Source organism: Budorcas taxicolor, chromosome 7 (genome assembly GCF_023091745.1).
Source record: "Budorcas taxicolor isolate Tak-1 chromosome 7, Takin1.1, whole genome shotgun sequence".
In the NCBI taxonomy this organism is placed as follows: Eukaryota; Metazoa; Chordata; class Mammalia; order Artiodactyla; family Bovidae; genus Budorcas; species Budorcas taxicolor.
This window is the reverse complement of record NC_068916.1, coordinates 2,512,465-2,656,643: the sequence shown is the minus strand read 5'-3', so window position 1 is coordinate 2,656,643 and position 144,179 is coordinate 2,512,465. Positions and strand designations below refer to the sequence as shown.

The 144,179-nt window shown below is 40.6% G+C and overlaps 1 protein-coding gene, 1 non-coding gene and 1 pseudogene across 2 annotated transcripts; 2 read left to right on the top strand and 1 right to left on the bottom strand.

The window, feature by feature from the left end:
• Window positions 1-32,159: 32,159 nt before the first annotated feature.
• On the top strand, window positions 32,160-40,464 carry LOC128050343 (BAG family molecular chaperone regulator 1-like; annotated as a pseudogene).
• A 9,378-nt stretch (window positions 40,465-49,842) lies between these two features.
• Window positions 49,843-112,861, top strand: CNOT6 (CCR4-NOT transcription complex subunit 6). The gene is made up of 11 exons (XM_052643694.1): window positions 49,843-49,963; window positions 87,280-87,466; window positions 89,390-89,475; window positions 104,122-104,211; window positions 104,308-104,376; window positions 105,610-105,767; window positions 106,576-106,730; window positions 107,473-107,627; window positions 108,518-108,748; window positions 110,485-110,687; window positions 112,649-112,861. The coding sequence occupies exons 1-11, from the start codon at window positions 49,852-49,854 to the stop codon at window positions 112,859-112,861; spliced, it is 1,659 nt and encodes a 552-aa protein (XP_052499654.1). The 5' UTR covers window positions 49,843-49,851.
• A 16,252-nt stretch (window positions 112,862-129,113) lies between these two features.
• On the bottom strand, window positions 129,114-129,186 carry TRNAC-ACA (transfer RNA cysteine (anticodon ACA)). Its single transcript has one exon. It is a non-coding gene; the product is annotated as a tRNA-Cys (tRNA).
• Window positions 129,187-144,179: the final 14,993 nt, after the last annotated feature.

Sequence of the window (144,179 nt, the reverse complement as noted above, 5' to 3'; positions counted from 1 at the left end):
CCAAGGAGTAAGCGTTTTTAATCTCATGGCTGAAGTCACCATCTGCAGTGATTTTGAAGCCCCCCAAAATAAAGTCTGACACTGCTTCCACTGTTTCCCCATCTATTTCCCATGAAGTGATGGGACTAGATGCCATGATCTTCGTTTCCTGAATGGTGAGCTTTAAGCCAACTTTTTCACTCTCCTCTTTCACTTTCATCAAGAGGCTTTTGAGTTCCTCTTCACTTTCTGCCATAAGGGTGGCGTCATCTGCATGTCTGAGGTTATTGATGTTTCTCCTGGCAATCTTGATTCCAGCTTGTGCTTCTTCCAGTCCAGTGTTTCTCATGATGTACTCTGCATATAAGTTAAACAAGCAGGGTGACAATATACAGCCTTGATGTACTCCTTTTCCTATTTGGAACCAGTCTGTTGTTCCATGTCCAGGTCTAACTGTTGCTTCCTGACCTGCATACACGTTTCTCAAGAGGCAGGTCAGGTGGTCTGGTATTCCCATCTCTTTCAGAATTTTCCACAGTTGATTGTGATCCACACAGTCAAAGGCTTTGGCATAGTGGATAAAGCAGAAATAGATGTTTTTTGGAACTCTCTTGCTTTTTCCATGATCCAGCGGATGTTGGCAATTTGATCTCTGGTTCCTATGCCTTTTCTAAAACCAGCTTGAACATCAGGGAGTTCACGGTTCACGTATTGCTGAAGCCTGGCTTGGAGAATTTTGAGCACTACTTTACTAGCATGTGAGATGAGTGCAATTGTGTGGTCGTTTGAGCATTCTTTGGCATTGCCTTTCTTTGGGATTGGAATGCAAACTGACCTTTTCCAGTCCTGTGGCCACTGCTGAGTTTTCCAAATTTGCTGGCATATTGAGTGCAGCACTTTCACAGCATCATCTTTCAGGATTTGAAACAGCTCAACTGGAATTCCATCACCTCCACTAGCTTTGTTTGTAGTGATGCTTTCTAAGGCCCACTTGACTTCACATTCCAGGATGTCTGGCTCTAGGTGAGTGATCATACCATAGTGATTATCTTGGTCATGAAGATCTTTTTGTACAGTCTTCTGTGCATTCTTGCCACCTCTTCTTAATATCTTTTTCTTTGGTTAGGTCCATACCATTTCTGTCCTTTATCGAGCCCATCTTTGCATGAAATGTTCCCTTGGTATCTCTAATTTTCTTGAAGAGATCTCTAGTCTTTCCCATTCTGTTGTTTTCCTCTATTTCTTTGCATTGACCACTGAAGAAGGCTTTCTTATCTCTTCTTGCTGTTCTTTGGAACTCTGCATTCAGATGCTTTTATCTTTCCTTTTCTCCTTTGCTTTTCACCTCTCTTCTTTTCACAGCTATTTGTAAGGCCTCCCCATACAGCCATTTTGCTTTTTTGCATTTCTTTGCCATGGGGATGGTCTTGATCCCTGTCTCCTCTACAATGTCACGAACCTCCATCCATAGTTCATCAGGCACTCTATCAGATCTAGTCCCTTAAATCTATTTCTCACTTCCACTGTATAATCATAAGGGATTTGACTTAGGTCATACCTGAATGGTCTAGTGGTTTTCCCTACTTTCTTCAATTTAAGTCTGATTTTGGTAATAAGGAGCTCATGATCTGAGCCATAGTCAGCTCCTGGTCTTGTTTTTTTTGACTGTATAGAGCTTCTCCATCTTTGGCTGCAAAGCATATAATCAATCTGATTTTGGTGTTGACCATCTGGAGATGTCCATGTGTAGAGTCTTCTCTTGTGTTGTTGGAAGAGGGTGTTTGCTATGACCAGTGCATTTTCTTGGCAAAATTCTATTAGTCTTTACCCTGCTTCATTCTGCATTCCAAGGCCAAATTTGCCTGTTACTCCATGTGTTTCTTGACTTCCTATTTTTGCATTCCAGTCCCCTATAATGAAAAGGACAACTTTTTTGGGTGTTAGTTCTAAAAGATCTTGTAGGTCTTCATAGAACAGTTCAACTTCAGCTTCTTCAGCGTTACTGGTTGGGGCATAGACTTGGATTACTGTGATATTGAATGGTTTGCCTTGGAAATGAACAGAGATCATTCTGTCATTTTTTAGATTGCATCCAAGTACTGCACTTCTGACTCTTTTGTTGCCCATGATGGCTACTCCATTTCTTCTGAGGGATTCATGCCCGCAGTAGTAGATATAATGGTCATCTGAGTTAAAGTCACCCATTCCAGTCCATTTTAGTTCACTGATTCCTAGAATGTCGACATTCACTCTTTCCATCTCCTGTTTGACCACTTCCAATTTGCCTTGATTCATGGACCTGACATTCCAGGTTCCTATGCAATATTGCTCTTTACAGCATCGGACCTTGCTTCTGTCACCAGTCACATCCACAGCTGGGTATTGTTTTTGCTTTGGCTCCATCCCTTCATTCTTTCTGAAGTTATTTCTCCACTGATCTTCAGTAGCATATTGGGCACCTACCGACACGGGGAGTTTCTCTTTCAGTATCTTATCATTTTGCCTTTTCATACTGTTCATGGGGTTCTCAAGGCAAGAATACTGAAGTGGTTTGCCATTCCCTTCTCCAGTGGACCACATTCTGTCAGACCTCTCTGCCATGACCCTCCCGTCTTGGATGGCCTCACAGGCATGGCTTGGTTTCATTGAGTTAGACAAGGCTGTGGTCCTAGTGTGATTAGATTGACTAGATTTCTGTGAGTATGGTTTCAGTGTGTCTGCCCTCTGATGCCCTCTTGCAACACCTACCATCTTACTTGGGTTTCTCTTACCTTGGATGAGGGGTATCTCCTCACTGCCACCCTTCCTGACCTTGAACGTGTAGTAGCTCCTCTATGCCCCCCTGCGCCTGCACAGCCACTGCTCCTTGGACATGGCTAGCTCCTCCCAGCCACCGCCCCTGACCCCAGACGCGGGGTAGGTCCTCTTGGCCATGCTTGTGCACCGTCGCAGCTTTCCTTTAGGATAGATGAAATATTTCCCATTTTTATAAGTGTCATAATATTAAAACACAAAAGATATAGGCAAATTTCAACCAAAAACAGCACAAATAAATTGTATCAATGCTCAGATGATCTGGTTCCCAACCCAGGTAAATAAATTTACCTTACAAAAATGAACTAGTTTCAACTAGGGTAGGCTTACCCCCATAAGAACTTTCCCAATGAACCGATTCCAACTCAGATAGTCCAACAACACCTCCCCCATCCAACAGGGTAACCCGACCAAATTGGCTTGTCCTGTAAAAGAAAAAGGCCAAACTGAGGGTGAAAGATGTTCTTGGTGTGCACACCAGAGTGATCTACCCTACAGAATCAAGCCCATCAACTCATAACACAAAAAGCATGCACAAAACCACAAGCAAATGAACTGGCTATTTAATTGGGTAGATTTACTCTAAAAATAAGTTTTTTTCAGTTCCTTTTCACAACTGCCAAGCACTGGGACAGTTGGCATTGTTTCAGGGAACCTTGAAAGAAAGATCCTCAGGACAAATGTTCCCAACAGCTGCTTAGGTCCGTGTCTCAATATTTCCTGATAGGGCCTGGCTAGCCATGAGCAGCAAGGCTCCTGAGTTGGCTCACCAAACTTGTTACCAAGTCCAAGCTCACTCTGCTTGTTGCACAATAGGCCAATGAGTCCAAGAGGTGAGATGTTGAGGCGAGGAATGTGACCTGAGAATCCTGAGAAGAGGAAGATGAGCCCCTGAGTACCTGGGAAGCAGATGCTGACCAGGGACAAGGAGGCATGCGGAACCAAAAGTCATGAATGACATCACTCCTAGTCCTCTGCCCCACTTCGTCCTGGCAGTGAGGTGGGCTTTAATCCTTGCTGCTTTAATGAGGAGACAGAGGGGCTCAGTCCTAAAGAGACCCATCTCCTAGAAGGCTACTCCCCAGGGCCAGAGATTTGTCTCTTTTGTTCCCAGAAGTGTCCTGAGTACCCACTGCAGGGCCTGGCACAGGATGGACCACTCATCAATACTTGTGGAACCAGGGGAATACTTGCTGGTCACTAAGCAACCACTCTGAAGGGACAGGTGAGTCTCCTTCGGGGTGGCTCCAAGGCTGTAATGTGGCTACTGCATTGTCTTTACAAGGAGACTGTTGTAAGCATCAGGGATACCCAGGAGTGGGAATAGCTGTGAGGACCAGGCCTTTCTCCTTTTCCCATTATGGCCCTAAGGGCAGGATCCAGCCTGATTAAGCTCCTGAACCCACTAACTCCAAGGGATGGGGTGAGACTGAATGTTTGTTGAATGGACAGTCCTTCAGACCCTAGGAAAGCTGGTTTATGCAGGAAGGCATCGAGGCTGTATGCCCAATCCCAGCCCCCTCCCCACCACTGCCTTCAGCAGCAGGTCTGGGTACCAGCAAGAGTGGAAACCCTGGAACCTTAACTCTGTGAAGACTCCCTGGTCTTCCCTAGCACTCTCCTCAGGGCTTCTGGTCCTATCAGCAACTCCCCTCATTTCTGGGCTCAGGCCCATGACTCCTTCTGCCCATCCTTAACATCTGTCTCACATCCACACTTTTGAAGCTACCCTTATGCCCACTCATCTGGATTCCCACAGCTGTGCTCCATGCTCCCAGAAGGACATCAAAGCTCTGGCTTCAGCCACTGGACTCTGAGCCCTGCTGTGCAACTCCAGGGAGAGGTGGAAACCAGTGCTGTCTGGGTCCAAGATGAAAAACATGAGTTGCTTGCATCAGTTGAAACCTGAGGGTGGGCCACAGGCATCCCTTGGCAGGGGCTGGTCCCATCTCCAGGCCCATGCATCTCCCCAGGTTCTCCTACCTTCTCCCAGCTCTGTGCTGACTCGCAGGCAGGTCCCAGCACTTCAGACTTCCACATGCCCAGCTTAACAAACCTACAGGAAATAGTCCCTACAAAAGTCTTCAGATAGTGTCCTCTCATTCTGGGTTCAGCACCTGCCCACCTCAGAACCAGTGACTTTGTCAAGGAATGGAATTCTCTGAATCAGTCTTTGGGCCTCGGCCCTGTGCCTAGAGTGGGGATGCTGGGAGAGGTAATCTTGCTTGGACCCCATATACTGAGTGGGGCCGTAGAGATCTCCAAGGAAAACCTACTAAAAGAAAGGTGTATGCTGAGTGGGCAGAAAGAGCCAAGAGCTGTTTCGCCAAAACACACTGGTGTCTGCTGTCCTCAGCGGCACCCCTCAGCACGCCTCATGTCTCTACTGCTGATGCTGCCCAGACATGGCTATGGAGCTGTGTCTGGCCACTGGATATGCCATTTGGGCTTCAGGGCCTCTCTTCTTTGTTCCCTCTGCATGCAAGCACCAGCCCCAGTCCCAGCCCAATAGTCCCTTTTGTGGGGAATACCCTAAACCAGCTGAGTCCTGCAGTGGAACCCTCCCCACACTCCCCACTGGAAGAGTCAGTGAGGGGCATCAGGGCAGGGAAACATGCCTGACACTTACTATTCTGGAGGATTGAGTCCCAGCCTCTCTGATCTCTAAATGAAGATTAGTGGCCCAGGAGTTATCAACTGAATTCCACTCAGAGACCTTTACGGCTTCCTGGGTCTGGTGTGGTCACCTGATGTTTGAGGCCCTCTGTGTTCACATTCCCAAACCCTTCTACTCATTACCACGATTCTGTCTTTAAGGATGAGGATATCTTCTTCAATTAAGGGTGAGGATAGCTTTGGGAGGATTCTTTGCAGAATAAGTCATTCTTGAATAGAAGCTGGCCAATGTGTCTCCCAGGCATTGCTTCTGATGAGGCAGTAAGCTTGGAGAACAGGCCTTAGACATCCCTAGATGAGCTACTCCAGGTTGGAGTGGTCTAGGCAAACCAGATTATCATTTTCAGGGACATAAACAGTGGTCCCTAAAGGTCATCCACAAGTAGATGGTGCTCTGGAGTCTGGAGAAGATGTAAGGGGTGAGAATGGTCCAACTGAATTCAGTGACTGAATTCAGGGGCTGGCCCAGCTCCACCTTCCACAAGCTGCTTGCACCATCTCCCTACAATACCTGTTAAGAACACAGCGGTGAGGGGCAGTCCTGCTCAGGGCTTTGCCTCTTGCCCTCTGACAGGGCTAGGAGGGACAGCATTTGCTTTGGCTTCATTGGCTGACCAACACCCCACTCAAACCTATACATTCAGAGTGTCAGGCCTATTCTACTCATAAGAGAGCAACAGTGAGGGTGGAGAGAGTTCCCCAGTCCTTCCCTTGGTGGGACTGTACCTGATCCGTTCTGAGAGCAAGAGAGCCTGGAGGGCTTGGAGCACATCAGATCAGTATGTGTGCATGGGGCTCATGACAGCCCTTGAGCACTGGGAACTTAGCCAAGGCACAAAGGGAAGACTTGGCACAAAGCACCAAATTGATGAATGAAGTTCTGCATAAGGCCCAACATTGTTCATTCCAAGTACTTTCTTAAGTGGCACAGATAACTAAGTTCAGTCCTCGAGGAGGAGAGCACTAGGGGGTGGGGCTCATCTAGGAAGCTCCTCAGAGAAAGAAGCCTGAGGTTGAGAGAAAGGAGAGCAGCAGGTGGTGCATGTGGGTGAGGCCACAGTGGTGAGAAGGTAACAGGCAGGAAAGCCAAGGCTCTACAAACACGAAATCGGCTGCAAGTGTCAGACATTTTTTCTCTCCCTTCAGCGGCAGGAGGAAACAAACTATGAGTGTCAAAATTTTTCCCTTCTCTATGCAAAATTAAAAGGAGGTTTCTCTTAAAATTCTGTGTTGCCATGACGACACCTGGTTCCACCTGAACTTAACTTTTCTCAAACCTTGAACTAACCAATGTGTTTTTCTTACGGAAATGTTTTTCTTAACCTATGTTAATGAAACTACCTATTTGCTTTAGAATTTGCCTTTCTTCAAAATCATTCCACCTAAGACTAACTTTTTTCTTTTCTCAAACCCTGGGCTGATAATAGCTCAACAAACCAGTATTCATTTCAATTGTTTTATGGCTGGGGGATAACGCACCTTGTGCCATCCTATCTCAAAAATACATATTATGGGAGAGGGGTCTAGTGAAACTCCCTCAGCCTTGAGGTGTCTTTCCTATCTGATTAATAGCTTTCTGACATAAAACATCTGGCTAAAGACTAGTAGAGGGCACTCTTTCTGCCCCCTTCTATGTCAGAAGCTTTGTCTATCTCTTTTATACTTTAATAAAACTTTGTCACACAAAAGCTCTGAGCAACCAAGCCTTGTCACTGGCCCCGGATTGAATTCCTCTCCTCTGGAGGCCAAGAATCCCAGCGTCTTTCACAGCTCAGCAACAACTTTTCAGTGGTATTGGGAGGCAAGAAACAGTGACTCAGGTTAGCAGCAGTAACAATCTTGGAACTCCCCAGGGTTTTCCAGAAGCCAGGGAGCCAGGGTGGAAAGGGTTATCACTCCTGTCTTGGTCTTCCTGCACCAGCTCCAGCTAGGAAGCCCTGGGCAGATACCCAGGGGCAGCTGGGACACTCTGCTTTTAGCAGAGATTCAAGGTGGGCTGGGAGGATTAACAGGAGGGAGGAGGGCCTGGGGCCCTGAGCCAAGGCCCTGCCCTACACTCAAGATAAGAATCCAGAGAGCTAAGGGGAGAGGGTGAAAAAGGGGACCACCCCATTCAGCTATGTGCAAGAAGAAAGGAATGTTTCTGGTCAAATTTCAAGGCTTGTGGAAACTGTGGACTGGTCCTGGGTCAGCTCCAGTAGGCCCCCTCCCTACTGACCTAGATCTGAAGTGTGGAAGATAAGGGAAGCATTTCTCATTGTCAGGGAGAAGAGATTCTCATCCCAGTTTACAGACAAGAACATTGGATCTCAAGGAGTTGATAAAGCAGCCAAAGGGTCAGGCAGGTGGGAGCAGGCTGGGAGAAGCCCAGGGTTTCTAACTGCTGACACTGGGCTGAGGAAGGAGGGGCTGGATGGGCTTATGCTGGGAAAGGGCAAACCACTGGGGCAGTTGTAATTACTGACTTGGAGAACAGGAGGGTAAGAGTCGGGAAGACCAATAGGAGTCAGGTTCAGAAGCCAAGGCGATCTTGGGTCAGCAGGGGCAGAGCCATACTGTGGACTGATCCAAAGGCTAGGGTCAGGTCAGGAGGCAGGGCGTCAGGAGCGGCCCAGGAGTATCGCTTGGATCCTACTCAGAGGCCTCTGGGGCTTCCTGGACCCAGCAGAGTCACCCAGTGTTTGAGGCCCTTTGTGTTCACATCCTTGACCACTTCTAGTCAATCCCATGATTCTGTCTTTAGATAGGTCTGTCTTTTATCTCACCATAAGCACTTTCAGTCCCATCTCACGCTTGACTGCCTGAAATAGTCTGTACCTACAAACTGCAGCTTACCAAAATTCTGAGCTTCTGCCCCCACTTCCAGTTTTATCTCACAAGTGCCTTCCAGGAAGCATTTCCTGACCACTCCTGCCACAGGCACCCGGAATTTCTCTGGGTCCTGGAACATATCAGTGAATCACTCAACACTGGCAGAAAAACTAGTGTGTGTCCACCACTCACGGAGAAAAGAGCAGGCACCATCCTCACTTCTTGGAGCTGACATCATTGAGAAGACAGCCAGCCAGCGGAAGGAGCAAGTACGCAATGGCAGCTTTGACATGGACTAGTGAGCGGGATGATCAGTGAGCTGAGAATGGGGATGAAAGAGGAGGCCTCTCTGAGGCGGGGGGGAAACCTGCTGGCATTCCTACGTGGACCTGAGATGGAGCAGGAGGGCAGGAGGCTGGCACTGCCTGTGGGGGATAGAGGCCCTGGCAGAGTGGACAGATTGTGTGCACTGAGGGCCTGATGGCAGGTTTGGGCTTTGCTCTTAGGTCCATAGAATGCCACCGTAAACTCCTGGGAAGTGTGTAATAATGATAGTAACCAATTTGAATTTGGGAAACTTCTCTGCCTGCTGTTGTGGGATGAATTGGAGAGTTCAGAGTTGGATCCTGGGACATATTGGAGGCCATGGAAGTCGTCTGGTTCAAGATGATGTTTTTGGACCAGGGTGGTTGCAGTAGAAATAAGAAATAAATGGATTTGGGAAGCAAATCCTTCACTGCTACCCACCCTTCCAGACTGATTTCATTTGCACTCAGGACAGCCATCGCAGGTATGTTCCTAGTTCCCAAACCATGCATTTCCTGCCAGATCTGGACCAACTCCCAAGCTCCTTCCAGACACTATACCTCAGGGTCCTCAGGCACCCCAAATCCCATAGAGCCAAATGAAACTTACATATCTCCCACCCTTCCCTCAGCCCCTAATCGCCCCTGGCTCCTGTTTCTCCTCCTGCATACTCTATCAGAGCGATGTCACAACACTCACCACTCTAGACCAGGGCCTTCAGACTTTAAGGTACACATGTGTGTGTGTGTGCGTGTTCAGGCGCTTTAGTTGTATCCGACTCTTTATGACCCCATGGAGTGTAGTCCAACAGGCTCCTTCTCTAGGCAAGAATACTGGAGTGAGTTGCCATGCCATCCTCCAGGGATTCCTGACCCAGGGATCAAACATGAGTCTCCTGCAATTCCAAAATTGCAGGCAGATTCTTTACTGCTGTTTACAGCATCGGACCTTGCTTCTATCACCAGTCACATCCACAGCTGGGTATTGTTTTTGCTTTGGCTCCATCCCTTCATTCTTTCTGGAGTTATTTCTCCACTGATCTCCAGTAGCATACTGGGCACCTACCAACCTGGGGAGTTCCCCTTTCAGTATCTGACCATTTTGCCTTTTCATCCTGTTCATGGGGTTCTCAAGGCAAGAATACTGAAGTGGTTTGCCATTCCCTTCTCCAGTGGACCACATTCTGTTAGGAAATGGAAAAGGTCAGTTTTCATTCCAATCTCAAAAAAGGCAATGCCAAGGAATGCTCAAACTACCACACAGTTGCACTCATCTCACACACTAGTAAAGTAATGCTCAAAATTCTCCCAGCCAGGCTTCAGCAATACGTGAACCATGAACTTCCAGATGTTCAAGAAGGTTTTAAAAAAGGCAGAGGAACCAGCGATCAAATTGCCAACATCCACTGGATCATGGAAAAAGCAAGAGAGTTCCAAAAAACATCTATTTCTGCTTTATTGACTATGCCAAAGTCTTTGACTGTGTGGATCACAATAAACTGTGGAAAATTCTGAAAGAGATGGGAATACCAGACCACCTGACCTGCCTCTTGAGAAACCTATATGCAGGTCAGGAAGCAACAGTTAGTACTGGACATGGAACAGCAGACTGGTTCCAAATAGGAAAAGGAGTACGTCAAAGCTGTATATTGTCACCCTGCTTTTTTAACTTGTATGCAGAGTATATCGTGAGAAAGGCTGGACTGGAAGAAGCACAAGCTGGAATCAAGATTGCCGGGAGAAATACCAATAACCTCAGACATGCAGATGACACCACCCTTATGGCAGAAAGTGAAGAAGAACTAAAGAGCCTCTTGATGAAACTGAAAGAGGAGAGTGAAAAAGTTGGCTTAAAGCTCAACATTCAGAAAATGAAGATCATGGCATCTGATCCCATCACTTCATGGCAAATAGATGGGGAAACAGTGGAAACAGTGGCAGACTTTATTTTTTGGGCTCCAAAGTCATTTCAGATGGTGATTGCAGCCATGAAATTAAAAGATACTTACTCCTTGGAAGAAAAGTTATGACCAACCTAGATAGCATATTCAAAAGCAGAGACATTACTTTGCCAACTAAGGTCTGTCTAGTCAAGGCTATGGTTTTTCCAGTGGTCATGTATGGATGTGAGAGTTGGACTGTGAAGAAGGCTGATCACCGAAGCATTGATGCTTTTGAACTGTGATGTTGGAGAAGACTCTTGAGAGTCCCTTGGACTGCAAGGAGATCCAACCTGTCCATTCTAAAGGAGATCAGACCTGGGTGTTCTTTGGAAGGAATGATGCTAAAGCTGAAACTCCAGTACTTTGGCCACCTCATGCGAAGAGTTGACTCATTGGAAAAGACTCTGATGCTGGGAGGGATTGGGGGCAGGAGGAGAAGGGGTTGACAGAGGATGAGATGGCTGGATGGCATCCCCGACTCGATGGACATGAGTTTGAGTGAACTCGGGAGTTGGTAATGGACAGGGAGGCCTAGCGTGCTGCAATTCATGGGGTTGCAAAGAGTCAGACACGACTGAACTGAACTGAACTCTTTACTGCTGAGCCACCAGGGAAGTCCAAGGTACACATCAACCACCCAAATACAGGTACTGATTCAGCAGGTCTGGAAGGTCCCACATTTCGAATTTTTGATAAGCCCCCAGGCGCTGCCACTGCTACTGGTCCTTAGAGCCCAGTTGGAAGAATGTGGCTTGTGGTCTTCTCTTTCCCTCACCCACCCACCTCTACATCCTGAATACTTTTGAATCTGCCGCCTCCTTTCCTCCTCCCACACCTGCTTTCAGGTCCCATGATCGCTAGCCTGGGCTGTTTCAGTACCTCCTGTTCAGTCTCCCTTTGGTTCACATTGCTAAGGTGTGTCCCCAGGAGAAATCAAGTGTTCCATGAGAAGTACATCTTGACCACAATTGCCAACAGGGCTCTGGCCAAGGGCAGGCTGCAGAGTTTAAGATGCTCCTCACCACTGACTCTGAGTAAGGCTGGACTCCACAGAGTGGAGACCTGGGGCCAGCAAACGGGCTTGAACGGAGTCATCCCATCAACCCTGGGACCCATCGGACAGGTCCTGGGCCAAGGAAGGACACTACATAATGATCAAGTGATCAACCTAAGAAGAAGATATAATCATTGTAACTATTTATGCACCCAACATAAGAGGTTCTTAATACAAAGGCAAATACTAATAGTCATAAAATGGGAAATCAATAGTAACACAATAAGAGTAGGGGACTTTAACATCTCACTTACACCAATGGATAGATCATCCAGGTAGAAAATTAACAAGGAAACAAAGAGTCACATTTTGAGGTAGCAAATTTTGCTCTCCTATGATATGGACACGCTGCACGGGAAACATCCCTAGGTCCTCCCTAAACTAGTAGTGAAAGTTAATGATGTTGCTGGCATCATCTTTCACTTGATTTATGATAATTTTACAGGACAGATTTAAAGCAAACAGTTTTATTTTACTTTTTAATCCTAGCAAATTTTAAAATAAGAGATTATATTAGATGACAATACATTTTGGTTTTTTCTCTTTTTAAAATTTTTATTGGAGTCTAGTTGCTTTACAAGGTTGGGTTAGTTTCTGATGTACAGCAAAGTGAATCAGTTATACATATACATATATCTAACCTTTTTTAGATTCCCTTCCCATTTAGGTCACCACAGAGTACTGAGTCCCCTGTACTATACAGTAGGTTCTCGTTAGTTATCCATTTTATATATAGTAGTACATACATGTCAGTCCCAATTTCCCAGCTCATCCCACCCCTCCCTTCTCCCCTTGGCAACTGTAAATTTGTATTCTACATCTGTGACTCTGTTTCTGCTTTGTAAATAAGTTCATCTCTTTGTAAATAAGTTCTCTAGATTCCACTTATAAGAGATATTATGCGATATTTGTCTTTCTCTTTCTGGCTTACTTCATTCTGTATGATAATCTCAATATGGAATGGGCATTGCTTTATTCCTTTGAACAAAATAAAATTCCATTGTATATATGCACCACATCTTCTCGATCCATTCCTTTGTAAATTATAATACATTTTGAACTGGGGAAAGAAAAGACTTAAAAACCCCTCACTTCTATCAATTTCCCCAAAATAAAAATACATATAAAATTATATAAATATAGGTTAACTCTTCCCACTGTGTAAATTGATGCTGCTGTTTGAAAGGCTTGAAAATTATTTTTCAAGTTTTTAAAGTCCATCTCAATCCCTCAATAAAGTGTAACTATATTTTCTAAATGCTAGTTTCTGGGAAGGCTTCCCTGGTAGCTCAGCTGGTAAAGAATCTGCCTGCAATGCAGGAGATTCCGGTTTGATTCCGGGGTTGGGAAGATCCCCTGGAGAAGGGAAAGGCTACCCACTCCAGTATTCTTGCCTGGAGAATCCTCATGGATAGAGGAGCCTGGAGGGCTACAGTCCATGGGGTCTCAAAGAATCCGACACGACTGAGCGACCAAGCACAGTTTCTGGGCGAGAAACTACGCCATGTGCTCAATCAGCGGGTCTCAGATTATCATAGTGTGTACTAAAATCACTTGTTAAAATGCAGATACTCTAGCCCCAAGAGAGACTGTGATTCCGTCTCCTCTGGGGAATTAATATTTTATAAGAAAAAAACAACAAACCAAAAAAACCGTTCAGGAGACAAAGATGCCCATTCAACTTTGGTTCTGGCTGCTTTTCTTCCCTGAGGCTAATGGCCCCACCTGGCGGTCTTAGGGTGAATTACAGGCACTCCTGAAGGAAGGTTACCAGACGAAAGGTTACCCTTCCTAGGGCAGGGTACAGGCTCAGGACATACAGTATCTCTTCTAATTTTCCTCAAAACTTCTTTCATGAGAAAGCCTCATCCCATATCATTGATGGAAAAACTGAGACTCAGAAAGTAGAGGTGACTTGCCTTATTGATTGCTTTGCAGTTTCTACAAATATCATTATGCTATACACCTGAAACTAATATGTTATTTGTTAATTATACCTCAATAAAAGTAAAGAGGAAAAAGAAACGGGAGTATTGACAGTTAAAGGTTTCCACAGAGAAATGGGGAGTGGGTGAATTGGGTTGCAGCAGAACCTCCTGAGGTCCTCAAGGTCACCCAGCCCAGAGGGAGTTCAGGAACTATTCCCAGCTGCCCATGGGGCCCCAAAGTACCAGGCTGGCCAAGGCCAGGGGCACCTACTCTCTCCAGGACAGCTCTGTGGTGGCAGCTACTAGCCAGCAAGCCCTGCCTGGTTTTTCTTCCCTGTACATGCAAACAGAAGAACAAGAGCCATTTGGCACTTGAGGAAAGACTAATAGAATCCCCATATTGCATATTTTATCCTCACCTAAATGATGTCCACAGGCTTCCCTGATGACTTAGACAGTAAAGAATCTGCATGCAATGCAGGAGACCTGGGTTCGATCCCTGGGTTGGGAAGATCCCCTGGAGAAGGGAATGGCTACCCACTCTGGTACTCTTGCCTGGGAAATCCCATGGACAGAGGAGCCTGGCAGGCTACTGGGGGTTGCAAAGAATCAGACACAACTGACCGACTAACATTTTCACTTTTTTTTTTCAAATATGTCCACAACTTGCTTTTTCTTTCCGTGTGGTTTTTCAGATTTTGTTGTTGTTTAGTCAGTAAGTCATGTCTGACTCTTTGCGACCCCATGGACTGTAGCCCACCAGGCTTCTCTGTCCACGGGATTTCCTAGACAAGAACACTGGAGTGGGTTGCCATTTCCTCCTCCAGCGGATCTTCCTGACCCAGGGATTGAACAGATGCTTGAGAGGTGGATTCTTTACCACTGACCTGCCTCTTAACAAACCTGTATGCAGGTCAGGAAGCAACAGTTAGTACTGGACATGGAACAGCAGACTGGTTCCAAATAGGAAAAGGAGTACATCAAAGCTGTATATTGTCACCCTGCTTACTTAACTTCTGTGCAGAGTACATCATGAGAAACGGTGGCCTGGAAGAAGCACAAGCTGGAATTAAGAGTGCCGGGAGAAATATCAATAACCAGATATGCAGATGACACCACTCTTATGGCAGAAAGTGAAGAAGAACTAAAGAGTCTCTTGATGAGAGTGAAAGAGGAGAGTGAAAAAGTTGGCTTAAAGCTCAACATTCAGAAAACGAAGATCATGGCATCTGGTTCTATCACTTCATGGCAAATAGGTGGGGAAACAGTGGAAACAGTGTCAGACTTTATTTTTCTGGGCTACAAAGTCACTTCAGATGGTGATTGCAGCCATGAAATTAAACGATGCTTACTCCTTGGAAGGAAAGTTATGACCAAACTAGACAGCATATTCAAAAGCAGAGACATTACTTTGCCAACTAAGGTCTGTCTAGTCAAGACTATGGTTTTTCCTGTGGTCATGTATGGATGTGAGAGTTGGACTATGAAGAAAAATGAGTGCTGAAGAACTGATGCTTTTGAACTGTGGTGTTGGAGAAGACTCTTAAGAGTCCCTTGGACTGCAAGGATATCCAACCAGTCCATTTTAAAGGAGATCAGTCCTGAGTGTTCAAGGACTGATTTTGAAGCTGAAACTCTAATACTTTGGCCACCTGATGTGAAGAGCTGACTCATTTGAAAAGACCCTGATGCTGGGAAAGATTGAGGACAGGAGGAGAAGGGGATGACAGAAGATGAGATGGCTGGATGGCATAACCGACTCGCTGGACATGAGTTTGAGCAAACTCTGGGAGTTGGTGATGGACAGGGAGGCCTGGCGTGCTGCAATTCGTGGGGTTGCAAAGAGTCGGACATGACTGAGCAACTGAACTGAACTGAGCCACCTAGTCAGCCCCTTTTGAGATGCATTCATTGTAAATAAATCAAGTAGTTACAATTTTCAAAATTCCTATGTATGCATATTTCTCAATTTATTGAATGACATGTAGGTTGATTTGGTACGGCTTTGTTCTGGTTTCTATAATTACAAATAATGCTTAATAGCCCTGTGGCTTTGAAAAGTTACTTCAAACCTCTCTGAGCTTTTGTTTATAGAAGCTCAGTTTACAGATATTGAACTGTAAAATCAGGGTAATGTTAGGTTTGCGATTAGGAGTAAATGAATTCATAAATGTAAACAGCATGTCTCAATCAGGATAATTTTGTGCCCAGGGAAAATTTGGCTTTGTCTGGAGACATTTTTGGTTGTGACAACTTGGGGAAGAGGCTGCAGCTGTTACTGGAAGGTAGGTTAGAGGCTAATGTTACTCTGGTAGGCAGAGGCCAGGGATGGTGCTAAATATTCTACATTGTACAAGACAGCCCCCATGCACAAAGAATTATCCAGCCCAACATATCAGTAGTGCTAAAGTTGAGACATCCTGGAATAGTGCATGGCACAAAAAAAGCACTCAGTAAACATTAGTTTTGAATTGGTGTTGGAGAGTATTCTTGAGAGTCCCCTGGACTACAAGGAGATCACACCAGTCAATCCTAAAGGAAATCAGTCCTGAATATTCATTGGAAGGACTGATGTTGAAGCTGAAACTGTAATACTTTGGTCACCTGATGTGAAGTACTGACTCATTGGAAAAGACCCTGATGCTGGGAAAGACTGAAGGTGGGAGGAGAAGGGGTTGACAGAGGATGAGATGGTTGGGTGGCATCACTTACTCAATGGACATGAGTTTAAGCAAGCTCTGTGAGTTGGTGATGGACAGGGAAGTCTGGCATGCTGCAGTCCATGGGGTTGCAAAGAGTTGGACATTACTGAGCAACTGAACTGAACTGAAACATTAGTTATTTTTCAACAGCAGCAGTGAAGATTCTCTTATTTTCTATATACAAGCATAAGACTCTCTCACAGAAATAATCACTGCCTACAAATACTCATAGAACATTTACCAAAATTATTTTACTCAGCCATAAAGAGCACCTCAGCAAATTCTAGACTGCAGCAATTGTGCAGAGTATTTTCTTACCAAGAAGCAATAATAGGGAATTCAACTACAGAAGGAGAGCATCTTCCTGCCCCACCATTACCTCCCACACCTACTAGAATTCCAAGGCCACCAGAATTTTAAAAAGAGTAACATAAAGTGAAATATTAATTTATAAAGTACTATAAATAATATATCATATATTAAAAGCTATTGAGCATAATCAAAAGAAAATGCAGGAATAAAACACACCACAATCTTATGAAATTTTATAAAATAAACATTTTAAAAGTTTTTAATTGAAGTATATTTGATTTGCAATATCACCTTGTTTCAAGTGTACAGCACAACAATTCCACTATATACATGTGTGTGTGTACATATATATATATATATATATACTCTTTTTTAGATTCTTTTCCCTATAAGTTATTATATAATATTGAGTATAGTTTCCTGTGCTATACAGTAGGTCCCTGTTGGTTCCACACTTGGTTTTGATGTAACAAATGTTGTCTTTCTTCTTCTCTTTATTTTTCTCCTTCTCCTCCTCCTTCTTCTCCACCACTGCCAACACCATCATCATCATCACCATCATCACCATCATCATCATCACCATCATTCAGCCCCATCCTGGGCTAAACACTTTCATGTGTTGCTTCTGAACCGTTTTCACTGCAACTCCAAGAGGGAGAATTATTATTTTATAGATGTAGAAACTGAGGCACAGAGAGGCAAAGCCACCCACCAGAGGTCCTAGAGTCCCAGTGTGCTTGGGACCAGGGGGCAGCAAGTGCGGTGAGTCGTGCATGAGCAGGATCTGCTGTGGACTTTACTGAATGAAACAAAATTCAAAATAAATGAGCTAAGCATTCACTTCTAGAAAGATCAGTTCAGTTCAGTTCAGTTCAGTCACTCAGTCATGTCTGACTCTTTGCGACCCCATGAATCGCAGCACGCCAGGCCTCCCTGTCCATCACCAACTCCCGGAGTTCACTCAGATTCACATCCATCGAGTCAGTGATGCCATCCAGCCATCTCATCCTCTGTTGACCCCTTCTCCTCCTGCCCCCAATCCCTCCCAGCATCAGAGTCTTTTCCAATGAGTCAACTCTTCGCATGAAGTGGCCAAAGTACTGGAGTTTCAGCTTTAGCATCATTCCCTCAAAGAAATCCCAGGACTGATCTCCTTCAGAATGGACTGGTTGGATCTCTCTGCAGTCCAAGGGACTCTCAAGAGTCTTCTCCAGCACCACAGTTCAAAAGCATCAATTCTTCGGTGCTCAGCCTTCTTCACAGTCCAACTCTCACATCCATACATGACCACAGGAAAAACCATAGCCTTGACTAGACAGACCTTTGTTGGCAAAGTAATGTCTCTGCTTTTGAATATGCTATCTAGGTTGATCATAACTTTTCTTCCAAGGAGTAAGGGTCTTTTAATTTTTAATAAGTAGTAAATGCCAAGATAGTAAGAGGAGGAAATTAATAACAATAAAAATGAAATAAGAAACAAAAATAACCCCAATAAATACATATTTTTGTTGCCCACCAAGTTCCTCTGTCCTAGGGATTTTCCAGGCAAGAATACTGAAACAGGTTATCATTTCCTACTCCAGGGGATCTTCCTGACTCAGGGATCAAACCTGAGTCTCTTGTGTCTCCTGCATTGGCAGGTGGGTTCTTTATCACTAGTACCACCTGGGAAGAGAGGTAAAGCAACCCACAAAACAAAAATGTAGAAAAGAGAGGGGAAAACTCTCTGTTCTGGAGTACTTCCATGGTGGTCCAGTGGCTAAGACTCTGCACTCCTGAGGCAGGGGGCCCAGGTTCGTTCCCTGGCCAGGGAACTATATCCCACATGCCACAACTTAAGACATGACACAGCCACATAAATAAACACATTAGAAAGTTTGGAAGCTAGAAAGCAGATACTGGCACATAACTGACTTAGACTCCAGGTAATCCACACAATAAGCCAATGAGGAAAGCTGAGAAACTCAATTAAAACCTCAAACTGGATTAAACCCCTGAACCACAGCCTGAACCACATGATCCACCAGCAGCCACAGAGCAGCAAAGTCCCTTGCTACCACAGCTCTCACTCCACAAACAGTGCACTGGTGGTGGTGGTATCTGCCTGCAGCAGCAGCCAAGTCTCGGAGTGTCCCAGATCGCACACTATAATCAGGGACTGGCAGGCCCAGCAATGGCACCAGCAGGAAAAAAGCTATGCCTCCCTGACCTTCACCAGTGGCCAAAGGAGAGCCAGCCCCAGTATCTGCTGCTGTGGACATCAAGCAGCAGGCAAACTCAAGAAGTACATCCTGCCCCAACAGATGGCACCAGTCAGCACTGAGCAGGAGCCGAGCAATACTAGAAGGACAAAGCTGACCACAATGCATGACAAGGATGCAGAAAACTAAACTGTCATTGGAACGGAATCTACAAAGGCAGACAGAAACCACTGACTAACGTGGTGACTGCCTGATAACATTGAAGATTAAGTGGGACTGAGAGTGCCCTCACAAAATAACCAAAATGGAAGAGTACCATAGAAAATCACTTGTCATACAAAGATGCAGGAAGATCACTGTCCCAATGAGAAAAGATAGTCAACTGAGGCCAATATGGAGATGAATCAGATGTTGGAATTATCTGACAATGATTTGAAAGCAGCTGGCATAAAAACCCAGATGGTCAATACTGAAATCAGATTGATTATATTCTTTGCAGTTGAATATGAAGATCTATACAGTCAGCAAACACAAGACTGGAGCAGACTGTGGCTCAGATCATGAACTCCTTATTGCCAAATTCAGACTTCAGTTGAAGAAAGTAGGGAAAACCACTAGGCCATTCAGGGGTATGACCTAAATCAAATCCCTTATGATTATACAATAGAAGTGACAAATAGATTCAAGGGATTAGATATAATAGAATACCTGAAGAACTATGGACAGAGATTTGTAACACTGTACAGGAGGCAGTGAACAAAACCATCCCCAAGAAGAAGAAATACAACAAGGAATAATGGTTGTCTGAGGAGGCCTTACAAATAGCTGAGAAAAGAAGAGAAGCAAAAAGCAAAGAAAAGGAAAGATATATCCATCTGAATGCAGAGTTCCAAAGAATAGCAAGGAGCAATAAGAAAGTCTTCCTCAGTGATCAGTGCAAAGAAATAGAGGAAAATAATAGAATGGGAAAGACCAGAGATCTCTTCCAGAGAAGGCAATGGCAACTCACTCCAGCAGTCTTGCCTGGAAAATCCCATGGATGGAGGAGCCTGGTAGGCTGCAGTCCATGGGGTCGCTAAGAGTTGGACACGACTGAGTGACTTCACTTTCACTTTTCCCTTTCATGCATTGGAGAAGGAAATGGCACCCCACTCCAGTGTTCTTGCCTGGAGAATCCCAGGGACAGGGGAGCCTGATGGGCTGCCTTGTATGGGGTCGCACAGAGTCAGACAGGACTGAAGTGACTTAGCAGCAGCAGCAGCAGCAGCAGAGGTCTCTTCAAGAAAATCAGAGATACCAAGGGAATATTTCATGCAAAGATGGGCACAATAAAGGACAGAAATGGTATGGACCTAACAGAAGCAGAAGATATTAAGAAAAGGTGGCAAGAATACACAGAAAAACTACACAATAAAGATCTTAATGATCCAGTTAACCATGATGGTTATGATGGTTAACCATGGTTAACCATGATCACTCATCGAGAGCCAGACATCCTGGAGTGTGAAGTCAAGTGGGCGTTAGGAAGCATCACAACAAACAAAGCTAGCACATGTGGTGCAATTCCAGTTGAGCACTTTCAAATCCTGAAAGATGATGCTGTGAAAGTGCTGCACTCAATATCCTAGCAAATTTGGAAAACTCAGCAGTGGCCACAGGACTGGAAAAGACAGTTTGCATTCCAATCCCAAAGAAAGGCAATGTCAAAGAATGTTCAAAATACTGCACAATGCACTCATCTCACACGCTAGTATAGTAATGCTCAAAATTGTCCAAGCCAGGCTTCAACAGTTCAACCATGAACTTCCAGATGTTCAAGCTGGACTTAGAAAAGACAGAGGAACCAGAGATCAAATTGCCAACATCCACTGGATCATTGATAAAGCAAGAGAGTTCCACGAAAACATCTAATTCTGCTTTATTGACTACACCAAAGCCTTTGACTGTGTGGATCACAACAAACTGTGGAAGATTCTTCAAGTGATGGGAATACCAGACCACCTTACCTGCCTCCTGAGAAATCTGTATGCAGGTCAAAAAGCAACAGTTAGAACTGGACATGGAACAATGGACTGGTTCCAAATTGGGAAAGGAGTACGTCAAGGCTGTATATTGTCACCTTGCTTATTTAACTTACATGCAGAATACATCATATGAAATGCCAGACAGGATAGAGGACAAGCTAGAATTGAGATTATAGGGAGAAATATCAATAACCTCAGATATGCAGGTGACACCACCCTTATGGAAGAAAGTGAAGAGGAGCAAAGAGGCTCTTGATGAAAGTGAAAGAGGAGAATGACAAAACTGGCTTAAAACTCAACATTCAAAAAACTAAGATCATGGCATCTCGCCCTACCACTTCATGGCAAATAGATGGGGAAACAATGGAAACAGTGACAGAATTTATTTTCTTGGACTCCAAAATCACTGCAAATAGTGACTGCAGCCATGAAATTAAAAGACGTTTACTCCTTGGAAGAAAAGCTATGACAAACTTAGACAGCATATTAAAAAGCAGAGACATTACCAACAAAGGTCTGTATAGTCAAACTGTGGTTTTTCCAGTAGTCATGTATGAATGTGAGAGTTGGACCATAAAGAAAAGTTGAGCACCAAAGAATTGATGCTTTTGAATACTGGTGTTGGATAAGGCTCGAGAGACTTTTGGACTGCAAGGAGATCAAACCAGTCAATCCTAAAGGAAATCAGTCCTGAATATTCATTGGATGGACTGATGCTGAAGCTGAAGCTCTAATACTTTGGCCATCTGATGCAAAGAGCTGACTCACTGGAAAAGACCCTGATGCTGGGAAAGATTGAAGACAGGAGGAGAAGAGGACAATAGAGGATGAGATGGTTGGATGGCATCACCAACTTGATGGACATGAGTTTGAGCAAGCTCCAGGATTTGGTGATGGACAGGGAATCCTGTTGTGCTGCAGTCCATGGGGGTCACAAAGAGTCAGACACTAATGAGTGACTGAACTGAACTGAACTGGCATAAAAACACTTCAACAATCAATTACAAATTATCTGGAAACACATGAAAAAAGTTTCAGCAAAGAAAAACGTTATAAAAAACGAATCAAATGAAAATTGTAGAACTGAAAAATACAACATCCAAAATTTAAAACCTCACTGAATAAACACAACAGTAGATTGGAGATGACAGAAGATAGAATCATTGAACTTGAAGACAATCTGAACTACGGAGTAGACTGAAAAATAATAATCAGAGACGCAGGGACCTGTGGGTCTATAATAAAGGATCCATATAATCAGGGTTAGAGGAGCAGAGGAAGATGTGGGACCAAAAAAGATAATCAAAGAAATAATAGTTGAAAATCTCCCAACCTTGGTGAAAGACATAAACCTATAGTTTCAAGAATCAGAGAGAATCCCAAATATGAGAAAAAAAATAAATCCACATCAGGACACATCACAATTATACTTCTGTAAACTAAAAACAAAGGGAAAAAATTGAAAAAGCTAGAGAGAAATAATGTACTATTTATAAAGCAATAGCAATTCAAATAACAGTGGATTTCTGATTTCTCTTCTGAAACCATGGGGCCAGAAGGAAGTGGCATAACATTTTTCAAGTGCTAACTGTAAACTCTGAAGTGTAAATCTGTTGAAACTATCCTTCATAAAAGAGAAGGCAATAAAAAAATTCTCAGATAAAGGACTTCCAAGAGAATTTATTGCCAGCAGACCTATTCTTAAAGAATGGCTAAAAGGGAATTCACTAGAAAGAAAGGAACTCATGACAGAAGAGACTGGGCCCTCAGAAAAGAAAGAAGAATGATACAATTAGTAAACAGAAGTAAACACAATAGATGATTCATTACCACTTGAGTTTAATTATATTTTATGGATGAAGCGAAAAAGTGCTATAATGTTTAATGTATTGACAGTATAACTTTAATGGGGGGCTTTCTTGGTGGCTCAGCTGGTAAACAACCCACCTGCCAATGCAGGATATGCAAGAGATGTGAGTTTGATCCTTAGGTTGGCAAGATTTCCTGGAGTAGGAAATGGCAATCTTCTCGAGTATTCTTGCCTGGAAAATTCCATGGACAGAGGAGCCTGGCAGGCTACAGTCCAGGGGGTCAAAAAGAGTCAGACATGACTAAGCGCACATGCACACACACATATTGACAATTGCTTTCAATGTAAATAGTCTAAACACACCAATTAAAAGACAGACTTGGGGGAAAATACAGATTTGGAAGAGTGGATTCAGTTCAGTTCAGTTCAGTTGCTCAGTCGTGTCTGACTATTTACGACCCCATGGACTGCAGCATGCCAGGCCTCCCTGTTCATCGCCAACTCCTGGAGTTTACTTAAACTCATGTCCATTTGAGTTGGTGATGCCATCCAACCATCTCATCCTCTGTTGTCCCTTTCTCCTTCCACCTTCAATCTTTCCCAGCATCTTTCCCAGGGTCTTTTCAAATGAGTTAGTTTTTGCATCAGGTGGCCAAAGTATTGGAGTTTCAGCTTCAGAATCAGTCCTTCTAATGAATATTCAGGACTGATTTCCTTTGGGATGGACAGGTGGGATCTCCTTGCAGTCCAAGGGACTCTCAAGAGTCTTCTCCAACACCACAGTTCAAAAGCATCAATTCTTTGGCAGTCAGCCCTCTTTATAGTCCAACTCTCACATCCATACATGACTACTTGAAAAACCATAGCCTTGACTAGACAGACCTTTGTTGGAAAAATAATGTCTCTGCTTTTTAATATGCTCATTGCAAGGAGATCCAACCAGTCCATTCTAAAGATCAGTCCTGGGTGTTCTTTGGAAGGAATGATGCTAAAGCTGAAACTCCAGTACTTTGGCCACCTCATGTGAAGAGTTGACTCATTGGCAAAGACTCTGATGCTGGGAGGGATTGGGGGCAGGAGGAGAAGGGGTCAACAGAGGATGAGATGGCTGGATGGCATCACCGACTCGATGGACACGAGTTTGAGTGAACTCCGGGAGTTGGTGATGGACAGGGAGGCCTGGCGTGCTGCGATTCATGGGGTCGCAAACAGTCGGACATGACCGAACGATTGAACTGAACTGAACTGAACTAGGTTGGTCATAACTTTTCTTCCAAGGAGCAAGCATCTTTTAATTTCATGGCCGCAGTCACCATCTGCAGTGATTTTGGAGCCCCCCAAAATAAAGTCCATCACTGTTTCCATTGTTTCCCCATCTGTTTGCCATGAAGTGATGGGACCAGATGCCATGACCTTAGTTTTCTGAATGTTGAGCTTTAAGCCAACATTTTCACTCTCCTCTTTCACTTTCATCAAGAGGCTCTTTAGTTCTTCTTCACTTTCTGCCATAAGGGTGGTGTCATCTGCATATCTGAGGTTATTGACATTTCTCCTGGAAATCTTGATTCCAGCTTATGCTTCATCCGGCCCAGGGTTTCTCATGTTGTACTATGCATATAAGTTAAATAAGCAGGGTGACAATATACCACCTTGATGTGAAAGTGAAGTCGCTCAGTCGGGTCCAACTCTTTGCGACCCCGTGGACTGTAGCCCACTATGCTCCTCTGTCCGTGGGATCTTCCAGGCAGGAGTACTGAAGTGGGTTGCCATTTCCTTCTCCAGAGGATCATCCTGACCCAGGGATCGAACCCAGATCTCCCACATTGTAAGCAAGATGCTTTACTGTTTGAGCCACCAGTGAAGTCCTCCTTTTCCTATTTGGAACCAGTCTGTTGTTCCATATTCCATGTCCAGTTCTCACTGTTGCTTCCTGACCTGCATGCAGATTTCTCAAAAGGCAGGCCAGGTGGTCTGGTATTCCCATATCTTAAGAATTTCCCACAAACTATGGAAGAGTGGTTTAAAAAATAATAACTCAACTCTATGTTCTTTATAAGAAATTCACTTCAAACATGATGACAGAAGTAGCTTCAAAGTAAAAAGATGGAAAAAATATCTCCAAACGCAGATGGCTTCACTGGAGTATTTTACCAAACATTCAAAGAATTGATAAATGATTTTAATCTATTTCAGAAAATAAGAGAGTTAGGACACCTTCCAACTAATTTTATGAGCCTATACTATTCTGATCCCCAAATCAGACAAAAATAGCACAACAAAGAAAACCACAGACCATTATTCCTCATAAATTTAGATGCAAAAATCCTCAGAAAAATTTAGCAAATTAAAGAACATATAAAAAGATGATATACCACAACGAAGTGGGGTTTATCTTTCCAGTTATAAAGGTTGGTTACATATTTCACAACCAAGACTGAAGGTCATATGAACATTTCAAATTACACAGGAGAAACATTTCACTAAATTCAACAAGTTCATCATTCATGATAAAAATTCTATGTATTCCATTAAGTCCCATAAAAAGGACTTAATATCATAAAGAAGATTTACAAGCCAATAGAGAACATCATACTTAATGGTGTGACTTTCCCCTGAGACTGAGAAAAGAAGGCAACAATATCTGCTTTCACCACTCCTACTCAGCATAATACTGGAATTTCTAAACACTGTCACAAGTCAAGGAAATAAAAAAAAAAGACATCCAGATTGGAAAGAAAGAAATAAAACTTTCTCAACTTGCAGACAACATGCTTGTTTATGTTGTAAACTCCAAGGAATGTATAAAAACATCTAGAATTAATAAATGAGTTCAGAAAGATGGCAGGATACCAAGTTACTATGCAAATGTATTTCTATATGCTGATGACATTCAAGTGGAAACCAGATTAAAGATACCACTTAGAATTGCTCTAAAGAAATGAAACAGGTATAAATCTAACAAAACATGCCCAAGATCAATATGTAAAATTTATGAAATGCTGATAAAGAGACATAACTTGTTCAAGATTTGAAAGATTCAACATAGCAAAGATGCTAATTCTTCTCAAACTCATTTACAGATTTACCACAATCCTCAACGAAATCTCAACAAGATTTCTTTTTATAAATATAGAAAGGCTTATTCAAAATTTTTAATGGAAAGGCCCTAAAATAGCCAAAACAAATTAAAAAAAGGAAAGTGGGAGTAATCATTCTTTTAAATGTGAAGTGTTTGCTACTAGCTACAATAATATTAATAGTATCATACTAGCAGAGGGATAGTCATATAGATTAATGGAACAGATAGAAAATGAAGAAATAGATCTATACAAATTTGTTCATCTACTTTTAACAAAGGAAAAAAAAATCATTCCAGTGAGAGAGAGATAGGGTTTTCAGTAAATGGTGCTGAAGTAGGTACCTATAGCAAAAACAAAAAACCTTAAACTAATCCTTCAACTTTATACAAATTTTAACTCAAAATGGTACGTTTTTACAAGTATGTAAAATGTAAAACTTCTAAAAAAAATAGGATAAAATATTCAAGACCTATTAGGCAGAGTTCTTAACCAAAAGTATGATTCCTAAAAGGAAAACTTGATTAATTGAACCTTATACAATCTAAAACTTTTGCTCAGCTATTGACCCCATTAATGAATATGAAAAGACAAATTATGGACTAGGAAATATTTGCAAATTACATATTTGACAGAGGATTTGTGTGTGGAATTTACAAAGAACATCTCAAACTCAAGATTTAAAAAGACAAACAATCTAACTTTTAAAACAGGCAAAAAATATGCATAGATGTTTTATGAAATAAGATATGCATATGGAAAATAAGCACATGAAAAGGCATTCAACATCATTAGGAAAATGCCAAATAAAACTGCATACCAAATAGAACTACACACCATTCATAATTACAGAAATAAATACAGTAATAACACAAATGATGGTGAGGATGTGGAGAAACTGGATCCATGATTAATTGCTGCTGGGACTATAAAATAATACAGAGTAATATAATTTTTGTAAATGATATCTTGACCCCTTTTTGATGCCCTGGCTAGAGGTTGGTCAGTTTTCCTTCTTGAACACCCAATTACGCCCAAACTCCCAACTATTGATTTACTGGGCTCTCATTCACCTAGCCATTATTTGTTGTTTTTGCCGTCAGTCACTAAGTCATATTCGACTCTTTGCGACCCCATAAACTGCAGCACGCTAGGCTCCCCCTGTTCTTCACTATCTCCCAGAGTTTGCTCAAACTCATGTCCACCGAGTCGGTGATGCTCCTTCTCCTTATGCCTTTAATCTTCCCCAGTATCAAGGTCTTTTCCATGAGTTGACTCTTTGCATCAGGTGGCCAAAGTATTGGAGCTTCAGCATCAGTCCTTCCAAGGAATATTCAGTCTTACTTTCCTTTTAGGATTGACTGGTTTGATCTCCTTGCAGTCCAAGGGCGTCTCAACTGTCTTCTCCAGCACAGTTCCAAAGCAGCAGTTTTTCAGCGCTCAGTCTTCTTTATGTTCCAACTCTCACATCTGTACACAACTGGAAAAAACCATAGCTTTGACTATAGGGATCTTTGTCAGCAAAGTGATGTCTCTGCTTTTTAATATGCTATCTAGTTTTGTCATAGCTTTTCTTCCAAGGAGGTATCTTTTAATTTCATGGCTGCAGTCACCATCCGCAGTGATTTTGGAGTCCAAGAAAATAAAATCTGTTCCTGCAGCCACTTTTACGCCTATTTGCCATGAAGTGATGGGACCAGATGCCATGATCTTCGTTTACTGAAGGTTGAGTTTTAAGCCAGCTTTTTCACTCTCTTCTTTCACCCTCATCAAGAAGCGCTTTAGTTGCTCTTCACTTTGTGCCATTAGAAGGGTATCATTTGCATATCTGAGGTTGTTGATATAGCTCCAGCAACCTTGATTCCAGTTTGGGAGTCACCCAGCGCAGCATTTCACATGATATATACTCTGCAAATAAGTTAAATAAGAAGGGTGACAATACACAGTCTTGTCCTACTCCTTTCCCAATGCTGACCCAGTCCATTGCTCCATGCCTCTTTATTGGATTTTAACAGTCTGCAGGGCGTGCCTCTCGCCCCTATGCTGTGACCCTACTCCTGGCAGGCTGGAGCCTGATTCTTCTCTCTACCCTGGTTGGAGCACAGGGCCTTGACCACTAGTTAATTAATGCACCGTCATGCAAACATAATCTATCAGCTCAGTCCTTTCTCTGCTCATTTTCAACCACCACATCTTGATCTTTGAACACATCTCAGGACAGTTACATCCGGCTAGGATCCCACAATTGTCCTTGAATTTACTGGACTGAACGACCATTTACGGACTAAAACGGGCCATTAACTATTATTTTCTGTATATCTGAGGCCAGAAGAATCATTCACGACTAAATGTCTTGTCTTTAGAGAGATCAACATACTGGCTAAGCTCAAAAGTCTGAAAGCCTGTCCTGTTTCCAAGAAACTGACAGGCCAAATGAAAGGGAGGAAGATCAAGGAAAAAATGAACAGCCTGAGACCAAGAAAAAAAAAGAAGAAGAAAAAAGAGTGAGTTGGAAATAGTAGGAGCGTTAAGATGAGTAAGTAGAAACGACAGGCAGTAACCAGCGAAGAGAGCGAGAAGAGAACTCAGACCCTGAGAGGCGGGCCCTGGTCACCGCTCCCCAGAGCCGGGGATAGGGAAGAGAAAGGGCGGGGCCTGCGGCAGCGGCTAGCGGGGAGCGACCGCCCCGGATGCTGAATGGTCGCGCCCTGCGGCGGTGGCCAATGGGCGCCCGGGATGTTGGAGCGGCAGCGTCAGTCGCGGCGCTCTCTCGCTCGCTCGCCGCAGAGGGGGTGAGGTGGGGGAGGGGGACGGCGGCCGCCGCCATGATGCTTGTTTGCTTTCAATGAAAACAAGGCGGACGCGGAGGAGGAGGAGGCGGCGGCGTCGGTGGCGGCGGCGTCGGCTGCGCGGAGGCGAAGGCAGCGGTGGGTGCAGCGAGAACGGAGGGGCCGGAGGCCGAGAGGCCGAGAGGGCGTAGTGGCAGCTCGTCGAGGAGGCTGAAGCGGGCGGCTGACGCGGTGGATCTCGGAGGGGGAACAAAGAGCGGCGGCTAAGGCGGCAGAGGAGCGGCGACGGCGGCGCTGCAGCTGCGGGCGGGACTGGTATGGTGGTTCCACAGGTCAGACCCCGCTGCACTCACAGGGAGGAGGCGGCGGCAGCGGCGGAGGAAGGCGGCGCACCCCAAGAGGTGAGCGAGACCGGCCCGAGGCCCAGCCGGGCGCTGCTCCTCGCACTGGCGGCGCACGGGCCGCTCTCAGTCGTGTCCCGGGGACCGTCGCGCGGGGCACTCCAGCGAGAGCACCTTAAGTTTTGTGGGCGGCGGGCCTGCAGCTTGGAGGAGATGGCGGCTGTTGAGGGGTCCCTAGATGCGCGGCTGTCGCGATCCCGCTGATTCCGGGACCGCGCCCCCGCGCAGAGTCCGGGGCTGAGGGGTGTTGATTGACGGCGAGGGTGGGGGCGCGCAGGGGGGCGCCGGGGTTGGAGGGAATGCCCTGGCTCTCGACTCTGGCTCTGGTCACTCGCAGGAGGAGAGTTGGTGTCTTGGGACTCTTGGCCAGATGGGTGGCAACTTTGGAGAAGTGGCAGTGTGGGATTGCGCGAAGTGTAGTATGGAACTTCGCAGTTACCACAGAGCGGGAAACTGTTTCCCCCCAAAGTGTTTAAAATTAAGTTTTAGGCAGCTATCTTTTTGAGGGGGGAATGGATTGGGAGGATGGGAATGGCATGGTTAAAGAAGCCCTTAGGATATTGCTGAGGACTCAGAGATACAATTACTTGAAGCTTTTATGTTTAAATAACCTAAATCTTATCTTTCCTCTTTTTTCTAAGTACCAGTCATTATTTTCTTCGGAAACTTTTTTTCTTTTGACTCTTCTTCTGTACCTTTCTTAAAGAGCTTGCTAAGCAATACCTGTGACCGTTTCTTGAACTGTTAACTGTAAAAGACCGTTTTGTGAATGGTCGTTTTGCTTGTCCTTTTTGGATGTGTTATTGTGCTAAACTGACGTTTAAATAATCTCCTTGAATATGAGTTCCCATATTTATTTCTAGGTGGATTGCCTCATTATTGGCAGTGCAGAATCTTCTTGTCTCTTTGTATCTGGGGATTTTAATTTTGGGGAGGAAGAGAGTGAATATGAACAAGAGAAAAATAAAATGGCATATAATACTTTGTGTTTTTCTGAATACACTAGAGTTTATCACCCCAAAACAGTTTTGTAAGCTATAGGAGCTATGTCCATTGATCAGAAGGGTTTGAAGGCTTGTTTTGTAATTGCTATCAGAGTAATTATTACAGTCTTTAGAATATGATGACTTTTAGAATAAAATTTGCTTAATATTTTTAGACCAGTGATGTGGTCCAGTCGACTTGCTGTAAACAAAATTTTTGAATAGCTACTAATAAGGAAACAAACTTAGAAAGGTTAAAGCGACTTGCCTAAGACATTACAGTTAAGAGGGAAAGGACCAGGTTTTGTGTAAGTGTGAGAGCACATGAGAGTGATGTACTTGCCAAAGATTAGTTCTTTGGGGAGGGCGGCTGCTGCTGCTGCTGCTCCTGCTAAGTCGCTTCAGTCGTGTCCTACTCTGTGCGACCCCATAGACGACAGCCCACCAGGCTCCCCCATCCCTGGGATTCTCCAGGCAAGAACACTGGAGTGGGTTGCCATTTCCTTCTCAAGGGGACGGCAGAGTGTGTTTTAATAAATGGAAGCTATTTGAGGTAGTTGAGTCAGATCAGTTTCAGTAGGTGAAAAAGATACTTAATGAAATGGTCAAAAAGCGAGGATGTGACAAAAGACAAAGTTTCTTGTGAAGCTAAGAAGATTTTGCATAGTTTCAGAAGTGTCTTCATCAGTGGTATGTGTTAATAGATGAAGAAACTCTTCTGAATGCTTATTTGTTTGTAGGGATTTTCAGTTTTCTTAGGCCTTGGTGGCAAAGTAAAACTTTTCAGACTCTTGAATAAACATGAAGTTGGTTATAGAACTTAGTCCTGACTACAGATACTGGCATTTGCTTCTGTACTTGTGGTTTATAAATAATGTATTTTGGTTAGTGCTTAGGCATTCCGCTGTGTCCATATTAGCCTTTTTTTTTAATGTTCTTTAAAGCATAAACCTTTTTCATATTGTAGTGCAGCAGAAAGGGGTAATATGTGTAAGGCATACTGGAATAAATGGTCAAGGCTGCTCACAACTTGTAGCTTTTGGGTCATAAAGCATGAGGACTCTGGCACCCTTGTAACTTTCTCATACTTAAGGTGCACTGGTTGAAAAACTGCTTTTAAAGTATTTATTTGCATATACGGTGGGGGCTCATTTAGGCTGCCTTAATCTTACCCTTCTCTGGGCTTTACCTCTCCCTCATCCATTTTTATTTTCTTGGTTACTTATGTGCAAGGAGTAGTATATGCTGAACATAGTGTTGGACCCTGAGAATTAAAAAGTGAATAATAGTTGCTGTCTTCTTGTTTCTGTAGTCTTAGTAGGTGTACAGAGGCTGTGGGAGAACAGGAGAGAATGATTAGAATTTGTAGAAGGTGTGGGAGCAGTTTACAGAAAATAACATGGAATTAGGTTTGTCAAACTGGGGAGACGGGTCATTTCAAACGTAAGGAACTCTGGGTGCATTGAGATGCCAAAGGTTGGGGTAAGGCCAGTGGTGACATGTTACTGAAAAGGAGAGTGACTGGAGATGAGCCTGCAAAGGTATATCCATCCTCGATTTTGAAGAACCATGCTTATTAAGCTAAAAGTGAGGTTTATATCTTTATCCTATAGCAAAGGAAAGAGCAAAATATTTTTCAGAGGGGAGCAATGTGATTTAGAGATCATTTAGGCATCAATGTGGACAACTAAGTGGAGGCCCTACATGTAAGAAAGTCACATTTGAGATAGTGGAAGTTAGTGAATCTGAATCTGTTTTAAACTTGGATATATAGGGTATTTTGTTTCTGTGATCCCTTTTGTAGTGGGCTTGAGGACTCAGTTCAGTTGCTCTGTATTACAGGGTAATTGAAAATGTTTTGAAAAGTAAGAGCAATCAAAACAATGAAACCCGTATAGTGGTACTGTAGGCAGGCATTCAGGCTTTCAGAACTTGTCTTCTCAGTTAGGCTGAGGCAGATTGTAGTAGTTAAGCTGGAAAAATCAACCCTTTGCTCACCAGAAGTGAGAGCCACCAAGCTTAAAGATTATGGCTATCCTGATGGTCTGTGAGGATATGGACTGTAAGCATTTTGTGAAATTGGGTGGAGGACAGAATTTTCCCTTCTGTATGGTGGTGGTGGTTTAGTTTCTAAGTTGTGTCTGACTCTTGAGACCCCCATGGACTGGGGTTCCTGCCAGGTTCCTCTGTCCATGGGATTTTCCCAAGCAAGAATACCTGAGTAGGTTGGCATTCATTTCTCCAAGGAATCTTCCCAACCCAGGGTTTGAACCCAAGTCTCCTGCATTGGCAGGTGGATTCTGAGCCACCAGGGAAGCCCAGAGCAAGATATAGGATCCTAAAAGTCACCATGATAGGCAGAATTGTGCAGTAAAAACTATAGGCCTTTTGGGAAAAATGGTACTGGAACACAACAGTCGAAACATTGTCAGTGACTTTATTTTTTTAAAAAGGAACCTGATAAAAATGGTAGCATAGTTTTAATCCTAAATGATTAAGGAATACATAAATACCACAGGTGCTGGAGAAGACTCTTCAGAGTCCTTTGGACAGCAAGGAGATCAAACCAGTCAGTCCTAAAGGAAATCAACTCTGAATATAGGTTGGAAGGACTGATGCTGAAGCTGAAGCTCCAGTGTGAAGCTGATATGAAGAGCTGACTCATTGTGAAAAGACCCTGATGCTGGGAAAGATTGAGGGCAGGAGGAGAAGGGGACAACAGAGGAGATGGTTGGATGTCATCACCGACTTGATGGACAAGAGTTTGACCAAACTCCTGGAGATAATGAAGGACAGGGAAGCCTGGGGTGCTGCAGTCCATGGGGTTGCAAAGAGCTGGACACAGCAGCTGAACAAATACCATGATAAATGTGTCACTTTACCTTGAAAAAGACCTGGTTTGCTTGTGGAAATGGGCATGAGAAGGGTTGCTGCTTGTGCGTTATAATAAAGTGATGGAAAGAGGGTTACCTGAAATCAAATGGAATGTTATAATAATACCAAATGTGGATGGGTGTGGCTCAGCATATGTGTACACACAGACTGAATTGATGGAGCTGATAGGTGTTTTCAGGTGTGTGTATTTTGTAAATTTCTATGTAGCTCCGTTCAGCCAGGGGCAGGTTTCTACCTTTTTCAAGTGTTTTTCTCAGACATCGTATGTAAGCAAATGGGAATTTTGTGTTATGCTTAAATTTTCTGATATATCAGTCACGTTGGAACAGATTATTTTCAGAATAAAAGATATAGCGGAACTAATTACACTTCAACATAGTATTTTAAAGTAGTGCTAAAACTCACTTTCAAAAATACCTGAAACATGCTATTTTAGACTTGCTGCTGTAATCGGGATGGTTGGAAAGTGTCACCGACTCAGTGGACATGAATTTAGGAGATAGTAGAGAATGGAGGAGCCTGGTGTACTTCAGTTTATGGGGTCGAAAAGAGTCAAGACAGCGACTGAGCAACAACAACAGTAGTAGGGCTTATGCTTTTTTATTTCAAGTGGGCTTATAATGGTGCAGAGAGGAAAACAAATGAACCAATAAGGTGCTCATCAGGTTACATGAGGAATACACAAAGTATTTGGGGGATGCTAAAGAAGGAGCAGAGGCTTCCCTGGTGGCTCAGTTGGTAAAGAATCTGCCTGAAATGCAGGAGACCTGGGTGCAATCCCTGGGTTGGGAAGATTCCCTTGGAGAAGGGAATGGCTACCCACTCTAGTATTCTTACATGGAGAATTTCATGGACAGAGGAACCTGGCGAGCCGCAGTCCATGGGGTCACAAGAGTTAGACATGACTTAGCAACTAAATCACCACCACCAAGGAAGGAGCATCTAAATGTGCTTTGGAAACAGGGGATTCATCTCAGAGGTCTTTGGGCTGAATTTTGAAAGTTGACTAGAGGTTTGTTAGACTGAGTGGGGCATTTCAGTGGGAAGAAAGAGCATGTGCAAAGACAAGTTACATACAACTTGGACTGTGAAACAGGTTGCAAAGATGTAAGGGGCAGGTGGAGTTGCCAGAAATAGTCTGTGAATGGTCTTAGGCTCTTTCTTAAAGTGTTGGGATGTAAGTTTGTATATAATAGGGATTCATTGAGAGTTTAGGTGGATGGGGTGGGGAAATTGTGTGTGTGACATACTTTTTCAGGAGGCATAGTAAAAATGTGAAGGCTTGATAAAGAGGGTCAAGAAACTGGGGTCAGAAAGTCCTTAGTACTTCACTTAAGTCCTTGTAAGAGAAATACTCTAGAATTGTTAAAGCCTTCATGATTTATATGGTCAGCATTTTGTGAATGATTTTCTGTCTTAGTTTTCAGGGGGAAAAAGGACTAGAGGGTCAAAATTGATTTCTAGTATATTAGAACTTCCCACAATGATTGTATGTATGACTTAGCAGCTAGAATAAATGTTGAATGTCTCAAAAGGCCAAAATTGCAATGAGATATGGTGTGGTCACTCACGTAGAGCCTGACATCCTGGAGTCTGAAATCAAGTGGGCCTTAGGAAGTGTTACTACAAACAATGCTAGTGGAGGTGATGGAATTCCAGCTGAGCTATTTCAAATCCTAAAAGATGATGCTGTGAAAGTGCTGCACTCAATAAGCCAGCTAATTTGGAAAACTCAGCAGTGCTCACAGGCCTGGAACAGGTCAGTTTTCATTCCAATCCCAAAGAAGGACAGTGCCAAAGAATGTTCAGAGTACTGTACAATTGAGCTCATTTCACAATGCTAGTAAGATGCTGCTCTATATCCTTCAAGCAGGAACTTCCAGATGGACAAGCTGGATTTAGAAAAGGCAGAGGAACTAGATATCAAGTTGCTGACATTTGTTGGATCATAGGGAAAGGAAGGGAATTCCAGAAAAACATTTACTTCTTCTTCATTGACTATGCTGAAGCTTTTGACTGTGTGAATCACAGCAACTGTGGAAAATTCTGAGAGAGATGGGAATACTAGACCCCCTTACCTGCCTCGTGAGAGATCTGTATGCAGGTCAAGAAGCAACAAAACCTTACATGGAACAACTGACTGGTTCCAGATTGGGAAAGGAGTATTGTCACCCTACTTATTGAACTTATGTGCAGAGTACATCATGCAAAATGCCATGCTGGATGAATCCCAAGCTGGAATCAAGATTACAGGGAGAAATATCAACAACCTCAGATACACGGATGATACCACTCTAATGGCAGAAAGTGAAGAGGGCTATAGAGCCTCTTGATGAGGGTAAGAAGAGAGTTAAAAAGCAGGCTAAACACTCAGCATTCAATAAACAAAGATCTTGGCATCTGGTCCCATCACTTCATGGCAAGTAGAAGGGAAAAAAGTGGAAGCAGTGACAGGTTTTATTTTCTTGGGCTCCAGAATCACTGTGGATGGTAACTGCAGCCATGAAATTAAAAGACACTTGCTCCTTGGAAGGAAAACTATGACAAACTTAGACAGCGTTTTAAAAACAAAAATATGTTGCCAACTAAAGTCCATATAGTTAAAGCTATGGTTTTCGCAGTAGCCATGTATGAATGTGAGAGTTGGACCATAAAGAAGGCTGAGTGCTGAAGAATTGATGCCTTCGAATTATGGTGCTGGAGAGTCCTTTGGACCACAGGCAGTTCAAACCAGTCAGTCCTAAAGGAAATGAACCCTGATGCTGAAGCTGAAGCTCTGTCTTCAGCTAGAGCTTTGGCCTCCTGATTCAAAGAGCCGACTCATTGGAATAGAGCCTGATGCTGGGAGAGACTGAAGGCAAAAAGAGAAGAGGGCAGCAGAAGAAGAGAGAGATAGAGAGCATCACTGAGTCAGTGGACATGAATTTGAGCAAACTCCAGGAAATAGGGAAGGATAGGGAAGCCTGGCGTGCTGCAGTCCATGGGGTCACAAAGAGTTGGTTGCGACTTAGTGAATGAAAGACAACTAAAGGGGGTAGCTATAATAATGTGATCGTAAGAGAAGGAAGAGCAATTAGATGATTGAAAATCTGGCAAAAGATAAGAAATGAAAAGTTTTCTGTTGGCAGCCATCATTGTTGGATTGGTTGTTGCTTGTCTCATGCTAAGAGAAAAGATTTAGATTTAATACCGGTGGTTGGCTCGCCTTACCTTTTTGATCTCAGTGATGTTTCACCACACAAATTTTGACTCAACTCTCTTCGTATTAGTTGGCATTCAGCTTTGTTGATTAGATCATAAATCATGATTGTCTTAATATATTCTTTTGCTCTGTACTTCATATTTGACTTAAAATATAGAAATTAAGATTTCTACACTAAGAAGTATTTGTATTTTAAATTGAAATTTGTGGATGACCTGTATTTAGTGTACCTTTGTAGTTATATTTTGAGTTGATTTATTGAATTGAATTTGCTAGTATTTGACCATTTTTGACCTTCAAAATTGGTAGTTTTTCCTGTGGTGTTGCAGTACACTCACTTCTCTCTGTATTTTATATTCAATCATGTTATTAGGCACAGGCCCATGGTTAGAATTGCATTTTATCAGCAGTCTGTCGTGGTGGTTGGTGGTTTAGTTGCTAAGTTGTGTCTGACTCTTGAGACCCCATGTATTGTAGCCTGCCAGGCTCCTCTGTCCATGGAATTCTCCAGGCAAGAATGCTGAAGTGGGTTGCCATTTCCTTGTCCAGGGGATCTTCCCAACCCGGGGATCAAACCTACACCTCCAGCATTGCAGGCAGATTCTTTACTGCTGAGCCACCAGGGAATCACCCTTAATAGCAGTCCAGTAAACTCTTACAGGCGGTTGGTTATTGACTGGGCACTGCAGATACAGATGGGTATGCCAGTCTTCTCCTTTGAGAAATTAGACTACTACGTCTGCTGTTTGACTCTCTATTTGGAGGATTATTTTATCATAATTTAAAAATCTTTTTTGCAGACGTTTTACTGGTGGTTTTAGTTAAACCGATATGAATTGAAAGTGAGAATTGTTAGTTGGTCAGTCGTGTCTGACTCTTTGCAACCCAATGGACTGTAGCCTGCCGAACTTCTCTATCCATGGAATTTTCCAGGCAGAATACTGATGTGGATTTCCATTCCCTCCTTAAGTTCATTTGTATTCTCTGTGAGACAGGGATTTAAGGAATTGAGATTTGGGGATGCAGGAGAAGGTAGCTACTGAAACCTTAAATTTTTAGAAATACCACTGCAGTGTTATTTGCCTTTTCATTCTCATTCTCTTATGAGTATACTGTGCAGTTTTTCATAGACTGACAAATGTGTGTGATATCTGATAAATGGAACTCAGAGTAGACAGGCTGTCTTCCATCATATTAGACCTTAAAGATTTGCAAAAATGTGAGACAGTGTCACTCTTATTGCAAAATTTTGCTTTGTTTTTGAAAGTAGTTGCTTTTCATTAAAATGCTGTGGTTAACATGTGCTAGGTTTATTATATTTTGTGAGTTAATACATGCCGGAGTCCAGCTCCAGCAGCCAGGGAATCAGCCTGAAGAGATGAGTGGTGTTGATGGAAAGTGATGCAGTCTCTGACTCAAGGTGCAGGACTGCCTGCATGTTTATTTCAAGCTTCAGGTTTTCTTTTATACTTTGACAAAGCATTAGGTCAGAGGTTTGACATTTTCAGTTCCCCCTCACCCAGATTCTTGTCTCATTGTTGCCTTTCAAACAGAGTTCCTGCTTCAGCCATGAGAATTGTGTTTACCTGTGATTACATTGTAACTTATGCTTATGTCTGGGTTGCATACCACATTCCTCAGTTTATTTCTTATCTTTCTAAATCCTGCTTGCCCCTAGTATCTTAAGCTCACTATCTCCTAAAAGGCTTCTAGCTATTAATATCTCTAAAATTCCTAACTATAGTAAAATATGCTAACACTATAACGTTTCTTAAACTTTTAGCTTCTAACTATTCTGAATTATTCCTAAACCCTAAACTCAGCAAATTTCCGTTGCCATAAACATTCCCCTCACAAACAGGTCTCAGATAACAATTCTTCCCATGGCCTCGAGCTACGGCCTATGTGCTCATCCTGGGACATTCTTTGTAAAGATCCTTGAACAAATGTCAACGGTTACTTTATGGATTATTTTCTGGGCACAACTGCAGAAGGCTTTGTGCTTTCTCATGCTTCTCTCAAGAACAATAAGCACCGTAACATTTTTCCTTTCCGAAGAAAGGAAAAAACAAGTCAGAATCACAAGACCTAACTCCTACATCCCGAGACCGTGCCTGTGGGACGAGGAGAGGGGGTTGGGGCCGTGCCTCCATTTTGTCAGTAATGCCTAATGCGCCTCCTGACAAATACACTTTTAAATTCCTTAGTTCTTATTTCTAATACAGTAAATATTGATAGATAGAACTCACATACAAAAGGTCTTTGAGGGGTCTGGTGGAGCGTGGGGGGCATGTGAAGACCATGAGGCAACTGGGAGCGGCTGGTTCCCCGGCAGTGCGCGCCTCGGCTGGGCCGGGAGCCGTGCCAGTCGATGCCCCCAGCGGAGCGGGGTCCACCTCCCTCCCAGAAATCAGCTGACCGGAGCATGACCAGAGGGCATACCGGATCCACCAGAGGCGCTGCCGCCTGCACTCCCAGGCCGCGGGTGAAAAAGAAAACACAGCCTCGCTTGGCCCGGAGCGAAGTGGTGGCCCCGAGTGAAGAGGTGGTCCCGAGCGAAGAGGTGGCCCAGAGCGAAGAGGTGGCCCAGAGTGAAGAGGTGGCCTGGAGCGAGGAAATGGCTGCAGCCGGGCTCAGTATGACCGTCACCTGCAGCAATGAGAAGCACAGTCTTCAAGTTACCCCACAAGAAGGCAATAGTGAGCCAGTTGTCCAAGATCTGGCCCAGGTTGTTGAAGAGGCTACAGGAGTTCCACTGCCTTTTCAGAAACTCATATTTAAGGGAAAATCTTGAAGGAAATGGAGATGCCATTGTCAGCACTTGGAATACAAAGTGGTTGCCGGGTTATGTTAATTGGGAAAAAGAACAGTCCAGAGGAAGAAGCTGAACTAAAGAAGCTGAAAAATTTGGAGAAATCTGTGGAGAAGATAGCTGACCAGCTGGAAGAACTGAATAAAGACCTTGCTGGAATCCAGCAGGGTTTTCTGGCCAAGGATTTGCAAACTGAAGCTCTCTGCAAACTCGATAGGAGAGTAAAAGCCACGATCGAGCAGTTTATGAAGATCTTGGAGGAGATTGACACACTAATTCTGCCAGAAAATTTCAGAGACAGTAGAATGAAAAGGAAGGGTTTGGTGAAAAGGATTCAGGCCTTCCTAGCTGAGTGTGACACAGTGGAGCGGAGCATCTGCCAGGAGACAGCGACTGTAGTCCACAGACTTGGCCCTCGCTGACTGAGGTGAGGCGGAGAAGGCCGTGCTGCGCTGAAGAGCAGCCCCACCAGCTCTGCCGTCTCTGGGACAGAAGTTACCTGCCTTCCCCAGGGCTGCTGGGGGCAATTGGCCCATTGCCTTTTCCTTCTCTTACAACCCGCTGTCAGTGAACAAGTGTTGTTCGTACAATCTTGAGCCTCCTGTCAGCTTCTCGTTCTGTCTCTGTGGATCTGTGCTGTCCAGCAGCCCACCTTGTCTGGAGAGTGCCTCCATGACCAGGTCTTCCCAGCTGTGGACCTTTGGATGCTTTCTTTGGGCTGGTGAGAGCTCTTATGTATCCTAAGGTAGTTCTCAGTTTATCGGCCTCAGACCCATGAGGCCTTTTTGTGCTTATGATCCCATAAACCTGTCTGTGTAAACCAGAATCACCAGGAGCCCGTGTCTGGTGAAGAAAGTCTGGAATGGGTCAGAACAGGTAGCCCGAGTGTCTCTCATATGGCCTGATTCTGAAACGGCTGGTTGTGGGTTCATGACCCTATCCTCAGCTCCCAGTGACCCTGATCAGCCATAGGTCATGAGGTCTCTGGTTCATTCCTGGAGTGGGGCTTGTGGTTGATATATGGACTGCCTTGCTCCCAAGCACATCTCTAGAAGGTTAGAACCCAGAGTTGACCAAGTCTCTGCTTGCAACCAGGTCAGACCCTGGCTTACGAGGGGCAGTGAGGGGCCAGAGTGAATGCAGCAGGCAGGTAGTGAGGGCAGCCATAAACCTCTCAGGAGTTCCTTCAGAGGCGTTGTTACGAGCCATCCCCTTCTGAGATCTACATTTTCTTCAAGTTACTTTGAGGTGGTTTCTGTCTGTTTTGTGGTCCTTTCCCCCTTCATTTGTTATTTAAAAAATAAAGCAGTTTATATACACACCAGCAAGCAGAAAAAAAAAAAGGTCTTTGAGGTACCTGAGTATAAGGATCCTGAGATGATAGCATTTGAGATCTGCTGTCTTAAGTATTAGGCAGAGTTTGGGAGTAGAGAGTATGAGTGAAGAGTAGATTGTGAAGATGATATATCTGAGAAGGCACCTCAAGGACTCATGGTCTTAGCAACATCATATTTGAAGAGTGAACCCAGAAGATCTTGGTTTCATCAGTGACAGAATTCTAAAGCTGTATGAGGCATTGGTGTACAGCTTGCAACTAGATTGTCCCAGGTTCAAATCCTAGCTCTACTATTAGGTTGGTGCAAACATAAGGCGGTTTCAGACTGTGAATCATTATAACTAGGCTGAAACACAAATCTTTATTAATCAAAATAGGAACCATTACAATCCACACATTTTTGCCAATAAGAAAAAGGTTTTGTTTATTCCTGTAGCATAAAAATCCATGCTTTGGGTTTTGAAAAACTCTTGGAAGTTTTTCCACCTGCTGGTTGTGGAAGTGTTTTCCCGAGAAAAAGTTGAGATGCCTGAAGAAGTGGTAGATGATTTACGAGGACAGGTGAATATGGCAGATGAGGCAAACCTTTGTAGCTCAATTAATTCTTCAGCTTTTGGAGCATTGGCTGTGTGATATGCGGTCAGGCCTTGTCATGGAGAATTGGGCTCTCTCTGTTGACCAGTTCTGGCTGCAGGCCTTGCAGTTTTTGGTGCATCTCATTGATCTGTTGAGCATACTTCTCAGATGTAATGCTTTTGCCCTGATTCAGAAAGCTGTAGTGGATTAGATTTGCAGGAGACCACTAAGTTTGGCTTTGGGAGAAGCTTTGGAGCTTTTTGGTTCAACCACTGTCGCCAGTTGTTGTATAAAATCCACGTTTTGTTGCACGTCACAATCCGATTGAGAAATGGTTCATTGTTGTGTAGAATAAAAGAAGATGACACTTCAAAACAGTGATTTTTTTTTTTTTTTAATTTTCGGTCAGCTCATGAGGCACCCACTTAGCGAGCTTTTTCATCTTTCCAATTTGCATCACATGCGGAATGACTGTAGAAAGCTGGACATTGAAGTCTTCGGCAACTTCTTGTGTAGTTGTAAGAGGATCAGCTTCGATGATGGCTTTCAGTTGGTCGCTGTCAACTTCTGATGGCTGGCCACCACACTCCTCATCTTCAGGGCTCTCGTCTCCTTTGCAAAACTTCTTGAACCACCACTGCACTGTATGTTCATTAGCAGGTCCCCAAGCCGAATGTGTTGTTGATGTTGAGAGTTGTCTCCCCTGCTTTACAACCCATTTTGAACTTGAATAAGAAAATCGCTTGAATTTGCTTTTTGTCTAACACCTTTTCCATAATCTAAAATAAATATAAAATACATAGAAAGTAATGTCAAAAGCAAAAAAAAAGGCAAGAAATGGGTATTAAAATGATGTATAACATCATCACATTTATTTAAGAATATATTGCAATATCAAACAGCAAATTTCAACAGTGCTAAAACTGCAGTTGCTTTTGCACCAACCTAATACTAACCAAGTGTGTGTGACTTTGGGCAAGTTACTTAAATGTAAGAGCCTCAGTTTCCTCATCAAAAGTAAACAGAGGATAGTGTCTACTTCATGGGCTGCTATGAGAATTAAATCGAGATAATACAAGGAAATTATTGTATAATGGCTGAAAGCACAGACTTTTGGATCAGATTTGAGTTAAAATCTCAGTTGTGCCACTAGTACCTGTGATCTAGGCAAGTGACTCTCTGACCCTTCCTTTCTTTATGTATGGAGAATAGTAGTATTTATTTATAGGAGTTGTGAGGATTAAATGGCATAATGGATGTGAAGGGCCTGCCGGTTGGTGAGTGCTCAGAACATGTTAGCTGTTGGGTGCCTGGTGCAGAGTGTGGCAGATAGGCATCCAGCACAGTTTTGTCGTTACTGCCACCTGTTGGAGGTTTGCTCTCACTTTGCTCTAGTTAATGTCACTAAGATCGTACAGTTTTTACCTTTAAGTTTGGGCTTTCCTGGTGGCTCAGTGGTTAAGAATCTGCCTGCCAATTCAGGAGATGTGGGTTTGATCCCTGGGTTGGAAAGTCTCCGGAGAAGGAAATGGCAACCTACTCCAGGACTGTAGCCTGTTCCCATGGACAGAGGAACCTGGCAGGCTACAGTCCACGGGGTCGCAAAAGAGTAGGACGTGACTTAGCAATTAAACAACAACATTCACTGAGCACCTGCTATTTGCCAGGCTCTGAAAATATGAAACTATTTAAAATGTAAGTGCGAGGATCCTATAGTAGAGTAGGTGAATGAGATGTAAAAAAAAATTAAGGTGGGGTTAAAGAGACAGCATTAGAAATACCTTCAAGGTTCAGAATAGCTCAAAGCAGGAAATTATAGACTCCTGTGTTGGTGAGGAATAGGGAAGGAGTCCTAAATTAATGTTTGTAAAAAGAAAGGTTTGTAGTGTGATTACACTGTTGTAAGATTTCTGTTTGCACACCGACCCCCGCCCCCCGTAGGTTAAGATCCAAGATCACGTGATTACACTGGTGTAAGATTTTTGTTTGCACACCCTCCCTGCCCCCGTAGGTTAAGATCCGAGATCACGTACATATTTCCTGCGTATTCTTTTTTCCCAGCACCTGACAGAGTGCTTGAAACAGAAGCAGAAGGTGCTTAGTAAATACTTGTTGAATGGATGATTCTGTAAAGAAAGCTTCCTTAAGGAAGCATGATTCAGTTGTATTGAATTGCCTTTTTTTTTTTTTTTTGAGTTTTCTTTGAAAACCTGATTTTGAATTTGAAGGAAAGAGTGTTTAGACCACTTTATTAGTGTAACATGCTATGTCTGACACAGGACGCTGGGAGATAACAATTGGACTGATAAATGCTGAGTAAATGTGTGGTGTGCAGAGGAAAGAGGAGTGGATTTGTGCCTTTGTTGGGAAGGGCTTACAGGGGCTCTGATGTTAACTTGAGTTGCTGTGAAGGGGATGAGTAGGAGTTTCTAGTGAAAGTTGGTGAAAGGATTAGGATGTATCATTGAAAGATTGTCTTCGAAGAAGGTATCCTGTGATCAACTTCGGACTTGATAGAATGATGCATGTGTAAGTGGCTGAAGATGAGTGAGAAAATAGTGGCCTAAATCCAGGTTGTAAAGGACTTTGATGTTAGGGTTTTAACTAACTAGGTAGGCAGAAAGGGCCATGTTAGATTTTTAAGCAGGAGAGTTACATGGGCAGGCATCAATCAGGAAGATACAGAGAAGGTTGTTTAAAAGTTGTAGCTGATAAATGAGGGTGTAAATTAACTTTAACAGCTGTAAAAATGGAAAAGACAGGTTTAGAAGTCCTGAAGAGGTAAACAGAAAAATTTGTTAACACCTAGTGAAAATTTGGATTGGAAAAAGTAAATTGGCACCAAGGCTGGTGGCACTACTTTTCGTATATTCCCTAACTTATAGTTCTTTGAGGAGCCTGATCAATAAATAAAAGGATCTTTCTTTGAGAAATGAGTCAATTTCTCCTTTTTTCCCTTGTCTGCCTTTCCTCTGCCCCACTCACTCTTTTTCTTTGTGTTTCTGAAAGAAGTAAAACACCAAGAATGGAGGAGAAAATGTAACAAACAAGAAAAGGAAAAGAACTTACCGTTTTGTCTTGTCAGTTAAGATTGGCTGTAATTTGAACTTGGTCATTTGTAGTGATATGGATGAACCTAGAATATGTCATACAGAATGAAGTAAGTCAGAAAGAGAAAAACAAATATATATTAACACATATGTGTGTGTGTGTATATATATATATATATATATGTATATGGAATCTAGAAAAATGGTACTGATGAACGTATTTGCAGGACAGGAATAGAAACACAGACCTAGGCAGTGGTCTTGTGGACGTGGGGAAGAAGATAGTGGGACACACTGAGAGAGCAGCGCTCACATGCGTACACGGCAGTGTGTGAAATAGACAGCTAATGGGGAGCTGCTGTGAGACCCAGGAAGCTCTGTGATGGCCTAGGGAGTGGGGCTGGGGGCCCTGGGATGGAGGCTCAAGAGGGAGGGGATACATGTATACTTATATCTGATTCATGTTGCTGTACAGCAGAAACTGATGCATTATAAAGCAATCGTACTCTAATGAAAAAATAAAAATGTTGGCTATGACTCAACCTTATTTCCCTTGGGGGAAAAATCTGGCCATTACAATTAAATTATTTACCTTCAGAGTGTCTTTTAACAAGTTTTTACACATTGGTGCAATAAAATCTCATAATAATTTATTAATATTTCCAAATATGAACTAGGTATTAAATGTTTCTCCAGCTGTCTGCAGAATGTTGTTTGTTGCAGACTTGTGGATCATTCATTACAGCTCATTATATACATCTCTTCATTCTCTTCAAATCTGTAACAGTTCTGGCCCCAGCTTGTTGAAGGTAGCAGACCAGTTATCCTGGAGAAAGTCCTTCATTGCAGCTGCTGCTTTGGTGTCATCTAGCCAGTTGCTCTGGGCTTCCCGGGTACCTCTGCTGGTAAAGAATCCGCCTGCAGTGCAGGAGACGCCAGTTTGATTCCTGCGTCAGAAGTTCCCCTGGACGAGGGATAGGCTATCCACTCCAGCGTTCTTGGGCTTCCCTGGGGACTGAAACGGTAAAGAATCCGCCTGCATTGCAGGAGACCTGGGTTCGATCCCTGGGTTGGGAAGATCCCTTGGAAGAGGAAATGACAACCCATTCCAGTATTCTTGCCTGGAAATCCCCATGGACAGAGGTGCCTGGCGGGGTACAGTCCATAGGGTCGCAAAGAGTCGGACGTGACTAAGCACAGCACAGCCAGTTCCTCCAGTTCTGAAAAAGGTAAACATTATTGGTGTGCATTTCATATTTTCTCAGATCAAAAGACCCACAGTATCTGGTTCTGCCCCTTACTAGTGTTGAGACGATTGATGAAGAGGTACTAGTTTATTCCTCTCTTGAACATTTTCTACCTTATAATCAAAAAACAACCTGGGTGGTGGTGTTACCTTAGCATTATGCCAGTGCCAGTGATTCATCCCAAGTTTTAACTCAGTTTATAAGTCTCTGTTTTAGAAAGACTCACTGGGAATTATGAAATGATGTTTTTATTCTTCCATACTTCATTTGTTAGTTGTCTTTCTTTTGTAAAATAGGACTTTTTTTCACCTGGGCCATTTGATGACTGAAATAGAGTACCCATTGAAAGGATAGACACTTAAATCTTTTCCTTTAGTACTAAATTTCTTAGTTTAAAAGCTACCTCAAACTGTGGCTGCCTTGCAGTTAGGGTCCCCCACCTGACCCCTTCCTCTCTCCTCCTCCCTCACTTCTCTGTTACCCTTTCTCCTGTGTATGTTTAAGCCATTTCATAAAGTCTTTAATAATGTAAGCATATCTTTCTGATTGGTAAATAATGTCCTGCATTTCTTTAAGTTAAATAATTATTCTAAGATAATGAAAAACCATTTCTCTGAGGTCTAGCTCAGGAACAGATTTTATGCTGCCAGGGTCAGCAATGATGTTTGGCATTGGATTGGGGAGGCTGAAGATGGACTAGTCTGGGGTTGTACACATGCTGACTCTGGCCTAGCTATTTTTAAAAGTCTTGTAATTTTCTTTACCAGTTTTCCAGTCAATTTTGGAAACCTTTTACTCTTTTCAGATAGTAATCTGCAGGGACATGCTGTATTTTTTAGAGAGCAAGATCTGCTTGTTGAGTTCAAAGTCTGGGGAAAAATCCTGAATTGTTTGTGTTCTTATGTCCTTTTTACTACCTAGTTTCCAATACTGTGTTCTGCTGGACTCCAATAAAAATGGGTGGAGATGCTTAGTGGGCAGATTTACCTCTCAAAAGGGCTTGATTGTCCAGTTTGCTACCATTTCTTTTATTTTTATTTATTTATTTATTTATTACCATTTCTTTTATTCTGTCATGTTCTTTTCGCACTCTCAGGGATTTGGAAAATAAAGATTGTGCCTTTTTCAAGTTGAAAGTGATGTGCTGTCTCTTAAATTTTAAGACAGCCCATCACATGTCTTGAAAACTCCGAAAGGGAGTGGCTGGCTGCCTAGGCACAAATCATGACTCTTGATGGAATGACCCCAGGTCTAGGACCTGGATTTCAGATTTCAGTTCGTTAATACTTTTATTTATTCTCTGAAGCATGATTGAACTATGGACATTGATTCACACTAACGAAGCTCGCCTGAGATTGGTAAATTAGACTTCTGAGCTTTCACTAAGACATCAAATGATTAATAACTCAAAGGGAACCCTCTTACACTGTTGGTGGGAATGCAAACTGGTATAGCCACTGTGGAGAACAATATGGAGATTCCTTAAAAACCTGAGAATAGAACTGTCATATGAACCAACAGTCTCACTGCTGGGCATACACACTGAGGAAACCAGAATTAAAAGAGACACATGTACCCAAGTGTTCATTGCAGTGCCGTTTACAATAGCTGGGACATGGAAGCAACCTTGATGTCCATTGACAGATGAATGAATAAGGAAGATGTGGTACGTATACACAATGGAATATTGCTCAGCTATAAAAAGGGACACATTTGAGTCAGTTTTAATGAGGTGGATGAAATTGGAGCCTATTATATGAAGTGGAGTAAGTCAGAAAGAGAAACACCAATACTGTATATCAACACATACATATGGGATTTAAAAAGGCGGTAATGATGATCCTATATGCAAGGTAGCAAAAGAGACAGATGTAAAGAACAGACTTTTAGACTATGGGAGAAGGGGAGGGTGGGATGAATTGAGAGAATAGTACTGAAACATGTATATTACCATATGTGAAATAGATGACCAGTGCAAGTTCAGTGCATGAAGCAGGGCACTCAAAGCCAGTGCTGTGGGACAACCCAGGCGGATGGGTTGGGAGGGAGAGGGAGTGGTTCAAGATGGGGGGACACGTGCACCCATGGCTGACTCATATCGACGTATGGCAAAAACCATCACAATATTGTAAAATAATTATCCTCCAATTAAAGTATATTAGTTTAAAAAAATAGCTCATAGGACTAAAATACTAGCCTTAGCTGAAAAGAGCAGCTTATCATTAAATTCTATTTGGAAAAGCCAGTGACGGTCAGATGGTTGCTTTGTAAGTAAACTCTAGTCAAAACAGTGGCATTTGAGTGACCCAGTACTTTAGCCACCTCATGCAAAGAGTTGACTCATTGGAAAAGACTCTGATGCTGGGAGGGATTGGGGGCAGGAGGAGAAGGGGACGACAGAGGATGAGATGGCTGGATGGCATCACTGACTCAATGGACGTTAGTCTGAGTGAATTCCAGGAGTTGGTGAATAGGGAGGCCTGGCGTGCTGCAATTCATGGGGTCGCAAAGAGTCGAACATGACTGAGCGACTGAACTGAACTGAACTGAAGGACTCTTAAGGGATGTTGTCATTGAGCTCTGGTCGCCTTACACAATGTTTTGTTATTACTGGTATATTCATACGATTCACAGTGGGCACTTGCTTTGCCAGCTTGTCCTCTAGATGGAACAAGAACAGTTCTTGACAGTATAGCTCTTTGTTAGGTATGTTTTGTATTCGTCTAAAAATTTCAGTCATTGTATTTCTATTCTGGAGAAATCAACATGTCGGAGAACAGTTTTATTAACAATATTTAACAAAACAAAAAACAGATACTCTGTTTCTTGTGCAGGTGATTAGTCTCACTGTTTACTTACCTTCTTCAAAAAGGGATTACTTACCTCTTCCTGTGTTTTGACTACATGGTCAAAACCATTTTTGTGTTTGAAAAATAGCTCTAGTTCTCATCAGTACAGAAGCAGCATAACATAATGAAAGTAGCGAAAAATTAGCTCGTTTCCAATTTTTTACTGTGTAAAATATGCATGACATAAAGTTTACCATGTTAACCATTTTAAGTGTAGCTTTCAGTGCTTTAGATACATTGATGATGTTGTGCAGCCCTCACTGTCATCCTTCTTTGTAACTCCTTTCTTTTTGTAAAACTAAAACCTCAAACCCATTCAGCAGTAACTCCATTTGAGGTAAGTAATTGCTGACTGGTTCACTTTAACTTCATATGACAGTGGATTTTTCTTCAGCTTTGTTGAGCTGTGTAGATATCCAGAGTAGGTGTTCAATTCAGTTGCTCGGTTGTGTCCGACTCTTTGCTACCCCCATGAACTGGAGCACGCCAGGCTTTCCGGTCTATCACCATCTCCTGGAGCTTGCTCAAACTCTTGTCCATCGAGTCGGTGATGCCATCCAACCATCTCATCCTCTGTCATCCCCTTCTCCTCCTGCCTTCAATCCAGCATCAGAGTCTTTTCCAATGAGTCAGTTCTTCGCATCAGGTGACCAAAGTATTAGAGCTTCAGCTTCAGCATCAGTCCTGAATATTCAGGATTGATTTCCTTTAGGATTGATTGGTTTGATCTCCTTGCAGTCCAAGGGACTCTCAAGAGTCTTCTCCAACACCACAGTTCAAAAGCATCAGTTCTCTGGTGCTCAGCTTTCTTTATGGTCCAACTCTCACATCCATACGTGACTACTGGAAAGACCGTAGCTTTGATTAGACGGATCCTTGTTGGCTAAGTAATGTCTCTGCTTTTTAATATGAATTTTAAAATAACCACAAGCAAAATGAACAGTAGTCCCAGTATCAGCTTAGATATAATTCTTCCAATTTGTCTGATTCTCAGAAATGTTTTTTACACTTAATTTGGTCACATTAGACCCAGATGAGGTTTATACATTGCTTCTGATTGCTGTGCCTCATAAGTCGTTTAATATCAGTTTCTTTTTCCTGTCATTCATTTGTTGAGGAAATTGGGCCTTCTGTCATGTAGAACTTTCTGTTGTCTGCATCTGGCTGGCTGTATTCTTGTGGCATTATTTTAGAGTTAAGAAAAAAATTTTTACTCATAGTAAAATATACATAGCAAAATATACTGTCTTAATAATCATTTTAAGTGTGCAGTTCAGTAGTATTAAGTATATTCACATTATTGTGTCTTATGTTACTTTTACCATATTCCTCTGTCTCCCTTACTTGGTGTAAACTGGTTTTCCAGATCTAGAGAGGCTTATTTGATTCAAGTTCAGTCTTATAACTTTTTTTGGATGAAGGGGCAAGAGTATACATAGTTTTGACATATAAGTCTAGTTGTCCTAATACTGAGATTGATCCTTGGGATGAGTTCTTATAGCCTGATCTATTTAAATTTTTTCCATTGGGTATTTTTCACCTGATTTCCTTTATTAGCCATTAATGGTCATCCATTTTTTTCATTAGAGGTTGTGAAATAGTGGTTTTTCTAATTATGTAACTTTCTGCATTTACTAGCTAGAATTCTGTTAAGAACATTTCCTCAACTAGTTTCTGCCAGGAATGTTGGATAAATGCTTGATTCTTTCCCTTTATTTTCTAACTTCAGGTGACAGGTTTTTTTTTTAATCAGAGTTTTGGATTCATACAGTTTAAAATTGATCGTAGTCTTCCTTTTGTTGTTCAGATTGTCTTATCTTGGCCAGTGGGACCTCTTCAAGCTAACTCCTATGCCCTTCACACAGCTAGAGCATCTTTCTTAGTGTCCAGGCTTGATTATATTTTTCCAGTCCCATTCTTGAAATCTTCAATTTCTCTAAGGAGTTCCTAGTTTGTTTTGGTGGGAAATTGTGTTTAGAGATCATAATATGGATGTCTACTTTTAAAAAATATGTTATTTTCAGCTATTTGACTCTTTCAAATATTGATTGGTTTCTTTTCTTGATTCAACAGGCATGCCCAAAGAAAAATACGAGCCCCCTGACCCTCGGAGGATGTACACAATTATGTCCTCCGAGGAAGCAGCAAATGGAAAGAAATCTCATTGGGTGGAGCTTGAAATAAGTGGTAAGACATACACGGCTAAATTTATGGTTTGGAAGTTAAGATCTAGTAATGCCAATACACAAGGGAAGCAATGCTGTATGTTACCAATGCTGATTTGTCTTAGAAACTGAAATGTTCAGTAGAAGGAACATGGTTTGAGTCAAAGTTCAGAATCCATTCATTGCTTATTTTCTCACTGTCAGTGTCCTTTTATAAAATGAAGATGATAATATCAAAGATGAAATGAAAATAGCATATGTAGTGACTAGTATACAAAGGTTTGTTCTGTTCCTTAATTTTCTGATGACGTAGGGTAGGGATTTTTGTGTTATCCTGTTTACAGGTTTCCAGTGAGGTGAGGAATGTCTGTTCTGCTGTAGATTCTGGGATAGATTTGTTTCTTCTTATTTTCTGAATTTGTGTTTCAGTCTCAGTCTCTGGGGACAGCCTTGTTCAGAAACACAAAATCTTGAAAGAGTTTCAAGCAGCTCTCAGGATTCCCTTCTACCTTTAATGCAAGTCTTCAAAAATATGACCAAGGGACGTGATTGTGTCTTACGGCAACCAGGGCTAAAGATATTTTGTGTTCATGTTGTCCTAACATGCCTCCTGATGCTTTCCTTCTAGTTTTTCTTGACTCTTGCTTTCTGAAATAATATTGACCAAATTTTCTTTTCTTTCACCTGGCTGTCCTTGATATTTTTAGAAGTTTAATGCAACAAACATCCTGAGTATATGCTATGTGTAAAACATTTTTCCAGGTGCTGTACTAGGCATATGTAAGATATATAGATGGGGGGAAAAAAAGGTCTGTTTCATTCTGAAGCTTTTGGCATATTACGGAGTGAGAGGAAGGGACTATGCCAGTGTAAGTAACTAATAGACAAAATATAACTGTCAAGTCTAAGTAGAAAAGTGCTATACAGAAAGCAAAAGGAAGCAGTGATAGTAGCGTCTCTCCCTTGTCAGCTCAAAAGTTCTGATTAATTACTGAGTAAACCTAAACACCCTCTTCTGCACCCATGGTAGAGGTTGGTACCTACATGGGTCTCTCCTGTTTTCCCTCTTCCAATTTCTGGAGTGCTGGTGTAGAGTGGTGGGACAGTGAAATTTCTCTCTTCTTTTGCCTGTCCTAGCATAGGCAATTAACTTCCCCTTTTAATTTCTGTAGGATTGGTATTTAACTGTATTTTTCTTTTTTCAGTCTGTATTAGCAGTTTTTGAATTACAAGTCGTTAGCTTCTAGGAAATTTGGATAATCTAGAAAGTGTTCACTTAGGTCAGTGAGGTTATATCTCTGAGGTGAAGGGGACTTTTCTCTGTCTGCTCACTGTACTTCATGTTGGGAACTTATTTGCAATTTTGAGTCATTGTTCTCTGCTTACTCTGAACTTTGGGAAGAAATCTGTGTAGAAGATAGGAATGAAAATGAGAGATTTTTCCTTTAAAATAGCATTCTTAACAGTTTTATCTTTACCAAGTGTTGTGGAGGATAAGCTGTTGATTGAATAGGTGTGGTGGAACAAGACCTTGTAATTAACAAAACCGCTATCAGGAAGGTCACTTTATCATGTTAATACATGAACATAAACTGCAGTGTGTAGAAATTTTCAAGACTGAATTCATTTCATGCTAAGATTAGGGTTATTTCAAGGCTAGAGTTATCATGTATATACTCTAGCATTCCTTAAGATCCTGTGATACAAAATTCTAGGGATCTGAGGTTATTGAATTCTGGACCTGAAATAATCTCATATATTTTTCTGCTTCTAGGGAGATGGGTGGTTAGATCCTTGTGCCATTTGGAGGTAGCCAGATTATCCAAATGACTATTAGTCATTTACTTTTTTAAAGAAGGCCATTTTTTTAATGGTAAAATTAAACACAGATAAAGAAAACCCCAGAAGCATATTAGTGAATTATTTTAAGGCCAGAAACCTAGTCATACCCAGGTAAAGAATTAGAAGTTTTCTGATCAGTCCAATAGGCATGAAACGCATGTGGCTGCTGAGCAGTTGAAATGTACTTAGATTAGTCCAGGGCTTCCCTCGGTGGCTCAGTGGTAAAGAATCCTCCTGCCAGTGCAAGGGCCATGGTTTCCATCCTTGGTTTGGGAAGGTCTCACATGCCTTGGAACACCTAAGCCCGTACACCACAGCTAGTGGGCCTGTGCTCTAGAAAGCATGCTCTGCAACAGGAGAAGCCACCGCAATGAAAAGCCTCTGCTTGCAGCAGCTAGAGAAAGCCCATGTGCAGCAAGGAAGATCTAGCACAACCAAAAACTAAATAAATAAATCTGAAAAAGAAAAGGAGTGTCCTTAGTCCAAACTGAGATGTACTCTAAGTATAAAACATATGCCTGATTTCAGAGACTTACAAAAAAGAGATGTAAAACCCTTTGTTAATAACTTGACATTAGTGAAATAATAGATTAAATAAAATATTATTTTACAGTTTAAAAAAAAGGAATTAGAAGTTTTTCACTTTTCCCAGAACCCCTTCCACACCACAGCCAAACACAATCCCTTCCCCACTCCCCAAAAGTAACTGTTACCCTAACTTTTATAGTAATGACTTCTTTTGTTTCCTTACAGTTTAACATCAGGTTACATAAGGCTTGTCTGGTAGCTCAGATGGTAAAGAGTCTGCCTGCAATGCGGGAGACCTAGGTTTGATCCCTGTGTTGGAAAGATTTCCTGGAGGAGGGCATGGCGGTATGGCAATACGTCTCCAGTATTGTTACCTGGAGAATCCCCATGGATGAGGAGTCTGGTGGGGTTGCACAGAGTTGGACACAACTGATGACTAAACACAAGTGTTAAGAGTTTAGTGCTCTCCTTTTTGTTTGATATGTCTTAATTTACATGTTCCCCGTCCATCCTTTTCTTTACAGTTTATCTGTTGAACTTCTTGTTACCCTGCAGTATGTATTCTCCTGCATGCAGTTCAAAATGTTTTTCATCCATATTAGCAAGTAGGATGCAGAGACTTGATCAAGAGTTGGATTTAAGACCCTTGACAGGACTGAAGACTGCGTTATGTGTGTGGTATTATTCTTTTTCTTTAGGAGGCACATAAGATACACAAGCCTTCTTTTCTACTGATGTTCAGTGCCTAGAGCCATTAATTCTTTGAAGGTTGCAAAATAGTGATAACTTTTTTTTTTAAATTAGATGAGCTGTATAAGAGATACTTTCCCTCATCTTAAAATTTTATTTTATCTTGGGCTTCCCAGGTGGTGCTAGTGGTAAAGAACCTTCCTGCCAATGCAGGAGACACAAGAGAGGCTTGATCCTGGGTTAGGAAGATCCCCTGGAGGAGGGCATGGTGACCCATTCCAGTATTCTTGCCTGGAGAATCCCATGTACAGAGGAGCCTGGCGAGCTGCAGTCCACAGGCTTGCAAAGGGTCGGACATGACTGAGTGACCTATGGTGCACACAGTTGATTTACTCCCTCATTTACTAATTGATTGCTCAAGGTATAAATTTGTATGGGAGAGGTAGAAAAGAACGCTTCTTTCTTTCATTTGCGAATTTTCGGGATAACCTGTTGTCCTTTGAAGGTGACCAATCAGATTTTTAAAGTTTCATTTTTAAAGTATCCAGTAGTTTAAGAATCTGACTTCCAATTCAGGGAATTCAGGTTTGATCCTTGGTCCAGGAACTAAGATCTCACATGCTGCAGGGCGACTAAAGCCTTGCGCCACAACTACTGAGCCGATGTGCCCCAACTGGAGAAGCTCCCATGCCACAGTGAACAATCCTGCATGCCACAGCTGAGACCCTACAGAGCCAAAAGTAATTAAAAAAATAGAGTATGTTACTAACTAGTATATTTGGGTTTCAAATATATGCCATGAGTTGTCATTATTTCTCTTTATTTTGTTGCTTAAAATTGTCCTGTTTTGCCGTAGGCTTGATGGCAGTCAGATTTCTTTTCATTATTCAGTTCAGTTCAGTTTCCCAGTCATGTCCTACTCTTTGTGACCCCATGGACTGCAGCATGGCAGGCTTCTCCGTCCATCACCAACTCCTGGAGCTTGCTCAGACTCACACCCATTGAGTTGGTGATGCCATCCAACCATCTCGTCCTCCTTCGTCCCCTTCGCCTTCTGCTTTCAATCTTTCCCAGCAACAGGGTCCTTTCTAATGAGTTGGTTCTTCATATCAGGTGGCCTGAGTATTGGAGCTTCAGCCTCAGCATCAGTCCTTCTAATGAATATTCAGGACTGATTTCCTTTAGGATTGACTGGTTTGATCTTGCAGTCCAAGGGACTCTTTGAGAGTCTTCTCCAACCTCACAGTTCAAACGCATCAATTCTTCGGGGCTCAGCTTTCTTTATAGTTTATTATTATTTTCTCTTTTTTGCTTAGATGCCCAAAGAATTTTTTACCCTTAAAGTTAATAATTTTTACTTGAATATATTTTGGTGTTGGTTGTTCTACTTTGATATTCTTACGTATAATATGCTCTTTCAATGTGTAGTTTGAGTTTTTTCTCTTTTAATTTCAGGGAAGTTTCCTTGAAATTAAAATAGCTTAAATAGCTTTAGTGTTTGTTCTGATTCCTTTCTTCACTTTTTCTTTCAGAGAGATTTATTCTCTGAATTTGAATATTTACATATTTGTCTCAGAACCATTTTTAAAGACACAGTACAGTAAGTTCACTCCCTTACTGTCGTACCATTCCTGTACATGTACCGTCAGACACTCGTTTAAGCACCATCACAATTACAATATGGAGTGATTCCATCACTGCAGAAAACTTCACCCTGCTCCATTTTAGGTAGACTCTCCCGCCACTTTCAGCCCCTGCTAACTACTGAGTTTTAATTTTTTCTTTTTGACTAAACTGTATTGGGTTCATAGCACCTTTGATGTAAAGTACAATGTATGATCCTTCCACTGTCAACATCCCCCACCAGAGTGGTGCATTTGTTACATCCATGAATCTGCTTTCGCACCCAAAGTTCGTAGTTTACATTAGAGTTCACTCTTGCTTTTGTACATTTCTGGGGTTTAAGTTCAGTCGCTCAGTCGTGGCCGAATCTTTGCAACCCCATGAATTGCAGCACGCCAGGCCTCCCTGTCCATCACCAACTCCCGGAGTTCACTCAGACTCACGTCCATCGAGTCCGTGATGCCATCCAGCCATCTCATCCTGGGTCGTCCCCTTCTCCTCCTGCCCCCAATCCCTCCCAGCATCAGAGTCTTTCCCAATGAGTCAACTCTTCGCATGAGGTGGCCAGAGTACTGGAGTTTCAGTTTTAGCATCATCCCTTCCAAAGAAATCCCAGGGCTGATCTCCTTCAGAATGGACTGGTTGGATCTCCTTGCAGTCGAAGGGACTCTAAAGTCTTCTCCAACACCACAGTTCAAAAGCATCAATGCTTCGGTGATCAGCCTTCTTCACAGTCCAACTCTCACGTCCATACATGACCACTGGAAAAACCATAGCCTTGACTAGACGGACCTTAGTCAGCAAAGTAATGTCTCTGCTTTTGAATATGCTATCTAGGTTGTCATAACTTTCCTTCCAAGGAGTAAGTGTCTTTTAATTTCATGGCTGCAGTCACCATCTGCAGTGATTTTGGAGCCCCAAAAAATAAAGTCTGACACTGTTTCCACTGTTTCCCCATCTATTTCCCATGAAGTGATGGGATCAGATGCCATGATCTTTGTTTTCTGAATGTTGAGCTTTAAGCCAGTTTTTTCACTCTCCTCTTTCACTTTCATCAAGAGGCTTTTTAGCTCCTCTTCACTTTCTGCCATAAGGGTGGTATCATCTGCATATCTGAGGTTATTGTTATTTCTCCCAGCAATCTTGATTCCAGCTTATGCTTCTTCCAGTCCAGCGTTTCTCATGGTGTACTCTGCATAGAAGTTAAATAAGCAGGGTGACAATATACAGCCTTGACATACTCCTTTTCCTATTTGGAACCAGTCTGTTGTTCCATGTCCAGTTCTAACTTGCTTCCTGACCTGCATACAGATTCTCAAGAGGCAGGTCAGGTGGTCTGGTATTCCCATCTCTTTCAGAATTTTCCACAGTTTGTTGTGATCCACACAGTCAAAGGCTTTGGCATAGTCAATAAAGCAGAAATAGATGTTTTTCTGGAACTCTCTTGCTTTTTCCATGATCCAGCAGATGTTGGCAATTTGATCTCTGGTTCCTCTGCCTTTTCTAAAACCAGCTTGAACATGAGGAAGTTCGCAGTTCATGTATTGCTGAAGCCTGGCTTGGAGAATTTTGAGCATTACTTCACTAGCTTGTGAGATGAGTGCAATTGTGCGGTCGTTTGAGCATTCTTTGGCATTGCCTTTCTTTGGGATTGGAGTGAAAACTGACCTTTTCCAGTCCTGTGGCCACTGCTGAGTTTTCCAAATTTGCTGGCATATTGAATGCAGCACTTTGACAACATCATCTTTCAGGATTTGAAATGGCTCAACTGGAATTCCATCACCTCCACTAGCTTTGTTCATAGTGATGCTTTCTAAGGCCCACTTGACTTCACATTCCAGGATGTTTGGCTCAAGATGAGTGATCACACCATCGTGATTATCCGGGTCGTGAAGATCTTTTTTGTACAGTTCTTCTGTGTATTCTTGCCACCTCTTCTTAATATCTTCTGCTTCTGTTAGGTCCATACCATTTCTGTCCTTTATCAAGCCCATCTTTGCATGAAATGTTCCCTTGGTATCTCTAATTTTCTTGAAGAGATCTCTAGTCTTTCCCATTCTGTTGTTTTCCTCTATTTCTTTGCATTGATCGCTAAAGAAGGCTTTCTTATCTCTTCTTGCTATTCTTTGGAACTCTGCATTCAGATGCTTTTATCTTTCCTTTTCTCCTTTGCTTTTCGCTTCTCTTCTTTTCACAGCTATTTGTAAGGCCTCCCCAGACAGCCATTTTGCTTTTTTGCATTTCTTTGCCATGGGGATGGTTTTGATCCCTGTCTTCTGTACAGTATCACAAACCTCATTCCATAATTCATCAGGTACTGTATCTATCAGATCTAGGCCCTTAAATCTATTTCTCACTTCCACTGTATAATCATAAGGGATTTGATTTAGGTCATACCTGAATGGTCTAGTGGTTTTCCCTACTTTCTTCAATTTAAGTCTGAATTTGGCAATAAGGAGTTCATGATCTGAGCCACAGTCAGCTCCTGGTCTTGTTTTTGCTGACTGTATAGAGCTTCTCCATCTTTGGCTGCAAAGAATATAATCAATCTGATTTCTGTGTTGACCATCTGGTGATGTCCAGTCTTCTCTTGTGGTGTTGGAAGAGGGTGTTTTTTGGGGTTTAGACAAATATATAATGACATGTATCCATCCACCACTGTCATATCATACAAAGTAATTTAACTGCCCCAAAAGTCCACTGTGCTTTCCCTGTTCATTCCTACTTCATTCTCCCTGAACCCCTGATCTTTTTACTCTTGCCATTGTTTTGCCTTTTCTGTCCTTGGGATCAAACAGTGTGTAGATTCTTAGATTGGGTTCTTTGACGTAGTAATATGCATTTAAGTTCCTCCATGTGTTTTCATGGCTTGATACTTCATATATTTTTAGTGCTAAGTGATACTCCATTGTCTAGATATATCACAGTTTATTCATTCTCCTACTGAAGGACACCATGATTATCTCCAAGTTTTGGCAGTTATGAGTAAAGCTGCTGCAGATGTCAGGTTTCTGTGTGTATGATGTAGGTTTTTAACTCCTGGGTAAATGGCAAGGCGCATGATGGTGAGAATGTTTAATTTTTTTAAAAAAATGCCAGACTCTTCCAAAATGGCTGTATTATTTGGCATTTCCACTAGCAATGAATGAGAGTTCCTATTGCTCTACATCCTCTCCAGCATTTGATATTGTTCTGGGTTTTGTCCATTATAATCGGTATGTATAGTGGTATCTCATTGTTATTTTAATTTTCATTTCCCTGATGATAAATGATTAAGAGCATCTTTTCACATACGTATTTACTATGGACATATCTTCATTGGCAAGGTGTCTGTTCAGGTCCCCCCCCCCCTTTTTTTTTAGATTTTTTTAAAAAAAATTATTTTTAACTGGAGGATAATTGCTCTACAATATTGTGTTGGTCTCTGCCATACATCAGCATGAATCAGCCATAGGTATACATACATCCTCCTCTTGAACCTCCCTCCCTCCTCCCACCCCATCCTGCCCCTGCATCATACAGCAAATTTCCATTGGCTGTCTGTTTTACATTATGGTAATATATGTGTTTTCATACTATACTCTCAATTCTTCCCGCCCTCTCCTTCCTCCACTGAGTTCGTAAGTCTTTTCTCTGTCTGCAGTCCTTTGCTGCCCTGCAAATAGGTTCATCAGTGCCATCTTTATTAGATTCCAGATATATACACGTTAATGTACAGTACTCTTTCTGTCTTCACTCTATATAATAAGTACTAGATTCAGTCATTAGGACTGATTCAAATGTGTTCTTTGCTGTGGCTGAGTAAAATGTCATTTAATTTAGATGACCATTACATTACTACTGTAGGCAAGGATCCCTTAGAAGAAATGGAGTAGCCTTCATTGTCAGCAAAAGAGTCTGAAATGCAGTTTTTGGGTGCAGTCTCAAAAATGACAGAATGATCCTGTTCATTTACAAGGCAAACTATTCAATATCACAGTAATCTAAGTCTATGCCCCAACCACTAATGCTGAAGAAGCTGGAGTTGAATGGATCTATGAAGAACTACAAGACCTCCTAGAACTAACACCAAAAAAAAAAAAAGATGTCCTTTTCATCACAGGGGACTAGAATACAAAAGTAGGAAGTCAAGAGATACCTGGAGTAACTGGCGAATTTGGCCTTTGAGTACAAAATGAGGCAGGCAAGGGCTCACAGTTTTGCCAAACGAACAGACTGTTCATAGCAGATACCCTCTTGCAACAATACAAGAAACAACTCTATGCGTGGACATCACCAGATGGTCCATACCAAAATCAGATTGCTTATATATTTTGCAGTTGAAGATGGAGAACCTCTATACAGTCAGCAAAAATAAGACCTGGAGCTGACTGTGGCTCAGATCATGAACTCCTTATTGCCAAATTCAGACTTAAGTTGAAGAAAGTAGGGAAAACCATAAGACCATTCAGGTATGACCTAAATCAAGTCATTTTTGATTATACAGTGGAAGTGACAAATAAATTCAAGAGGGCCTGAAGAAATACAGATGGTGGTTTGTAACATTGTACAGGAGGTAGTGATTAAGACCATCCTCAAGAGAAAGAACTGCAAACAGGCAAAATGGTTCTCTGAGGAGGGCTTACAAATAGCTGAGAAGAGAAGAGAAGCGAAAGGCAAAGGAGAAAAGGAAAGATATATCCATCTGAATGCAGAGTTCCGAAGAATAGCAAGGAGAGATAAGAAAGCCTTCCTCAGTGATCAGTGCAAAGAAGTAGAGGAAAGCAATAGAATGGGAAAGACTCGAGATCGCTACAAGAAAATTAGAGATGGCAAGGGAATATTTCATGCGAAGATGAGCTCAGTAAAGGACAGAAACGGTATGGACCTAACAGAAGTGGAAGATATTAAGAAGAGGTGGCAAGGATACACAGAAGAACTGTACAGAAAAGATCTGAATGACACGGATAACCATGATGGTGTGGTCACTCACCTAGAGCCAGACATCCTGGAGTACAAAGTCAAATGGGCTTTACGAAGCAGGAAGCATCAGTATGAATAAAGCTAGTGGAGGTGATGAAATTTCAGCAGAGATATTTCAAATCCTAAAGGATGATGCTCTGAAAGTGCTACACTCAACATGCCAGCAAATTTGGAAAATTTGGAAGTAGCCACAGGACTGGGAAAGGTCAAGTTTCATTCTAGTCCCAAAGAAAGGCAATGCCAGAGAATGTTCAAACTACCGCATAATTGCACTCTTCACATGCTAGCAAAGTAATGCTAAAAATTCTCCAAGCCAGGCTTTAACAGTAGGTAAACTGAGAACTTCCAGATATGTAAGCTGGAATTACAAAAGACAGGAACCAGAGATCAAATTGCCAACATCCATTGGATGATAGAAAAATCAGAGAATTCCAGCAAAACTGCTTCATTGACTACACTAAAGCCTTTGACTGTGTGGATCACAACAAACTGTGGAAAATTCTTCAAAAGATGGAAATACCAGACCACCTTACTTGCCTCCTGAGATATCTGTACGCAGGTCAGGAAGCAACAGTTAGAACCATACATGAAACAAGTGGACTGGTTCCAAATTGGGAAAGGAATATGTCAAGGCTGTATATTGTCATCCTGTTTATTTAACTTATATGCAGAGTACATTGTGCAAAATGCTGGGCTGAATGAAGCTCAAGCTGGAATCAAGATTGCTGGGAGAAATATCAGTAACCTCAGATATGTAGATGACACCGCCCTTATGGCAGAAAGTGAAGAGGAACTAAAGAGCCTCTTAATGAAAGTGAAAGAGGAGAGTGAAAAAACTGGCTTAAAACTCAACATTCAGAAACAAAGATCTTGGCATCTGGTCTCATCACTTCATGGCAAATAGATGGGAAACAGTGGAAACAGTGACAGACTTTATTTTGGGGGGCTCCAAAATCAGTGGAGCTGGTGAGTGCAGTCATGAGATTAAAACATGCTTGCTCCTTGGAAGGAAAGCTATCACTAACCTAAACAGCATATTAAAAAGCAGAGAGATTACTTTGCTGACAAAGGTTCGTATAGTCGAAACTATGGTTTTTTCAGTAGTCATGTACAGATGGGGAACTGGACCATAATTCTGAGCGCTGAAGAATTGATACTTTTGAACTGTGGTATTGGAGAAGACTCTTGAGAGTCCCTTGGACCACAAGCAGGTCCAGCCAGTCCATCCAAAAGGAAATCAGTCCTGAATATTCATTCGAAGGACTGATGCTAAAGCTGAACCTCCAGTACTTTGGCCATCTGATGTGAAGTAGTGAAGTGAAATCGCTCAGTCGTGTCCAACACTTTGCGACCCCATGGACAGTAGCCTGCACTAGGCTCCTCCGTCCATGGGATTTTCTAGGCAAGAGTGCTGGAGTGGGTTACCATTTCTTTCTCCAGGGAAAAACTGTCTAATTGGAAAATACCCTCGTGCTGGGAACGATTGAAGGCAGGAGGAGAAGGGGACGACAGAGGATGAAATGGCTGGATGGCATCACCGACTCGATGGACATGAGCTTGAATAAGCTCCAGGAGTGGGTGATGGACAGGGAGGCCTGGCGTGCTGCAATTCATGGGGTCGCAAAGAGTCAGACTCGGCTGAGTGACTGAACTGAACTGAAAATGTCATTGTGTCTATATACCACAACAACTTCTTTATCCATTCGTCTGTTGATGAACATCTAGGTGGCTTCTATGTTCTTGTTGTTTTTCAGTCACTAAGTTATGTCTGACTCTTTGTGATCCCAGGGACTGCACCATGCCAGGCTTCCCTGTCCTTCACTGTCTCCTGGAGTTTGCTCAAACTCATGTTGATTGAGTCAGTGATGCCATCCAACCATTTCATCCTCTGTCTCCCCCTTCTCCTCCTGCCCTCAGTCTTTCCCAGGATCAGAGTCTTTTCCAATGAGTCTGCTGTTTGCATCAGGTCTCCAGTTTGGGAGCTTTAACTTAAGGTTTGCATGGGTCCTTCTAATGAATATTCAGGGTTGATTTCCTTTAGGAGTGAGTGGTTTGATCTTGCCGTCCAAGGGACTCTCAAGAGTCTTCTCCAACACCGCAGTTAGAAAGCCTGAGTTCTTTGGCGCTCAGCCTTCTTTTTGGTCCTGATACTGAGTCCAAGCTCAATCTGCTCATAGCAAGTCAGTGAAAATCAGATGAGGTATTGGGACCAGGAAGATGGCTGCCTACTGCCTCAAAAAAACTATCATGTTGGGGCCTGGATATCAGATTCTTTTATGGATCAGGGATGAGGGGAAGGGAGGAAACAAAGTAAAAAGATCATTTCATTCCTGCAAATATCTCTTAGAATGGCAATACTCAGGTAGGGGGATATATTAGTTTCACTTTTTCACAGTCATTTCATGGGTAGTATGAAATGGAATATTGCCTGTCATATCAACAAAGATGCCACATTTATCTGTGATTCCGGCCTCTCGAATTGTGAATTTCTGCGGCAAGCCTGTAAGCAGAAAATGAAGGGTGCCTCGTGCCCATGCCTCATGCTGAGCCGTTTGCCACACAAATGATTTCAGTTGTCACAGTCCTTCACATGTGGGCTGGGTCAGGTTATCTTCCTGAGGCGCACCATTATGTATGCTTAATAACAAAACGGGTTAAAGTCACAGAAGCTGTTCCAGTGTAAATTCAAAATTAACCCTTCTTGGTTACAGTCCAACTCTAGTATCATTATGTGACTGCTGGAAAAACCATGGCTTTGATGATCCAGACCTTGTCAACAGAGTAATGTCTCTCCTTTTTTAATATGCTGTCTAGGTATGCCAGAGTTTTCCTTCCAAGGGCCAAGCGTTTTTAATTTCATGGCTGCAGTGATTTTGGAACCCAAGAAAATAGTCTGTCATTGTGTCTGTTTTTCTTCCTGTCTATTTTCTATGAAGTGATGGGACTGGATGCCATGATCTTAGTTTTTTGAATGTTGAGTTTTAAGCCAGCTTTTTCACTGTCCTCTTTCACCTTCACAAGAGGGTATTTAGTTTCTCTTCCATGGCCTAGCTGTATATAATAGTGCTGCAGCAAACACTGGGATACGTGCCTCTCTTTCATTTATGGTTTTCTGAGTATGTGCCTGTAGAGGGATTGTTGGATCATATGGTGTGTTTTACTCCTGGTTTTTTAAAGGAATCTCCGTACCGTTCTCCATAGTGGCTGTATAAGTTTATATTCCCACCAACAGTGCAAGAGGGTTTCCTTTTCTCCACTCCCTCTTGAGCATTTATTCTTTGTAGATTTTTTGATGATGGCCATTCTTTGATTTGCATTTTACTAATAATAAGTGATGTTGAGCATCTTTTCATGTGTCTGTATGTCTTCTTCGCAGAAACGTCTGTTTAGGTCTTCAGCCCATTTTTTGATTGGGCTGTTGGTTTTCCAGATGTTGAGCTGTATGAGCCTTGTACATATTCTGGAGATTGATGATTAGTCAGTTGTTACTTTTGCAATTATTTTCTCCCATCCTGATCTTTTAATTTTATTGTTTCCTTTGCAGAAACTTTTAAGTTTAATTAATTCCCATTTGTTTATTTTTGTTTTTATTTCCATTACTCTAGAAGGTGGATCAAAGAGGATCTTGCTGTGATGTATGTCAGAGAATGTATTGCCTGTGTTTTCCTCTAAGAGATTCATAGTTTCTGGCTTTACATCTAGGTCTTTAATCCATTTTGAGTTTATTTTTCTGTATGGTGTTAGGAAGTGTTCTTGTTTCATTCTTTTACCCGTAGCTGTCCAGTTTTCCCAGCACTTCTTATTGAAGAGACTTTGCCCATTTTTTAATTGAGTTGTTTTCCTGTTGAGTTTTAAGAGTTCTTTGTATAAATAACAGTCCCTTATCAGCTATACCTTTGCAAGTGTTTTCTCCCAGTCTGGCTTGTCTTTTCATTCTCCTAACAGTCTTCCATTGAGCAGAAGTTATTTTAATGAAGTCCAGTTTATTATTTCTTTCACAGATTGTGCTTTTGGTATTATATGTAGTCATTGGAGAAGAGTGAAACAGAGACCAGAAATAGACCCCCATAAATAGACCCCCATAAATACCAATAGACCCACATAAATATGTAGTCATTGCAAACTCAAAATCATGTAGGTTTTCTCCTGTGTTGCTTTCCAGGAGTTTTATGGTTTTGTGTTTTATGTTTAGTTCTATGATCCATTTTGAGTCAGTTTTTATGAAGAGTGTGAGGTTAGATTTTTTTTTTAAGTCCTGGATGTTCCAGCATCTTTCATTGAGATTACTTTTCTCTATAGTATTGCCCATGCTCCTTTGTCAGAGATCAGTTGACTGTATTTATGTGGGTCTGTTTCTGGGTTCTTGTTCAATCTTTTGCCAATACCACAGTCTTGATTACTGTAACTTCATAGTATTGAAGTCGGGTAGCATCCAAATTTTATTCTTCAGTTTTATGTTGGCTATTGTGTATCTTTTTCTCCTCTGTATAAACTTTAGGATTAGTTTGTCGTATCCACAGAGTAACTTACTTGCATTTAGAAGTCTTATTTATGTTCTTTTATCATTTCTTAATACCTTACAGCTCATTTTGAAATTGTAGGTGATAGTTTTTGGGTTGTGTTTGGTATATTTTTGTTGTCTATAGGGAGTTTTTCCTGCTCCTTATATATATGTTTTCCTGTTCTTTATATATGTTTTTCTTATATAATTTTTAGAACTATATGACAACTTTTATAAGATTTGACCTTATAACTTCTGTTCATTTTTATTTAAATTTAATTTTTATGAACTTTTAGGTGTGATTCAGAATAGTTTTTCTAACTTTAGAGCTTCTTCTCCTGTGTTTTTTGTTTGCAGAGCGTTCACAATTGTGGTAACATATTTTATTTTCTGAAACTTGCTGGTTCTGTTCCCTTCTTTCATTTTTATCTGGACTTTTTCCCCCTTTATTTCTTTTATACCTGTCCTACTTTATTTTATTTCCATTTTTTTGAGCTTTTTTTTCTTTTTTCTCAGTGTGAGGCCTTGGCTGGTCAGTTTGGAGAAATTCTGGGACCCAGGCTACTGTGAAATGAAATTATCTTCTGCCATATCAATAAACAAGAAATGTCACAGCAATCTGCAATTTCAGGCCTCCAGATGTGAGTGAGGGCTCTCAAAACAGAACACAGGGCAATCCAGGACAAGTTGCCACCTTTTCCCTGCCCCGTGTGGTGATTGCTGAGGCGCTCAGGGGAATGGAGGCAGCAGCCATCCCCACTCCTCAAGGTGAAGGTGAACAAGGCATTAAGGATGTAAGCAATCAGGAAACTGGATTTGGCCGCAGATAGCTGAGGTACATATGACAGGAATGAATTCAGTGAGCCCAGAAGCTTGCATCTTCCCTTACAGAGAGGAATACCAAATTCCTTAACTCAGTATCTGAGTTTCCTTACCTTGCAGTAATCTTTGATGTTCAGACTGCCTGCTCTCTTTGTTGCAGAGACTGAAGTGAAGTGATTGAAGTGAAGTCGACGCTCAGTCGTGCCCGACTCTTTGTGACCCCGTGGACTATAGCCTACCAGGCCCCTCCGTCCATGGGACTCTCCAGGCAAGAGTACTGGAGTGGGGTGCCGTTTCCTTCTCCAGGGGATCTTCGTGACCTGGGTCTCCCGCATTGGAGGCAGACGCTTTAACCTCTGAGCCACCAGGGGAGCCTATTTGTTGTAAACTTTGTTGCAAACTGACTCCCCCTTCAGCTTCCTTGGAGCAGTTTTCTTGGGCTACAGAGATGCTGCCTCCCAGGATTGGAGTCCTTAACATTCCCGCCAATAAAATAACTCTCTGCTTTTCATTTCCCAGTAAACACTGCTTTCAGACTTAGAGTGGGCACTATGGAGTAAGTGTCCCCAACTCATTACTGAATTGCAGTGAGCCCTTCCAGTTGTGATACTGTGGGTGGGTGAAAGTGTCCGCTTTAGACCTCCAGAGCTTTCAGTCTGTGTAGTCTCCTCTTTGGTGCTTTGCCCTGTCACCTGTAGCCACCTTGGCATCTTTGGACTCCCAGCATCGTCTCTTCAATTCACATAATATTGCCAGGCTCCATTTGGCAATGTACTACTCCTTTACTACCTTGGAAACTGTAGCGGTAAAGTGGAGCAGACTTAAGGGCTCACCTTGTTTTCCGTCTCATCAGTGATCACTGTCCTGTGTTGCCTATTGTCTGTCCAGTGCCTTAAACACAATATTTCATGTATTAGTCCGGTTTTTTAGTTGCTTTAGGTGGGAGGGTAAATCCAGTTCATGTTACTCTATCTTGCTGAAAATCAAGTCTGTCAGTTTTTTTTCTCTTTAAGATTGTGTTTGGTAACTCCAGTATCTAAATCTCCTGGGCGTTCTGTTTTGTTGTTTCTCTTTTTCTTCTGTTTTTCGTTTGTTTGGTCTGATAATTTTTATTAAATAATAGGAATTATATGTTAAATGGTAGAATAATTTGATGGTCTGGATGGTATTCTCTTTCTTAGGAGTGAATTTTCTTTTTTGTTTGTCAGACAGTTCTGTAAGGAGTGACCTTAATGTAATCAGGGATTCATTCATCTCATTTAAACTTGGTGTTGGCAGTGGTTTTAAGAGTTGACTTACTGCCGAGTCGCCCGTATTCCACTTATAGATGCCAGCTGGAATCTTGATGGTTAACAGAATCAAGTTCCTCAGTGGTTCAATTCCTGTTTTGCATTCCCAGCTGTGTAAGAGGACTTAACGTTGTGCTCAACACTTCACCCTGCTGGCCCCAACTTTCATTTCATCTGCTTGCTTCTGCTGCTTGTGATTCAGTGTATTCTTCTAGAAGTAATGTGGTGGGATGTGTCTCCCTCATTACTTCTGTATTTGCTTCCCTTTTCTCCAGGTTCTTTGTCTCTCATGTCTTGCTGCCTCTGTAGTCCTCCATTTCTTTTGAACTCATATTTGTGGTGGTTTTCCTCTTTTTTTACTTAGTTTTTCTTTTGCCCAGTGGGATTATTGGTCAGCAACAAATGACTCTCATTAGAGTGTTGGAAATGCTCTCAAACGGTGTTGCAGGAATAAAACAGACAATCGAAAATGGCTCCGCAAGGTGGTCTTTACTTCTGCAGAAGGGTGTGCTGCAGACTCAGGCCTGGGAGCAAGCACACCAAATGGGAAGTCCGCTTGGTCTATTCCTAAGATGCAGATTCCCTCCCCTGACTCCTCATAGACTGAGGACCACAGAGTTCTACAGTCTTTCCCAGACATTGCCTAAGTTTTTTAGTGGACAATTGATAACTATTTTTCCCACGCTTTTAGTTCTTTGCACATGTCCAGGATAAAGCCCGCAAACTTAGCCTGACAAAATGTTCTTATGAGGAAAGAGAATCAGGACTTGAAAAGAGGAAAGGCTTGATACCGAGCCACCATTTAGGAATCTTATTCACAAGCCGGCTATATACCTTTCTGTTCAGCTATTCTAAGAGTGAATCACTTCTTTATTTTTTATACCTTCTCCTTTGATAGAAAAGACCGTAAGGTGAAAAGTGAAGTCGCTCAGTTGTGTCCGACTCTTTGGGACCCCATAGACTGTAACCCCACCAGGCTCCTCCATCCATGGAATTTTCTAGGCAAGAGTACTGGAGTGGGTTGAAATTTCCTTCTTCAGGGGATCTTCCCAACACAGGGATCAAACCCAGGTCTCTCTCATTGCGGGTGAATACCATCTGAGCCACCAGGGAATCCCAGAAAAGACCATACCTTTATTAAATAAGTGGAAACAAATACAAATGTGTACTAATTTGAAAATTCTGCTTAAAGAATCTGCAGATACCAAACTTCTTTCCTGTTTCTCATTTGGTGGTGGTCTTACTGTTTTTTCATTGTGTGGGGTAACACTGGTTACCTGTATTTAGGTACATCTGTAGCCCAGAATAACTGCTTATTCCAGGCTCTTGAGGTAGCAGTGTAGGGCAAGGACAATATACTGACCAGAACTGCTCCCAGGAATCTTCCAGGAAGTAGAGCCTTAAATCTGCACTCCTTGGTAGTCATTAAATGATCTTAGAACTAGGTGACCTGGCTATAGGTTACATATCAGTCTTAACTACTTTGTGACATTTTCCAGCATTTTGAAAGCTTGAGTTTATCTTGAAGTTAATCTCTATTCAGACTTAACTGTTTTCCACTGGAAAGTGATAGACCATGTCTCCCAAATTCTGAATCAAATACTTCTGATTAAAAAAAATTTTTTTTTTTATATTATTTTTGCATCTTTGATAATGTGGTAACTTCAGAGTCAGGTAGCTTTCATTATGTTATCAGCTTGTGCCTGCCCACCCTCTGGACAACCCTGGTGTCTGCTGTATGGAAGTTCATAGTGGGAATGGGTAAACAGGAGAGGAGGGAGACCCAAGTAGATACAGCAGATACGGAATGGTGGCTCTGAGGCCATCACTAGAATCACTTATATGTCACTCATTCATTTATTGAAACTTTGATGGGACAGAAGATTTCAGTAATCCAGCAGACTGTAGGAAGAAATTCCTTCAAGAAAGTACTTAATCAAACCTTGATAAATACAAGGGAGAAAGCTTGAACTGTTCGTCATTTTTAAGATTGTCTTAACCAGGAATCACAGAAAGCATCCTTAAAATAGCTGACTTTAGAGTTAATGATATTAGGAGAGAGTGGAGTTAACAGCATCTCAGGAAGAGGAGACATGGAGAATATAAAGTACGATGGAAGTCTCTCATCCCCCTGTTAAACTCCTAGAAATCACAGGCACGTGACCATTCAAATATAGCTTTATTAATTTCTTTTGCATCCTTTTAGAGTCCCTCTGTGTATATACAAAGTAAGTTCTTGTTCCATCCCTTATTTTTAACTCAAAAGGTGTAGTACATTATATACGAACCTGCACTGTGCTTTCTTTTAATGTAACGTGTTTTAGAGAGATTTCTTAACACGTATATAGATAACTCTCCTGTATGTTTTAAACTCCATAATATTCTGTCACGTGTACTGTAATTTCAGTGTTACAGTACTGATGTCTGACAAACAGTGCTGTAGTAAATATACTTGTAGGTGATTTTGTATTTCTGCTAATAAATCTATAAGTCAAAGGGTATATGCATTTATAATTTTGACAGATATAACGTAATGATTGGATGGGAAGAAGAATAAAACAATGATTTCTTACTCTTTCACTATAGGAGTCAAGTGTAAAAGTGAAGCATGCAGTTAAAACTGTAAAGAATCTAAGCTTTAATGTTTTGTAGAACTTAGCTTAACTATAGAGGGATTTTAGAAAATCTTTTGTAGCAAAAGAAAACAAAGTTTGAAGGTCTGTATTTCCATTATTTTTTCATTTTTTCTTTTGTTAAATCAAATTTAAAGATGCTTTCAGTCCATTTTCATTGCTTTTTATATTAACATATTAATGTGATACAATGGTAGTCATGCTAGGTGATAGAACTTTGGTTTTTTTAAAAATGATGCTGTGTTACCATGTGGTAGAGCTACTTAGTGTTAGTTCAGTTCAGTCACTCTGTTGTGTCCGCCTCTTTGCAACACCATGGACTGTAGCTCTTAGTGTTAGAGCACAGACTAAAACGTAAGTCCCCTGACTTGAATGCATCATTCTTTTCTACATCACACTGTGGTGGTCATTTTATTTTCAACTAACATTGTCATCTTTCTCTCAATTTTTGTGTTTTTCCTAATACTTAGTTTTTGTCTTCCCATTCTCAAGTTCTGGGCTATTTACCTTGAGCTATAATCTTTTGCTTAAATCATATCTGTTTAATTTGAACAAGCTGCATCTTTCTGTTGCTATTAGGACATGAATTCCTTCACACAAGAGTTCAGCGATGTGTATATATACCTTCGTGATTGCGTTTTCCTTTATGAACTGAAATTTTTGTTAACTCAAATGCTTGGTGCATTAAGTTCATTTTCTCCCTCGCCAATCCTGCTATTTTTAAACTAAGCATTATTACTGTATTTAATCTGCCAAGTGTTTTCCTTAGCACCCTTTGTGTATTTTAATCTGGTCTCTTTCCTTCCTTTTAATCCAATTTGCAAATCTTAAAACTGAATCTTCCTTTAGTAAGCTTGCAGTTTCCCTTGCTAGAAGCCTGAAATCCTAGTCTTGAACTTCAACAGGAGTTTTGACTGGAGAAAAATTCAAATTACCACCGTTTCCAATTATAGTTGATTCTCATTATTCACTGTAGTCATGTTTTGTATAACTACCTGAATTAGCAAATACTGAACTGTTACTCTCAGATGGAATCGTTAGGTTCCTAGCAACCTCTGGTGGTAGTATTTCTGTCAGCTGATGATACATAAGCTGTTTGATGTGTGTTTCTATTTAAAGACAACTTATTTAATGTATGTTGTCACTCATTAACATTAAACTCATGACCAGCAACACTGTAACTTGTGCCTGAAGGAAGCTTATCTAAGGCATATCATACAGCCTTGTGTTTAGCACTACACTTACGGGCTGTTATCACTCATAAAGCAAAAAAATGCAAAAACTGGCAGCAAATAGTGAAAAAGATAACTTGTTCACATTGTGAGATCAGCGACAAGAAAGAGTATTGCCTGTTGGACCTCAGCTGGAACCTTGGGCAACTCCAGTTTTTACTACTCTGTGCTTATTTGTGAATGACTATGAAGTTGTAAGAATTGATTTGGCAATTAGAAATAAATTTGAGGTGAAGTGAAAGTTGCTCAGTTGTGTCCATCTCTTTGCAACCCCATGGTGTGGGTAGCCTTTCCTTTCTCCAGGGGATCTTCCCAGCCCAGGGTTTGAACCCAGGTCTCCCACATTGCAGGTGGATTCTTTACGAGCTGAGCCACCAGAGAAGCCCGAGAATACTGGAGTGGGTAGCCTATCCCTTCTCCAGCAGATCTTTCTGACCCAGGAATCGAATCAGGGTCCTCTCCATTGCAGGCAGATTCTTTACCAGCTGAGCTATCAGGAAAGCCCAGGGAATAGGCAAATTTGCAAATACAGAATCCAGGAGTAATGAAGATCAGCTGTAATACCTGATTCTTCTAAAATATTAGAGTTTCAGAGATTTAGTCAAGATTTCTTCCTTCATTGATCTCAATCTGCAAATGGGAGGTAGTGATTTCTCTATAGATAATCCTAATTATAACACCCAAAAAAGGTGTCCTTTTCATTATAGGGTACTGGAATGCAAAAGTAGGAAGTCAAGAAACACCTAGAGTAACAGGCAAATTTGGCCTTGGAGTACGGAATGAAGCAGGGCAAAGGCTAATAGAGTTCTGCCAAGAGAACGCACTGGTCATAGCAAACACCCTCTTCCAACAACACAAGAGAAGACTCTACACATGGACATCACCAGATGGTCAACACCAAAATCAGATTGATTATATTCTTTGCAGCCAAAGATGGAGAGGCTCTGTACAGTCAGCAAAAACAAGACCGGGAGATAACTGTGGCTCAGATCATGAACTCCTTATTGCCAAATTCAGACTTAAATTGAAGAAAGTAGGGAAAACCGCTAGTCCATTTAGGTATGATCTAAATCAAATCCCTTATGATTATACAGTGGAAGGGAGAAATAGATTTAAGGGACTAGATACGATAGACAGAGTGCCTGATGAACTATGGAAGGAGGTTCGTGACATTGTAGAGGAGACAGGGATCAAGACCATCCCCATGGAAAAGAAATGCAAAAAAGCAAAATGGCTGTCTGGGGAGGCCTTACAAATAGCCGTGAAAAGAAGAGAAGTGAAAAGCAAAGGAGAAAAGGAAAGATAAAAGCATCTGAATGCAAAGTTCCAAAGAACAGCAAGGAGAGATAAGAAAGCCTTCTTCAGCGATCAGTGCAAAGAAATAGAGGGAAATGACACAATGGGAAAGACTAGAGATCTCTTCAAGAAAATTAGAGATACCAAGGGAACATTTCATGCAAAGATGGGCTCGATAAAGGACAGAAATGGTATGGACCTAACAGAAGCAGAAGATATTAAGAAGAGGTGGCAAGAATATGCAGAAGGACTGTACAAAAAAGATCTTCATGACCCAGATAATAACAAGGGTGTGATCACTCATCTAGAGCCAGACATCCTGGAATGTGAAGTCAAGTGGGCCTTAGAAAGCATCACTATGAACAAAGCTAGTGGAGGTGATGGAATTCCAGTTGAGCTATTTCAAATCCTGAAAGATTTGGAAAACTCAGCAGGAGCCACAGGACTGGAAAAGGTCAGTTTTCATTCCAATCCCAAAGAAAGGCAATGCCAAAGAATGCTCAAACTACCACACAATTGCACTCATCTCACACGCTAGTAAAGTAATGCTCAAAATTCTCCAAGCCAGGCTTCCCCAGCACGTGAACCGTGAACTTCCAGATGTTCAAGCTGGTTTTAGAAAAGGCAGAGGAACCAGAGATCAAATTGCTAACATCCGCTGGATCATCGATAAAGATAAGAGAGTTCCAGAAAAACATCTATTTCTGCTTTATTGACTATGCCAAAGCCTTTGACTGTGTGGATCACAATAAACTGGAAAATTCTGAGAGAGAGGGGAATACCAGACCACCTAACCTGCCTCTTGAGAAACCTATATGCCGGTCAGGAAGCAACATTTAGAACTGGGCATGGAACAACAGACTGGTTCCAAGTAGGAAAAGGAATACGTCAAGGCTGTATATTGTCACCCTGCTTATTTAACTTCTATGTAGAGTACATCATGAGAAACGCTGGACTGGAAGAACCACAAGCTGGAATCAAGATTGCCAGGAGAAATATCATTAACCTCAGATATGCAGATGACACCACCGTTATGGCAGAAAGTGAAGAGGAACTGAAAAGCCTCTTGATAAAAGTGGAAGAGGAGAGTGAAGAAGCTGGCTTAAAGCTCAACATTCAGAAAACTAAGATCATGGCATCTGGTCCCATCACTTCATGGGAAATAGATGGGAAAACCGTGGAAACAGTGTCAGACTTTATTTTTATGGGCTCCAAAATCACTGCAGATGGTTATTGCAGCTATGAAATTAAATGATGCTTACTCTTTGGAAGGAAAGTTATGACAATCTAGATAGCATATTAAAAAGCAGAGACGTTACTTTGCCAACAAAGGTCCATCTAGTCAAGGCTATGGTTTTTCCTGTGGTCATGTATGGATGTGAGAGTTGGACTGTGAAGAAGGCTGAGCGCCAAAGAATTGATGCTTTTGAACTGTGGTGTTGGAGAAGACTCTTGAGAGTCCCTTGGACTGCAAGGAGATCCAACCAGTCCATTCTGAAGGAGATCAGTCCTGGGTGTTCTTTGGAAGGAATGATGCTAAAGCTGAAACTCCAGTACTTTGGCCACCTCATGCAAAGAGTTGACTCATTGGCAAAGACTCTGATGCTGGGAGGGCTTAGGGGCAGGAGGATTAGGGGACGACAGAGGATGAGATGGCTGGATGGCATCCCCGACTCGATGGACATGAGTTTGAGTGAACTCTGGGAGTTGGTGATGGACAGGGAGGCCCAGCGTGCTGCAATTCTTGGGGTCGCAAAGAGTGAGATATGACTTAGCGACTGAACTGAGCTGAACTGAATTATACCTAATCTCTTTGCTAATCATCTCTTTGTTTTCAGGGAGCACCGAGGAGATTCTTTCTGTTTCCTGGTATTTAGAAATTAAGAATTCTTGGCACTTTAGAATGAATTTGCCTATCAAAACAGGCTCTTAAGTTAGATCAGGATAATCCCAGTGTTTCTCAAGTCACTATAAACTGCTTAAAATGGAATGCAAATTTTTGAGTGCTCATGAATATGTTCAGTTTTTATAGAAAAGTAAATAGATATCATCAGAGTCTCAGAAGGTCTGTATTCTTCTTTGAGCTCTGTCAGAAAATTAGGAACCTTAGTTTCCTGAATAGCCTAGTTCTGTCAGTAGAGATTTACCTTTCTCTGCAGTATGTTACATTCTTTTGCTTTTGTAACTGTTGATCTTTAAACCAACATTTTTTCCCAAATGGAGTAATGTAATGTTTTGAAATTTGCTTCTTTCCTCTTTTTTTGGTGACCATCTTTCCATATCATTGTATATAGCTCTACCACAGTCTCTTTAATAGCTGCAGCATATCATTGTGTATATGAGTCATAATTTAAGTATACTCTATTAATGATCATTGGTTATTTCACATTTTTCCCTACTACCAATAGTATATATTTCTTGGTATTCTTGAGTATATTTTTATAAGATAAACCTCTAATTGTAGAATTGTGATAGGGCAAAGAATATTCAAAGTTAAAATTTAGTAGCTATTATTACAAGATTGGTTTAAAATATGGTTGTATTTTTCCCATAATGAATGTGTGTTTCCCTCTTAGCCTTGCCAGTACTGGGTATTAATCTTCTTATTTTGCTATTTGCATTGATAGAAATGTTTTATTTAGATTTGTATCTCTTTTATTACTGAAATGAACTTTGTAAAATGACTGACCCTTTGTTTTTTATTGATTAAGTTACTTGTTCTTATCTGTTGTTCATTTTCCTATTGCTGATTGCTATTTTGATTATGGAGCTCACATAAAAAAATCCCGAGGTTGGAACTTTGTCTTATTACCATTCTGTTTCCACACCATACTAGTCACTAAACGTTGGCTGAATTAATGGATGTTGTCTCTTTAGCTGCCAAACATGTTGGCAACTCCACCATATACAGTTGAGCCTTGAACTTGCCTGTTTGAACTTCATAGGCCCACTTAGGTGCAGATTTTTTTCAATAAATGTGTACTACAGTACTACACCATCTAAGGTTGGTTGAATCTGAACAGAACTGCACATTAAGAGGACTGGCTGTAAGTTATATGTGGGGGACTCCGCATTGTTCAAAGGTCAACTGTAGAGGTTATCTCTTCACTTACCTAGGACTCCTTTCATTTTTTCCAGCATTCTTTTGTAGTTCTTAGTACACTTGGATTCTGCACTGTTGTTGTTGTTGTTGTTGTTTTTGGTCAAATTTGTCCCTAAGTGTTAACATAAGTTTGATAGATAATTAATATGTAACTGTGGATAATTCTTCAAGAGATGGGAATACCAGGCCACCTTACCTGAGAAACCTGTATGCAGGTCAAGAAGCAACAGTTAGAACCGGACAACGGACTGGTTCCAAATTGGGAGAGGAGTATGTCAAGGCTGTATATTGTCACCCTCCTTATTTAACTTATATGCAGAGATCATCATGTGAAATGCTGGGCTGAATGAATCACAAGCTGGAATCAAGAGTGCCAGGAGAAATACCAAAAAACTCAGATATGCAGATGATACCACCCTCCCTTATGGCAGAAAGTGAAGAAGAACTAAAGAGCCTCTTGATGAAGCCTCATCACTTCATGGCAAATAGATGGGGAAACAATGGAAACGATGACAGATTTTCTTTTCTTGGGCATCAAAATCACTGCAGATGGTGATTGCAGCCATGAAATTAAAAGAGGCTTGTTCCTTGGAAGAAAAGCTATGACCAACTTAGTAAGCATATTAAAAAGCAGAGACATTACTTTGCTGAGAAAGGTCTGTCTAATCAGAGCTGTGGTTTTTCCAGTAGTCACGTATGGATGGGAGAGTTGGACCATATAGAAAGCTGAGCACCAAAGAATTGATGCTGTTGAACTGTGGTGTTGGAGGAGACTCTTGAGAGTCCGTTGGACAGCAAGAAGATCAAACCAGTCATTCCTAAAGGAAATCAATCCTGAATATTCATTGGAAGGGGTGATGGCTGAAATTGAAGCCCCAGTCCTTTGACCACCTGATGCAAAGAGCTGACTCATTAGAAAAGACCCTGATGCTGGGAAAGATTGAAGGCAGGAGGAAAAAGGGATGACAGAGGATGAGATGGTTGGATGGCATCACTGACTCCATGGACATAAATTTGAGCGAGCGCTGGGAGTTGGTAATGGACAGGGAAGCCTTGCTGTGCTGTAGTTCGTGGGGTTGCAAAAAGTTGGATACGACCTAGCGACTGAACTGAACTGAATTGTAAATGCTACAGTTTTAAAATTTCAGTTCCTCATTGTTCATTGCTAGCATGCAGATATGCAGTAGATATTTTTGTATATTGATCTTTGCTGTACAACTTTGCTAAAGTCACTTACTGGTAGCATTTTTATAGATTCCATAGGATATTTTTACATAGATGATTTGATATTTGCAAATAAAGATTTTTATATCTGCCTTTTAAATTTTTCTTGTCGTGGAATAGCTAGAACCTACGATATAATGTTGAATGGTAGTGGTGAGAGTAGATATATTTGCTTTGTTTCTGACCTTAGGGAAAGAATTTATTTCTTTATCACTAAGCTTCTTGTAGGTGCTCTTCATCAAGATTGAGGAAGTTCTTAGTTTACTGAGCATTAAAAATTTTTTTTTCATGTATAAGAGGATTTATTTTTATTAAAATTAAAATTCTTATAGAGGATACACGCTGTTTACAGTTATTGTATGATATTGGCTATAATCTCTGTGTTGTGCAGTCCATCCTTGTGGCGTTTCACACAGAAGTTTGTGCCTCTCACCCCAGTATTGCCCTCCCTTCCCACTGGTAGCTGCTAGCTTGTTCTCTGAGTCTGTGAATGAACCACCTTTTTATTATTACACTAGTTATATTTTTTTAGATTTCACATATAAATGATAGTGTACAGTATTTGTCTTTCTCTGTCTGACTTAACTCACTTAGCTCAATACTCTCAAAATCCATCCATGTTGTTGCAAATGGCAGAATTTCATTAATGGCCAAGCAGTATTTCACTATATATATATATATATATATATATCTCCATTCATCTATTGATGGACAGTTAGGTTTCTTCTGTATCTTAGCAGTTGTAAATAATGCTGCTATAAACATTGGAAAGCATGTATCTTTTGGAATTCGTGGTTTTGTTTCTTTTGGATATATATCCAGGAATGGAATTCTGGGTCCTATGGTAGTTCTATATTTATATTTTTGAGAAACCTCATACGCTTGTCCACAGTGGCTATATCAGTTTACATTCATATAGCATTGTAGAAGGGTACCTTTTGCTCCTCATCCTTGACAACATTTCTTATTTGTGTTCTTTTCAGGGATAGCCATTCTGACAGGTGTAAGGTATTTCATTGTGGTTTTGATTTAAGAAGAAATAAATGAATTATTCTGAAGATAGTTATCCCATTTTCTGAAACATGACATGATGGGGAATTCATAATTCAATAGTCAGTCATTTTTAAAAGGTAATGAATACTGCTGACCTTGACAGTATGCCCCTTCATCTTTTAAATTTGGCTGACTTTTCTCATTTCACACTATCCCTTACTAATCAGATAATTTAGTTACTTTTCAAATAAATCCACTCAAACCTATCTTATTTTTCCTTTTATGCTCAGTCTTTGTCCCATTAGAAATATTTGAGGGGCTTCCCTGGTGGTCCACTGGTTAAGACTCCATGTTTCCAATACATGGAACTCAGGTTCAGTCCCTGGTTGGGGAACTAAGCTCCAACATGCAATGCAGTACAGTGAAAAAAGAGAGAGAGAGAAAGCGAAATATTTGAAATGACGAGTAAAGAAGGTAAAATGCAAGACTGTAAGACATGGGAAAGTTGAGACTAGTCTTATTAGACAGCTTCCTTTTAAATACCCAATCAAATCCTACATTAAAATTTGCTTCCAACTGCTCTGGTCTGAATATTTATTTCCCTAAATTCATACAGCATCCAACTAGTCCATCCTAAAGGAGATCAGTCCTGGGTGTTCTTTGGACGGAATGATGCTGAAGCTGAAACTCCAGTACTTTGGCCATCTCATGTGAAGAGTTGACTCATTGGAAAAGACTCTGGTGCTGGGAGGGATGGGGGCAGGAGGAGAAGGGGATGACAGAGGATGAGATGACTGGATGGCATCACCGACCCGATGGACGTGAGTTTGAGTGAACTCCGGGAGTTGGTGATGGACAGGGAGGCCTGGCATGCTGCGATTCGTGGGGTTTCAAATAGTCAGACGCGACTGAGTGACTGAACTGAACTGAACTGAATGATAAGTGATGTTGAGCTTCTTTTCATGTGCCTGTTGGCCATCTGTATTTCCTCTTTTGAAAACTGTCTATTCAGTTCTGCCCATTTTTTAATCAGGTTGGGGTTTTTTTTTGGCTGCACTGGGTCTTTGCTGCTACGCAAGAGCTTCCCCCAGTTGGAGTGGGTGGGCGCTGTTCTCCCCTTGGTGTGTGGGCTGCTTCTTGTGGTGGCTTCCCATGTTGCAGAGCACAGGCTGTAGTGCACACAGACTTCAGTAGCTGTGGTCCGTGGGCTTAGTTGCCCCGAGGCGTGTGGACTTCTCCCAGACTAGGGATCAGATCCAAGTCTCCTGCACCGGCAGGTGGATTCTTCAACCACTCAACCATCAGGGAATTCCCGGTTGGTTGTTTTGATACTGAGTTGAATGAGCTGTTGAATATGTTGATATTAATGTTAATAATATGTTGGTAGGTCATAACATTTGCAAATGTTTCCTCCCATCGAGTAGGTTGTTTTTTTGTTTGATCAGTGGTTTCCTTTGCTGTGCAAAAGCTACTTAAGTTTAATTAGATTGCATTTGTTTATTTTTGCTTTTATTTACTTTGAGACAAATCCAAAATAAAAAATATTGTTGTGATTTATGTCAAAGAGTGTTCTGCCTATATTTTCCTCTGGGAGTTTTTCAGTATCTGGTCTTACATTTAGATCTTAAATCCATTTTGAGTTTATTTTTGTACTTGGTGTTAAAGAGTGTTCTAACTTCACTTATTTACATGTAGGTCTCTAGTTTTTCCAGCACCATTTATTGAAGAGATTGTCTTTCCTCTGTTGTATACTCTTGACAGAGAAGGCCTCCTTTGTCATAGGTTGACCGTGAGTGTCATAGGTTCACATAGCTTTTCATGAGTGACATAGCTTGTCATGAGTGTCATAGATTAACATAGCTTGTCATGAGTGTCATAGATTGACAAAGGTTGTCATGAGTGTGTTAGGTAAAAGTCCAGGACACCAAAAAAGTGTCTAACAGGCTTTTTAATGGCAAGGCGCTACCGGGCGGGGTTCCCGGACCCGAACGAGGCAGGTCGAGGAAGTCCGCGCCCGGACCATGTTGGGGGTGGCTTTTATACGTTCGTTGAGAGCGATGGTCAGGCTAGATGGGCGGGGGTTTGGATAGGTCGCCAAGCCGAGGTGTCGCGGGCTGACAGGTCCTTCTTTGTGGCTGCGGTGGGGCGGCTTTAGCTGGTGAAGTGTTCTGTCATTGGTCCCCGGAATCTGGGAGGCTCCTGCTGTTAGGGACTTCCCCCGCCAGTGGGAGCGAGAGGAGGGGTGGCCCATCATGGCCCCTGGGGTCCAGCCTTACATTCTGACCCTTTTGATAGGATAAGGGGCACCGTTATTGCTTCTGGCTATTTCCTGCTGAACTGGGGCGTTGCTGGGGCTGAGGGTCGTGGCTGGATCCCGGTGACCTTTAGGGGGCCTCAGGATGTCTGGACGGGAGCTTGGAGTACGCGGCTACCATCAACATCTGTCCAGTAGCCGTCTGGGTTAGCTCCCTGACCCTCCGGAAGATGATCTGAAAAACACAAGGTCTTATCGACAGGATGAGGAACAAGGCTGCAAGGGGTCCGAGAAGTGGGAGAAGCCATTTTGCCCAAGACTACTTTCACCATCCTGAGAAATCGAAACCGTCTGACTCAGCCAGTCCAAGTCTGATGCTCTCTCTCAGCTCTCGGACCTTGTTCTGAACTATCCCCAAGGCATTACGAAAAAAAAAATAACAGTCTTCTCTTAGGAACTGACAGGTTCCCCCTTTTTCAGCTGTTAGCAGGTCTAGGGCCCTTCGATTTTGGAGAGCCACTGATGCCAGAGAGGTTACCTGGGTTTGTAATGCCATTAGGGAATCTGCCACCTTGTCCAGGTCTCGATTGAGTTCTGCGGACGGCTCGTAGTAGAAGTGTGTGGCTGATCCCAGTCCTTCTGCCCCCAGTCCTACGGTTGTGAGTAAATTTCCTCCGAGGAGCAGGGGAGCTGCAGCTAATGCCCTCTGGCGGTGGCGGGTTGGCTGGATCTGGTCTTCCATTGCCGGAGGGTTTGGGGATAGGGGGTCTCGTCTCAAGCCGTCACAGGCCACTGTGGTTAATTAGATATCATTGGCCAGAACACAAGAGGCATTGGCTGGGAGGTACAGTATCTCAGTGGTCAAGGGCCCCATTGACAAGGTTACTTCTGTGGCATTTCGAGTGAGATTTTGGGCCTCTACCCATTTCCTGGGGATCCGTTGGGCAAGGAAGGGTCGAGGTTTCAAGGGAAGACAGAGCCAACGTGAGAGGTTTGGCGAGGTTTCAGTCAGGGTCTGTTAGGTGTCATTGAGGCTGGTGAAAATTTGGGATGAAAAATCTAGGGGTTTGAGCGCCTGATGAACCTGGTCTAGGAGTTTGTTGGGCTTATGATGTGGATCAGAGGCTTCAGTTGCCAACTTTATGAGGTCCCAGTTTGGAACCAGTGGCCTGCTATGGGGTCGGGGCACCGAATACTACAGTGCTGGCGTAAGTCCTTTTGCAGGAGGTCGCCATTAACCCCACCATAGTTTGGCCTCAGTCCAAACAGAAGAGAGGGAATACAGCCCCACCTGTCAACAGAAAATTGGATTAAACATTTACTGGACATGGCCTTGCCCACCAGAACAAAAGACCCAGTTTATCCCACATCAGTCTCTCCCATCAGGAAGCTTCCATAAGCCTCTTATCCTTATCCATTAGAGGGCAGAAAGAATGAAAACCACAATCACAGAAAACTAACCAAACTGATCACATGGATTACAGCCTTGTCTAACTCAGTGAATGAGCCATGCCACATAGAGCCAACCAAGACAGACGGGTCAGGGTGGAGAATTCTGACAAAATATGGTCCAGTGGAGAAGGGAATGGCAAACCACTTCAGCATTCTTGCCTTGAGAACCCCAGAAACAGTATGAAATGGCAAAAAGTGGTTGCATTCACCACCAGACTGGAATGATGGGGATGACAAGTGAACATGGGGATTTCTGACATGTTTCAAACGTTAGCAGAGATTTTGAAAGACACTGAGCCAGGGCCTTCTTTCTCCCAGCTGGTGCATGATCACCGATCTCAGCTTTCAAATAAGTTTGAGAATTACTTCCCAACCACAAAAGACCCTAACCTGGGAAGGAACAGATCCACAACCCATCTGTGAATAAGACAGGTGAAACGGCTTTGTCCTTGCTAGAAAAGGATCAATTGCTTGAGATAGCAAATGACTTGGCCTTTAAAGTATGTTTGAGACAACTTCAAATCTCCATACATTCTGGATTAAAATCAAGGTGGAGTATCCTGAGATGGCCACAAATGCACTGAAAAACCTGCTTCCATTTCTAGCATCCTATCTTTGTGGAAAGGGGTTTTCTGCAGTGACAGCAACTGAAACAAGATTACCGAGTAGACTGGACACAAGCAACACACAGTGGGCATCACTGTCTCCCATCATTCCAGGTGGCACCATCTAGTTGCAGGAAAACAAGCTCAGGACTCCCACTGATTCTGCATTATGGCAAGCTTCTAACTGGACATGAACAACAGACTGGTTCCAGATTGGGAAAGGAGTACATCAAGACTGTATATTGTCACCCTGCTTATTTAGCTTATATGCAGAGAATGTCATGCGAAATGCTGGGCTGGATGAAGCATAAGCTGGAATCAAGATTACCAGGAGAAATATCAATAACCTAAGACATGCAGATGCCTCCACCCTTATGGGAAAAAAAGAAAGCAAAGAGGAACTAAATAAAGAGCCTCTTGATGAAGGTAAAATAGGAGAGTGAAAAAGCTGGCTTAAAATTCAACATTCAGAAAATGAAGATGATGGTATCCAGTCCCATCACTTCATGGCAAATAGATGGGGAAACAGTGGAAACAGTGACAGACTTTATTTTTGGGGGGTTCCAAAATCACTGCAGATGGTGACTTCAGCATGAAATTAGAAGATGCTTGCTCCTTGGAAGAAAAGCTACAACAATCCTAGTCAGCATATTAAAAAGCAGAGACATTACTTTGCTGACAAAGGTCCATCTAATAAAAGCTATAGTTTTTCCAGTAGTCAAGAACAGATATGAGAGTTGGACCAAAAAGAAGGCTGAGTGCTGAAGAATTGATGCTTTTGAACTGTAGTGCTGGAGAAGACTGTTGAGAGTCCCTTGGACCGCAAGGAGATCAAAACAGTCAATTGTAAAGGAAATCAGTCCTGAATATTCATTGGAAGGACTGATGCTGAAGCTGAAACTCCAGTACTTTGGCCAACTCATGTGAAGAACTGACTGATTGGAAAAGACCCTGATGCTGGGGAAGATTGAAGGCAGGAAGAGAAGGGGATGACAGAGGATGAGGTGGTTGGATGGCATCATGGACCTAATGGACATGAGTTTAGCAAGTTCCAAGAGTTGGTGATGGACAGGGAAGGCTGGAGTGCTGCAGTCCATGAGGTCACAAAGAGTTGGACATGACTGAGCATCTGAACTGAACTGAAAGAAACCAACAAGCCATCTAGTCATGGTAGCCACTCTGTCCCTACATATACAGATACAGAATGACCAATTCTGTCGCTCTGATGTGTAATCATTCTTGAATAGTTGGCAGCTGTGATGTTGGTTGCCAACAAAAGTGCACATAACATATCCTCATGCACGTATCACACAGACAAGCACTTTTGTCCTTTTGTCCACGTCAGTAGACTTTCAACCTGGATTGCATACAACAGTGACTTATTGGTCCTTTCTAACAACCGTGCTGTTTCATCCATTCGTCTGCTTACGGTGCTAGCCTAAAGGGAACTCGTGCCACCTTTTGATCTGCAGCATCTTCTAAAAGTTCATGATAAATGAACTTTAGCAGCAGTCAGGATCAACTCTTCACCAATAGTAAAGGGCTTTTAGTTTTAGCAATGTAGTTAGCCACTAAGAATGATGCTCTCAGTGCAGACACATTTGATGACATGATGGCCTTCAGTAATTGCTTCTGTTTTTCATATTTTCATGTTTATTTTTAACTCTAAAGCCTTGTTTTTTAATGAAGTATGCTTGGTCTCCATATGGTGAAGCAGTTCTCACAGCTTCATGGCTTCTTGGATAACTGGTTGCCACATGTTACATAAAGTGGCCTTGGAGAATGTGAATCACTTATTGCAGTGAACCCCTAATTTAAATAGGACTCTGGTATTTAAAATACAGCTTTCTTTTTGTTAGTAGTCTTGGAGTCTTCTGCTGTCTGATCATTGGGTCTTTTGCGCTGTTCAAAGACGCTCTCCAGCAATGTTTGTGTTTTACTCATTTTGGCTGGGATTACTTTGTGGGCTTACCATAATTGACTGAGACAGTACGCAGTTCAGGAAAGAGGCACAGATGGAAGTGGTAAAGAAGATAATGGGCGGGCCACTCATGGGCTAAAGTAGTATCGAATTCTGACTTAAAGCCTGCCGCCAGATGTAGCTGTATAATTGAAGTATGTCAACTCACTTGCAGCCATAAACCCTGACACCAGATGCAGCTTAATTGTCACTGGCCACTCACTGGTAGGGATTTGGTAGGAATCTGCAAGCAATTGACTTATTATAGTCTGTGCAGTCAAACCTCTCTGCTGATAATAATCTGTATTTGCAGCTGCTCCTCAGTGCTAGCGTCACTGCCTCAGCTCCACCTCAGACTCTCACAAGGAGCTCACAGTGTAGATCCCTTGCATGTGCAGTTAACAGTAGGGTTCATGTTGCTATGAGACTCTAGTGCCACTGCTGATCTGATAGGAGGTGGGACTCGGACGGTGGTGTCAGCAATGGGGAGAGGTTGTAAATACAGATGAAGCTTTCCTTGCTACCCCAGCCATTCATCTCCTGCTGTGCAACCCAGTTCTTAACAGGCCATGGAGCAGTGTGAGGACTGGGGATCCCTATCTTAGAGGGAATGCTTGCAGCTTTTCACAGTTAAGTATGATGCTAGCTGGAGAGAACCCACAGTCTCTGGAGAGATTTTTTTTTTGTCATAAATGGATTTGAATTTTATCAAAAGTGTTTTTGCATCTGTTGAGATAATCCTGTGACTTTTAAAAAGATTTATTCATTCATTTATTTATTTTTGGCTGTGCTGGGTCTTCGTTGCTGCATACGGGCTTTCTCCAGTTAACTGGGAGGGGGGTCTGCTCTTCACTGTGGTGCTGGGCTTCTCACTGCGGTAGTTGCTTTCGTTGCACAGGCTCCGGGGTGTGCGGGCTTCGCCGGTTGCTGTTCTCAGGCTCTAGAGCACAGGCTCTGTGGTTGTAGCACATGTCGGGTCTTCCAGGACCAGGGAATGTTGCTGTACTCTTGAAAAGAATGTTTATTCTCCTGCTTTCAGATGGAATGTTCTATATGTTTATCAATTGCGTCAGTTTGTCTAATGTGTCATTCAAAGTCTTTGTTTCCTTATTGATTTTCTCTCTGATGCCTTGTCAGTTGTTACTGTTGGTTTCTCCTTTTATGTCTGTCGACACATTATTGACCAGGGGAGTTTTTACAGAAATTAACACCTGTGGCTGGTGATTTGTTATGTAAGTGTATGTTGACATGCTCATGTTGGAGTAAATACCAACAAGGTTTTTTTGCACTTAATGTACTTATTTGAAACTTTGTTCATGTGTTACTAAAGCCTTCTAATATTTCGTTAGCATGTGATAGACAGTACAGCAGGCATCTCTGTGCAGAGGAACAGAACATCTGTTACAAATACACCATTTCACTGTGCTTTCCCTGGGAAGAGCAGACTCTCCACTTTCTGGCAGGATTCTTTTTTAGTCCTGTGGGTATTATTTCCTCTAGAACATGTTCTTTTATTTTACCTGATAGTTAACAAGGTGGATCTTTGAAGGGGGCTCTTTTTCAAATGAGAAATTTTGTGGTATGTCATTTCTGATAGTTTTACAGTAATAAACTTGTGTTTATAATATTTAGAAGGTTGGAACAAAATCTTAATGAAACAAAATGTGAATGATAATGACAACCACAAGTTGTATGATGAACCTTTGATAAGTTTTAAGTTCTAACAACTTCACACAGTGCTGTTAATTGTACCACTCTCTAAAACTACTGATCTCCCTGGTCATTAATGCACAGGTAACAAAAGACATATTAATGTGTCGTTGGTCAATACTGTGTTAGTATTTGCGTTATGTGTTGAGGTGCTCCTATGTTTACAGTTGTTATGAACATTCCTGGATTGATACTTTAATCATTATGTGGTGTCCTTTTTTGTCTTTTCTAACAGTCTGTATTTTAAAGGTGATTTTTTTTTTTTTTGTATGATAAAAGTATTACTGCTCTGGCTTTCTTTTGATTTCCATTTTGCGTACACCTCTTTTTTCATTCAGTCACTTCGTGTGTTATCATTAGTTCTGAAATGAGTGCCTTGTAGGTAGTATATTTATGGATATGGTTTCTGCATCCATTCATCCACTCTTATTTTTTGGTTGGATCATTTAGTCCATTTACATTAAGGTAATTATGGATTTGTATATAATCAATTTTACCATTTTGCTCATGGTTTTATTGTTTTTTAGGTCTTTTTACCCTTTTATTCTTAATGATTTGATGACTGTCTTTAGTGTTGTTTCAGTTACTTCCTTTTTTGTGTGTATATCTATTTATACTTAGTTTGCAGTTAACCATGAGGTTTTTGCATAACAGTCTACATTTGGCCCCAGTAGCTCAGCAGTAAAGAATCTGTTGGCGATGCAGGGGACACAGGTTTGATCCCTGGATCGGGAAGATCCCCTAGAAAAGGGAATGGCAATCCACTCCAATATTCTTGCTGGGAAAATCCCATAGACAGAGGAGCCTGGCAGGCTATTTAGTCTATGGGGTCCCTGTAATTTTTAAAAATAATTTTAAAGTTATTTTTAAAATAAAAAATGAAAATTTTCAGTTTCTGCTGAAAAATCAGCTGATAGAGGTTTTTAAAAGTCAGAAATGGATACTGATTTTGTCCAATGCTTTCTTTTCTGAGACAACATTTTTTTAATTATATTTTTAAAATGTTCAACAAACCTAGCATTTTCTGTCACAAATCTTACTTGGTCATTATCCCTTTTAATGCATTGTTGGATTTGTTTTTGTTAAATTCACATTTATGTTCATGAGGATGTTGTTTTGTAGTTTTCTTGCCCTAGTGTTGTGTGGTTTTGGTATCAGGGTGCTGTTGACCTCATAACGAGTAGGAAAGTATCCTTTTCAGGTTTCTGGATGAATTTGTATAGAATTGTTTTTAATTCTCCTTTGAACGTTTGGTAACACTCACCAGTGAACCCATTTGGTTCCAAAATACCCTTGATGGAAAAGTTTCTTAGATACATTCATAGTGTGCATTTGTCACTGCCATCCATCTCCACAGCTCTTTTCATCTTGTAGTTTGCCTTCAGTTTTGAAAATACCTCACTGGGTTTCTAGATTGTGGCATTATTGTGGGAATTTTTCTGCCTACGTGTGTGTGTCTGTCTGTCTCTCTTTTGGTGGCAGCTATAATTGTTAACAGTATAATTCACACAGTTCACCCACTTAAAGTACAAATTCGGTCGTTTTTATATATTTTGTTGTGCACCCCTTACCATAGTTCATCTGAGAACATTTTTATCATTCCCGGAAGAAATGCTGAGTATGTTAGCAATCATTCTCCATTTCCTCTTAACCATGGTGTTCAACTTGAGAAGTTCAATATGAGCGTCTGTGCCGTCTCGTTCAGTTGTTTAGCTTTTGACAGTATGGAATATAATGAAAGTAACTTTTAATATCTACTAGTTGTATCATTGTTATCTCTTGTGGACTGGTCTTAATTGACTGACTTTTCATTGTGGATATTATTTTACAGTTTCTTTGTGTACCTAGTAATTTTTAATTACGTGCCAGATATTGTGGATTTTACCTTATTGAGTGCTGTGTGAACTTTTTGAGTGATGTGTGAACCTAGGGATTATTACCTCTGCTCCTTTTGGGTGTTTTTTTCCTCTGGCTCAGGCAGTTTCTCACATGCATCTGCTGATCAGTTGGTAACTTGGGGAGGAAAGTCAAATCTCTAAACCTCTCTCTTCATCTCTCTCCTCTCTGGTACTCTGCCTTTATAAATTCTAATCATCCTGGCCTCCCTGGACATTTGCTGTGTATCCGTACTTGGGGGAGATCAGTGTTCTTCCCCTGGAATCCCCTAACTGTGCTGAGCTGTTCAAGAAGGAAGCTCAGGTAATAGTAGACCTGACTTGTTTGTTTCCCTTCCTTAACGGATCACTCCTGCATTGATGGGTGTCTGATCTCTGAAACTGGTTGATTCATGTATATTAGACTTACTACTATAAATTACTCATACTATTTCTTTTCATAGCTGAGGCTAATTAAAGGATAAAGTCTTTTAACTATTGTGCTCTTTAAAATAACAATGCAGTCTACTGATATATTACCTTAAATGAGTTGTGGTTAGTTTGCTAAGTGGAGAGTTTATAACTTAATCCTAGCAGTGAATTGTTCTAGAATCAATAAGGTGTTGACCCCTTTCTCACAATGTTTTGTATGATAAGTTATTACTCAATAAAACATCTAAATGTTACTTAATCCAGAGACCAAATTGTAGAGTTAATTCTTGTCCCATTTTTTTTTCTTTTACAGGAAAAGTAAGAAGCTTAAGCTCATCTTTGTGGTCACTAACTCACTTGACAGCTTTGTATCTAAGTGACAATTCCCTGTCCCGCATTCCTTCAGACATTGCGAAGCTTCACAATCTGGTGTATCTGGACCTGTCCTCTAATAAAATCCGAAGTTTACCGGCAGAACTCGGAAACATGGTATCACTCAGGTATACAGACCCAACTCAGTGCATAGTTACATACCCTTAAAACAAAACATTATTATATCCTTAGGAAACACCACTTTGTTAGGAAACAACGTTGTCAATTTAATGTTATTTGAACAAAATTAAACATGAGGTAAAGTTTTCTGGGAAAATGGAATGTCAGCTAATAAATCATAAGTCACGTAGATCCATTGCCTAGCATTTATTTTATTGCTGTTTTGTGTAATATGCTTCATATTTGAAACAAAATTTTAAGACGAAGTGGAACAAACAACTAGAAAGTGCTTGTGTTATTCCATATATGCACTTATTTGTGACACAGTTGAGGTGCTTTTTCTCCACTAAATTCTGGGGCCCCTTACCCTTAATACAGGATCTAGGAAGTCATTGCCAATTAGTGATACTTTTTGACTGTCCCAGGGCTTCTGTGCATAATAGTAACAAAGATGGGACTTGAAAGAAGCTAGAATTAGTGATTGAATGTGGGGGACGTTAGTGTGGAGTATAGGAGGCAGATAGAATGTGGAGTCATACAGAGTTTAGATTAGAAACTTTGTCATTTATAAATTGTGTGATTTGGAGCAAGCTTCTTATAACCTTGCTGAGTGTTCCTTCATCTGTGAAGTTGCTGTAATAGGAACCCAGCTGAGATCAGCAATATTTGGGATACTGACTAAAAAGCTATTAGCAACCCTGTTTGGCAAATACTTTATTAGTAAATGGTAATTCCTGTAACCTCTGTTTTCTAAGATAGATGAGATTTACTCAAGTTGAATATAAAGTCAATTTCTAGCTATTGTGTTAATCCTAATGGAAAATCTTGTACCATTTCATATTATCTGCCTTAAAAAAAAAATTCCACTGACTTTTTCTGCTGTTTTCTATCATTTGCTGCATAATAAAAAAAAGGTATAAGGACCTTGTGGGAGGTGGTTTTTTTTTTTTTTTTTTTAACCTCTTTTGTTTCCAGACCAGCCCTTTGACAATTTCAGGTTTGAGTATATACCATGACTTTTACTCCTCTGAACCAGATTTACTTAAAGGACCTCCTTTCCTATGTGATATATTTGGAAATAACAGGTATTCAGAACAAGTTTTTCTTGTTCATTTTATGGCTTCACCAACCTCTGGTTTTACTCAGTAGTAACCAAGCTTCTTTTAAATTCTAAGAACCAAGGATTTTAGAAGTAGTTTTCATTCACATGTAAAAATTGACAAAACTTACTATTATAGGATATTACCAGTATCTTCCTATTGGATCTTTCTTTTTTTCCTACTGAAGGTGTCTTTAATGGTTACATTTTCTATGCAAAACAAATCATTAAAATAATCAGTTGTTATTAATATAACTGCCAGTATTCATAAAGTGAAACATTAGTAAATTTGGAAAAATATTAATCATAAACTTATTATGCAGCTACAGTAAAGTATTTTGTTTCGGCATGATATGATCATTTAAATTCTGTTTTCACAGTTTACATGTTAGGCAGGGTTTTCATTTCCACTTTCTGAAATATGTGTGGGAGACATCCATCTGTGCTGACCAGGGCAGTCTCTGGACTGTGCCATTTCAGAGTGTGTCACCAGCTTGCAGTGAGATACGCAGCATGTGTCTGTTGAATCTCATGCTCTTAAAAAATGGGCTTATATTTTGTTGGTCTTTTCCTTTCTCATTTTTACAATAATTGATTCCCCCCCCCCCCCCCCCGCCGTGTTTTATAAATGTATGTCTTTGGCAGTTTGTGATTTTTTTTTGTTGTGTCTTTTTTTTTTTTAACCACATGAGAAGCTCTGTACTAGACATTAGCATATAACACTAAATTTATATTAAGAATTTATATCTTTATATTCCTAGAAATCATATTGTTGATTTTAGCTGTTAAAGTTAATATATCTTTTGACTTCCTGGAATTTTTACATCTACAGGGAACTCCATTTAAATAACAACCTGTTACGAGTTCTACCTTTTGAGCTGGGAAAACTGTTTCAGTTGCAGACTTTAGGCCTGAAAGGTATGACTTCCCATATTTGTGCTGCTTATGGTTTATATGTATGTCTTTGAGTCTAAAGAAGGCACGAGGGAATCTTTGCCAGGGATTTGCAGGTTCATTCTTCCCCAGAGTTCATCAGTTTGTTAGATGTAGCCCACTAGTTTTTTTCTCTTTTTCACTGATAGATTGTCTGCTAGTCTTTTTATTGTTTTTTCCTCCTAGCCCAGCATTGCTTTTCTTGCCCTTATTTCAGTCACCTCTATGTTTTGGTTATACATTCTTGATGTCAGACTTTATTTCATCATGCTGTAAAACAGCTTATTTCTTTTTTTAATGTTCGAATCTCAAAAAATGGAGATTCTTACAAAGTGCAGAAAGCAGTTAGAAAATTTTGATCCATTTGAATCCTCTAATATAAAGACCAGTATTTAAGCATTTTTTAAAAAATCAAAAAAATCAAAAATAAAATTGATTTATAAGGACTTCATTAATATGTTAGAACTTGGGGACATAATTGACTTAGTAAGAAGTATTGAGAAATATTTTTTTAAACCAGCAAGGTTAAAAGTTACATGTAAGCATACGTTAATACCTGCAATTTTTTTTTTATCGCATTATGATTCTTGACTAGTCTTGTAGGTGTAGCCAGCTTACTCTGTAGTTGATTCCTAAATAGAGAGCGCAGGGAGACTGCCTTCTCATCAGGTGGCTGTGACTCTGCCCTTGTACTGAAGGGGCCTGAGTTCCGTGTCTGGTTGGAGAACTCAGATCCCACATGCTGTGTGTTGTACCACCCTTTCCGCCCCAAAATCACATGATTAGGTCTTCAAGAATTTTATTTCTTAAAGATAGTTATAAAATGAGGTTTTGTTGATATAAATCCATGTCATTTTATAAAATTTAATGTCATTGTTCACAAAAGCAATTGGAAGAATATAAATAATACCTTTACAAATATATGTAAATCCATGTTCAACAGACATCACCTTTATAAATGATTTTTTGGAAAGGTTTTATCTATAGGGTTACACTGGGTGAGTCCTCTTAAAATGGATGTCAGGGAAATGTGAGTTGCAAAAGCCTTTTTCTGTTCTATTTCCCTATGGTAAGTCTGATTTATTCTTATTTTCCTGTTTTTAAGTTTGAAAAACAGAAAAATATAAAATGTAGCCAAGTGTAATCCATATAAGGACTACCAGAATTAGCAATATTTTGTCACTTTTGTGTCTGTTTTTTTTTAATGTAAAAGAAATAAAACGTTACAGAATGTTAAGGCCCTTTTCTTTGTTCGTCTTCTAGTCTTTTTCTCCTCTCAGGGGCAGCTACTGTTGTATGTCCTTCTGGTTTAAGATTTTTTTGTAATCTTATAGTATATACATATTTACAAACCTTAGCCTGTATTCATTTCTCTAAAGATTTTGCTGTTTTTGTTCAGTCACTAAGTCATGTCCGACTCTTTGTGACCCCATGGACTGCAGCACGCCATGCTTCCCTGTCCTTCACTGTCTCCTGGAGTTTGCTCAAACGCACGTCCATTGAGTCTGTAATACTATCCAACCAACTCATCCTCTAAAGATTACAAACTTTATTTGAGGTTAGGGTCATTGGTCACAGGTTTTATACTGATTCAATGTATGTAAAAGCCCGTGAAAGTAAATGCTGGGGATGGGTAGGAAAGCCTTTATGGCACCTTCCGTTTTGATTCCTTGGTCTTCCATTTCAGAAAGAGCCTTTACTGTTTGATATTTGTGCTGTTATGTTTCTCTCTTGGAAGTATAGTTTCACTGAGATGTTTGTATATCTCAGCAATTCTGTTGGACACTGTTACATATCTCTCTGTAACAGCAGTCTTTTCACTTAAATTTCACCGTTTTAAGACAGATCTCTGTTATTTTCCCGAGCTTTGCAACTTTGCATTTTAATGTTGTACTAGCTACTAAAAAACGGTTACATTACCCTTACTCTCTGAAAACTTTTATAATTTCTCATATCACTGTTCATTATTTGAAAGAAAAAATGTATCACTTTGTTCAAAAATCAAGTCTGTTTACTATATCATCCATTCATACAGAGCCAGAGTGTTTCTGCCATGTAAATCAGTTCATACCATTTTCTTTCAAGTTGTTTGCCTAAGGCTAGCATGTGTCACTTTTTTTTTTTTAAGTTTTTCCATGTTCTTCAAAATTGTTCTACTGTGAAAGATAGGACTATAACCTTAGATGCACATTCATTTTTTAAAACAAATTTTGAGGTACTTAAAAGATTCACATGAACCTATAAGAAATAATGCAGAGAACAATTCATGTGCCTTTACCAATTTCCCTCCAGTGATAACATCTTTCAAACCTATAGTACAGCTTCACAACCAGGGTATTGGTTGGGAAGCTCCCCTGGAGAAGGGAATGGCTACCCACTCCAGTATTCTTGCCTGGAGAATTCCATAGACAGAGGAGCCTGGCGGGCCACAGTCCATGGGGTCACCAAGAGTCAGACACGGCTGAGCGACCAACACACACATGCACAGTCAAGGCACAGAACGGTGCCCTCATCAAAGGATCCCTCTTGTTGCCCTTTAATAGCCACGCTTGGTTGTTCTTGCCCCAGTTCACTCCTTAATTTGTTACAACCGCTAAAAAAACTTTATGTAATTTTGTTATTTCAAAAATAATATGTAGAACTTCCTGGTGGCTCAGTGGTACAGAATCTGCCTGCCAGTGCAGGAGACAACCGTTTCGATACCTGATCTGGGAAGATCCCACGTGCCTCAGAACAGTGAAGCCCATGTGCCACAACATTTGAGCCTGTTTTCTAGAGCCTGCGAGCCTCAGCTTCTGAGCACAAGTGTAACAACTACTGAAGCTCAAGCACCCTAGAGGCACTGCTCTACAACAAGAGAAGCCACCTCAATGAGAAACCCGTGCTCCGCAGCTGGAGACCAGCCCCTGCTTTTTGCACCTACAGAAAAGCCCACACAGCAGTGAAGACCCAGTACAGCCATCAAATTAATTAATTAATTAAATTATTTTAAAAATACTATGTAAATAGAATTATGCTGTGTCTAACCTTTTGAGTTTTTTTTTTTTTTAACTCAGGTTAAGTTTTTGGAAAGTCGCCCAGGTTGTTGGATGTTTGCTTGTTTATATTGATGAGTAGTATTCCTTGGTATAGATATATATCTTCATGGGTTGTTTAACTGTCTTGCTGGGTTTTTATGGAGGCTGAATTTCGTAGGTCTAGTTGATTAGATCATTGGCTGTTGGTGTTTTGTCCCTTCTGGGGGTGGGACTGAAAGTTCCAGCCTTCTAGTCACATAATAGTTCTCTTAGCAATGAGCCCTATCTTTCAGAGAAATCCAGATATCACCTCATCAACATGAAGCATCTTTATCAATCTCATCACTTAGGAAATTTCAGAGGTTCTAGGATCTATGTACCAGGAACACCAGACAGAAAGTAAATATATATTCCTTACTATAAATCATACTGTCACACAGGGTATTTTATATAGCAAAAGTCTTAAATTTTGATAAAGTCCAGTTTATCAGTTTTTTTGTTTCTGGAGCTTACTTTTGGTGTCCAGTCTAAGAGCTCTTTAAAATACCTCTATATGCCCAGGTGTCCAGCACCATTTGTTGAAAAATTTATCCTCCATTGAATTGCTTTTGCACTGTTTTTTGTAAATCAGTTGAACATATCTGTGTGGATTCTCTTTTCATCAGTCCCTGTGTCTGGCCTTCTGCCAATATCACATAGTTTTTGGAACTTGAAATAGAGTAATAAGTCTTAATAGATAGATTCTTCTTGTCTGTGGTTATAAGAAAATATTGCTGGGATTTTGATAACTTGTATCAAATTGGGGAGAACTGACATCTTTACTATGCAGTGTCTTCCAATCAAGGAATGTGCTATCTCTTTCCATATACTTAGATCTGCTTTGATCTTTTTCATCAGTGTTGTATAGTTTAGGTGTATAAGTCCTGTAAATATTTTGTTAGACTTAATACTTTTTGTTTGTTTGTTTGGAGTGAATATAAATCATAATGTATTTAAATTTTGCTGTCTGTGTGTTGATTCCAGTATGCGTGTGGTGTGTTAATGGCTTCAGTTGTGTCTGACTCTTTGTGACCCTGTGGACTGTGGCCCAGCAGGCTCCTCTGTCCATGGGATTCTCCAGACGAGAATGCTGTTGCAGTGCCCTCCTCATGTTCATTCCCTGTATACAGAAATATGGATTTTTAAAGTTTTATTTTATATCCTTCTATATCGTAGAACCCAATTTTAGTTTTAGGAGTGGGTTTTTCTTTCTTTTTTTTATAATAGGTTATTTGGTAATTACAAAATTTTTTTCTATGTAGAAAATCAGTTACTTGCAAACATGAACAAGTTTATTTTATTTTTTCCAATATGTATGCTTCCCCTGCCTTTCTCTTGTCTTATGGCACTTACTAGAACTTCCAGCGCTATGTTGAGTAAGAGCTGTGATGCAGCTATCCCTCCTTTTACCTGATCTTAGAAAGTATCGTTTTCATTTATGAGTATAATGTTCAGTTCAGTCCCTCAGTCGTGTCTGACTCTTTGCGACCCCATGAATTGCAGCACGCCAGGCCTCCCTGTCCATCGCCAACTCCCGGAGTTCACTCAGACTCACGTCCATCGAGCCCATGATGCCATCCAGCCATCATCCTCTGTCGTCCTCTTCTCCTCCTGTCCCCAATCCCTCCCAGCATCAGAGTCTTTTCCAATGAGTCAACTCTTTGCATGAGGTGGCCAGAGTACTGGAGTTTCAGCTTTAGCATCATTCCTTCCAAAGGAATCTCAGGGTTGATCTCCTTCCCAATGGACTGGTTGGATCTCCTTGCAATCCAAGGAACTCTCAAGAGTCTTCTCCAACACCACAGTTCAAACGCATCAGTTCTTCGGCGCTCAGCCTTCTTCACAGTCCAACTCTCACGTCCATACATGACCACTGGAAAAACCATAGCCTTGACTAGACGGACCTTAGTCGGCACAGTAATGTCTCTGCTTTTGAATATGCTATCTAGGTTGTCATAACTTTTCTTCCAAGGAGTAAGCATCTTTTAATTTCATGGCTGCAGTCACCATATGCAGTGATTTTGGAGCCCAGAAAAATAAAGTCTGACACTGCTTCCACTGTTGCCCCATCTATTTCCCATGAAGTGATGGGACCGGAGGCCATGATCTTCATTTTCTGAATGTTGAGCTTTAAGCCAACTTTTTCACTCTCCTCTTTCACTTTCATCAAGAGGCTTTTTAGTACCTCTTCACTTTCTGCCATAAGGGTGGTGTCATCTGCATATCTGAGGTTATTGACATTTCTCCCGGCAATCTTGATTCCAGCTTGTGTTTCTTCCAGTCCACCGTTTCTCATGATGTACTCTGCATATAAGTTAAATAAGCAGGGTGACAGTATACAGCCTTGACGTACTCCTTTTCCTATTTGGAACCAGTCTGTTGTTCCATGTCCAGTTCTAACTTGCTTCCTGACCTGCATACAGATTTCTCAAGAGGCAGATCAGGTGGTCTGGTATTCCCATCTCTTTCAGAATGTTCCACAGTTGATTGTGATCCACACAGTCAAAGGCTTTGGCATAGTCGATAAAGCAGAAATAGATGTTTTTCTGGAACTCTCTTGCTTTTTCCATGATCCAGTGGATGTTGGCAATTTGACCTCTGGTTCCTCTGCCTTTTCTAAAACCAGCTTGAACATCTGGAAGTTCACGGTTCACGTATTGCTGAAGCCTGGCTTGGAGAATTTTGAGCATTACTTTACTAGCGTGTGAGATGAGTGCAATTGTGTGGTAGTTTGAGCATTCTTTGGCATTGCCTTTCTTTGGGATTGGAATGAAAACTGACCTTTTCCAGTCCTGTGGCCACTGCTGAAAAATTTGCTGGCATATTGAGTGCAGCACTTTGACAGCATCATCTTTCAGGATTTGAAATAGCTCAACTGGAATTCCATCACTTCTACTAGCTTTGTTCATAGTGATGCTTTCTAAGGCCCACTTGACTTCACATTCCAGGATGTCTGGCTCTAGATGAGTGATCACACCATCGTGATTATCTGGGTCATGAAGATCTTTTTTGTACAGTTCTTCTGTGTATTCTTGCCACCTCTTCTTAATATCTTCTGCTTCTGTTAGGGCCATACCATTTCTGTCCTTTATCGAGCCCATCTTTGCATGAAATGTTCCCTTGGTATCTCTAATTTTCTTGAAGAGATCTCTAGCAGTAGGAATTTTGTAGATTCTATCAATTGAGAAAATTTCCTTCTGTCCTTTTTCTGAGCATTTTAAATCATGAATAGGCATTAAATTTTGTCAAATATTTGTTTTATATCAGTTGATATGATATAAAATGTAATTTTTCTTCTTTAGCCTGGTAACTAATTTTTGAATATTGAACCACGCTTGCATTCCTGGAATAAAATCTGCTTGATCATGATGAATAGTTTATTTTTTGCCCATGTGTGTATCCTAATATTTTTTTAAGGATCTTTGACTCTCTATTCATGAGAGATGTTTGTATTTTTGTTTTTTGTTTGCTTTTACTCACTTTGCCTGGTTTTGGTATCAAGGTGATATTCAGTTCAGTTCAGTTGCTCAGTCGTTGTGTCCGACACTTCGTGACCCCATGGACTGCAGCACACCAGGCTTCCTGGTCCATTACCAACTCCCAGAACTTGCTCAAACTCACGTCCATCGAATCAGTGATGGCATCCAACCATCTCATCCTCTGTGGTCCCCTTCTCTTCCTGCCTTCAGTCTTTTCCAGCATCAGGGTCTTTTCCAGTGAGTCAATTCTTTGTATCAGGTGGGCAAAGTATTGGAGCTTCAGCTTAGCATCAGTCCTTCTGATGAATATTCAGGACTGATTTCCTTTAGGATTGACTAGTTTGATCTCCTTGCAGTCCAGGGGACTCTCAAGAGTCTTCTCCAGCACTGCAGTTCAAAAGCATCAATTCTTTGGTGCTCAACTTTTCTTTATGGTCCAACTGTCACATTCATACATGACTACTGGAAAAACCATAGCTTTGACTGGATGGACTTTTGTTGGTAAAATAACGTCTCTGCTCTTTAATATGCTGTCTAGGTTGGTCATAACTTTTTCCCCAAGAAGCAGGCTTCTTGTAATTTCATGGCTGCAGTCACCATCTGCAGTGATTTTGGAGTCCAAAAAAATAACGTCTGTCACTGTTTCCATTGTTTCCCCATCTGTTTGCCATGAAATGATGGGACTGGATGCCATGATCTTAGTTTTATGAGTGTTGAGTGGTAAGCCAGAGTTTTCAGTCTCTTCTTTCACTTTCATCAAGAGGCTCTTTATTTAGTTCCTCTTCGCTTTCTGTCATACGGGTGGTGTCATCTGCATATCTGAAGTTATTGATATTTCTCCCGGCAGTCTTTATTCTAGCTTGTGCTTCATCCAGTCCAGTGTTTCACATGATGTACTCTGCATATTAGTTAAATAAACAGGGTGACAATATTCAGCCTTGATACACTAAAATTACACTTGGAGACATTAATACCCCTCTCTCAAAAATATTTTGAGTTTTGTTACTTGATGGATACATATTCAGAATTGCCAGTTCTTCTTGAGGATCGGCCCTTTGTCATTACACAAGACCACTCATACTGTGGTAATTTTCTCCCAAATTTACTGTATTTGATATTGATATAATCACTTCTGCTTTTATTTGATTAATATTTGCATGATTTTTTTTTTCCATCCTTTTCCTTTCAACCTGCTTAGACTGATATATTTGAATTGAGTTTCTTGTTTATAGCATATAGTTGGGTCAAGTTTTTAAATCCATTCTGCCAGTCTCTATCTTTTAATTGTATATTTAGACCATTTACACTCACTGTAATTATTGATTTATTGGGGCTACAGCTGCCTCTTCATTTTTTGTTTTCTTTTTTTTTCTCCTTGCTTTGTTTTCTGTTTTCTTTTTCTTGCCTTTCTATGGGTTACTTGAGCATCTTTTTATATTACCATTTTAATTTGTCTAAGTAAACCAAGGCTATGGTTTTTCCTGTGGTTATGTATGGATGTGAGAGTTGGACTGTGAAGAAGGCTGAGCGGCGAAGAATTGATGCGTTTGAACTGTGGTGTTGGAGAAGGCTCTTGAGGGTCCCTTGGACTGCAAGGAGATCCAACCAGTCCATTGGGAAGGAGATCAACCCTGAGATTTCTTTGAAAGGAATGATGCTAGAGCTGAAGCTCCAGTACTTTGGATACCTCATGCGAAGAATTGACTCATTGGAAAAGACTCTGATGCTGGGAGAGATTGGGGGCAGGAGGAAAAGGGGATGACCCAGGATGAGATGGCTGGATGGCATCACGGACTTGATGGACGTGAGTCTGAGTGAACTCCGGGAGATGGTGATGGACAGGGAGGCCTGGCGTGCTGCGATTCATGGGGTCGCAAAGAGTCGGACACAATTGAGCGACTGAACTGAACTGAACTGAAGTACATTTGAATGATCTATTTGCATATCTTCTTTAGTAGTTGCTCTTTATTTCTTTGGTGTTTAGCTAGAATAAAGATGCTGCTATCTATAAGTTTTGCTTTGTTAGTTTGCCGTTTCCTGGTCCTTTGGCTTTTGTTGGATTTTTTTTTTCCTTCCCATCTATATGTTCAAGTTGCTGGCTTCTTCAGTTCTGTATCTGGAGTATGTTAGGCAAATAGTGAATTCAAGGAGTTCTCTATTGTGTTCCTCAAGTCCTGGTCATTCTGCCTTCTTACCCACATTTCATTCAGTCTTATGTTTCTTTACAGAGGCGTTAGTTGTTTTTGGTAGGAGGAATAGGGAAAAGTATGTTTATTTCATCCTTTCAGAAGCAGCTTCTCTCACTTACTTTTCTTCCTTAGTTTTAAGAGCTCAACATCATGTTTTAATTGCAGGATTGTGTTTTACTTTTTAAGTTTACCCTATGTATTTTTCCAGGCAATGAAACGCCAGATTAATTATAAATTTAAAGGAATTTCAAAAAAGTACTCTTATGTTGTGGGAAATATACCATTTGACTTCATCCATTTATTGTTGTTATTCAGCCACTCATTCATGTCTGATCTTTTGCAACCCCATGGACTGCAGCACACCCGGCATCCCTGTCCTTCACCATCTCCCAGAGTTTGCTCAGACTCATGTCCATTGAGTCAGTGATGCTATCCAGCTATCTTGTCCTCTGTGGTCCCCTTCTCCTCGCGCCTTCAGTCTTTCCCAGCATCAGGGTCTTTTCCAGTGAATTGGCTCTCTGCATCAGGTGGCCAAAGAAATGGAGCATCAGCCCTTTCAATGAATATTCAGGGTTGGTTACCTTTAGGATTGACTAGTTTGATCTCCTTGCTGTCCAAGGGATTGTCAAGAGTCCTCTCCAGCACCACAGTTTGGAAGCATCAATTCTTTGGTGCTCAGCTTTCTTAATGGTCCAACTCTCACATCCATGCATGACCGCTCGAAAAACCGTAGCTTTGACTAGACGGACCTTTGTTGGCAAAGTAATGTCTCTGGTTTTTAGTGTGCTGTCTAGGTTTGTCATAGGTTTCAAACCTTCCAAGAATCAAGCGTCTTTAAATTTCATGGCTTCAGTCACTGTCTGCAGTGATTTTGGGGCCCAGAGAAAGAAAGTCTGTCACCGTTTCCATTGTTTCCCCATCTATTTGCCATAAGGTGATGGGACTGGATGCCATGATCTTAGCTTTTTTGAATGTTGAGTTGTAAGCCAGCTTTTTCACTCTCCCCTTTCACCTTCGTCAAGAGGCTCTTTAGTTCCTCTTCCCTTTCTGCCATAAGGGTAGTGTCATGCATATCTGAGGTTATTGGTAATTCTCCTGGCAGTCTTGATTCCAGCTTGTGCTACATCCAGCCCAACATTTTGCATGATGTACTCTGCACATAAATTAAATAAGAAGAGTGACAGTACACAGCCTTGACATACTCTTTCCCAATTTGAAACCAGTTCATTGTTCCATGTCTGGTTCTGACTGTTGCTTCTTAACTTGCATACAGGTTTCACAGGAGACTGGTGAGGTGGTCTGGTATTCACAACTCTTCCAGAATTTTCCACAGTTTGTGTGACCCACATAGTTAAAGGCTTTAGTGTAGTCAGTGAAGCAGAAGTAGATGTTTTTCTGCAATTCTCTTGCCTTTTCTGTGATCAGTGGATGTTGGCAATGTGATCTCTGGTTCCCGTCTTTTTAAAATCCAGCTTATACACGTCGAAATTCTTATTTCACGTACTGTTGAAACCTAGCTTGGAGGATTTTGAGAATAACCTTGCTAGCATGTGAAATGAGTGCAGTTGTGCTGTGGTTGGAACATTCTTTGGCATTGCCCTTCTTTGGGATTTGAATGAAACTAACCTTTTCCAGTCCTGTGGCCACTGCTGAGTCTTCCAACTCTGCTGGCATATTGAGTGAAGCACTTAAATGGCATCATCTTTTAAGATTTGAAATAGCTCAGCTGGAATACCATCACTTCCACTAGCTTTGTTCATAGTGATGCTTCCTAAGGCCCACTTGACTTCACACTCCAGGATGTCTGGCTCCAGGTGACTGATCACACCATCGTGGTTATCCGAGTCATTAAGATCTTTTTTGTGTAGTTCTTCTGTGTATTCTTGCCACCTCATCTTAATATCTTAGAAAGTCAGATCCCTGTCCTTCACCATCTCCTGTATTTTGCTCAGATTTGTGTCCGTTGTGTCGATATCATCCAACCACGTCATCCTCTGTCACCCCCTTCTCTTGCTCTGGATCTTTCCCAGTGTCATTGGAATGAGTCAGCTCTTCACTACAGGTGGCCAAAGTATTGGAGCTTCGGCATCAGTCCTTTCAATGACTATTCAGGGTTGGGGTTGATTTCTTTAGGATTGACTGATTTGATCTCCTTGCAGTCCAAGAGACTCTCAAGAGTCGTCTCCAACACCACAGTTTGAAAGCATCAATTCTTCAACTCTGCCTTCTTGATGATCCAACTCTCATCCATACATGACTACTAGAAAAACAATAATTTTGACTATAGGGACCTTTGTTGGCAAAGTGATGTCTCTGCTTTTTCATAATGCTGTCTAGGTTTGTCATAGCTTTCCTTTCATTGAGCAAGTGTCTTTAAGTTTCATGACTGCAGTCACTGTCCTCGGTGATTCTTAGAGCCCACAGAAATAAATCTGTCACTGTTTCCACTTTTTCCCCTTCTGTTTGCCATGAAGTGCTTGGACCAAATGCCATGGTCTTAGTTTTTGAATGTTGAGTTTTAAGCCAGCCTTTCACTCTAATCTTTCACCCTCATCAAGCGTCTTTAGTTCCTCTTGCTTTCTCCTATGAGAGTGGTAACATCTGCAAATCTGAGGTTGTTGATGTTTCTCCTGGCAGTCTTGATTTTCGTTTGTGATTCATCCAGCCTGGCATTTCGCATGATGTGTTCTGTATATAAGTTAAATAAGTAGGGTGACAGTATTTAGCTTTGACCAACTCCTGTCTCAATTTTGAACCAGTCCGTTGTTCCATGTCTGGTTCTGTTACTTCTTGTTGACCTACATATAGATTTCTCAGGAGACAGCTAAGGTGGTCTGGTATTCCCAACTCTTTCAGAATTTTCTACAGTTTGTTGTGAGCCACACAGCCAAAGGCTCTAGCATAGTCAATGAAGCAAAAGTAGGTATTTTTTCTGGAATTCGTTTGCTTTCTCTGTGATGTTGGCAATTTGTTCTCTGGTTCCTCTGCCTTTCCTTTTTTTTTTTTTAACTTACATAATAGGTCTATACTTAACATAGTACTTCTCACCATGGAGATGTTACTCAGTTAATATAAGCATTTTTTGTTTTTTGTTAAACAATAGATCTCTTCTCCATTTCAGTGTCAATATAAAGTATTTTTTTTACATTAAATCTCTCCATTTCAATGTTAGATACATTGGATACATTTTCTGAACTTTTTCCCACACAGAGATAAGTTTTAATTTCTGACCAACTGTATTTAATGTCTAGGTACAGTGCTAACTTGGGAGATAACAAAACAAAAATCCAATAAAAATATGGAGAAAAAATTTCTTGATGATGCAGGAGGCAGTGATTATAACTGAACAGTGGCAATTTCCTAGGATTCTGGGCAAGAGTTTCCTTCTTCCTACTGAGAATTCTGAAACTATGAAATATTACTTAGGCAGATTTCAGCAAGTGCAAATTACAGATGGCATTTTCCAGTGCATTATCTGTTGTGACAAAAACATGTTGTTTTCCCTTTAACACAGTATATCAATCTGTTCCTTTTTATAGGAAGATAACCAATAATATGAAACTTCTCTATTAACTATTTCTTGGGAACTTTCAGACACCAAAGCTCAGTTCTGAAACTCAATAGCACAAAGATTTTCAGAGGAAGGTTTGATTCAGGAGGCCCTTCAGAGTCACATCTGTCCATTTCTTTTTCGTGCATACACCCCCAAACAAGCACAAATGCCTGTAATGCTGAGAATCACACCTAACAAGAGAGCAGTTGCATCTCCGGCTTCTACTGCTTCAACAACAGGCAGCACCAAAAGCAATGAAAAGAGGGCTAGGAACAACTGTGCTGAAACTGAGATCATGATGTGGCTGGTTCTTGAAGGATGAAGATCTCAAAGAAGGAGGTACTGAGTTCTGTCTGACTCCCTTCCAGTAGCTCCGGATGCTGAGGCTAAGAGATTCCACGTGACAGTGCCTTCAAGGAATCAGCCATTACAAAAAATCTGCCTTTCCTTTTTTATATCCGGCTTCTACATCTGGAAGTTCTTGTTTCACGTACTGCTGAAACCTAGCTTGAAGGATTTTGAGCATAACCTTGCTGTCATGTGGTATGAGGGCAATTGTACAGTAATGAGAACTTTCTTTGGCATTGCCTTTCTTTTGATTTGGAATAAAAATTAACCTTTTCCAGTCCTGTGGCCACTTCTGAGTTTTCTGTATTTGTTGACATAGTGAGTTCAGCACTTTCTCAGCATTATCTTTTAGGATTTTAATTAGCTCAGCTGGAATTCTGTAACCTTAGGGATTGCCTTTAAATATTTTTTATGCTAGAAAGTAGTAAAAAAGACAGCGTTAAGTGTAATCTGGTTAGAATGGGATGCTTACCTGGTACTGAAAATTTTTTAGTTGACTTCATTTTCTCAACACACCCACAGGGTCCTGGTAACTTTCAAGTTACAGATACCTGTTTCATAGGATTGTGACTAGATGAAAGTTTCAGGACTCTGGTATCTGTGGGGCTTCCCTGGTGGCTCAGAGGGTAAAGCGTCTGCCTGCAATGTGGGAGGTCTGGGTTCGATCCCTGTGTTGGGAAGATCCCCTGGAGAAGGAAACGGCAACCCACTCCAGTATTCTTGCCTGGAAAATCCCATGGACAGAGAAGCCTGGTAGGCTACAGTCCGTGGGGCCGCAAAGAGTTGGACACGACTAAGCAACTTCACTGGTATCTATAAAGAGCTGTACAGATATGTTGTAACTTGTCTTCCTGCAATTAATACTTTGCATTTATAGGAGCACATTTTTACCTTTACAGTTACTAAAATCGTAGAGATCTTAAAAGCCAACTAATTTAGCTGTTCTTCCCACCCATGTAATCTGGCTTTTTGTGAAGGATATTCCACTATCTCACAGGTCAGGGCATGTTATCTTAAATAGTTCTAATGCTTACCATCCACTTCTCTTCTGAGCTGGCTTTCTATTAGATCCTGCCCCTTGTCCTCATTCTGCTTTTTGTGTCTATTCTTTCACAAGAGAAAAGAATAAATGCAAATTACTTTTTTTTCTCTGTTTGGTGGTGATTCTTAAATTCTATACTTAAAAAAAAATTTCAAATGACTAAAATGTCTTATTATTTTAACTATCTTCAGTCTATAGAATTTACTAGTCTTTCTGAAAATGGAACATGGATAGGAACTTTGGTTTTAAACAGTGTACTGTGTTGTTACTTCTCGTATGTAAGAAACCCTTCTGAGAGAATTTCAGACTCTTAACAGTACATGTAAATCATTGCATTTGCTTTCATTTTTGGCACTTATGAAACAGTGATTGAATTTGCTGTTGGAATACTGCTCTGGGGTTTTCCTCCTTCATTAGTGAGTTAATCTTAAACCAAATCTGTCTCATTTTGCTATTTCATTCTTTAGAATTTTAAAAAATCTTAAGTGCTAGACGGCATTTCTCAGTAGGATATTTCCTTATTAACTCTGTAGCATTCTTAAATTACGATTCTCAGGTTGATTGTATTGGCTCTCACCTTTCCTTCTGCTAGTCCTTCTTGCCACTGTTCTCCAATCCCGTTTTACTTGCTTTTGATCATTATGAAAGTGTTGAAGTGGCAGGGTCAAATGCAGAGCACTATTAGATATCTTCTAGATTGACGTCAGGCCATTAGTAATCATTTTTGGATACTTCTGTGTAATGTGGTATGAATTATTTTTACTCTTCATATCAAAAACTGAAAAAAATATTTTTTTCTAGTTTGATATATTGAGTTACTATATATATATTTATATATGTGGTTAATATATACAATTACATAGTTAATACACAAATGATCTGATAGTTTTGGTATATTTTTAAGTTTTGAAATATTTTAACATTTGTCTTTGTTTCATTTTACCTATTTTAAAAATATTTCCAGGAAATCCACTTACCCAGGACATATTGAACCTCTATCTGGAGCCAGATGGAACAAGAAGGCTACTGAACTATTTGCTTGATAATTTGGCAGGTACTGCAAAAAGAAGTAAGTGGTCATTTGATTAAACCATATTTTTAGAAAGACATCTAAGAATATTGTTTAATTTTGTGTTTTATGTTCAACTAGTTTCAACAGAACAGCCACCTCCAAGATCTTGGATTATGTTACAAGAACCAGACAGAACACGGCCAACTGGTTGGTAACCTGATTTTTGTTTTAATCTTATTTTTACTTTGTCTTTATAAACCTAATAGTATTGTTGGTATGCTTTAGTTTATGGGCAGTATTACAGTAGAACACTTAAGGTTGATTTGGTTTGAAGATAATAATAAAGGCTTGTGTGAGTGAAGTGGAAGTTGCTCGGTCGTGTCTGACTCTTTGTGATCTCATGGACTGTTGCCCGCCAGGCTCCTCTGTCCATGGGGATTCTCTAGGCCAGAATGCTGGAGTGGGTTCCCCCCTCCAGGGGATCTTCCCAATCCAAGGATTGAACCCAAGTCTCCTGCACTGCAGGCGGAATCTTGACTGTCTGAGCCACCAGGTGTAACTGGCCTCTATAAAATCATTGTCGAGGAAAGTTTGGTATAAGGCAGTACTTCTCAGCCAGGGGCGGTTTTATCCCCCAGAAGACATTCAGCAGCGTCTGGAGATATTTTTTCATTGTCAACAAGTGGTAGATGTGCTCTTGGCATCTTGTGGCTAGAGATCAGAGATGCTGCTGTGCATAGCACAGCCCTCAACAACAAAGAATTACCTACTTGTGATGTCAGTGGTGCTGCTTTTGAGAAACTCTGTTCTAAAGTATTGATCAAATTCAGTTATAATAAATACACCCAAATCTTTCTATATTGTAATTTCCCAAATTCTACAGTATTCCAGCTGTATGATAATACAAAATTATAAGATAGCGAAAACACCTACTTGAGAGAGTAATCAAGCTAATGACCTCTAATCTTTAAAAATTGTATGAAGATAGTTTGGGCACTTCTGTCGGGTGTGCAATGGTGTTTTTCTTTCATGTGAATTAATAGTTGCTTTGTAGAAGAAGAGCAGAGATGGCTGTTAAGAAAAAACTTATGTTTTCTTAGATAAATGTCAGATTACATTCTACATTAATAATTGATGAAGTGGTGGAGGGAGCATAGAAATGAGGAGCCTTGGTCTTAGAAGCTGAAGGACTCAAGATCTTAGTCTGTTTCCTTTTGAACCTTCTGTCTGTACTTACTCAGTGGGAAACACAGTTATTATTTATATTTGTTCATATATCTGTTCTTCCTTTATTATCTGACTTACGCCATGTCTGGCATATGGTAGCTTTTCTGTGAGTATATTATTGAATGAATAAAGTCAAACTTAGTTTTAAGTGAAACAAAATTAATTTTTTTTTTCTGCCACGTGTGTGAATAAGTAAAGTTATCTTTCCTACAGCCTTGTTTTCTGTCATGTGCTATAATGTTCTTTGTGATAAATATGCGACCCGGCAGTTATATGGCTACTGTCCATCATGGGCACTAAATTGGGACTACAGGAAAAAGGCCATTATTCAAGAAATCTTGAGTTGCAATGCTGATATCATAAGTCTTCAGGTAAGTCATCAGAAGAATACTTGTTTAAATTGCAGAAATGCCCCTTGATCAGGCAAGGAGTAGCTTGAGAATGCATTACATTAACACATTTGAAGTCCTGGCTTTCGCAGTTCTTAAAATACAGACTTTTCCTGTATTGACTGAATTCTGGGAACATTCGCCGCATCCTGTGCTTTTAGCACTGTGCTGCCAAATTAAGCAAATGGATTAAGCTGGGTGTTTAGGTGATTGCTATTACAGCTAAATGTTTACCTGCTCCTCCTTATGTCCTTCCACACTATTTTTAATCGGGTGGCACTGTCAAGGTATAATTTTGCTTTACTACCAGTGGTAATTGAATAATTAGGGCCAAGTGGAAAGAACATTGAATCTGGTAGACAGTAACTGGGTTCTCAGTCCAACCCTCATAATAACTTACATGACCTTTGGCAAGTGACTTTCTCCTTGTGATCTGAAACTTGATCTGTGGAGTTCCTTCTCCTGCTCTGATTTTTGTTTATACCAGTTTTAATATAAGGAAATATATATATCAGGAAATATAAAACATAAGGAAATACATATGCATAGGGGTATATGGCTTTCCATTCTTTACTCCTAAACAGCAAAGAGGTACTTTATTAACAGGTACCTATAAAATGACAAGTAGGTGTTGTGATTGATTTCAGATAAATTACATTGAAAAGATGTAATTCTTCATTCTTCAGATCAGTCCTTTGAATTTATTTTAAGGTCTCAAACTGTACATATAAAGATAGTGCATAGGACTGGTTTTTGTCTTATGAAATAACTGCTGTTTACAATTTTTCAGGAAGTTGAAACAGAACAGTATTACAGTTTTTTTCTGGTAGAACTGAAAGAACGTGGCTATAATGGATTCTTTAGTCCTAAATCTAGAGCTAGGACAATGTCAGAGCAAGAAAGAAAACATGTTGATGGCTGTGCAATATTTTTTAAAACAGAAAAGTAAGTCATCTTCTTTCTTTCTTCTTTTTCTTGGGGGGTCCATGCCATGTGGGGATCTTAGTTCCCTGACCAGTGATCAAACCTGTTTCCCTGCAGTGGAAGTCAGAGTCCTAACTACGGGACCACCAGGGTATTCCCCAGTCATCTTACTCTTGAAAAGAAAACATTCTCTGAATTTGCAGGATGAGGGTCAAGGGAATGGAAATTAGTTGGCAGCTAAGAGAATGAGGCACCATATTATTTCTCAAGAAAACAGTACTATGATTTAAAGGGTTTTGTTTTGATTCATCAGAAAAAATGTTTTTGGAAGACATGTTGAAAGTTCTGCTGTTTTTTCAGGTGTCTTCTAGGGTTTAACTCCAGTTGTTAATTGAAACACTTTGTAATTGCATTCCCTCTGGGATGGTAGAGAGATTCTTAAGCCCATACTTTGGAAGAAAATTATTTTAAAATTGTAAGATGGAATATTCCAACATGAAACCTAAATAGAAGATGACTGCATTATCTTAAGATGACTGTATTATCTTAAGTTGTAAAAGTTTCTCAAGATGTTATTTGTATCTGTGGCAGACTGAGAGCAGCTGAAATGGACATGGGAAGCTTAGTGCTAAGTGTGGAGGATTTCCTGTGATGTAATTTACATGTCGTCATATCTGTTAAGGAAGTTGGGGGGAAATTGCATTTACCACAAAATGGATGTCTTGGTATCCCCAATTTTATATTTGTGTGTGTTTTGTTTTAGATTTACTTTGGTTCAGAAACACACTGTTGAATTTAATCAACTAGCAATGGCAAATTCAGAAGGGTCTGAAGCCATGCTGAACAGAGTCATGACGAAAGATAACATAGGAGTGGCTGTACTGCTAGAGCTTCGAAAGGAACTGATTGAAGTATCATGTGAGTGACCTTTTCACTTCCTATAAAATCTGGCCTCCAAAATGGAATAGACGACACAAAATGTTTCATATTAATACTCTCGTCTAATGCCTGAAGAAGTTCAGAATTTAAATCTTTTCAAAAATCTCATCCATTTTTCTCTACCGCAAAGCTCAAGAAGAGGAAGCATTGCCTAGAAAAGTATTTCAAATCTTAAAAGGCATAAAACAAGGTTTTTTCTGCTCGAGAATTTGTCACATAAAATACTTAAGTAAATATTAGTTAAAATAACTGCTCAGAGAGAAGAATTCTGTACACGTAATACAATTTCTTGGCAACAAGGATATTTCTGTGTTGACTTCTCTTCCTGACCTGCTTTTAGTCATTATTTTAAAGGTCTTAAGTCTTGGAGAAATGGACCACCTATTTCAGACTGAATGTATATTCAGAGAGTGATCATCATGCTAAGAACTGAGACTTCTGTCACCTGAGGAGCAGCTGGAAATGGGGATATATAATCTGAGGGATAGAAAAGATGAAAGACGGAACTTAGTGACTTTTAAAATGTTTTTTTAAGGAAAAGGATGTCCGTTTAATTTTGTGATGCTCAGTTTAGGACATCTAGAAAATCAGAAGTTTTAAGGAGCTGGAACTATTTAAAAACCAAGCTGTCCCAAATAGAATGGGCTCTCTTTGCTCGAAGAGTGAATACCCTGTGCTGGAAGTCCTCATCCCAGAGGCCAGATGTCTGTTTCTCAGGTTTGTTGCAGAGGGTAGATCAGTTTTCAGATGGGAGATTTTCAACCAGATTTTAGCGTTCTTTTTTTGTTCCCAGGACTCTGAGATATTACTTGCTTTCAGACCATGTGAGAATATATGGGCTTTGTTTCTTTTCTTTTTATCTGATATAGCTGGAAAGCCACATCTTGGAACAGAAAAGCAGCTTATTCTCGTGGCTAATGCTCATATGCACTGGGACCCTGAATACTCCGATGTGAAGTTGGTTCAAACGATGATGTTCCTCTCAGAAGTGAAGAATATTATTGATAAAGCCTCGAGAAGTCTCCAGTCCAATGTATTAGGAGAATTTGGAACTATTCCACTAGTGTTATGTGCAGATCTTAATTCTTTGCCGGACTCTGGTAAACAAAACAATGCTATCTTACATAGAACACTTGCTGACTTAAAATGTTTTTGTAATGTGTTGTTTCTGATAATTCCAAATCTAGTCAAAATGAAAATTCAGTTTATAGTGGCCACTATCAATCGGTTAAAAATTTTTTGTGTGTGTGGAGTAGGGAGACCATTTTGAAAATAAAATGGTATTATTACCACTTCATTATAAAATGAAATAGTAAATGGTAATGGTATTATCCTCTGGATATTATCCAGATGTTAATCATCTTCAGAAAACACATGGGCATATATTATTATCCCCATGTTATATGTATTGCAGACTCTGAAAAGGTTATTAAGACAGACTCTGGGATTCCAGCATGTGGTAATATAATCCAGTTTAAGTTTGACCATATATCACACAATCTCAAATTTTGGTAGACTTGATTAGAAACATTGTGCACCTCAGTTGGAATTTGAGATTTTTCTGTTTACACAGGTCAGACAGTGGTTTTAACAAAAAAGGATCAAGAATGTTGATATTTTGCCACAGAGTGGAAGAATACAGAAAGCCTTATTCTTAAACTTTTCCATAGATAGTACAGTGAGTAACAACCATACTTTCTTGGATACTCAAGAGAACTTTTCCTTGAACTTACTTACATGCATGAGTGCATGCATTCACACACATATACACTTGGAGTAGTTAAATTCAGTAGCATATTGCTGCTATCACAATAGATGAAAGAAAAGATAATGAAACAAAATTTATGTTAAAATCTGTTTTGGGGGAAATAAAGGTGCCTAAGATCCATAATTCTTTAGTCTGTCTCATCAAAGCCATCTGGGGATTACTGGAAAGTTCTTTATTTGCTTTTCATCCTCTTTAGCTACAAAATATGTGAGGGGCAAAGAGAGACTCTTGTTGCATTATACAGATCTTAAGACTCATTTCTATGTTGCATTGTAATAACAAAACACATGGAAAAATGTCTAGTTTTGGTAAGTGATTAAATGAAAGTTAAATATTTGCAGAGCCCACCTTATGCCTGTATGTGTGCTAAGTCACTTCTGTCATGTCTGACTCTGTGATCCCATGGACTGTATCTGTCCAGGCTCCTCTGTCCATGGGATTCTCCAGGCAAGAATACTGGAGTGGGTTGCCACACTCTCCTCCAGGGTATCTTCGGAACCCAGGGATTGAACTCAGGTCTCCCACATTGCAGATGGATTTTTTTACCATCAGAGCCACAAGGGAAGCCCCACCTTATGCTTAGCACACTGGAAAAATAGTGTCCAGAGATGGTGAGATGGCTCTGTCATTCTTTCATAATTCATGTATTCATACGCACAATGAATCCTAATCTTGGTATTTCATGCTAACCCTGAGCAGAAGCCTACATACTAAGATGTTGATTGTGGTGTTAATTAAAAAAAAGGAATAACATGAATTTTAAGAAATAGGGAACTGGTTTAACAAATACTATATGTCAGCCCTGTTGTATTACACAATTATTAAAAAAAATAATTAAGATGACATAAGTTCATGTGGTACAGTAAAGTGTAAAATATTCACTGTGATTAAAACCATGGAAAAAATGTGTTTATACAAGTTTTGGCAAAGGTGGAAAATAGTGAAACATTTTAAAAAGTGAGAATATGTGTGATTTAAAACTTTATTCTTGAATTACCTGTTTAGTTATGTATTGCACATTGTATATTATACTTAACAATGCAGAAAGTACATTTATATTCTTTATAGGTGTTGTAGAATATTTGAGCACTGGTGAAGTAGAAACAAATCATAAAGACTTTAAGGAACTGAGATACAATGAAAGTCTTACGAACTTCAGCTGTAATGGGAAAAATGGGACAACCAATGGAAGGATCACTCATGGCTTCAAGTTAAAGAGTGCCTATGAGAGTGGCCTGATGCCTTACACCAACTACACATTTGATTTTAAGGTGAGTTTTGAGATGAAGAAACATTTAAAACTCCTTTTTTTTTTTTTTCAAGAGCATTTTATAATTTTGTGATGGCTTTAAATGTTAACACTCAGAATGGAATTAAGCCATCTCAAATTAGCTGACAGCAGTATTCTTATGTAGAATTCCATGTGATTAGAATTCCACCCCTACTTTGTAGATATTATTAGAATCATTTCTAGGGTTAGAGATCAGATGAAAATAATGATATTAAATGATATTAAATAATGATATTAAATCCTGTCATCTCTTTAGGGCTTTTTTTTTTTTTAAATGGGCTCATTACTAACAGCTGGATGTGCAGGACCATTGTATTTTATTTGATGTTAGTTTGATGTTCTGTTTCTTCTCTTTCAGTTTAACTGAAACTGTACTATTTGAGAACCAAAATGTAGTTTACTATTAGCTGTTGTAAATTTTCTAATACACATATTGTTTATATGCCTTCTTATACAATTATGGATTATTACAATATGGAGTTTTTTTCCTAGTAATTCTCCTCATTTTTATTATCTGTGGTTGTTTAGGACTTGTGTTCAACTGTCCTTTTTTGCCATCTTTTGCATTTTTGCTCTCTTAAATCCTAGTTTTCCATTTCTAACCTGCTGAAAAAATAATCATTCAGGTTAGATTGTCTATTAGAATAGTGTAAATACTTGTGTTAACTGTTGCTTAATTTTAGAGGGGGGGGTTATTTAGACTCCTTTGAGAAACTTTTGAAAACTAAAAAAATTTTTTATTTGACTTTCGAGGATCTATAGAACCGTAGATAATGATTTAACACTGGGCAGAGATGAGTATGTATAGCTAAAGAGAGACTAGAGTAGACTGGGCAAAACTAACATGTAAATGATGATAGTAATCAAAGAGGTGGAAAACCATGACAGTATAAGGAACTTAAATGCCAAGGAAGGAAAGCCTTTCTAGGGAAAGAGGAGTGAGTGTTAAGCTTCAGAAAGATTTGCTCAGAGTTGTCTGTAGAGGTGTTCAGAGAAACTAGAATACAATGAGTTGAAGAGTAACTGAGCAGTGAGAGAAAAAACCAGCTACAGATTTTCGTTTCAAGGAGGTTGATGGCAGAAGAGGGGAGGATGATAACCACAAGATGGGAGAGATTAGAGGTGTTTGCTTTCTGACTACTGTTACTGGTAGAAAATTAGGAAGAATTTAGAATGTGCTTAAATACTTTTGGCCAAGAGCATGTAAAGGACAGAGTGTTAGTTACTGGACAGAGAGGAGCAAACTAAGAGTATCCTAGCTCTGTGCCAGATGCTGTGCCTGCGTGCTGTTGAAGGTGTAAAAGGCAGAGATGTGCTTGGCCTTTGTGACATCATAGTCTGGTGGGAACATAGATCTCAGCCACACAAATGAGTATATAGTTGCACTTAAGGGTGTATATTAGCAAGGGAAAAAATCAGGTGGTAGCTTTAAGTGGATGAGGGTAGGATTCCAGAAGGCCTTGGGAAAGTAATTAAACTTGGCACTTGAAGGTTAAGAAGGATTTAGTCAGGTGACAAGTAGAAGAAAGTGTTCCAGACATGTGTGGAGGCCCTGGAGGAGGGCGGAGCTTATCACCTACAGGAAATGTACCTCAGTTCACACCCTGCTTCCCCAAAAAGGGCTAGTATGGCAGTGGAGTAGTGAGCAAGGAAGGGTGTCACAAATTAAGTTAGGAAAAAGAAGTAGAGGCCATATCGTGAAGGATTCTTTAGGTCTCGTTAAAGATTTTGAAACGATCTACATAGGAGGAAGAAGGATTACCATCCCTAAGGTTTCTTCATTCTCAATTTGGGGTTGTTATTTGATCTATGTAATAACTGCCCTTTTCTACAGCCTAGTAAATTTCTTTGTTTACCAAACACGACTGAGGATATGTCTTGAAAGTTCTCAGTATTTCAGTGTCATTTTATGTGTCTTTCTTTTTGCCTTCTGTTTTTCAGGGTATAATTGACTACATCTTCTATTCTAAACCTCAGCTGAACACTTTAGGCATCCTGGGACCTCTGGACCACCATTGGCTAGTTGAGAACAATATCAGCGGCTGCCCACACCCACTCATCCCCTCTGACCACTTCTCACTTTTTGCACAACTGGAGCTCTTACTGCCTTTCCTGCCCCAGGTTAATGGCATTCACCTTCCTGGCAGGAGGTAGTCAAGTACCTTCAGAGGATGACCTCAGTTTTACTCATAAACTTGTAAAAATTCTGAATATAGGGGAGTGAGGTATGGCCACTAAGATTTGTTTGTTTGTTTTTTCTTAATGATGATTTGAGTTTTCAATCTGATCATTTGATAAGGATATAGTATGAAAGCCAGGTGCTAGCAAACAAATTCTGAGCCCAGTATGCTTTATATACTGTTAGACAGGGATTGGTGTGTTTGCACCTATCTTTAATTTGTTGCAAATAATTTTCCTGTTTCTTCTATCCAATATAATATTTTCATGCCTTGAAATAGGAAACTGAACAGCATATTCTCTTTGCACAGAAATCTGTAGCACTACTTTTTTGAGGCCAGTAATAACATCCAGAGATCATTCTTCCATACTTTACTCCCTCCTTTTTCAGACTTGTTTGTAAAATATAGAATTTGAATTTAGCCTTTATGATTGTATATGATCCACAGAAGACCTGATTTATGAAATTTTGTACTAAAAAAATCAGATTTGGAAATGATTGTATTGTAATCTAAGGCTAAGTTTTTTTTTACCTGTTTCATGTGTTATAAAGCTTGTAAAAGAAGTTGCAACAGACTTTCTCTGCTGATGATTTGCACTGTTAGGGTTTTGTTAGCCCTTTTGTACTACTTTGTTTTTAAATGGAAAACATTAACTTTAACTCTGTTTAAAGTTTAGGACATTTGCTTGGACTAGAGACAACTTACCTATGAATTCCTGGATTTTTGCAAAAAACTATTTACCAGGACAGATAATCTGAGTAGTGAATGATCTGAAGGCATTTATGGACTGAATGTGTAATAGTTGGTGTATGTACATTCTGATATTTTTAAATCCTTAACTTTTTTAAGTTAAAAAATTATGGCTGCTTAGGTACAGCTTCTTAACTCCTTTTCGAGACACTTCTTGTCCTATCTCCACTGTGCCTGCCTGAATTTGTTCCCACCAAGCACTGCCTGTGCATGCAGAGAAAATCTGTGCATCCTCTTTTGTATTTTTTAAATACTGTTTAACATTTGTGAGAGTTTTATGAAAATCCTTTTGTATGAGCTGTGGGTTTTTTCCATTGTGAAGCATTGAATATCACATTTTGGAACGTGTTCATAGGGTGGGGATCCCTGGGTCTTTGTTTGCCAGACCCAAGCACTGCTTTTTGGCGTCATTGCACAGTGCTGTTCATCACCCAGAGTACTACTATCATGTGAATTCTTTTTGTTTTCCATGTATTCCTTAGTTTCCATGTTTTTAAAAAATCATTCCCTTTTTTTAAAAAAGAAAAAAAGTGATTTTCCGTTTATGAAGCAGTATAAAATAAATGAGATGTATTTTCAAAACAGGTCCCTAAGACAATACTTCAGATCATTTTTAAAGTGACCAAGTCATTTTAATATGTCAACCAAGATAAAAGATATTATACCTTGTATTTTGCCTGTAGTGCCATTAGTAGAATAGAGATTAAAGCCAGCTTTAGCTTTGCAAAGTGAACTCCTATATGTTCTGTTCTCATTCATTCATTCTCTCCAAGAACAAATGAATTCAGAGGGAACTTGGTCTAACTGCTTTTGTTTCAGCTGCAGGCAGGGAAGCAAAAGGACACCATGTATCCAGTGAGCATTAAGAAGAGAAATTGTTGATTGTTAATAACAGTTTTTATACAGAGAATGAGTCATTTTGGATAATGACTTAAAATTTTATGAAAAATGTTCAGCACTTAAATGTGCTTATTCTAAGAGAAAATAAAATTACACACTGTTTAAGTAAAAGATTCTTTTTTTTTTCCTTTAAAAAAAATTCTACAAAAGGTTTTGATCTTGAATCTTTGTCTGGGACCTGGTTTTTCCTTTGAGGTTTGCTTTTTCTTTCTTCCTTTTTTTTTTTTTAAAGATTTTGTTGTGATAGTTTTTTATTTTTTGCCTTTTGTTTTACGTTGTGCTGACACCAAACACATCTGGTTTATAATCAGTACATTGGAAAGCTGGTATTATTGATATAGAACCAATGCATAGCTTTCTTTAGGGTTTCTTTTTGGGTTTTTGGTTTTTGTAAAGTGTGAATAAAAGATGTTTACTCATTTTTCCTAAACACTGTGTTGGTAGTGTGCATCATGACAGTTTCCAGCAAAGGCAAGCTGGAGCTGGTTGGACTGATGAGATGAAGGAAACTGCTTGAGCTTTATGGAAGAAGGGGAGAAGCACTTACTCTGTTTTTAATGGAGGATGTATTCTTTTCATAGATGCTGGAACTAGAGTGCACTTGTTAGATGCTAAAGGTTTGAGCTTTACACAAAATATTTTCATCTGTATTTGTTATTGTCTACAAAATATTTTAATTTGGAACCAGCATACTAATAAGATACAATGGCTGGTTATGTCTTGAAATATTTGTTCTTGCCTCTTCTAGGCATACTGCATTCTGTGGGTCAGTTTGAACAGCTTCTCCACCTTATTAGATAGTGGTAAATTGAACCAGGAGTATAGATTTACAACCATAAGCTTCAAAAGAGAAAAAGTGTTTTCAGTCTATAGTGAATAAATGATCATACCAAAATAGACTGAAACTTCGGTTAAGCAAGGTTTGTGTTTTAAATATTTTCTGTGTTCTGGATAATTTCCAGTAACCCGTACTCCCTAAAATGCAGTAAATAAAAAAAAGAAAAACTAGTAAGTTTTCACAGTATAGGTTTTCTTCAAAAATTCTGTAACAAACATATTTAATGTGGTGTTGCCATAATGTAATTTCAGTGTTCTTACAGGATAAACCCATCTTATGAATATTTTGCAGAAAATTTGGGGTATATTTTCTTTTTAATGATCAGAAATTCACAGGTGCTCAGTTCCTTGTAAAATCTCTTGAAGTACAGTTTACTGTATTAGTGGCTGATTATTTATGCTTTACGAACTTAAATAATGTTCATCAAAATTAACTTACGGCATAATTTTAAGTTGTAGAAATAAATTGTTGATTGCAACTTAACAGTCCTAGAAGATAAGCAGGGAACAACTCCAAGAAATGATTTTACTTGATTTAGTGACAACCAGGAAAACTTGAGTTAGCACTTTGAAACCTAAGGACATGATTAAATTGGCTGGAATGCACTTCTAAAGGTTGAAATTAAAATTTCAAAGCTCTTCTAAGATGTCAAGTTTTCAATAATAAGTTTAAGTTTCTGTATTCCACTTTTTACTACTTAAACTTACAGAATTTCCATAGTAACTTTTAAGGTTTGGGGGTTATGCTATATAAGTACAAGAACCATCCTGGGCAGAACAACAATTTACAGCAGATTTGTTCTTTTAATGAAACAATAAGAATAACCAGCTGCAGAGAATTCAGAGAACCTTTATGGCAAGTGTTTATCCCCCACTTGGAAACAGTGTTTTAAGATGTTCACTTTGCTCTTTTCGGTTACATAAGTTTTAGTAACCGTTCTATTGAAATAGTGTCTAAAATAGAGTGTCTAGTCTGTGTCCACAGTACATTATATTATGTAATGCACTGGGCTAACTTTTGTTCACCATTCATGTAACAAAACCCAGCACGTTATCTGCACTAAACTCAAGGAATGTCCCATTTGCCTAGGCAGCTCTGTAATAAGGGTAATGGGAACCTGAATATGACCTATGGACTGATGGTAACAAGGGCTTTTACTGTTCTTTTCAGTGGAACCTTCATTGTAACTAGCTAGTATTATATTTATATACAGGGTCTCTTTTCTTTACTGATGTATTTTCCTACTCATAGCCAACCAATAAATTCAATTATCTGTTTCAAATATTTTTAAAGTGTAATTTGTATAGCTGTAGTACTGAGGTTTGAGGAGATACATGTTAATCAGCAGACCACCTATTTAAAATTCGGAGTTCTCTGGAACAGAGTTGTAACTCTCTGAAAGGGAAGAGTGAACAGGGCCCGTGATGTGGGGAGATGATGTGAAATTAAGGATCTCCTTATTGCTGTGTTATCCTGTGTAACACATCTTTGCCAAAGATCAGTTTTATATTTAGGCAACTGATGGTCCTTTTGCATTTGGGTTTTTTGTTGTTGTGACCATATACCTCATAGCATAAGAAATGGGCTCGTGTGTCTTTCATCCTTTGGAATGAGCTTGACATATTTTGAATAAATGCTTTTAAATACAGTAGCAAACATTGTATTGGTGGGGTTATACTAATTAATTAAATGTTTTAATTGTTACATGTATATTTTGTTGTATATATAAACTTTTAAAGTGTCTGATTTCTCAACTCTTCAGAGCATTACGTCTATTTACTTTTTAGAAACTACTTCTTTAATAAATAAATGTACATTTTTATGTAGATGCTGGGAAAAAAATCCTTTAAAACTACAGCACAATTTAGATAAAATGTTCGCTGAGATGTCCAGTTTTTAAAGCAGGCATTTTCTACATAATCCTTAATATATAATTTTACCTCTCTAACAGAAGAATTTTGCTAGATATGAAGAAAGATCTCTGGGATTACAAGGTGACTGAAGACCAGTTTCTACAGTTACTTTAGCAACATTAACATTTTAAATCAGATGAGTATGGAGATGTCCATTTTCTCATTTTCTTTGAACTGTTCACTTCAAATAACTTGAATCTGTTCAAAAACTATTGAATTATTTTGGCGTGTTCACTATACCAACATGACTGTTAAGTGATCCCAAGAGCTCTTACTGCCAGATACTTTTCAGGCTTACCAGTAAAGTGAGTTTAAGCTGTGGGATCTCAGAGCCTGCTTAATTAATTAATTAATTAAAGACTTTTGACTCTCATCCTGTAGCCCTGGTGATTTTGGTATCTCCCCTTCATGGCAATCCTGCTAGTAACTTTTTTTTCCCAAGCTTTGTGTAATTCTTGAAAGTATGGTCCTTGAAAGACATTGCAAAGGGATGCTGGTGTGATCAAATTCAGGCAGAAGAAATCTGCAAAATCGTAGGACTTGCTTTCCTTTTAATATTGATAGTGATGAAGATGTGAGGGGTGTGTGCTCACATTCTGAGCTTTATATGGGAAATAACTTTCTCCCCTCTCCATTAACATGATGCTTCCTAGTGGTGACTTTGAACAGACCTGATGAGTGGGAGAACTGTGTGTACTTGGTCCCTTTTGATGAATCAGTTTTCATTAATCTACTTTTCCTACTGTACTGATAAGCGTTACTAGTACCATACTGATCAGTGGGCTTCCCTGGTAGCTAAACGGTGAAGAATCTGCCTGCAGCTCAAGAGACCTGGGTCTGATCCCTGGGTCAGGAAGATCCCCTGGAGAAGGGAATGGCAACCCACTCCAGTATTCTTGCCTGGAGAATTGCATGGACAGAAGAGCCTCGCAGGCTACAGTCCACGGGGTCGCAAAGAGTCAGACACGACTGCGTGACTAACACATACATACATACTGATCAATACTCATTTAGAATTTCTTCTTTTCAACCCCGTGTTTAGATTGGAAATAGAGACTTATCAGACATGGCCTCTGACTTCAGTTGTTCATGGGTCATTATAATCTAGTGTGATATGTGCTAAAGATACACCAGGTATGAAGGGAACAAGTCTCTGTCTACATGGGTCTATACAGTCTTCCAGAGGTGACTATAAAGCTGGTTTTAAAGGACTAAGAGCTTGTTTACTGTATGACTAATAGCTGTATTAATTAACATGGTGTATTAATATAGTAGGAGCTGTATTAATTAACATGTATTATATTAACATGGTGAGGATCTTTCAGTGGAAAGTGCCCTAGTGTATTATCTGGAACACAGTGGGCATCTTTGAACTTTAAAGCATGGACTAAAGTTTGAATTTCATCCTGTAGATGGTGGTAAAGAGCCACAAAGGGTTTTCAATGGGAGTAGCATTAGCCAGTTTGTGTTCTAGAAAGGTCCTTCTAGCAGTACCATGCAGGGTGGATTAAAGCGATTACTGTTAGCTGATTTTCTTGTGGTCCATTTGTCAGATGATAAGCTGAGAAGAGATTGCAGGGCAGTAAGAGTAGAAGGGAAATTTGACATATTTAGGAAATGGCATCAGTGAGAAATTTGATTCCTGCTTTCCTTGTGGGAGAAAAGACAGGTAAATGAATTTTGCTCATTCATTCTTTATTCCATTAGAAAAACCCTGACTCAACATCTCTTGGGTCTTTACCACCAAGGCCCTTGTTTTTCAGGCCCTTTACTGGCCTGACAACATTTAGTCAAACATTTTTTTCTCAAGTTTCATTCTACTTCATTTCCCATTATAATTCATTCAGATTTTAGTCTGCAGAAGAGATCCAGTGTGCCTCTACTAGACAGTTAAGTAATTCTGGAAAATAATAGAAGATAACATTTGATGCTAATTTGATTGTTTTAGGCTATTTCTTCTAGGCTTTTTATGTCCTTGAAAATGCCATATGTATAAAAAGTTTTTTAAATCTAGGTTACTAGGTAAGATTATTCTTTAAAAGATACTTCAATAGAGGAACCCTTAAATGGGAGGAATCCCGCCATTCTAAACCCACTTGTTTTCCCTCATGCAATGAATTAGACTGTTCAATATGATACCGTCTAACCACATGGTGTTTGAGCACTTGAAATATGGCTAGTGTGAATGGAGCTGTAAAATGCTTTCTGTTAAGTGAAACTTAATATTTCCCTTTATCTCTTGCACTGTGCTTATTCATACTACACATAAACATCACCAGTTGATGTCAAAAAACTGGTTCCATTCTAATTATGATTTACTAACCAAACTAATAAGTGTTCATCTGAATGCTTTATGCAAGCAGCACAAGCCACTGTGCCTATGTCTATCACAGTTAGTAATTGAGATACTTATATTCATTTTGATATCATTAAATTATTTTTTCTAGTTCAAAAATAAATATGAACAAATTGCTAAATTTAAAATCAGTTCTAATATAGAACAGCTATTACCACAACTGGAAAAGACTGGGAGATATAAATTTTACAGTGAAATAATAATTGTAATTTGTGTACCAGAGCAAAAGAAAAACTTTTTATGCAAAAAAATGTAATAAAATGAAGAATATTAAGATATATTTTGTTCAGGTGCATATTGGGTTTATTGTTTTAACAGTCAAAAAAGTATGGATGAAGTTAATCACCTGAAATCAGAATTAAAAGTCCAACAGAGTAAGAGGATAAGAACTTACATACTTGGCTAGCTAAAAAAGATCTTGTACTTAGGCAAAGAAAAAAATTTTTTGATGGATTTATGGTTTATATTATGGAAATCTTGTTGGAAATTGCAGAAAAGACAGTGTTTTACAAAGATGAAATATATTCAGTTAAGCAGATTACCTATAGACTATAAGACCTTTCTGATAGTATTAAAGATTAGTTAATTCAAAACTGTAAGTATTGGGTTGCCCCAAATATTTGGGTTTTTCTTTAAGTAATAAGTTACAGAAAAACCTGAATGAACTAGGCCAACGCAGTATTTTTTTTTTAGCTTTAGATGAGCTATGATGTAAAAGACACTACTCAGTTAACAGTTTGTATGCTTTGTCTTAAAGGAGTTCCAAACGTACCTGAAAAAGGTGAATTCTCAGCCTAAAAAATATCACTTGTGGCATATTTTTGCATCTTTGATATCTGCTGAAGAGTTTTGCTAGATATGAAGAAAGAGGTTTCTACCACTACAGAAAGTGTTTCTGCTATGTCAGGTCAAAAATCTGGATTTCTTATGACTTTTTAAATAAGCCTGGATTTCTCTTACTGTTTTGTTTCATCTAGTGATGCTTATTGCAAATAAGTTTTCTGAAATAGACTCTTTGAAGAGCGTCACAATTGTCAAAACTTGATCAGTATATAGGTTCAAACCCAACTGCTATAACCAGTTTGTGATAAAAGACAATTTAATGATCTTGTCTGCCTTAATGCTCACTGGTTGAATTGTTAATTTCTAACAATGATTTTTTATTTTGTTAATCCCAGTTTTGGATTTTATTGCCAAATATCCAGTAATCAAAAGCAAAACATGTCAGTATAATACACATTTTCTTGCCTATATCACAGAGTATATTAGTGAGCCAATACTGAAACTCCAAGGAAAGGAAAAACCTGTCACATTCATAGTCAGGTACAAAAATCTGTGTTGAAGCATGATGATACAGATCAAGAAATGGTGATTGTACATATTTTCTGACATTATTTAAAAATTTTCATTGTAATCAGGCATTTTGTAAATTTGCAACAAAAGCAACCAGAAAAATTTGAAGAACACTGTTGATATTAAATAAGTTTAGAGTTTCTTTACAAATTATGCAAATACCTTTTAAAATTTGATTTAATCTAGAGTTGAAAAGGATTGATACTTAAATAGAAAAGTTACTAATTTGGAGAAAAATTGATAACCTTTTGCTAAAAAGTTAAATAGGTTCTTTTACAAAATATTTGTTGCTGTGGATCCCAAAAGAAGGTCTTAATGACTTTCAAGTAGTTGATTCAGTTGTGGGAAAACAAGTATATTTTGAGCAATTTGGATATATGAGTCTACTTTTTCAACTGTAAACTCAATTATGAAATGGAGAGCAAAATTTATACAAATTAAACGGTTACACTGGAAAATACTTCACACAAAAAGGAATAAATGAACAGCAACCAAAAAAAGCATGAGATGCTAAAAAAAGTAAAATGGTGGACCTAAGTCCAATAGTGTTAAATGTGAATGGATTGCTTCTATCAAAACAGAAGATCAGACTGGATAAACATGATCCAGCTATTTGCTGTGTATAGGAGACATTAGATTTAAAGATACAAATAGTGAAAGTAAAAGGATGGGAAAAGGTATCAGGCAAACAGACTATCAGAAAGTTGGAGTGGCTATACTAACATAATAGGCTTAAAAACAAAATATGCTATTAGAAATAAAAGGAGGCATTTTATAACAATGAGCAGCACCAATAAGCAACCTCAAACTACAGGAAACAAACTGACAAAATGGAAGGGAATAATGGACAATTCAGCAGTGATAGTTGGACACTTTAATTATTGTTGCTAATTAGTAAGTTTTATCAGATTCTTTGTGACCCAATGGACTGTGCCCCACCAAGTTCCTCTGTCCATGGGGTTTTCCAGGCAAGAATACTAGAATGGATTGCCATTTTCTTCTCCAGGGGATCACAGGCAGATTCTTTATCCCTGAGCTACCAGGGAGGCCCAAACACTTTTAATACCCCACTCCCCGGTGGCTCAGATGGTAAAGAATCTGCCTGCAATGTACGAGACCTTGGTTTGATCCCTTAATTGGGAAGATCCCCTGGAGAAGGGAATGGCTACCCACCCACTCAAGTATTCTTGCCTAGAGCATTCCATGGATCACAAAGAGGCAGATACGACTGAGTAACACACTGTCAATGGATAGAACCAGGGAGACCAATAAACAGGAGACTGACAACACTGCAAGGCAACTATATCTAACAGATACTTGAAGAACACACCACACTAGAATGCACATTGTGCTCGAGAGCATGTGGGACTTCAATATTCCATAGGCTACATCAAAAACAAGCTTCAAAATTTTAGAAGAACTAAAATGAAAAGTATATTCTCCAATCATAATGAAGTTAGATGCTTTGGAAATGTATGGAACTTTGGAAATACATGGAAATTAAACAATACACTCCTAAAAACCAAAGGGTCAAATGAAGAAAGAAATTAGCAACACTTTGAAATAAATGAAAAAGGATAACATACCAAACCTGATGGGGTGCAGTCAAAGCTGCATAAAGGGAAATTTATAGACATAAAAATCTAGATTAAAGAAAAAATAAGAACCCTAACCTTTCAGTTTAAGACACTGGAAAACAAAGCAAAGTAAACCCCAAGCAAGCATAAGAAAGAAACTAATGGTTAGAGCAGGAAATAATGAAATACAGAATAAGAAGACAAATGAGAAAGGAACAAAACAAAATTTGGTTCTTTGGAAAGATCAGCAAAATTGATCAAAGAGCACTCAAATTAGTGAACTCAATAAAGGGGAGCATTACTACCAAATTTACAGAACAAAGATTATTATGGAATACTATTATAAATAAATAGACAAATTCCTAGAAAGACACACTATCAAAACTGATTCAAGAAGAAATAGAAAAAGTTGAATAAACTTCAAAAGAGATTGAGTTAATAATGGAAAAAAAGCTATGAAAAGAAAATTTCACACAGATGGCTTCACTGGTGAATTTTAAGAAAAGTAATTCTTCACAAACTCTTCCAAAAATTTGAAGAAGGAACACTTAACTCATGTGAGGCCAATATTACCTTAATACCAAAACCAGACAAAACTATCAGGAGGAAAGAAAACCACACGCTAACATCACATAGGAATATAGATAACAAAATTCTTAATCTAGCAAAACAACCCAGCAAAATGTTAAAAGATCATACACTATGACAAAATACGGTTTACCCCAGGAATGCAAAGTTGGCTTATGATCCCCAGTTAATGTAACAGACTAATGTATGCAAAAATGATTACTATAACAAAGCTAATGGAGGTGATGGAATTCCAGCTAAGCTATTCCAAATCCTAAAAGATGATGCTGCAAAAGTGCTGTATTCAATATGCCAGCAAATTTTGGAAAAGAGCAGTGGCCATAGGGCTGGAAAGGGTCACTTTTCATTCCAATCCCAAACAAAGGCAATACCAGCTGCACTTATTACACATGCTAGCAAGATAATGCTCAAAATCCTTCAAGATAGGCTCCAGCAGTATGTGAACAAAGAACTGCCAGATGTACAAGTTGGATTTAGAAAAGGCAGAGGAACCCAAGGTCAAATTGCCAACATCTGTTGGATCATAGAAAAAGCAAGGGAATACCTGCCCCCCCAAATCTGTTTCATTAACTATGATAAAGCCTTTGTGTGGTGTTGGAGATTGCGAGTGAAATGACACAAAGACACACACACGAGACGGACAAAGACACAACTCCGGCTGGAGGAAAAAGAACTGCGCAAGCAAGCTGCGGTTTACTTTTATATAGCCCCCCTGGGCAGAATTCATGACTAAGCCTTCTCAGTATAGCGCATGTGCATAAATGTTATCGTACAGCAAAAGGGAGTGAAATTCTTGCTTATTGCAGAGTCTGTCCAGAGCCCTCTCTTCCTCCTTATCACAGGAAGGGAATGTTCCCTCGTTTGCAAGGGACCATTAAACTCAAGGCTGTGTCCAGATTCCTTGGCAGAACACCTAATTTGCAAGCACGTTCAGCCCGGGCAGAGAGTCCCGTTTGCAGGCACATCTCCACTACCCTATTGTGGCTGCATTAACCCTTCACTGTGGATCACAACAAACTGGGAAATTCTTAAAAGAGATGGGAATACCAGGCCATCGTGGCTATCTGCTTCCTGAGAAATGTGTATCCATGTCAAGAAACAACAGAACCAGACATGGAATAATGGACTGATTCAAAATTTGGAAAGGAGTACGTTGAGGCCACATATTGTCACCCTGCTTGTTAACTTAATATGCAGAGTACATCATGTGAAGTGCTGAGCTGAATGAATCATAAGCTGGAATCAAGATTGCCAGGAGAAATATCAATTGCAGATGACACCACTCTTAATGACAGTGAAGAGGAACTAAGGAACTTCTTGATGAAGGTGAAAAGGATTGTGAAAAAGCTGGCTTAAAACTCATTCAAAAACAAAGATCATGGCATCTGGTCCCATTACTTCAGGGCAAATAGATGGGGAAACAGTGACAGACTTTATTTTCTTGGGCTCCAAAAATCACTGCAGATGGTGACTGCAGCCATGAAATTAAAAGATGCTTGCTCCTTGGAAGACAAACTATGACAAACTTAGGCAGCATATTAAAAAGCAGAGACATTACTTTGCCAACAAAGGTCCGTCTAGTCAAGGCTGTGGTTTTTCCAGTAGTCATGTATGGATGTGAGAGTTGGACCATACAGAAGGGTGTTCAAAGGAGTGATGATTTTGAACTGTGGTGTTGGAGAAGACTCTTGAGAGTCTCTTGGACAACATGGAGATCAAACTAGTCAATATTAAAGGAAGTCGATCCTGAATATTCATTAAAAGGACTGATGCTGAAGGTGAAGCTCAAGTACTTTGGCCACCTGATGCAAAGAGCTAAATCACTGGAAAAGACCATGATGCTGATAAAGACTGAGGGTAGGAAGAGAAGGGGGCAATAGAGGCTGAGATAGTTGGACGACCTCACTGACTCAATGGACATGAGTTTGAGCAAACTCTTGGACACAGTGAAAAACAGGGAAACCTAGTATGCTACCGTTAATAGGTTTGCAAACGATTAGGGTCGCAAAGAGTTGGACACGACTGAGTGACTGAACTGAACTGAAGCAGTAAAATACTTAGGAATAAATGTAACAAATGCACAACTTGCACACTGAAAACAAAAACATTGAAAAGAGACGTAATTGAATGGAAAGTCTTTTCACACATTGGCTGTAGTGCTTCGTTTTTCATATTCATCCTTAGTTTACTGTGGAATTTTAGAGGTAACTTCCCTACTGCTTGCCAGTGCCCTCTCACCTTATAACCTTTAGGGTTTTGAATGACATGTTTTGAAAATCTTAATACTGTTAGGATGACAGTACTCCCCAAATTGATCTACAGAGTCATTTCCATCCCTAACAAAATCTTACTGGCTTTTGTTTGTTGCAGAAATTGACAAACTGATCTTAAAAATTCCTACCAAAACCTAAGAGACCCCAACAGCCAATCCTGAAAAAGAACAGATTTGGAAGACTCAAATTTCTTGATGTCAAAACCTATTACAAAGCTACAGTAATCAACACACTGTGATATTGGCATAAGGAACATATATAGATGAGTGGAATTGAATTGAGAGTCTAGAAATAAACTCTTACATTTATGGTCAATTGATTTCAAACAGAGATACCAAGATACCTCAATAGGGAAAAGAATATTGTCTCCAAAAAATGATGCTAGACAACTGAATATCTACAAGTAAAAGAATGAAGTTAGACTTATAACATACACCATATATTTACAATTAACTCAAGACAAATATATAACATTAAATGTGAAGGCTGAAACTACAAAAACTATTAGGAAAACACAGGTATAAATATTCATGACATTGGACTAAGGCAATAATTAACTTAGATAAGACAACTTTTAAAGCACAAATCAGTCAGTTCAGTCGCTCAGTCGTGTCCTACTCTTTGCGACCCCATGAATCGCAGCACGCCAGGCCTCCCTGTCCATCACCATCTCCCGGAGTTCACTCAGGCTCACGTCCGAGTCCGTGATGCCATCCAGCCATCTCATCCTGGGTCGTCCCCTTCTTCTCCTGCCCCCAATCCCTCCCAGCATCAGAGTCTTCCAATGAGTCAACTCTTCGCATGAGGTGTCCAAAGTACTGGAGCTTCAGCTTCAGCATCATTCCCTCCAAAGAAATCCCAGGGCTGATCTTCAGAATGGACTGGTTGTATCTCCTTGCAGTCCAAGGGACTCTCAAGAGTCTTCTCCAACACCACAGTTCAAACACATCAGTTCTTTGGTGCTCAGACTTCTTCACAGTCAACTCTCACATCCATACATGACCACAGGAAAAACCATAGCCTTGACTAGATGGACCTTAGATGGCAAAGTAATGTCTCTGCTTTTGAATATGCTATCTAGGTTGGTCATACTTTTCTTCCAAGGAGTAAGCGTCTTTTAATTTCATGGCTGCAGTCACCATCTGCAGTGATTTTGGAGCCCCAAAAAATAAAGTCTGACACTGTTTCCACTGTTTCCCCATCTATTTCAAGCTGATTTTCAAAAAGGCAGAGGAACCAGAGATCAAATTGCCAACATCCGCTGGATCATGGAAAAAGCAAGAGAGTTCCAGAAAAACATCTATTTCTGCTTTATTGACTATGCCAAAGCCTTTGACTGTGTGGATCACAAGAAACTGTGGAACATTCTGAAAGAGATGGGAATACCAGACCACCTGACCTGCCTCTTGAGAAATCTGTATGCAGGTGAGGAAGCAACAGTTAGAACTGGATATGGAACAACAAACTGGTTCCAAATAGGAAAAGGAGTAGGTCAAGGCTATATATTGTCACCCTGCTTATTTAACTTCTATGCAGAGTACATCATGAGAAATGCTGGACTGGAAGAAACACAAGCTGGAATCAAGATTTCTGGGAGAAATATCAATAACCTCAGATATGCAGATGACACCACCCTTATGGCTGAAAGTGAAGAGGAACTAAAAAGCCTCTTGATGAAAGTGGAGAGTGAAAAAGTTGGCTTAAAGCTCAACATTCAGAAAGCACAAGTAACCAAAGACAAAAATAGATAACCTGAACTTAAAAACTTTTGTGCTTCAAGGGAAAAAGTAAGACAACCCATAGAAAAGGAGAAAATATTTGCAAAGCATGTATTTGATGGGTCTCGTCCCCAGAATATATAAAGAACACTTACAGCTCAACAGTGAAAAGACACCTCAATCTAAAAATGGTTGAAGGATTTGAATAAACATTTCTCCAATGTAGAGTGACATCTAAGGGGGCTGATATAAATGTCCTGAGATTCAGTAGTGGTGATGATTGCACTACTATGAATATTCTAAAACCTCTGAATTTACTTTTTATAGGGTAAATTTTATGGTATATGAATTATCTCAAAAATAATAACATGTATTAAAATTATACAGTATGAGAGTTGTGAGTTAAGTTTTATTTGGGCCAAAATGCAGACTATAACCCAGAGAGAGCACCTCAGAGAGCTCTGAGAAACTGCTCCAAAGAAGCAGGGGGGAAGATCAGTATACATGTGGTCTTTTTTTGCTTTTTGCTTTTTTTTTTTTTGAAGAGGGAGTACACGCAATCAGTCACTTTTGTGTGTGTGTGTGTGTGTGTGCAGGTTTCTGCTAGTTACCATGAAGGATTTTAGTGTTTTTCTAGATGTGGGTATCAACAAGAATTGGGTTCATAAAATCAGCTCCTGAAAGTATCTAACTCTCTGAAAACTTGTTCTGCCTGTTTTCCCAGACCACAGAGTGCCTCACTTCTGCTCTCTGCAGTGAGCTCCTTACCATGGGGTGTTTGAAAATCAGCAGCTGCAGCAGCTCATGATTTAATCCTTGTAGGTGACAAGTGCCAATTTATAGTTGACAGGGTCCCCTCTACTGTAATTTGTGAGGCATTTCATGACCATTTTGTCCCACAGTGCTAGGAAGGCTCATTTCTAGGTCTGGCAAAGATTTCACTAACTCAATGTGCTGTTACTGAGCTAGGTCTTATCAAAAGTAACCAAAGGACTCAAGACTGTTTTACTAATCTGTTATAGTCCAGGAAAAATTCCCTCTTGTTGTGTCTTCCCATAACTAGAGTAACACTGTTGCAATCATTGATCTCATATAAAACTACATATTTTTGTCAGAAGCTCAGTCACACATTTCGTAATGCAAGAAACAGCAATTTAATAAAACAGGCAAAGTACAAATAACATCACTAGCAGTATTATTAAAGTCATAAGTAATAATTAAGTGAAGAACTTCCATTAGGTGCTGCCCAGTATATTCTCAGGTTGTCTAAATTAAGTCTATTTTATACCAGTCTTTTTCTTTAGAGGGAATTATATATTGGTCCTGTCCATGAGTTTTCAAGGTGGCATAGTGGTAAAGAATCCACCTCCCAGTGCAGGAGGTGAAAGAGATGTGGGTTCAACCCCTGGGTCAGGAAGATCCCCTGGACTAGGAAATGGCAACTCTCTTCAGTATTCTTGCCTGGAAAATTCCATGAACAGGAGAGTCTGTGGCTTACAGTCCATGGGGTCACAAAGAGTTGGACATGACTGAGTGCACGCACACACACACTGTCCATATGGCTCCCAGTCTTGTTTCCTAGTGTTATTGGACTGGTTATCCTTAGCACAATTTCATTATTCCCAAGATAAAGGGGGGGGGGGTCTTAAAACTTAAGTGAACACAGCTTGATTTTAACCACAAAAATCCATCCCATAATTGTGGGAGGTTTTATTCCTTGGCTGAACTTTTGCTTGCTGTTCAATCAGAGCTTGAGTAACTAGAAGAAAATTCACATCTATAGCCAGGGTCAGAGCAGGTATTATTAATTGGCCAGGTAAAGTGAAAGTGAAAATAGAGTCGCTCAGTCGTGTCTGACTCTTTGCAACTCCATGGACTATAGCCTGCAATGCTCTTCTGTCCATGGGATTTTCCAGGCAAGAGTACTGGAGTGGGTTGCCATTTCCTTCCCCAGGAGATCTTCCCAACCCAGGGATCAAACCTGGGTCTCCTGCATTGTAGGCAGATGCTTTTACCATCTGAGCCACCAGGGAAGACGGCTAAGAGGATCCCAATCAGTAATAACAAGAATGGTCTGAATAGGACTGAGCTTTGTTTCTTTTAAAACAATTTCCTAAGGGCTGTCCAATCAGAGCCTTGGAGGGGAAAAATCCACCAAAATAACCCCAAAGTATTAGACATAGGTAATTGACCACAAACCCAACAATTAAATTGATTTTTAAAATTAGCATAGGATTTTGTCCATGATAGAAAACATTTAATTTATTTGGAAAGGTCTAAGAAGTCAAGAATCCCATGGACAGAGGAGCCTGGTAGGCTATAGTCCACGGGGTCGCAAAGAGTCGGACACGACTGAGTGACTTCACTCAAGAAGTCAAGAAAACATTAGAAGTGATTGTGCAAGTCATGTTCAGCATCTTGGGTACACTGTCTACGTCTGACATCTAGTTTCTGGTGGAAGTACAGTTTCTTCAGTTTGAGCATGGTTTTAAGGTGAGTTTGAGGTTATCAGTCCTTCCTATAGACCAGTCCAGTGCAGGGATCCTGTTGAGGGCCTTTGCATCTGGGTTGTAGTGAGTCTATTAAATGATGCCTTTTCCAATATACATAATTGCCTGGTTGAATGTTGTAGAGCATCTGATCTTCATCCAAAAATTACTAAGATAAGCTTCAGAAATATTTTTTAATGAATCAGTTAAACTTTACATTAATGGAGCATAACAACAAGGAATTATCCGGAAAGTGAATCTTAGTAATACAGACCTCCATTAAATTGGAAATAAGTATTCACTGAAACATCTTTTTCTCTCTAAAATCACCTGCATTTCTACCAAATATATCCAAATTAAAGACTAATATGTTTGTAAAATATGTCCAGTGTCAAAAAACTTGGCCTGATAATTTATATAACTATAATTGATCATACAGGCCTTTTGCTTTCCTGAAACTTTTATGAGGAATCTCAGACTGAACTTTTAAAATATCACTCAGAGCTAGGAAGCTCATGCCAATGGCTTATCACAGATCCCACCTAACAGATTTAGGTGAATTCCTTCCTTTTCAAGGTCCCCAAAATACCTTGAGGGACTTCCCTCGTGTCTCAGTGGTAAAGAATCTGCTTGCCAAGCGGGAGATATGGATTCGATATCTGGATCAGGAATATGCCCTGGAGAAAGAAATGGCAACCCACTCCAGTGTTCTTGCCTGGGAAATCTCGTGGACAGGCAGGCAGGTTACAGTCCATGGGGTTGCAAAAAAGTTGGACATGACTTTAGTGATTAAATAGCAACTATAACAAAATACCTTGAGGTTTCTGTACCTGCTAGTGAGGTAGCCTTCACAATTTATCTGATAAACCTGCTGGGGCCCTAAGAGTTTAAAAATCTCTGGAGGGAACAGATAGAGAAAAAAACATTTCAATTCTGCTTACAAATGTATAATTTACCAAATTACTGTGAATCATAATTAGTTTGAGGGAAAAGTTTCCTTATACATAAAAAAATTTAAACCAAATAGAAACCGTAAAAATTATGACCATATTCACCAGTTCACTCAGTCTTATGTAACTAACTCTTTTTGCTAACAGTTTATGAAGCCATCAGTTTTCTCATTAGGATTTTTAATTTTCTTAACTAGTTCAGCATTATGGTCTAAAAGTAAGAAAATTCTATTTATCCAAAAGTTCTTTCTGTTAATCTTGGAGGGGAAACATTTCCCCAAAGGCATTATAATAAAACCACAACTGCCTATAATGACAAAAAGACTTAAGACATATTTAAAATCTGATTGCAATGCAATTGACAAAGAGACTTGATTACTGCTGTGACATATAGCACTTTAATAACTAGGATTATGACATAGCATTTACAAGGATATGTCATATCTTTAGAAATTCCGTAGAATTTCTAGAATGTCTATATTAGTAAGCATTTATCCTCAATATAACCTGAGAAGATTCATTACTCATTTAACAATACTTCCCAGGTAATTTAACATATCAAATACAACTAATTAATATCTCTCTTTGGGATGTTTCAGGGGCCCTTTGAAGTATCCTAAAGTTAGCAAGAGGGCAAAGGACTTCATTGAATTTTGGTTTAGGAAGTTTTGTCAATAAATATCATAAAGGTTTAGAATACTCAGTCAGATAGGATTATATGTCACTGTGAAAAATAGTTGTTCACTTAGCCAAAGTAACCAAGATTTCAAAGCAAGTACAGACTAGATCACTTAAAGGGTAAACAGCTTAAAATCAGTTATCAAAGGCAGTTTGCTGCTGCTGCTGCTGCTGCTGCTAAGTCGCTTCGGTCGTGTCTGACTCTGTGTGATCCCATAGACGGCAGCCCACCAGGCTCCCCGGTCCCTGGGATTCTCCAGGCAAGAACACTGGAGTGGGTTGCCATTTCCTTCTCCAATGAGTGAAAGTGAAGTCGCTCAGCCGTGTTGCATCTTAGTAAAACTTATCCTCTTAACAGAGAGAAAAGCGAAGTTCAAGTTTTATACAGCTTACTTTAATTTTTTTAACCTATCAGTAATTTTTTTTTGCATTTTTTAAACAATTATTTAATTTAATTGGAAGATAATTACTTTACAATATTGAGAGGGTTTTTGCGATATATCAGTATGAATTGGCCATAGGCATACATTTGTCTCCTGCATCCTGTACCATCCTCCCAAATCCCTCCCTACTCCATCCCTCTAGGTTGTTACAGAGCAATGGCTTTGTTTGCCCTGTGTCATACATCAGACTCCTAATAGTTGTCTATTTTGCATATGGTAATATATATGTTTTGATGCTATTCTCTCAAATCATCCCACCTTCTCCTCACACTAAGTCCAAAAGTCTGTTCTTTACATCTGTGTCTCCTTTGCTGGCCTTGCATGTAGGGTTGTGAGTATGATCTTTCTAGATTCCATATATATGCATTAATATATGATATTTGTCTTTCTCTTTCGGACTTACTTCATTTTGTATAATAGGCTCTAGTTTCATCTACCTCATTAGAACTGACTCAAGTGTGTACCTTTTGATAGCTGAGTAATATTCCATTGTATATATGTACCACAACTTACTTACCCATTCATCTGCTGATGGACATCTATGTTGCTTCCATGTCCTAACTACTGTAAATAGTACTGCAATGAATACTAGGGGACGTGTTTTTTTCAATCTTGGTTTCTTTAGGGCATATGCCCAGTAGTGGAATTGCTAGGTCATTTGGTATTTTTTTCCTAGTTTTTAAAGGAGTCTCCATATTGTTCTCCATGGTAGTTATATCAGTTTGCATTCTCACCAACAGTTTAAGAGAATTCCATTTTCTCCAGCATTTACTGTTTGTAGGCTTTTTCATGATGACCATTCTGACCAATGTGAGATGATACCTCATTGTGGTTTTGATATGCATTTCTCAAATAATGAGTGATGCTGAGCATCTTTTCATGTGTTTATTAGTCATCTGTATGCCTTCTTTGGAGAAATACCTGTTTAGGTCTTCTGTCCACTTTTTGATTGGGTTGTTTGTTTTTCTGGTTTTCAGCTGCATGAACTACTTATATATTTTGGACATTAATCCTTTATCAGTTGTTTCATTTACTATTATTTTCTCCCCTCCTGAGGTTTGTCTTTTCACCTTGTTTATAGTTTCCCTTGCTCTGCAAAAACTTGTAGGTTTAATTGGGTCCTACCTATTTAGTTTTGCTTTTATTTCCATTTCTCTAGGAGATTTGTCATAGAGGATCTTGCTGTGATTTATGGCAGAGAGTGTTCTGCCTATGTTTTCCTCTAAGAATTTTCTTGTTTCTGGGCTTATATTTAGCTCTTTAATCCATTTTGTTTATTTTTGTGTATGGTGTTAGGAAGTGGTCTAATTTTACTGTCTTACATGTAGTTGCCCAGTTTTCCTAGCACCACTTGCTAAAGAGACTGTCTTTTCTCCATTGTATATTTTTGCTCCTTTGTCAAAGGTGTCCAAAGGTGTGTGGATTTATCTCTGGACTTTCTGTCTTGTTCCATTGGCCTATATTTCTATTTTTGTGCCAGTACCATACTGTTTTAATGACTGTTGCTCTGTAGTATAGTTTGAAGTTGGGATGGTTGATTCCTCCAGTTCCTTTCTTCTTTCTCAAGATAGCTTTAGCTATTCAGGGTCTTTTGTGTTTCCAAACAAATTGTGAAATTATCTATTCTAGTTCTATGAAAAATACTGTTGGTAGTTTGATAGGGATTGCATTGAATCTATAGATTGTTTTGGGTAGTGTAGTCATTTTCACTATATCGATTCTTCCAATCCAATGCTGGCCAGAAGAGAATGGTGGGATATACTTAAAGTGATGAAAAACCTACAATCAGGATTTCTCTACCTAGCAAGGATTTCATTCAGATTCGATGGAGAAATAAAAAGTTTTGCAGGTGAGCAAAAGCTAAGAGATTTCAGCACCACCAATCCAGCTCTTCAATAAATAGTAAAAGAACTTCTCTAGACAGGAAACACAGAAAAAGCCCTTAAGCAAACCCCAAACAATAAAGTAAATGGTAAGGGGATCATACTTATCAATAATTACCTTAAACAAAAATGGGTTAAATGCTCCAACCAAAAGACATAGACTGGTGAATGGATACAAAAACAAGGCCCCTATATATGCTGTCTACAAGAGACCCACCTCAAACCTAGGGACCCATACAGACTGAAAGTGAGGGACTGGAGAAAGATATTCCATGCAAAAAGAGACTAAAAGAAAGTAGGAGTAGCAATACTCTTATCAGATAAAATAGACTTAATAAAGACTGCTATAAGAGACAAAGAACATTACATAATGATCAAGGGATCAATCCAAGAAGAAGGCATATCAATTATTAGTATATTTGCATCCAACATAGCACCTCAGTACATAAGGCAAATGCTAACAACTATTAAAGGGGAAATCAACAGTAATACAATAATAGTAGGGGACTATAATACTCCACCCACACCAATGGACAGATCATCCAGACAGAAAAATAACAAGGAAACAGAAGTTTAAATGATACGTTGGACTTAACCAACATCTACAGGGCATTTCACCCCAAAACAATGGAGTTCATCTTTTTCTCAAGTGTACATGGAACATTCTCCAGGATAGATCACATCCTGGCCCACAAATCAAGACTTGGTGAATTTTAAAACACTGAAATCAGTTCAAGCATCTTTTCTAATCACACAGTAAGATTAGGTATCAACTACAGAAAAAAAATTATAAAAACAAAACCACATGGAGGCTAAACAACATGCTTCTGAATAACCAACAGATCACTGGAGAAATAAAAAAGGAAATCAAACTATGCCTAGAAACAGGACAATGAAAACACAACAACCCAAACCCTATGGGATTCAGTAAAAGCAGTGCTGCTAAGCGGGAAGTTCATACAAATACAAGCCTACCTCAAGAAACAAGAGAGACATCGAATATAAACCCAACCTTACACCTAAAGCATGTAGAAAAAGAAGAACACAACCCACAAAGTTAGTAGAAGGAAAGAAATCATAAAGATTAGAGCAAAAATAAAGGAAAAGAAATGAAGGAAACCATAGCAAAGATCAGTAAAAACTAATAGATGGTTCTTTGAGAAGATAAATGAAATAGACAAACCATTAGCCAGACTCATCAAAAAAATAAAAAGGGAGAAGACTCAAATCAATAAAATTAGAAATGAAAAAGGAGAAGTTACAACAGACAATGCAGAAATATAAAGGATCATAAGAGACTACTATGAGCAACCATATGCCAATAAAATGTGCACTTAATTGGCATAACTGAAGGTTCATAATTGTCGTAGGTACCCCATTTTTTCTTAATGATTGTGAAAAGTTGGTCAGCCAGTGTAATAACGACATTTTTTTATAACTCTGACCAACTTAGACTGTCTTTTGACTAGAGTAGCCAAGTACTCATCTAGGTCCAAATCCTCCATCTAAGAAGTGTAGTTAAGCAAAGGATCATTTTGGTTAGAAAATGATTTAAATGTCAAGTCAGAATATTGCTTTAAGGTTTTTTCAAGCATTTCACAATAGTTCAGAATTGATTCATCTGATCTTTTCTGGCACTGTTGAATCTGTCCAGTCTACATTTTTTGAAAAAGCTCTGGGGTAAGTTTGAGTAATTTCTGTGCGAATTCCTTGCATTTATTGCAAGACTGTTGTTCAAAATACATTAAGGGATTGTCCCCTCCTGCTTTCTTTATTCATTCCCTTGCTTTGTTTTCAGAAACTAACTTTATTAGTTGATATATTAATAGATTTGAATACCCAGGGTCATAGGACTGGGTGGTTAACTCAAATTCCTTAGCAAATTCCAATGCATCCTGACTTAGCTAAGGCTAAGCTCTAGGTTCTGTTTGGGTCCAGGGTGTGTACATAAGGACTAAGGACAGGTCACCTCTTCCTATGATAGACTTCTCCTCAAAGGGAATATAATCACTTCTGATTTTTTAAATCCTCCTTTGCTGGAGAAAGGGGAGCAGCAGGAGGCTGAAGAGTTGGAGGAGATAAAAAGATAGTGTCTGTGCCAGACAATTCAAATAGAAGAAGATACGTGGGAGGAACAGTACTTCTAGTGACCTTTTAAAATTCTGATATAGTTTCAATCAATCTTGTTGGTTTCCTGCAAAGAAATTACTCCATCATTTCCTTTTTTAGAAACTTCTAAATAGAAATAAAAATACCAGTCTATTCAGTATGTTGATCTTATGGCCAGCATTATCTAACACATGTGCAAAAGTATCTATTTTGGAATATCAAAAGAACCTCAATTTGGCCATTTTAGGTTGACATCTTCTTTAGTATAATTTTCCCAATTAACTAGGTACTTGCAAGTATGAGTTTTGTATGTTCATAACCCTGGCCAAGGTGTTAGTTAGAGGTTGACTTTCTGATGGCCCTTATTTCTGTGTTTGAGAGGTGCTATTTCCCATTTTAAAGTTGGATTTGTCAGGGATAAAATTTACTAGTGAAATTGTGTGGTGGACTAGTGTGGTGCTTGTGAGCTTATCTCCTCTGTCATCACTCTCTATAGAGTCATTTCAGCCCTCTTACATGTCTTGGTTTTTCCCTCAGCAGCTTAAGACCAGCATGGGTGGTTGGATCATTGAATGCAATTGTTATTTGTGATCCCCGAGGAGCAAGTGTTTTAATTAATGAGTGGGTTTCCCTGTGGGACCACTGCACAGTATGAGGACTCTGCCTCCACCACTCCTGTAAATTTTTCAGTTGCCTGAGAAAGCCAGAGCCTGCTGGGAGTCTTGTCACTCTTCTCCAGAGCAAAGTTCTCATATCTTTCCTTTTATCTTGACAAATTCTATTAAGGCAGCTGAATAGGGGAAGATTGCCGAATCAGCCTCTTACCTAACCACTCAGCAAAGACAGCTGTCTCCTGCAACTTAGAAAACTCTGAAATCTTTCAATCAAGCCTGTCCCCCCAGTATCTTTCACCTGGGTGGGTATTCCCTGGTAACTTTCAATCAGCACCCTTCTCCGCCTGCCCCCTGCAACCCCAGTTTCCACTGGAAAGATTAACCAGTATCTTTCAACTGGGAGGGGGCAGAGATCTGCTATACAACACCAAATAAAGTTCAGGATCATCAACCAGTATGGGAGATCCAATAACCAGGACAGACTTACCCAGGTTTCTCTGGACTTTCTGAGGAGGCAGATGGGCACAAGGGCCTCTGCTGCTACGAAGTCTCCAGTTCTTCACAGAGTTCAGGTGAAGGAGAAGTCCACTGTGGGTCTCTTCGTGGTCACTGTAAAACTTTCAACCTAAAAGAAAAAAAGCACAATGTAAAGGCTGTGAGTTAAATTTTATTTGAGGGCAAAATAAGGACTGTAGCCCTCAGACAGCACCTCAGATAGCTCTGAGAAACTGCTTCAGAGAGTCAGGGCAGGGGGCAGGGAGATAGTTTTGGTGAAAGGGGAGCACATGCAATCAAGCACAAATTTTTTTCGCAGAAGATTTCTACTATTCACAAGGAGCAGCTGTCACCATGAAGGATTTTAACGCTTGTCTAGATATGAGTATATACAAGAATTGGGTTCATAATGTTGCTCCTGAAAGTCTAACTATCTGAAAACCTGTTCTGCCAGTTTTCCCAGAGCACCGAGTGCCTCATTTCTGCTCTCCATCTCGAGCCCCTTACAGCGGGGTGTTGAAAATCAGCAGCTGAAGCAGCGCATATTTCAAGAATCCTTGTAGATGTCAATAACGAGTGCCTACTTGTAGTTGACAAATGAAACCATTTTGTATGATTTCTTCTGGGACTTGAATTCTTTGGTCACTGAATTTTTGAGCTTCATTCATGTTAATACATGCAGTTGTAGTAGCGAATTTGTTTTCACTGTGTATTTTGTGAATATTCCAAAATATATTTATTCATTCTTCTCTGCAAGTGTCTTTGTGTTGTTTCTAGTTTGCTTCCTCCTTACCCCTGCTCTTAAAAAATCATTCTGCTCTGAACATTCTGGTAGGTGTTGGAGTACAAGAGCTTCTCTGAAGTATTAACTTGAGGGTTGGAATTGCTAGGTGGTAAAGCAAGCACATGTTTGACTTACTAGGTATACTTAAATTTGTTCAAAGTGTTTGTTCCCATTTACTCTCCCATTAGCAGTCTGTGAGGCTTTTTTCATCATCCACAACTTGCTGTTGTTCAGTCGCTAAGTTGTGTCCAACTATTTGGGACCCCATGTGGTGAAGGCCTTCACCACAACTTAGCCAATGCTTGTTTTTGTCTGATTTTTAATTTTTGGTAGTCTGGTAGGTATAATGATATTTCATTGTGGTTTCAATTATATTTCAGTTTCCTCTTATGATTTTATGCCTATTGAGTGTTTTGTCCTTTTCCGGTTGATGCAGAATTCTTTGCATACTCAGGATACTTATCTTTTATCAGTTATGTGTGCTGCATATATTCTCTCACTTTCAGTCTTTTTATTTTTTTGACTTTGTGCTTTGAAATGTTTCCAACATATGCTGTAGTGTAGAGAACAACCGAATGAACTTGATTCACGCATCATCAAGCTTCAATTACCACTACATAACTAATCTTGTTTCAACTAGCCTATCTGTTGTGTATACCCTGGGCTCTCAATGCAAAGTCCAGACATCGTATCATTTTATCTGTAAATATTTCAGTAAGTATTTTGAAGTGATAAGCATTTTCAAAAAATGTTTATCAATTTTCAGAACATTGAGTTAATTTTCTTCTATCTCTGTTACCACGGAGAAGGCAATGGCACCCCACTCCAGTACTCTTGCCTGGAAAATCCCATGGATGGAGGAGCCTGGTGGACCGCAGTCCATGGGGTTGCTAAGAGTTGGACATGACTGAGTGACTTCACTTTCACTTTTCACTTTCATGCATTGGAGAAGGAAATGGCAACCCACTCCAGTGTTCTTGCCTGGAGAATCCCAGGGACGGGGGAGCTTCATGGGCTGCCATCTATGGGGTCGCACAGAGTCGGACACGACTGAAGCGACTTAGCAGCAGCAGCAGCTGTTACCACACAAACTATTTCCCCCATATCAAAATCATATGGATTTGAAGAAGCTGGATCATGGAAAAAGGAAGAGAGTTCCAGAAAAACGTCTATCTCTGCTTTACTGACTATGCCAAAGCCTTTGACTGTGTGGATCACAATAAACTGTGGAACATTCTGAAAGAGATGGGAATACCAGACCACCTGACCTGGCTCTTGAGAAACCTATAAGCAGGTCAGGAAGCAACAGTTAGAACTGGACATGGAACAACAGACTGGTTCCAAATGAAAAGGAGTACGTCAAGGCTGTATACTGTCACCCTGCTTATTTAACTTATATGCCGAGTACATCATGAGAAACACTGGGCTGGAGGAAGCACAAGCTGGAATCAAGATTACATGGAGAAATATCAATAACCTCAGATATGCAGATGACACCACCCTTATGGCAGAAAGCGAAGAGGAGCTAAAAAGGCTCTTGATGAAAGTAAAAGAGGAGAGTGAAAAAGTTGGCTTAGAGCTCAACATTCAGAAAACTAAGATCATGACATCCAGTCCCATTATTTCATGACAAATATATGGGGAAATAATGAAAACAGTGGCAGACTTTACATTTTTGGGCTCCAAAATCACTGCAGATGGTGACTGCAGCCATGAAATTAAAAGAAAAGTTATGACCAACCTAGACAGCATATTAAAACAAAGAGACATAATTTTGCCAACAAAGGTCTATCTAGTCAAGGCTATGGTTTTTCCAGTGGTCATGTATGGATGTGAGAGTTGGACCATAAACAGAGCTGAGCACCGAAGAATTGATGCTTTTGAACTGTGGTGTTGGAGAAGACTCTTGAGAGTCCCTTGGACTGCATGGAGATCCAACCAGTCCATCCTAAAGGAAATCAATCCTGAATATTCATTGGAAGGACTGATGCTGAAGCTGAAACTCCAATGCTTTGGCTACCTGATGGGAAAAACTGACTCATTGGAAAAGACACTGATGCTGGGAAAGATTGAAGGTGGGAGGAGAAGGGGACAACTGAGGATAAGATGGTTGGATATCATCACTGACTCAATGGACATGAGTTGGTGATGGACAGGGAAGCCTGGCATGCTGCAGTCCATGGGGTCTCAAAGAGTCAGACACGACTGAGTGACTGAACTGAACTGAACTGAACTGATGCTTCAATAAAAAAATACAATCCATGTTGGATTCATTATTTTATATATATAACTATATATATTCATTACTATGATGTTTTTCCGATTTAAAGCAAAATGCAATGAAACCTTTCCATGTCCTAAGTGCATCACTGGTCCTTAGCTCTTCTCTGGACATCACGTATCTTGTGGAGAGCATCAGCCCTGAATATAAGTAACTGGAGAACACCTAGCACATTGTCAGAGAAGCTCTATGGGCCTCTCCCAGCTTCTGGTGTGTATCTTTGCATTCTGCTCATGAGCCAACTGTCTTGCTGTATCTGACTGTATTCACTGTTCACTGAACCCAGGGTAGGCAAGGCTAAAGCTGAGATGCTGGAAAAAGACTTGAGGAGCCATAGGAATTGCAGACACCTTTATTCTCTCCTGGCTGACTTGGCAGCCGTAGCATAACCTAACACTACACAACCTCTCTCCTGGCTGACACAGCAGCCATAATGGTATTCGCTCCTCGCTGATGCAGAAGCTGTGGCAGTAGACACACTACATTCTCTGCTCTCGTGGCGTGGCTGACACAACAGACACAGCCATGACGCAGCATTAAACCCGCAACTTTCTACGCGGAGCTCATATAGCCCGTGACCAAGCGTGACGTGCACGCGCAGTGCTACAAATGATCTCAGCTGTTACATAGTCATTATTTACAAAACGTGGGGTGAGAGAGCCTGAACAGGCCATCTTGGCCAATTTGCTTTCTCCCCACACTCCACCTGCTGAGGGTCTCTCACCTCATATTCTATGCACCGTCCATCTGCGATACTCCCTTGATGAGTAACGCTGACCCTTGGACTTACATCCTGCAACAGTAGTAGCTACAACAACAAACAGTTACATCTCCAATACATTGCAAAACGCAACGCCGGGCATCACCTGGAACTCGTGTTACAGTCCTTGCACTCATGGGGCTAGAAGAGCCACCCACCACAGGTGCAGTGCCTCTATCTTCCATGGCCAAGTTCAGCCTACTGTCTGTCCATGTGAAATTGCAGGAACATCTCCACAGGGGCAACTCCACTGCCGTGAGGTTTTTTTTTTTGCAGCGTTCACAGTCCATTCACATGATCACACTTTCAAATCTGAGGACACAGTCTTTCTAATGCACTGTCTACATCCTAGGACACAGCCTCTACAGTACTCTGTTCTAAATCTGTATCACAGGACACAGCTTTATAGTACACCTTCACACAAATCAGCCCACATTGCATCTGCATAACCCAGCGGGACCCCTGCCAGCTCAGGCCCCCTTTGGGATCTTCACACTTTCAAAATGGAATCTTGCATGCCATCCCTCTACTTCTCTCAGTGAGGACCCACAAATCCCCCATAGGTGCTGGGCCCACCCCTGTGTTCCAGAATCGCAAAAGGCAAGCTGCCGAGCTTTCCCCTTGCTTTTTGCCAGAACTGCTTACCCAAGTCAACCAATTCCTCCTGAGTATATAGATGATACGTCATGAACTCAGTCACACTGGGGCCCCTTGAGGATGCCCCTCCTGGGCCATAAGGTGCTCACGCTTCACTTTTTGCAGCACAATGGGCCTCTCTGCCAAGTGGGAACCCTCAGTCTCATAACGTTCACCATCACCGTCACTTACCGCCTTGCTGTCAGAGATGCTGGGTTCTTCAGTGCCACGGGTTCTTGCTGTAATGCCTATATACGTTACTCTAGTTCTTCCAAACGTCTCTGCACGTCGTGCACTAACATGGCAACACATGGAGCATGATCCATATTTGCCTTCAGGTCAGTCAGGAAAGTCCACCCCAGAGTGCCAGCAGCAGTCCATGCATTCTTGTTCGGCAAGTGGGAACTCACCACCTGTAACGCCTTTTCACTGCTTCCCAGTCTTCCACCAGAGCCCACACTGAGAGAATCGCAGCCACATGGCACCACATGCTATACGGTGGCCACTGGCTTCCTCCATCCAGCGGAGCCTCAGGCTCCCCTACACGCTGGGTATTCTGCTGACTGCCTATTGTATGGCTGATCCTGTTGGTGATGCCAATCGTCTCACTGTATCTCACTGTGTGCACTGCTTGCTGAACCCAGGGTAGGCAAGGCACGAGCTAAGAGTCTGGAAAAAGACTCGAAGAGCCGTAAGAACTGCAGACACGTTTATTCTCTCCTGGCTGACGCAGTACCACAGCGGTAGACACACTATATTCTCTCCCCTAGCGGCTGAACTAAGGGACGCAGCCATGAAACAGCAGAAAATGCCCCTGCTTTCTAGGTGGAGCTCATATATCCCTACAACACAAAGAGCCTGTGACCAAGTGAGCACCTCACGATGCTCACTGGCAGTGCTACAAATGATCTCAGCTGTTACATAGTCATTGTTTACAAAATGTGAGGTGAGAGAGCCCGAACAGGCCATGTTGGTCAGTTTGCTCTCTCCCCACATGGTGGCTGCCAGCATTCCTCAGCTTGTGGCCACACCACTCCAGTATCTGAGTGATCACACATGATCACACTGCCCCTTCCTTTTATATGTGTGTGGAGAGAAAGAGAGATACATTTCTGCCTCCCTCTTAGAAGACTTATATGTGATTTCATTCAGGGCTCATTGTATAATCCAAGATAATATCCTTATTTCCAGGTAATTAACTTCATCAGATATGCTGAGAGTCTTTTTCCACATAAGGTAACATTCAGAGGTTCAGGAATTAGAAGCTGGATATTTTGGGGAAACTTCTAAGGCCACCTCATCCTTCAGGCTCTGCATGACATCCCCATCAAGTCTGTAGAGGGTGCTCAGAGGGATATTGGAAGCCCACCTGGCTCAGGGTGAGGGTGTAGAGGTGAGCAGAAGACATCAGCATCCACCTGGGCCTCCCGGATCTGGATCCTGCACGCCTTCCTCCTGCTGGCAGAGGGCTGGGGTGGCACAGAGATGCCCCTCCTGCAGATGACATGACCAGCCTGTCCTGGGCACCTGGGCAGTCCCAGGTGCAGTTCAAACACCAAATTTGGGGGCTGAGGCAGACTGGGACTAACCAGACCCGGGAGCCAGGCGCTCAGACAGAGCGCTTCTGCTGGGAGCTGAGGGGCTCGTGCAGCCGCCTCTGCCTGGGCCTCCTCTGTGGCTCTGACTTCAGCAAACCCCTGGAAAGGGCACCTGGTAGGGGTCCCTGTGTTGTGACAGGGACCAGTGGCTCCTTCACACTGGGCTGGGGCTAGCTTGCAAGCCACTCCCTGCCCCTGAGGTCCCAAGAGATCCCTCAGTCTCTGCTCATTTCCTTTCTGTTAGACCAGCACCTGTGTTTCTGGGCCCTGTCTGAGAATCTGGCTAAGTAAATTATTAAGCAAACTGGAACAGATTATGGACAACAGTTCCACTTCTCACTGAGGGTTAGGGTCAGGGTCAGCCCTAACCCAGCTTCGCCTTTCACACCAGTGGGCAGCTGGAGCCTTGGTTACTGTACATCATTGGAGGGTTCTTGATGCCCACAGGTTTTTTTTTTTTTACAATAATTCACTAGGGTGTAGTCTCGTAATATCTGTGATGCTCCTCAAGTATAAACTCCTGCGTCAGTCTCTGAAGCCAGTGCACATAACAGCCTGGAAACAGCCCCCACGGTGCCTTGCCTCATTCCATGGTGCTCCTTTCCCAAGGAAGGTGGGGATGGAAGGGCAGTCTTGAGTTGGTTTCCAGAGTCTTGAGGCCCCTTTGCCATAGCCTGGTCTCAGAGACTCCCCCTGCCCTTATGGCCCCCCTCTCCCCTCCTACGGATGTCCTCGTGGGCCAGGACTTGCCACACCAACCAGCCAGGAGAAGATCCCTCCCTCTCCTGTCCTGAGTAGTCACCACGACTCAGGCAGTCATGCCCAGGGCCCTCCTGGGAGCCCAGATGAGGCCATCCCAGCAAGGCTTCAGGGTTCTTCCTTGTACAGGTCGGAGCAGCTGATGATAAGTCGGTGGGGGAGGGCCAGAGCAGAAGGCTTGCTGGGCTCGGAGCTGCGTGGTCTTCCCCACGGTCACACCTTGAATCTCTGCCAACACCCACTTTTGGTTCCTCCCTCTTCCTCCTACTCATTCATCTGGGCCCTGGGCTCTGGACTATGTCACCAGCCTGTCTATTCCTGCCTCCATGGGCACCTTCCCCTGGGTCAATATTTATCTGGCTCCTTCAACTACTTCCGTCTTCCCCTCCCCTGTGCAAGGCCCACCTTCTCTCAGAGTCCTGCTGTGGGGAGGGTGGACAGGGTCAGCTGCCATCCACGTGGTTTTGCTGTGTGAAAGGGGTGCACTGCACTGGTAAAAGTGATGGGCTATGGCTTAAGCAAAGAATGAAATTCTGCCTTTTCAGCT

Coding starts and splice junctions, on each gene's coding strand:
- CNOT6 (XM_052643694.1), top strand. CDS start 49,852: ATGCCCAAAGAAAAATACGAGCCCCCTGACCCTCGGAGGATGTACACA. Junction 104,212..104,307: donor TTTGCTTGATAATTTGGCAG/GTACTGCAAAAA, acceptor ATGTTCAACTAG/TTTCAACAGAACAGCCACCT. Junction 106,731..107,472: donor ATATTTTTTAAAACAGAAAA/GTAAGTCATCTT, acceptor GTTTTGTTTTAG/ATTTACTTTGGTTCAGAAAC.